Source organism: Schistosoma haematobium, chromosome 1 (assembly GCF_000699445.3).
Source record: "Schistosoma haematobium chromosome 1, whole genome shotgun sequence".
In the NCBI taxonomy this organism is placed as follows: Eukaryota; Metazoa; Platyhelminthes; class Trematoda; order Strigeidida; family Schistosomatidae; genus Schistosoma; species Schistosoma haematobium.
The window spans coordinates 5,209,648-5,340,011 of NC_067196.1; the positions used below are offsets into that span (position 1 = coordinate 5,209,648).

The following is a 130,364-nucleotide window of genomic DNA, read 5'->3' on the forward strand; positions in this document are numbered from 1 at the left end:
CAATACCAGTCGAACAAGAGCAGAGAAAGCCAAGGCACAAGCTGAATACATAGAAGTAAACAAGCAAGTGAAGAGGAGCATCAGAACTGACAAACGTAAATATGTGGAAAATTTAGCAACGACTGCGGAAAAGGCTGCAAGAGGAAGAAACATGAGAGAACTGTATGACACGACAAAGAGACTCTCTGGAAATCACCGTAAACCAGAACGACCAGTGAAAAGCGAGGAAGACGAGGTAATCACCAACATTGAAGAACAACGAAAGAGGTTGGCAGAGCATTTCGAAGAACTCTTGAATCGACCAGATATGAGAAGAATGAACATCGATTGGATAGAATTAGAAAGTAAGGGTCAGGACAGAATGGGCTGGAGAATGCTGGTCAGCGGTCTATACTCCATTAGGAGTAACAGGAGTATGTAAGTAGTCCAATCTCGTCGGGACAGTTAGACGAGAATATTTCGTATATTCTCAGTTCGGGTGCTCGAATTCAGACCTTATGGAGAGCTTCTCAAGTCACTAAATCTTTACCCCTAGGAGTATAGACGCTTCAGAGATGACCTTTTGATGCGTTTTAACATACTGAGCACCCTCTCAAATATTTTCTTCGGCTCAGTCTCGACATAGTGCCTGAAAGTTACAGTCACGAAAAAGCGAAAAAGGACTGTCGGCACACTTACCCTCTAAGGGTGGTAAAATCCTGGAATTCACTGTCGTTTAAAGCAGTCCAAGCAACTTCACAGGAGTCCTTTAAGAACAAGCTTTACATCTTCTTAATGTCAAATGAGGTTACACAATAGTCAAGGGGGAAGGAAGGAGTATAAGGATGAAAGTAAGAATTTACAGCTTAGGTAAATGATTTCGTCAGAAAGAAAGAAATCTTTACTGAATTCTATTTTTATTTAATGACAATGGGTCATTTTAATATTCTTAAATACCCAGTACAGTATCTCGGTGTGATTTACTAGTATTATTCAGTGAGATCTTCAGATATCGGACTGTCTAAAAGGTTACACGATTTCCTTCTCATTAAACAGACTGATTAAACCGGAACCGATAGCATGGAAAATAATGCTCTTGCGTCAGTAGATTGTTAGTCAATTAACCCGTTTACAATTCTCCACCAAAGGTAATTTACAAGAGAACGCCTTGGGGATCAATTCCTCTAGTCTCCATCCGTACTGTTTTCACAATTAAGAATTATGTTCACGCTGCATCAACGGCTAGCTGTGTGAGTTGTTTTAGTTAACATACCAGCACGACCCGCTTTTCAAATAATTGCCATTGTTTAACTGATATTGGTCTAATGGCTCTAGACTAGGTTGGATTTCATTTTGTCTATGAAAGACGGAATAAGTAACAGTAATTGGTGAGTAGAGAAGTAGTATGTTGCAATTGCGCTCCTATCTGTTTGACCTCACTACTCTTTAAACTAGTTTTGTACCTCTTACGTTGATGTTCCTGACCGATATTTTCTCCCTAAAACACCCAGTTTTCAATTAATTTGTGGAAATTATATAGTTAAGCTAAGACGAGGTGAAAGTGAGCTGATGGCAAGAAGGTTGCTTTGTTCCAGAAATTCGGAGTTTGCAGTAGAAACAGGAAATATCTTTTAGACGGTATATATAATGAAATTGTGTAAATACTTTTGCACTGAATAATATATGCCGCACACTGAGGACAGCTTGGCCCACGTTCAAGATTTTATCATGTTTCCATTTTTGTATTTTGTCAAAGTCATACAAGTGACACGATCAAGGCATCTCATATTTGCAGTGTCCTTTCCGTGATACGAAATAAACTCCTAACTTTGTTGGGTCAAGTTGGCGAACTGATTGTTCTCCTGAACCTCATTCCGACTTACAAGGGGCTCATATATAGATAGACGGTCACTCAAAACGTCCGTTTATCCTACATGTCCTGATTAGTGATATAAGTTTTATTACCGCATGTGTGTGTATTCCATTGTTTTTGAAGCACCGCTCACCTGTGGAGAAACCGCTAAATAATGCTCTAGTTAATGCTGTGTAATATAAAGTTGGTAAAGCTAAATGCTCATCGACATGTGGTTAGGATATATATATATATATATATATATATATATATATATATATATTCTAACCAGGATTTTACATCGGTTACTGAGTGATATAATTCTACAGATTGTTTAGACTTCGCTCATTGATATATACTTACTACTGAATTTGATGTGGCGTTTATTATCACTGTAGTCTGCAAATCTCTACTGGTTTGTGTACCTAGTCCTGATTTGTTTCTATTTTGCTTCAGTAAATAAGTATATCTTGTTACTTTCAAGATGGCTCTAATAAACGTTCTGTAGTCTCGTCTTCTCTGTGGGAGTAGACACAACAATTTAGTGGTCATTCACAATTGTTTTGTTTAGTAACCTAAATTCTAACTACTCTTTGTGGCCGGCACGAAAATTACACCAGATATTTATTTATTTATTTGTTTGAACACATTGTTACAAGGGGGAAGCAGATACGTATGCGCCACACAAATCTCATTTGCTTTGTGAGGGCTGTGATACTGCCCGGGTGCCCGAACTGAAGCAGGTGGTTTTATTAGGGGGCCAGACCCGGAGCCTTCGACCTGAATGTCTGATCCACAAGGTAGTGGAGCATCGTAAGGAGATGCAGTCCCATGGAGGCCGGTGACCGACAATTGGTTCATACGCCATTCGTTCCTTCAGGATAACGGAGCCCATGTGCACCATTGGTTTGGAATTGTGGTTTTCCAACTCCCCTAGGTAGACTCTCCATGTCCACCAACCCAGTCAAAGCGCCATACATTCGCTTTTCGTCTTCTCGGCGAGACTCTAATTTATGGACGACCTTTGAACGTGTCTTAAGTGATCTTGAGAAGTATTAGCCAATCAGAAAACAGTCAGTATAGAGTAAAAATATGTTATACAAAACCAAGGAGTCTGTACGCTCTTCAATCATCCGTATGTATATTGTAGTATCTGGCTGCAGACAGTGTTACTGGTGCTTTCATTATCCAGTTCGCAATAATTGTCGTAATTTGCCTTAGTTAGAAATTATATATGGGGTTTTCATCACGAACTGACATCAGCTATAATGCCAGAAATTTATGTAGCCAAATGGATGAAAGGCTTCACTCCAAAATCCTAGATCTGTTATCTTATACCTGATTGATTCGTCCACAAGTTATAGTCTCGCCGTTTTATTAGTTATATCCGCTCAATTATCACGTTTTGTACAAAATTCCCTGTCAACCGATCGTACGTTAGCACAAAGCATTAAAGTTTGCGCCGTAATTGGCTCGTCCATAAATTAGAGTCTCGCTGTCCTCTCAACTTCGTAAACAACACCCATACCACGAGAAGGCAGTGAGTAGGACTTCCCTGGCAGAGGCTATATACGCGTGGCCGTGTGGGAGCATTTCAAGAGGGAGAGCGAACTCTCCCCACTCTCGGCCGTACCAGGGTATTTGGGGGCACACCAGATGTTTGGTAGTTTTTTATAAGAGAAGTCCGACGTTTTGGGTTTTCGCATCTTACAAAGACGATCAGATTTAAATGTGATGGTGTCGCTCCAAGTTCCTACGCATCACATCACCAGTGAAAATGAACGGTATGATTCCTGATATATGAATAAAGATGAAGAATAGACTTGCGTTATCGTGTTAGGTTCTTAGTCATTCTATTCAAGTTCTTCAACCAACTATTCGGATAACCACCAACCCTAACCAAAATTTCGGACACGATAGCTAAGACTGTCGTACTTTTGGGTGCCACTAAATCAGAAACGAGAACTGAATGCCAGAAGAATTTGGGAAACAGTGATGTAGATTAAACACGGAGGAATTTCAAGTCATTCGTCAGGGGATGCTGTCTTCACGCTTTCACTCCGCATCTCTCAGGTTGTTTCATATCAATTCGAAATTTCTTTGTACACGCATTTGTCCTATCGTCACTTTTAAAGTCAGTAATTTTCATGAACAGTCCCTAATAAATCCTCTTATTGGAGCTCTACTATAGTTTATCAGCTTTATTCCATAGAGACAAGTTATCTTTAGATGCTACCCGCACCTCTCAGTGAGGTTCATCATATAAAAGCCACAAGTACTGAAACTGTTGTTTCGATGTTTGTACGTCATGTAGCGTTGTGTAGCTAACCAATTTACCTTAGTTGTTTTTACGGCGAGACTTCAATTTATGGACTGACCAATTACATGTAAGACAATAGATCATGTATTTTGTTGCGAAATTAATCCATCTGGCTAAATAGCGTTTTGGAATTTCAGCTGATGTCAGTTCGTTTTAAAAGTTCTAACTCCTAACCCTGTTCATCAACTGTAAATCATAATCTCAATTCCTCGCTCCAGTTTATAATCCTCACTTAGCCCTAGTGAGTCAGTGAGCGTCCTCAAGGTTGTATCGTAATACTGCGTTCACGAATTTACACGTCGTAAATGAGTCACATCAATTAATCTATCAATGTCTTTTGTCAGCACATTTTACTCATATTTTATCCCTCTTTTATTTGTTTTGTAGTCTCGTGATAACGCTTTCCGGGGCCCATGCACCCAACTAGTATGATGATTATATATATGCTGTAATTTTCCCGAGTCACATTAAAAGTCTGTGATATGTCTAGCCGATCGCGTCAAAGGCGCAAGCGTTTTATCAGTGGGAGCACTTTGGATGAGACCTCTTCTTGTCGTGCAAAGAAAATGCTTATAAGTACTGTACATCATTCCAAGTCACAATGTAATGAGCAGCATACTTCTTTACCATCTTCACCAAATTCTCCTTTTCTGGATTCCGCAAATATGCTATTCCACAATTCTGATATCGGCTTGGGCACTTATGTTAATCGAAAGGATATTCCTGGTGATCGTTCTGATCCGGTTGAAGATGAGAATTCATTTCCCTCAAGCATGTTTTCTGAAAAGCTTGTACAGCCCGGACTAAATCTGGTTCCTGAACCTTCATCAACAAACGAACATGATTCTGTAAGCCACAAAAATTCCTCTGTTCCTAATAAAAGTTTATTAAATTCCCGTCCGAGTACTATACTGGATGCTGAATCCGATATCAACCTAGATAGAATGTTGATTCAGAATGAAAGAATGGTTTTAACGCCAACTCCGGTGGCAACAGACGATCCTGGCAGTTCCGAGGGGGAGTATGAAAATGAAAGTCGAGAATCAACTTTGCATCAAACTAATCCTTCAGTTCTTCATACCGCCTCAAGGAATATGACCAGTCAGTCCGGTTTGGTTAGTGTTCCGTCTAACCGAACTTTGGAACTTGTTGAATCCGAGTCACAGGGAAGTATATATTCCGACTCAGTTAAGGTTTCCGTTTTCGATACAATATCTCAGTCTACAGAATGCAGTTCTGCTAGGTCTGGGAACTTGTCAGCACTGAACTCGACTTTAACCAAACCAAGTGGATTTGTGGAGTCATCAACGCCGAATTGTTTCGTTGCACTGGTGAATTGTAGTCCTCCACTTCAAATTCTCTCCAGTCAGAAAATGCATAAAACTGTTAGTTGTCATCGGACTACCACTTTTTCTGAATCTTCAGTTTTACCAAATATGGAGAATATTGAGTATCATGATTCTTCGGGTAGTAATGGGATGATTGTAACGTGTGGTTCTCATCGCTCTCACAGGAGCGCAAATGGAAGTCCCTATAAAAAAGAAGCTGAATCAATAAAACGAAATCCCTGTAGTTTCGAAAATCAACCTCATAACTTTCATCCAACAATAAACGTGAACGACTTTTCAAGAGAAGCTCAACATAAGGTTCTACTAAGGTCAGAGTCACTGTCATCTTCAGTTTCAATCAGTAATAACAATTTTCTCCCTGATAAATTTCAACTGACACAAAAGTCTGATGATATCTCTACATTTCCTTCTGGTAAGTTGGACGTCACCATTTTCATTTTAAATAATTGTAATTTAGAACACTTCAGGGCATCTAGTCATCAGTTTTAATTTTGCATGTTGTGAACCTATTCCTCTATTGCCTTGTCAAATTATATATATAATGCAACTAGTCTCCAAACGCCCTGGTACGACTGAGTGAGGGGAGTCCGCTCTTTTCGAAATGCTTTCATTGGGCCACGCGTATTTAACCATTACTAGGGAAGTCTTACCCACTGCCTTCTTGTGGCAGGTGTTTATGAAGTTAAGAGGACGAAAAGCGAATACCTAGTGCTTAAACCGGGTTGGTGACTATGGGGGATCCACCCTGCAAAGTTGAAAAACCTTGATTCCAAGCCGATGTGCACATGAGCTCTTAGATCCTGAGGAGACAAAGAAAGTATGAGCCTATTCTTGGTCAACGGCTATCATGGGACTGTATCTCTTAGCGTTGCTCCATTGCCTTGTGAATTAGATCTCTGTGTCAGAAGCTCTGGGATCGGCTTCCTTACAAAGCCACTTGCTTTATGCACCCGGGCAGTATCCTTGCCACTACACATATTCAGTGATTTGTGTGGCGCATATATAATTTGTTACCTCTCTGTACAAATGTTTGTGTCTGAATAAACAGGCTGGATTCATGTGCTTAGCTGTAGTTCACCTGCTTTGTGACCTGAAGTAACTTATCTAAGAGCTCAGAACATTGAGCACAAAAATTTGCGCTTGATGGATTCCTTTGTTTCCGGTTAGTCAAACAGTTGAAAAGCTATTTCCTTCTTTCAGAAGACAAATCATCTCCATGTTTGTGAATTAGTTTATAACTTTTGGTTCCACCTTAAAAGGATACTGTTTACTTGTCACATCAAACTTATAATTTCTCTTATTACGACCCGGCTATTCTTATTGCTTAGTAATCTCGGACACCAATTCACTCGACAAGTCCCCAAATGAGGGCACGGTTGAACAGGAAGGAATTTATATTCCAAATAACAAGGGTAGATTAAAGTAAGAAGCACAATAAGAAAAATGTTAGTATATTTATGGTTCTTGCATGAGTAGATTCTAGTCTTCTCCGAGTACCAACGAGCACTGACTGTATCAGAAATAGTCAATCAGAGTGCACCAACACAATCGTGCACGGAACGTGCTTTAATCTAATCTATTTCTCGCTAACAGACTTTACACATTAGCCAATAAATACATGCAACCTTTTCAGTACTGTAGACACTCGCTTATCATACCTACGCTAGTTTGTTGAAATATCCACTTGGATCAATTCGGGCAACGAAGTAGAATGTTTTTCCATTTTGATCTGTTCAGCATCCCTGTATAGGTGGCTAGCTACGTGCTATTTCTAAGTCATATCCATTCATGCATAGTGATTGTAGGTCATCATTTTATTCCGCTCAAAACCCTGTTTTGTATATCTAGCTGACTCATTTTTGTTATTTTATATAGTACCATCTGAAAAATCAATAATTCACTGAATTATGGCTTTATAATTTTTTTTTTCAGACCACATTTTCATCATAACTATTCCAAATTCTTCTGAGGTACCACCTACTTTTGTTAAGAAATGCAGAGATTCTGAAAGTGGTTTCTTCGATACTCCCACGTCTCATAATGCAAATAATATCCCAAGTCCAGAAGTCGGTCACAGCTATCCTCTCCGATCCCGCCTGCGACAGGCATCCTTGCGATTGCAGTGGCAAGCCATGCAAGTAGCTCCAAAGTCATTTGGGCAATTACCTACAGAAGTTGTGTTTCGCATTATCCAGTATTTGAGCGTACAAGATGTATTTCGCCTTCAGCGTGTTAACCACCGGTTGAAATCTATTATTGAGCAGTATCTTCTACTGGTTAAGCGCATTAATTTTAGTAATGGTCTCCCGTTCGCATTCTTACCAGATTCAATCACAGATATAGCTCTGAAACGCATGCTAAGCCGTACGCCAGAAGTCACACATATTCTTGGCTTTTATCCTCGTAAAATAGCAGAATCTTATCCATCCGACGGACAATACTCGAACATAAGTTCTGGTCATAATACATTAACCTACGGTGGGATCATCACAGCCTTTCGACTTTGTCCGAAACTCCGCTCAGTTGAACTGATGGATGTCGAGTTGATGAGTGAGTTGGTTCGACATCTCCCGCGCATCAAATTTCACGGCATGTTTCGAAACCGCCCAGATTCTTGGGATTGTGAATACGCAGTTCCTCTGCCACCCGAACCGAATGCTGAAACTATTTCAATGGATAGTGACCATGACTCTATGACAAGCCTCCCAAATTCACGTGACGAGTCCCATGTCGACTCAAAATCCAAGCCTCTTTTTGGCAGTTTTATTAGCACGTTATTTTGTTCCGCGACTGCTGCTTTAGCGCTGGGAAGTAGTCGTGGTAAGCGAAAAAATGTAAATCGTTTAAAATCTAAAAGCCAAACAGGATGTGGATGTTCCATCCAGTCATTCCAATCTCTAAATGCAGCATTTTCATTTCCATTATGGAAGAATGAAAACAGTCAATCACTTACACAGATGACCGCACAATCAGTCCATAAGGTTGCTTTGCGTCATGCGAATTTCGCAAATTGGTTTGAACCTATCGGTGAGTTGCCTCTTGGCCAAGGTTCACCTTCTACAGTGCCTCACTTCCTTCCATCTCGGCTGTTCACTGCATTTAATGGTGGTCCTAGTTTCCCTCCCGCGCACGAGAATATCCAAAATAATTCTGTCCCACCTATGGGGCAGGACTGTTACTCCAGTGCCGTGGAATCTTTACGCAATTTAGCCGTTTCACATTTTCTGCAACCTGGTTTGCCACCCATTGAAGCCGAGCTAATTGCTGTGGCTCCCTTTGGCTATTCTCGATGTTCTTTACATGGTGTAGGGTCTGGTCGGAACAGCATTCGTAATGCTCATGGTCCAGTCTTAGCATTTGCCTTCGGGGCTATATTCGTCCCTCCACAAGGAGTTTCGCCGTTCATTTTGCCATCCAATAACGCGTCAAACTGCCGCTTTATCGATGCAAGACAGTATAATGCCGTCCTATTGGGAGCTAACTTACTGCGCGGAGCACAAGGACCTCATCTTGCGTTTGAGCGTATATTCAACTTCCCGCAAAATGTTAATCAAAATAATGTTCCACGTCAAGTTCAGCTGCATGATCAAATAGGAGGGCGAAACCAACAAAGACAGCACCCTCAACGTTTTCGTCGACCACGTACAAGCATAACAAGCTTGAGTGCCTCCGGTCCATGGTTGGTCTCCCCATTTCCCAGTCAACTGCAGTGGATTATTTTACCTCATGCTATTACAAATCTAACCAAATTAGATCTAGTTTCTGTCGCAATTAGCTCTATTCCACGACTGGACAATATTAAATATCTACATCTTAAATGGGTAAGCACGAATTAGTTTTTTGGAAATATGTCGTTTTAAATGTAATAATTAGTCTAAAAATACTTTCTACAATTTACTTATCTCTGTCATTCGGGAAATTATGAAGATTACGATAATGTAACTACTGTTAGTTACATATCAGATGTCTTTCACTTTGCTAGAGTTCTCAACATTTTTTCTCAATATTTAAACCTCATGTTTTCGAACTCCTGGGCGCCACCTACACTGAAACTCAGAAACCATGTACACGTTCATGCGATTAGTATATTGAGTATAGTTTGAACCTTTAACCCATTGGTTAAAAATTAAATCCTTACATCGATAAACCCATAAATCCTATATGTTAGATTATGAGATAAATATATCAGGGAAACAGATTTACAAATTGGCTTAGTCTCAGATTTATTTAGTTTGAATAGTTCGACTGGAATTCCAGAGTATACAAAATCCACTTTCAAAAATTAAAAGAAATTATTACATGAGATCCAATGTGTTAATAGTTTTCAAGTAGTCTAATTATTTGAGTATGAAGTAATTCTAAAATTTATCATTTTATTATTTATTAAATCTAAACAGTTTAACATTCATTGGCTCTCAAACACTGATTATGGTTAACTATTAAGTTGTGTTGATTATTTTGATCTTTGTATCTAAAAGCCACATGTTATTATAACGCTTTTAGGCTGTGGAATTCAATTATATATATATATATATATATATATATATATATATATATATATATATATATATATTAAGAAGCGACTATTCGTTAATTTACAAATCTCAATAAATAACTCATTATCCAATGACGATCACAGGAAAATAATTTTGAATGTAACGTAATAATGTACAGATATTTATTACTAAAGTAATTTACTAAACACGAACCATTTCTCGCCTCACTGATTTTAAAGATTCTCTAGCTGATATACTTGATACCACCTGGATATTTTTGAATGTCACAGGCTTCTCTATTACTTGAATGGTTGGTTTTCTGACTTTAGTACTGAACTGTCTTCATTATGCGCGTTCATTTACTATTGATTGTAAAGGAACATTAATTACCTTAAGATGCTATCAATTTAAATTACTTCAATACATTGATTAGTAAATTATTCAAGACATTTGACGATAACTTTAGTCTGAATCTCTAAATAAATGTTCATTGACTAATGGTCGTTTAGATCACATAAACACTTAGCATAATTTGCTGACTTGTAGGTATGAATTAGGATAGCTAGCGCAAACAAATTTTTAAAGATATAACCATCTTTTTTTCTACAACGCATTTCAATTGACATTTCATTATGCAACAAATTGTTAAAGTAACTCAGTCTGCAAAATATTACACATTTCAAGTTGAAATTTTAAAATTCACTTCCTATTATTTTACTCATGTAAATTTCAATTTGGTGTGTAGTTAGATTTTAAAAATAATCCAGTTTCCTTATAACTAAAATACATCGATCAATTTCTAATATAGCGATTTCATGTGGTAGTATCTGCGAATTTGACGTAACATTCCTTACATTCCATTTAGGTTGTATTCGCTTCAGCTGATCCATTCTTCAGTTTTTTGGCACCGAAATTGCAATCATTTGTCATGAACAACTGTAGTACACCATCAAGAGTTGTTCGATTTGTTCGTATTTTCTCGGCTCTTTCACGGGCTCCTCAGCTTACACGGCTTGAGTTGGTTGGTACACGCTTCATTGGTATGTCGTCTGTATGTATATATTTTATTTTTTTGTTTACACTCTATTACCTAAGCTCAATTGTATTCCAGCCTACATACATTTGGTCTAAGTATTTTCCTCCTCATATATGAAATATTTTACCAATTGCTTCCTAACCTATGATTTCATTAAGTTAGTAAGTAATTTGCATGAATTTCATGAGCATAATACTCATTTTCAGGGGAATTTGTGCAAACTGTTGGTTAGATACTGATGTTTAACTGATAGATTACATCTATGTTCGTTAAAAGTTGTGATTAGTTGATTTGTAACATCATCTTTTATTAGACTAGCTTATGAGGTGTCGAATCAAGTTAACCATTGGTTTATTATTTACTAAATATATATCTATTGATAATTTTATCATAACCCCACTGCTTTCCTAGATGGTCTAATTGGACACATAATTGATGACAGTATGTCCCACGGGCGTGGATTTCGTAATCTTCAGCGTTTGGTGCTTTCTAGCAACAAAGATGCATCTGAAGTAGATATTGGATTGCTTCTGCTGGCTGGTCAACAGTCTTTGAATCAAGTGGCTCTCCAAATGCTTCATACACGAAATTCATTATTTGAAGGTCTTTATCATGCCGGTGCTGAATTTCCACGTCTTGAAAGTCTTACTCTTGGTAGGTTGATTATTATCATGCTTTCCCAGTATACATGCGTGTCTTGTAGAGACTCATTTGAGTTATGTGTTTCGAAATATTCTAATGAGTATATCATTATAAATTATTGTTAGACCATAGTGAGTTTTACTTACCAGATCCAGATTCCAGATCCTACTCTACTTTCCTCGATAGAATCAAGAACTATGAAAACGAATACTTCGTTACTGAGTTACATTAAAAAATATTCCCTGCCTTTGTAGGTTACTGACATTAGATCATGTGTCTTCAAAGCATCGCTCGCGTATTTTGGGACTACCGAATCGTCAATACCGATGTTTAGGTATAGTGTACTGGTTAAGAATGGTAAGTCGGTCAAGGTTGAGACATGTACTACATATGCCCAACGAACGCCTACCTTGATGCGCGATATTATCTGGTGTAGGAGTGAGTAGGTTGGAAGGAAGTTGGGAATAAGTGTTGCAAAACCAAAACGTGCATCGGTTCCTGAAGTCATTAGCAGTTAGACTGAGCTGTGTAGTTATACGCAGAATACACGTGGATGGGGACTTGAAATGATGTCTCAGAATTGTACGCAACAATGCAAATGAATTTAATTTTTGTCCTGAAACCTCCCAATGTCTTTTTTCCTCCTACTCCCAAATTTTACTTCTACCGAAACTGCTATTACTTTTATTGCTCTGGCATTTGTCATGATAATTTCATCTCCCTGTACTGTTTATCTAAATGATGTCTTATCCTGTTATATCAGTGGTGTAGGGACCTAAATTGATACACATGTACCAGGTTCTTCGTTGCATATGACTGACTGATTAATTGTTTATTTTATCTGAATTGGTGTGGTAAATGTAGTTTCCATCATCCTACGATATTTTCATTATTTAATATTATCTTTTTACTGTGTTTTGACATTATAAAGCAATCTTGATCAAATGTACTTTGTCTGTTATTCCTTAATACTTCACTAAATTGTATCTATTTTGTTTAGATTAAACTTTTTAACGTTTACCTTTCAAGGGATTCGGCATCTCCCACTTTCTAAAATGTATATGACGTTATAGTTATACCACCTTTTTAGCGTATGATTTTTTTGTATTTGCCTTACAACCTTCACAATTGACTGTTATAGTGTTTATTCCGTCAATAATAATGATATATGTTTCATGCATTTTATGTTTCACATAATTAACAATGTTACGAATCCTTAGTCAAAATAATTTGTGAATCATGTCTTTTTCCATATCCTATTTTTTGACATAACCTCTATAATCATTCGCATCATTGTAATAAAGATGATTTGTACGTTCAATCTGTTTTCAATTTCTAGGTTATTTAGATCCTTACCAGTCACGTTTAACAGTTTCTGAATTGATGAGTTTAGGTATTGGGGAATCATCTGATCATTTGTCACCTATTTGTATGGTAACCGATTGGGGTATAGCGCTTGCATTTTTCATCTGTCCTCGACTTGTAAATATTGTCATTCGAAATGCACCATATTTAAATGATATAACACGATGGTTTTCTGCTGGATTTTGCGATGAAGAATCACTACACATTCGACCGACAATTGTACCTTCATCAGCTAGCGAGGATTGTACTCAACCAGCTGCCGACTGTCAAGAAAATTCTACACAAACTTGTGTAACAGACAAACCTTCAAAAACCTATTTCTTACCTCTACGATCACTAACATTGGAAAACTGTCCTGGGATATCACTTGAAGTAAGTCTAGAACTCGATAATTACCACTGTGAATATGATGTTGACAGGCAAAAGGATTTTGTGAACATATTAATGCAGTTCACTATTCTGCATATAAATTTTGTCGAGGCTACATCCTCTAATTTCTCTCTGTCCCATTATTGAAAACTGAAAAGGAGTATCTAAAATTTAGGGCAAATAAAGAACTTCCAGTTGATAGGAGTGACAAAAACGTGACTTCCATGAAAACTGAAGAGCTTATGGAATAAGTCAAATGTATTGTTTTATTAATGTTGGTACAAAAGGACTCCAAACTTCGTGGGGGACATGGTACAATACCGAAAATTAGGCCTGACAACCAGGTCTTAATCGGAGAATCAGTGACCCACTAGCGGATTTCCTCCAATTACCTATTTCATTTTACTATGCTTATTTTTGGCTCATATTTTTTATAAAGACATGTTTTACTACATAAAAACCTATTCTTTTGGCGTGTTAATCTTGTCTTTGATTTCAAATCATTCGGTGGTTAAGTCAATTCAGTCTAGCCAATAGCTGTCACTCGGCCACATCATATCGTTGTGTTCACCTATCGATTAGCATTCTGTTCATTGATTTTAACAGTCGAAAATTTCGTCTCAATCAATATCTCCATATTGCAAATATGGGTCAGTTATCTCCCCTTTGTTAGCCTATTGAATATAAGTGCACACATTAATCCTTGAGACTTGATATTATACGTTGTCTTATTATTATTATTATTATTATTATTATTATTATTATTATTATTCTGACTTTTAACTTTATTTCTCCTACATACTGGGTGGTCGGAACTATTGGCAATATGCTGCATGCTCAAAACCCTTTCTACGTACTTCGAAATAGACTGCATGGTAATATCACCAACCTTCACACAAACAGTTTAAGTGAAGACTGGATGCATAAAGCTTGTAGTTAGAAAAGCATTTATGCAATTCTCATTTTATTAATTTCCTCTGTCACTGCCCTGATGTGATATGTGACAACTTCGATCAGTACATATTCCTGTCAGATTCTGCGTTTTCTATGACCGTCTGATTAATAGACTATATGTACTGACAAGTTGTACAGAAAAAATAGAGATTTGTATTGACTGCAAAAGTTCTCTTACGACAGACCAGTTTTTCTCTTCTATTGCCACCGTGCGTCAAGGATGGTTAAGCTGTTTCTTGTAATCGATAGTTTACGCCAGGCTTATATAATTCGCAATTCTTTGTCTGATCTTTGCATCATTTAGGTTAAAAATATTTGTTTCTCTCTAGGCTTGTTTGTGATCGATCTGAGTAAATTAATTTTGACATAACATCTACAGAGTCCTTTACTTTTTCCATTGTTTTGTTTAATTATGCTTAAATGAGTCATTAACTATATGAGTTTGGTCAACTTAAGTAGTATCATTTTATAAAATCCTACCAACGATTACTAAAACACAGTTGCATTTTTGTCAATTGTTACAGTTAGAAAAATCTCGTAAACATTCATTCATACATATATATTTTCTTTGATATTTGTATAGTATATTGAGATTTTTGTTGTTATCTGTGTATTGTTTTCAAATTTGATTTGTTAATGTTTACTTTTTCACACAATGATTCCCCTCATTATATTAAAATGTGGCTTATTTTTTTTGTAGAATCTTGAACGTGTTTTGATTAGCGGACATCCTTTCCCATGTTTAGAAACTGTCGTCTTAAGAAATATGTTTGCGCCTCAATATGGTGAGAGCAAAGGCTTCATGAATACACCGCATCTTTTTGTTGATCAACATGATCAATGTGTTACTGGACAATGTATAGATTGGCGTAAACTTGTTCACCTTTTATGCTTATCAGATTTATTAAGTACTCGTCGACTGGGCTATTCTCCTTTATCACCCGAAGACTGTATTGGCTTAGGTGCATCCGTTCGAGAAGTAATTCATATGAATCCACCACGTGGTTTTCTACCAGATTCTTTACGAACAAAACCACATGATTTGTTTGTAAGTGATAGTATAGCTTTGTTATATTTCATTGTATTCTATGTAAATGTTTTTAGACCATACATCTTTTATTCACATTGTTGTTTTTTGGTTGAACACTGCTATTTGAGAAAGTAAACAGATCGAATAACTAACTTTACATTTTACGTATAAAAATACATTGACTCCATTTATCTTTTCTGTTTAAATTAGCAGTTAAGAAGAGAAAATCAAAATACATATTAAGACTGATATTAAACTAATGATGTTAAGATATTCATTGTTGGAGATGCAAATCCCCAGAAGTCACTTCGTAAACGTCTTATTTTTTGTAATTTTATTTAGGAAATTTGAGTTTATCGTTTTCGCAGCGGAAGTGCCCATTTTACCTTCAGTTTGTATTTCCTACTTGGAAGGACCCTAAATGTCGTTGGTTCGTTGCGACGTTTCGCAAGGACTTTTTTATTCTGTATATATATATATATATATACATATATATATATATATACTTAAGTTGTGTACTTGGTTGTTCATGCTTCTGGCTGCCTGTGGAATTTATCTTTCCCTCATCTGAACCTGGTCTTCTCCCTCTAGTTAGCAGGGCTGGGACGCATCGGAATAGTTTAGCTTGTCTTGTCGTTATCTCGCCGATCTTTCGTTCCATTCGCCGATTTTGGACGATCTCAATCTCTCCAAACATATCATTCGTTTTTAAAAATGCTATTTTGATTGCATTTAAATCTTGAACTACTAATTTTCAACATATCGACGATTCCAACAAGGAATTAAACAGTACTCAATATTACTATTAAATCCCTTCATAGATTTGTGTTATATTCTCAAGACCTTTGTTAACCTGTTCCTATATCAGTCATAATTTCACATTTGATTAGGTTTATATTTTTTTGTCCTGTCCACTTTAATTAATTTACAGATTCATTCATTCTTATGTTATTCACTTCAGTGACTGACTGGTTAATTTTAATGAACTTGTTACTTCTGTGTATAATATCACTGTTTACTAGGTTTACATGTATTCCAACTTAGTTTTGGAATCTTTTTATAATCTGTTATCATGTTGTGTTTTATACTGAGAAGATATCACTAATAATGTAGTTGATCTAATATGATTAATGGCGATCATGCGACTAATATATAACAACACACAAGTGAAGATAGCAAGAATTAAACTTTGTAAAAGTTCTCATTTTTCAAGAATGACAAATGTAATGAGTAAACACCACTGTGCACAACTTTGAATAGACATAATTAAAAGAGACAAATACGAGCAACAAATAGTACAAATAATCTAACTACACATGATGTTTAGGATTAATGTCTCTGTGTTGATACACAAAAGTGTAAATTAAAAAGAATTATTTATATAAGTGTTTTTTATAGGGAAACTTCGACACAAAATTTTTATAGTTGAAAAATTGCATACTTAAGTGAAATATGGGGTGTTTTCTAGCTTTTTATTAATTTTAATTGTTTGTGTTAATTCAATTCGGTTATTTGTTTGCTTATTCTTTGAGGGAGGGCCTTACACTAACCAAGAAATTCAATTTTTAACTCATTGGAATATATATTACATATATCATTATTGCTACTATTTGCAATCTGCTCAATGTCCAACTTGCTTGAAATTATCAAGTTGAACCTTGCTAATAATGCTTCTCTATTCTAAGTCACATTAAAAAAATAAGTGATGTATTCATGTTGTCGTTGAGAGAATGGTCAATGCCAGTTTTAATATCTGTTATGTGTGATAAAGTTGATTCTGATTGAATATTCTACAGTTTTTTTCGTAGAAATCAGATTTTTTACCATAATATTTTTTTTAAAAAATCTATCACAGTGTTCACTTCGAGCTCACACCTACTTGAATAATCTGTTGGAATTAGACGGTTCCTGCGGTTGGTCAGTGTCAGCACCGACCAGAGTGATTAAAACGTTGTTTTCACACAACATACATATCCCAGTGTCAGATGTTCCCGAACGATATTCCAGTAAACCGGATGATGATAATGATTTTATGTCTCGTTCCACACAAACATGCATTTGCGGTGTATTAGAATGGGATGTTACTCTAAGAATGTCACAGTCACAATTGGCTACTGATCAAAAAATTGTGAGAAGTAAACTTGTTTCTCCTGACAACTCAAAAAACAATCAAAATTGCCTCAATGTACGTATTGACACCGAAACTAGTCGAAATACTGTTCCAAGTACCAGTTCACACTCTGGAAAGACATTACTGTTACGTTCAACAGTAAATCAAAATAACGCTTCTACTCCAACAGCATCTCAATTGCAACTTGGTGGTTCTTTAGCATTTCATCCTTTTCCTCCGTCGATTCAGCATAAAAATTTCTATAGGATGATTACTATGTCAGAATGGAATCAATTGATTGCCAAGATGTCCACACCATTTGGTCTTCCGTGTTGTCAGATTATTTACCCTGTGACTGGTTCAAACGAGTGCTCAGGGTGTGCTTCTGATCCACTGCTTTTTTCTCAGGGTATTTCAAACTATCAAGTAAGATTTGTAATGAAAACGATTCCTATGTTGTCTTTATTTTGTCACTTGCTAATGCTGTCCGCCAGAGAGAGTGTTTTTTACTCGTCTTCAATCAAAGGTGGATTGAATGATTTTCGAATCTACAATCTGTTGTTTGGAAGTCAAACGATATAATGACCACCACTGAGGCACCACCGTTTATACCTGTTTTGATTTCTGATTAAATTGTTTACTCGCCACTGTAATCGTTATTATAAGATAATACTTCCAAATCATTTAGCTCTATTGCGGGTGGTGTAGTAGTAGTAGTAGTCGTCAGTCAGTTACAGCGTGATGTGTTTTCGTATTGCTTTATTAAAGATTTGAGATTTCAAGAAAGAATTGGCTTCACAAACACAAGAGATAAAAGAATCAGTTATACAGTTAGAATTAAGCGTTTCATACAAATGTCGTAGTGACCACTCATTTACAAATATTTTGTCACTAATGTTTTACACAAAACACCAAGTAATATGTTTATTTAGTGTTGTTCGACAGAACAACATATATTGGTAAAGTTAGTTGCGTTTAGCTTATTGTTTATATTTTTTGCTAGCTACCCCGTGACCATCGACATGTGAAATAAATTACGTAAGAGCTATTCGAGCAGTGGGTTTGTTGTTCAGGCTATTGAATTCTGGCCACTAAGTTAAAGATTTGAACAACAGTCCATCTACTTCGGTTTAGACAGCCGATTAGTTTCACTAGCCCTCAAACTTAGGGTAAACCTGTGTCTGGTCAATAGGTTAATAATAAGACGACATCAAAGCTAGCACCTGTTCGCGGTCAAACACGAATTTCAGGGTGTGTAGTCATAATGACTGCATAGCTTGGAACGTTATCGGATATGTTCGTCAGAATAAAAGTCAGTGAGAATCCTGTTGTAGTTCTCCTTTCACATTCTTCATAAAAGTAAAATTCACCTTTCAAGTTGGTAAAATCTACCTCGTCCGTTTTCTTTAAATCAAACTGTCTTTTTAACGAGTACTATTCATCATTCATTCATTGTTTTATTCCATAACTAAGGAATAATAACTATATCTATTTACGGTTACCAAAGAATTATTTTATTCTCCAAACCTCAATTATTTGTTATTCTTTCTTTATATCTAGATATCTGCTCCTTGTAAATTAATCAAACAGTCTAGTCACACTGCTACAAAATGGTTAGCTCGTGATGCATGTATAGATACCAGTGAATTAAGATGTTTTACATTGCCAAAACCACAAATCCTTAATATTTTACAACCATTGAATGCTATTCATAGTTGTTTAACTTCATTACACTTTGAAAAAGTAAGTCAAATCATAATCAGTGTGTGTATGTATGGCATAAATTATGTTGTTTCAATTCATCAAATGTTGTTTTTATGAATGTTATTTTGTTACAAAAAATAAATATGATCAGAGAATAGAAAGTATGGAATGGTATTATGTTCAGTTAGTCATAGCTATCATCAATGTAGAACCTGGAATAATTGACCCGCCCAAGTTGCCATATCAAATCAACAAAACATTGAGATAAAATTGACTAGATTTGTATCGGGAAAAAAGTTGAAGTAATAGTAGTAGCTATGTTGGTGACAAAGACTAAACGATATATATATATATATATATATATATATATATATATATATATATATATATATATATATATATTAGTGAAATAACAAACATAGTAATGATGCTTTTAATCTCAAAGAAGAGAAAAACTGAATGTCTCTGTATCATTGTGACAAATTTTGAGCTATTTCATCCTATTAGGCCCAAAATCTCGATAAAAATTAAGAATATATACTGTCGATTTTAGACCCTTTCATCTATTATTTCCAACCATAGAGTTATGATGCAGTGGGTTATTGGTCATGAGCCATTTTACTTTCAGTCACTAAGTTACATAATCAAGTCCCTCTCCATCCATTTCGATTTGGGCATCCGTTTATTATCACCAAACCAAGTACACGACTATTAATGGAGTACGGTTATCTCATAAATTATAACAAGGTAATTTACACCTGGTTTGGTACATTTCAACGGTTAAAGACCTTGTAGGCTAACCTCATGTCTTGGTTTGACCACCTCCAGCCACTTTAAAATCCACTCATCTTTTAACTAACATTATGGATGTGGGCTATTTCTACCCATGACAAATGTGTAGTCGATTGGCTTGATCGACGCAAATTGTTTCGGAGTAACGATTGCATGGGAAATCGAACTGTTGGTTCCACCCCACGAACAAATTGGCTAGAAAATAAGATTGCTTTGGCTTAGACAAAAACATTAATGATCTGAAATCACTCATGTTATGTCCCGATAAGCATAATGAGTAATAACTTTTGTGATCCATTTATAGACCAATACTAAACGTATATTTTTATCGTATAATTGTTAAATAACTAAACTATTCATATTCCTCTTACTATAAACTGTTTTGACCTATGAACAATTATTATACGTTTTACCATTCTTGAATTATGCTCTGTCTATTAGTCACTGCCTCCCACATTCACAACCACATTTGCCCAAATCTTGTATAAATGTTGTTTTCTATTTTAAGGTACGATATGGTCTGTTTGATTGGTATATAAACTCAGTATGTTTGAAATATAATGATTCATATCGCAGAAGCTTGGATTGGTGTTCTGAACTGGCTGGGCTAGACAGGAAGCAGGACTAATAAGGACTCTAGACTGCTCATACGGGTTTACGCATCATTGATCCGATCGATAAGTCACTGCTATCTAATTGGCAATATCGTTACGTTATACATTAACATAGCACACAAGTATAACAACTCAATACATAATCGACTGTGGAATAACGGTTTTGTTGGTGACTCGCTAATAAAATTATTATATAACTACCATTTAGTTAGTTCTCGGGCATCAAACCACGTAATTAAACGTTTGCTCACCGCCTCATAGATTTCTCTATTCTTTGTATCGAAATTCATACAACTGACCTCAGGGTTATTCACTTGAACCATGCACAATTAACTTATTAAAGATGTTTGTGATCAAATATTAGTCACTTACATATGTCTTTTACTTTGATGGACCATGTTTCATAGCCATAAAGTAGTTCTAAGAGATTTTATACAGAATATTTGCTGTTTGACATATTTATAAACATCTCACACGTGCCATAGATAGGGAGAGTTGTCATAAGTCGGTTTGGGCACCCGGGCAGTATCTCAGCCCTCACACAAATCGAATGATTTGTGTGGCGCATATCTACTTGGTGCCTCCTTGTACTAATGTTTATATGTTTAAATAAATAAATAAACATAAGTCGAACAAAATCTGTCCGGAAATTGGGTCGACTACCGATTTACTCGGTACTTCAAGAGGAAAGAAATGGTCAACATGTTCAACAGCTTTACATATATGATAGTGTCCATTCGTTACACAAGTGTTAGTTGAATTGTTTGTAGAATACTTTAAACAAAATTTCTCTTCCTCGTGTTTTTATTGGTTCTCCCATTGTTTTTTTTTGAAAATATGCAATCTTCGTGTTCGTATCTAAATCTATTTTGCTTTAGGACCTAGTAACTAGACATAGACATATTGTGTATATATATGTGTGTAAATGATAAGGTTCATTTATTTATTTATTTCGTATTGTCACATGTCTAACACGAAATGACTCATCGTAGATACCTAAATCACTCACTATACTTTTCACACAGATACGGATGCAAGTATACCCGAGTTTTATTTACTATATCTGACAATTTGTGGAAGGATCTGTACGGTTTGAAGATGTTTTTTCCTCCATCACAAACTGTGACATCAGTTAAAGGATCATTTGAAAAAAATTCGACAAGCATAGATAATTATTTCGTACTAGTTTCAGACTGCATTCTTTGATGGCATTTGTCTTGTGAAATTCATCCAGACAGTCTGCATCTGTCTACATTATTTGAAAAAAATAGTCATTGCCTTCATAGACATACGTGTTAGCATATTTCTCAACCATATCATCCAATCAAGGTTCACAACCACTTTACACCACTATTGTTCACACTGTAATTTTTTTTATTTAAAAGTGATATTTCGAAGGAAATCATGCTTAAATATTTTTAACCTGCGTTTATTTTATAACAATTTAATGTTTAGTAACAATTTCTTAAGAAACCCTTGATATATATTGATGTTGCTCACATTACTCAACAGTAAAGCTTTCCTAACACAGTGCGGAAGATTCGAACTCGTACCACCTATTTTCTCAATCTGAGATGGGGGTACAACTAAGGTATTCGAATCGTGCACAATATTCTCACTTTATTCTTATCTTATTTTATTTATTTATTTATTTCAACACATAGATAATGGTACAAAGAGGCACCAAATACATATGCGCCACACAAATCTCATTCGATATATGTGAGGGCTGTGATACTGACCGGGTGCCCAAGCCGAACCAGGTGGTTTTCTTAGGGGGCCACACCCCGAGCCTTCGACTTGAAGGTCTGATCCACAAGGTAGTGGAGCATCGTAAGGAGATGCAGTCCCATGATAGCCGGTGACCAACAATTGGTTCATACGCCATTTGTTCCCTCAGGATACTGGAGCCCATGTGCACCATTGATTTGGTTTGGGATTCGGGTAAATCGCCGGACATTCGCTTTTCGTCCTCTCATTTTCGTAAACAACACCCCCGCCACGAGAAGGCAGTGAGTAGGACTTCGTATCTATCCTCTGCCATGTTTTGCCATATACGTTAATTTTATTTTTATTTTCGTTGTTTACAGGTTGGGATTTCTCATATAAATTTGTGTGAATCTCCACATTTGAAAAATATCACTTTAGAAAATTGCACTGAACTAAAAGCTATCTTATTTGACAATCATTCTTCAATAGTTGATTGTACTAATCATCAGAATAATGTCGACTGCAAAGCTGTCGATCGATTCCCAGCACTTCGACGTATTCGAATTATTAATTGTCCAAAGTTTGCAATCTATAATTTCCTATCCAGTGTTGGTAAACTTTACCCTACACACAATGAAAATATATCTATTACATACAGGTAAGTATTTTTCCCCATCAAATTATTCATAGTATACCATCTGAACATTTGCTTTATATAATAAAAATCATTGTTACATCAAAAATAGGCACTTCTAGGAGCGTTTTGCATTCTGGCTCATCAGTTTTAAATTTAGACGCTCTCCTTGTGGCCTGAACGTCCCGGGTCCCATGCCTGGAAAGATCTTAGATTTCCACTGCTGAGGAGTCTCACGCTAGGACGAAATGACTGTTTGGTACTTCTTGATTGTCAGTGGTTTCCTAAGACCAGTCTGTGACGTAAACTATAGAATTTCAATAATCTGCACAAACCTATTGTAATCTAAAAAATATTGATAAAGGCAGATAACAATAAAGGAGCAAATGTTAATAATGAAGGAAAGTGAAGGATTTAAGCTGAAGCTAATGTCGTGATAGCATTTTTACCAGCTTAAAATTTATGAATTCCTTGTCTTGTTCCCTCTGTTTTTAAAATGCTTAGCTGATTCCATTATTCTTACGTTCGGAATAACATTTATTATTATTAAGTGGTCTACTCACAAATATTCACCTGTACATTTTAATGAAATCAGTGTATTTGATAAATGTTTAGGTGATTATAATGTTCATTCATTCCACTATTGCTTTGTTGATGATTTCATCAATTTTTCAACAATGATTCGAATAAATCCCTCTTAAATCATATGCTCACTGCATATTGTACTTATTTGCCATCTTTTCCATAAAATCCATAAATAAACATCTATATTCCGTCCTCACACTTAACAGTGAGTATCTATATACTTGGGTTCTTTTTCCTTTCAATTTCATTACAGTCGTAGATTTTTCCACATAAGATGTTATCACTAGTTGTTTGGGTAAAATGTGTAAACCCGTATTAGTGATGGAATAAATTTTACTGTCCAAAACTTGTGTATACGTACAAGATCGAACTCCAGGGGCTTTCGATCTCACAGCGAACACGATACTAATTTTAATCCACTAAGTTTGGAATTCAATGATTCATATTTCCAAACTTATTGATCGTCGTTATAACTTTGCTCATTATTACAGATCTGATTACAGTAACAAATTCTCGCACCAATTATGCTGTCGACCATACTAACGTATATCTCATATGCATCTGTTCAAAAAATATAGACTAAAATGTATCACAATGGTGTTTATTTCCCATCACTGTTCAGCAATAATGGTTTTCGACAATTCCCACATCTCATATTGCGTCTGATGTGCGAGTTCCGAAACACTCTCATTTCTCTAGTGAAATAAACAGAGTGAAAATATGCCAACCGACTATGTCGCTTCCTCTTTTTTACTTTATGGTATTTGCATTCACAATAAGTTCTGGACCTCCTGGATTTCAACTTTACTGAAAACTTTTGAATATCTGGCAATAGTCGAGGTAGTCCGCGTGGGATGTACATGTACTAAAAAGTGATTGATCAATTGCGTTCCTTAGCATCAACGAAAAGATACCAAGCTTTGTCAAAATAAATCTAAAACCGGAGATTTCATTTCATCAAATGCATAATTCTAAAAATAGATGACTTAGTAGGTTTAGCACTCTAATGCTGGTAATATGATCGCAGCACTTTAATGTCAGTTGTTGTTTCCATTTGGTACCAATGTGGTATGACGAAATGTAGTTAGTATTTAATTCGTGTACATATTTTATAAACAAATCGTGTTGATACGAAATAGATCATAAAAGTCGAGTATGGATTGCATTTCGGATGCGTATATATCCCAGACTTGCTAATATTAGACGGCAGATAGACAACAATGGATGCAGCGAATATTCAGAACATTCAATTTCGGAGAGAAAACCTATTTGAAAGTGTAATAAGGTAGTGACCCAGTTTTTATAGATCATGTAAGGGAATCCAAATAGTCGCTGGACACATATGTATCGTTTATGCATATATTTGCATAAAAAATAGTCAAGGTTAAGGGTTAGTAATTGGTATAAAAGCAAAATAACTGTAATAGCGTTAAGGATAGTTTACCTGGCCGAAAGCTAGAATAAATCACTTAAACACGTTATAAACTAATACGGCTTTCTTATACTACTCCATCACCATTGGTCAACTTGTGATGTAAAATGGAACAGTAGCTACTGTCAACGTTTATAAACACCTTCAAATAGTCAACTTTTGTGTTAATCGGTTGTGTCTTGATAAAAAATCTTGTTTTATTTTGACCTTATTATTTTTTGGTTAAAAATTAACCTTTTTTATAGACCATTTGGACAATATAATACTCAGGTAGAACGAGCATTATGGGATTATTGTCAGCATGCGCACATACTTATTTCACATGACTACAAAGTTTGGGAAAGTGAACGTGCTATGGAAGACTTTCATTCTACGTTTGATCAGTTGTTCAGAGAAGTGATCAATTTCTCTGAGTAAGTTTATATTTGGCGTGTGTGCAATCTAGTGAAAATCTTTACTGAAATGATGATCTACTGTAGATGACTCTAACTGTTTAGAAAACATTTATCTTGAATCCTACTTTTTCATTTCAAAAATATATACCTGATAAGTTGGGATAGGAAGGCGAGTTGACGTTTTTTCATAACTCGGTGTCATATTTTATGAATAATTTAAGACTGGTAAATCTTATTGCAGTAGCCAATAGATCAAATGAAAGCTTATGTTAAAAGCTATATATATATATATATATATATATATATATATATATATAACAGTTCATAAATAGAACCTAACAGTTACCATTCATTTATTCTTCGTTCGGATATAACAGTATATCCTCGATCAGGACGGAAATCAACCCGTCCCCCGGAGGGCCAGCATTCCACGTGTTTTGAACATTCTGCAAAGTAATACGGATGCTAATAGTCCGGATGCAATTGGAGGTAGATTTGTCTCCCGATAATCCCACAGACGACCTAAACCCATTTTAAAGTTAGGGACGACTACAGTCTTATTGCAGGCTGTGTGGAACATTCTAACTGCCAAGCGTTTGCAAACAATTTAGTCAGTTCCATAAATATAAGGTCGCCACCATCTTTTTAAAAACATCCGGAGATAAGTCATCTGGCCCTCTTGGTATTTGTTGCTTTACAAGTTGCAATTCCTTTCGAACTTCCATCTCGTCAAGTGTGTCAGTCCGATACTGGTTATAGAGGACAAAATAGACAAATCTTCCTTATATGTGAACCTGTTTTAGGCGACGGACATCCTCTTTCCCCTCATTTTCGTTAACAACATCCTCTAGAAGCTCTAAGTTTATGACCGTTTGGAAACGTTTTGAGAGGATAAATTGACTCACTGTCCACTATATCAATGCATTCGAGGACCTTTCTTCGATTATTATTATTGTTATTATTATTATTATTTCTCATCTAACAGAAGAGAATAATATATGTAAATCTTAATCTGTCAATTCTTAAACCTTGGCGTCTGTTTGCGTGTTGTAACATTAAAGTTTAGTAAATAATACACCTTTTTATTTTACACTGTTATGTAGTATGGTTATTCGTCGGGACCTCCTTCCTGTGTATCCTCAGCCCATGGAATATACACAAGATTCATTTTATAAACGCTGTGAACTTGGTAAGCCAGTTTATTTCGTTGTTGTTGAATTGCTGTTTACTTTCACGTTGTCAATTTTTTTGGCCTTGATATCTAATCCTATTTATTTTATCACTTTTTTTTGAAGTGTAAAGTTAAGCCAAACATAAATACATACGTAGTTTGATGTATGTTCCATTGAATTCCGGTTCAACTATTTAAAGGGTAAGCTGTCGGTGCGAAACCTGAAGGTCCTTGGTTTGGTCCCTACTGAGGTCGTGTATGTACTCTGCTAGGGAGTCTCGTTCTGAAACAAAACAGCTGTTCGACCCTCCCTAGTTTTAGTGTTTGTTTAACTTGATTCAATATTCATGATCTCAATAATATACTCCTCTGTCGGTCCATCATTTTTCGAGTGTCCAAAGTCTCATAGACTATTTTCGATGTCTGATTGTTAAATTGAAATCGCGAAAAGTACCCATGATTGGGTGCATATAATGGGTCCGAAAACAGCTTTTAACAGTATTTCCAATGTTAAGAAATCTTCACTGATTCCTTATATTTTTCTGTTTATCATGCACAGAATCTCTAAAAAAATGTACTCACTAATATCCATGTGTAATTCTCTCGATGTGTTTTTCATCATCACCTAACTTATTTGGTTAAGAAAGACAACACTAACGCTCTACATTTTTCTCACATCAACAACTTATTCATCGAATCAGTAGCTAGGTGTAATTCCGTGCTTTTTGTTGAGGATAATAGCTATTCCTAGTCATCCAAACCCCGAAATAGGCTGAACGGAGTTTCGACCTGAAATACAGTTGTAAAATATTGTAGCTAATAAGCCGCTACACAATAGAGGGGTCTTATGTGTTTTTAGATTATTTCACTCCTATTCAATCGTGAAAGAACGTGTATGGATTATATAATCCTATACTTTATATTTGTAGAGAGGTAGGTGACTTGTTGGCTAAAACACTTGACATTCAATAAACAAGTCAAAGGTTCAGACCATGCTGCATCCATCCCGGTGTAAGCAACTGAACATTATCCCGGTAAGCCAGACAAATAAAATGTGGCTCAAAACACGAACATTTACTCCATCAATGAGATACATTCATTCATATTAACAAGTTACAGTTGTTCTTGTGGGAGGTGGTTGGAAGCAATCGGTACGATTTTCACTGACAAGATTTTGTGCTAATTAGCTATTCGACAACATGACACAGATGCGACAACCTAAAATCCCTGTGAGTTTCAAATCCACATCACTCAGTGTTACAACTAGTCACTATTTACCTCAATAATCTGTGACTTATCTAGAGGACTGGTTTTGCAATTGTCTTAATGCTTTTTGTGTATTGTTTACCCTTCATTTTGTTAAACTTTTTTTTACCTTTCCAGGTTGTGAGTGGGATTTTATTACAGATATACCATGGGTTCATGAAGTATGTTGTTCCCTTCTTAAAAATAATGAACTACATCGGTCTGATCAAGCTGATCAACTTTATGAATTACTGTCGGAATATCAAGCAGCTTCGGAAAATTTGAAAATTCAACGACACGGTGTACATTATCATGTGCAATTTCGAAATGTTCATTCACACATTGATATGTGTAATAATGATTCATCGAGTATGGTAGACAACGATAACTTAAATTATTTCTTACAGCGTAAACCTACTTCTTATATTAACTGGCCATATTCTGAAAATAATCTACTTTCTACCTATCCTTCTGATGATGTCAATACAATGAAGAATATCTTAAAAGAATGCCACCCATCGTCTGTTCAGAATATGTCTTCAGGCAATCGTTCACAAGCAACAATAATTAAACATGATAATAATATTGAATTTTTACCTTGGAAACGTTTATTACTATCACAAGAAGAAATATTTAATGCTGAATTTGTGAATCTTGACAAATCATCAATCTTATCATCATTCCCTAATAATATTAAACCTTTATCTAAACAAAATTCTTTATCCCATTTGTCAAATGTCATGAATAAATCATTTTCAACGTCTGATAATCGTTCAAAAAAATTTACTTCATCTTCCACTTCGAATTTTTCCTCCTCCTCCTCCACGTCCCGACAACAACAATCGTCATCCATATCTTCTTCAGTATCAACTACTACATGTGATCATTCTACTTTAATCTCTTCCTCTCGTAAACGTTCACTTCCTCCAACAAAATTATTTTCGAATTCTTGTAAAAAGTTTAAGTTAAAACAGTGATTATCTCATTTCATTTAATGGTTCGTATGTATGTATGTATGTATGTATGTTTGTTTGTTTGTATGTTTGTTTGTTTCTCTGTTTTTATGCTTGTGCGTAGACGCATGTATGAACTTACCTGTTTCTAACCCCTCATTTCCTTTCTGATTCACTCTCTCTTTATTTAATTAATTATTTGTCCTATTTCTTATTACACCTATATCTTGTAATCTTTTCTTATTAAAACTCTTTGTTATCAATTCTCTGCTCCTTAACAAACAAACACAAAATTGTATACAGTTTTTGAGTTCTCTTTCTTATCGTATATATATTACCTTTTGTCACACACACATTCATGCACATTCTCTTTTTATTTGATGACCGTCCCACTCCGCCTCTTGACATAATCATCACGTTTAAAATATGTTGTACATTGATGAATAATAGTAATATTGTTCTTATTATTACCGTTACTATTATTATTATTATTATTATTATTATTATTATTATTATTATTATTATTATTATTATTATTATTATTAATCTCAGCCACAATAATAAGCTACTTGTTTATCAATCCGATTTATATTGGACCAAATATATTTTCAAATCATTATACATATATATCGTCTTTTGTTTATTTAAAATAAGTTTTTGCGATGATCATGTTTATATTCTTGTGCGATGTATCGATTTTATAACTGGACTCTCTTAAACTGCTTATAATGTAGTTATGAATTGATTAAACGTGCTATGATCGTCACCGATATATTGATTGACAGAAACTAACAACAAAAATACCTGAACACGTTAACCATATACAAAATCCTGTTGGAAAAAATAGTCCTAGTGACGGTAATAAAAAGCGAAAAATGTACCCAAAACACATGTATGTATATATGTATGTGATTGATTAATTGAGTTATAGGACGTGTTCTGTTAATTGAAATAATTCATGAAAATTAATGATATTTATAAGAGAAGTATATAATTATTACTAGTGTAGTGAACAGAACACGGGTGGGGACAACCGAGTTGTATGTAGCGCAAAATTACAGAGTTACTTGGTAAACTAGAAAAACCATATAGTAAATCGTTAATTTACAAAATATCATTCTATCATATCAAACCGGACTGTTGCTGTTGCAATCATCAATGCATTGTCTCACATTTCATGGTTCATGCGTTTTCTTACAAATTGCATTGTGTTCCCGCTCTTCCTTTGTTGATCTTTCCCATCTTCTGCTGCCAGACATTACGTTCTTTAACTCGCGTCATATACTACTTATATCAATGTAAGTAGCACACACCACTAGTAATCTTAGTGATATAAAAATTAGTAAATGTAAACAAACAGACTTTCTTATCAATCCATCACAAAAATACAAAGATGACAATCGTATAACCAATATAAAATTTAATAATAGATAGAATTACGAGATATCTAGTTATGAAAATATACATTGACTACTTTGATATTTTATTAGTAAAAATTTGCGATACAGTCTCATTATATGATTATCTGTTGTATAGTTGTATCTAGACTGGACTGTTTTAATGATAACTTCAGTTATTTGGTAGCATTATTCTATGCTTTAATTGATTTTAGCACTAAATGGCTTTGATTATTGAAATTGTATCCGGATACATTTTAGGGTATAGATTGTTTTACTATGACAATGATAATCGATTTATAAATGGGGTACAAGAGCTGATTTCTAACAAACCATTAGGTAATAAGTTGAGTTAGCTTTAGAAATGTCTAAAATGATAATTTCAGTTAAACGTTATGTAACTGATTCGGTTCTTTCAAATTTCATTTCTAATTTTATTAAATCTCATTGAAAATATTTTATTCGATTTGTATTGTGGTTTTTGACACTGGTTGGATTTAAATCCCATAACAAGTTAAATGAGTTCAAAAGTAAGAAAATTATTAGCTTTTTCAGCTTCATTCTATCTGTTATGTCTTATGCATTACTATGACTTTCTGTACCCTTCAATAATATGAGCTTGTTAAGAGTGGGCAAAATAATTCGTATAAGTTCTATTAAGTGGTACCATTAGGTTATCATTAAATATTGAACGAGTGTCCTGTGAAGTGAGATGATAACTAAGGCCAAGTTGAGACATCTTCGATGATCATTTTGTAACATGGTCTGTATCGGGGGGTATCACCTATGGTTTGTGTTATCTGTTATTATCCTTCGTCTTGATATGTTGACCACTTAAATTACATCTTTTATGCAAGTGTTAATGTAAGCATTTACTGCTTTGACCTTCATGAATATGTCAATATGTTTTTGACGATGTAATGTTTTCCAACTGTTAATTGACAGAATAGTTGGTGATCGGTCAAATAGACTGCAAAATGATCGCTGACATAAAAATGCTTCTAAAAATCCCTGTTGATCGACAAAAGGACATATAATTACCAAATTCTTAATCAGATAGTTTATTAGCATACATTGAACAAGACCATAGTCCAATGTTTTAAGATATCTGAATTTAGTGAAAGTCGATTACTGTCACGCAATTGATTCAATGTAACAGGATAAAGGAGTTAACCACATATTGACTGAGATATAATTGACTTGTTCTAATCACTGTTGTAGACCGCTTATTAATTAAAATGTTCAGTTTTCAACCGATGAGTCACAAGCTCAAATCCCGCTTTACCTCTATTTTAATAAACAGGTAGTACCAAAAGTCCTCGTATAAATAACTTGGCTTAAAAGCCGAGCATATACTCTGTAAATAAGTTAAAATAATGAAGTACGCTGAACTAAATAAAGATTAAATCTTTTCAGTATGAGAATGCACTTTGGATTTTCTCTAAAACCAAAATATCTCAATTCAGTTCTATGATTAGATTGAACGTGGGTTCACGAAGCGGACAAATTGATTTGGGGTTTCACTAATGTAAAATATTCTGAATATGCTTTTTTTTTAAAATAAGTTGATGAATGATGGTGCTAATAACACAAATTATTCCCATTTTGAATGTGATTTCCTTATTCCGAACAACACTCCCTCAATCTTGATAAGTAACGAACTTGGAACCAATAGAATCCTTAAGGAATGGATTATATTTAGTCCATTGAGTAAGTATCCAACAGTTCATCCTTCAGTTATAGCCATGATCCTATGTTCTCAAAAGAAATCTATACAGCAACTCTCTCTAGCATCTTCATCGATATAAGGGTATGTTTTGACTGAACTCCATTCTTTCAAACAATTTTGTAATTTCTTTTGTATTTATAGTATCCGTTTCTTGATTCTTACACAGCGATTACGAAATTGACTTTATTAAAATTCCCTCATCAAATATGTAATCTAACAACTGTTTAATTACATGTTTTCAATTTTCGAAGATTATTATAATCTCCTCCTTTCAATTACTCAATAATCATTTTGAAATTATATAGTTATGATGGTAGATTACGATTAATAGTATTATTTTACTAATATATTATATATGTATATAAACAAATGTGTAGTTTTAATAAACAGCTAATTGCCCCCAAATGCCGTGGTACGGCCGAGAGTAGGGAGTGTCCGCTCTCCCTCTCCAAATGCTCTCACATGGTCACGCGTATATAGTCCTACTCACTGCCTTCTCACGAAAGGGGTGTTGTTTACGAAAATGAGAGGACGAAAAGCGAATGTCCAGCGCTTTACCGGATCCGAAACCAATGGTGCACATGGGCTCCAGTATCCTGAGGGAACAAATGGTGTATGAACCAATTGTTGGTCACCGGCTCCCATGGGACTGCATCTCCTCACCATGCTCCACTACCCTGTGGATCAGGTTTTCAGGTCGAAGACTCGGGGAGTGACCCCTAAGGAAACCACCTGGTTCGGTTTGGGCACCCGGTCAGTATCACAGCCCTCACATATATCGAATGAGATTTGTGTGGCGCATATGTATTTGGTGCCTCCTTCTACCAATATCTATGTGTTGAAATAAATAATTAATAAATAAAACGTCTAATTGAAATGAAATTTCTTCGATCTGTTTTTTTATTATCCATTGATATCCACGTTATCCGTTTTACATCTGACATAGTTGAGATCCGATGACTGTAGCTGCTTATTCAAACCTCGAGAAACTCTTAGAGTTAGTTACTAATACTTACATGATTTCTAATAGCATAAAAGGGTTGTGAAGCCCAACTGTGAAATGAAACATCTGGTCAGTGTTAGCTAAATTTTCCTTAATGCAAATTGTAGATGATAATTTTCACACAGAATATCAGTTTACAATAGATTTGCACACATATGCGTTCATAACATAACAAAGCTTGTCAGGAAAGCGAATAACAAAGAAAAATATTTTCAAAGCATCTAAATAACGTTTCAACTTATACTTTGAGTAAATAATCGATTAAATGTAATTGAGATCATGAATCTATCAATGTTAGACCACCACTGGAAACTTGAAAGCAGTGAACGGCCGTTTCGTCCCAGTGTGGGACTCAGCAGTAAGCATGCACGATTCCGCACGCGGGATTCGAATTCAGGGTCTTCCGTCTCGCGCGCGAATGCCTAACCTCTAGACCACTGAGGCATCACCCAACGGTGTTTTAATATCTAACCTCAACCAATCCACGATATCGAAACCATCTTCCATTGTCTTCAATGGGTAGCTGCCCCACACCCGATGTGATTGAACTCCACTGCTCATGGCTTCTCACTAGAACCCTGAAAGTTACCTCTCGAAGCTAGTCACTAATGAGCACATGAAACTGTTACGTCCTTGATCTGTCTACCACTTTTTGTGCAGAGTATAACTTGTCTAATCTAGATGAAGACCTTGGCGCGGTAGGCTGACTGGTTTAACCTTGAGGCTAGTATGCGTGAGATCAACTGCTTGGGGTAGAGAGACGTAAATTATTCTATCACTTGATTGGCTGACAAGCACGCGAGTGAGAGAAAACAAGTCAACTGGCACACTCCACGATTTATTCCCAATTCCGATCTGGTTCCCGATTTCAGATTAGTGTAAAAGATACATGAATAAATAAATGACTAACCAGACCACAACTCACAACAATTAGGAAAATACAATTATTAGCATAACTGGAGATGTGCGTAGAAAGTAGAGTACAAAATATTACGTTTAAATTACAATAGCTTTGGAACAAAAGGGGATATGGCGGTGAATCATATATCAAACGAAAGCTTATGATCTGTAGAATAGACTAGGGACAAAAATAAATGTTACTGTTTTACAAGCTCTGAATTAAATCAAATAACGTCCCTAGAAACAGCTTCCGTAGTTTTTTAAGGCTTCTTGTTTCTCTGTTCACATCAGAAACGAAATGGCCGTCCAATGATTCCAGGTTTTCAATGGTGGTCCAACATTGATCAGTTCATAATCTCAATTAAAACTCAAGAATCTTCGGAACCCTATACTGATAATCGAATAATTAATGAGTTAAATATTAATTATTTTCAAACACTTGAGTATAAACTGTAATCATGAGTAAGGTTTGATCGAATCCATTTAAATAGCCATATCATACACCAATAAAACGTACATATAAACTATAACTTGATGTTTTTAACATATTCGTATTGATTAATTTCGTCAAATAAAATGAAAATCAGCTTGCATTAGATGTAAATGCAAATGCCTATAAGTAGTATCAAAATTATTAGACCAATTATTTTTCACTATACAGAAATCAATCGCATTTTCCGACTCCATAGTCCTAATCGAATTGCTTCAACTTACCGTAATGCTTGGAATTATCTGTTACTATTACATATGATTACAGTAAAATTGTTCATTGTACTTATTTTATTGTATGTGCATTTTAAATGTACTATTCTTATAGTGTCATGCATGTATATGCATATAATTCTATTTGCTAAGCGGTATTTAAGCAGTTTTACTACATATCTTATATCACCACTTCAGCGTAAAAAAAACAATTATGACAAAAAGAAAATGTTAATGCATTTTAAGATTTCATTATGATCTAAAACCTATTGAACGACTGTTGATATTGATAAATTATTCAATTAAAACAGAGTACCACAAAATGAAGATGTTATCAGAGATTGAAATTACGATCATTGAGACTGTATCTAACGGTGTTTTAATATTTAACCTTAACCAATCCACGATATTACAAACATCTTCCATTGTCTTCAGTGGTTAGCTGTGTGGTGCGTGCTACTTATATTGATATAAGTAGTATATTACGCGAGTCAGGAATGTAATGTCCGGCAGCAGAAGATGAGGGAAGATCAAGAAAGCAAGAGCGGGAATAGGATGCAATTTGTATGAAAAGGCAAGGACAATAAAGTCAGGCATTTTGGAACAGTTGGTGGACATTTTGCAAATTAACGATTTGATATATGGTTCTCAGATTCTATTGTGATGCTCTGTAATTTAACGTTATAGATATTAGATTGTCACTAGAACCCTTAGAGTATAGAAATATACTTCTGCTCACCTGTTGCAGTGTAATGCAGTAAGATTATACACTAATAACTTTGTTGTTATACTTTTAACACGAAAAAGTTGATAAATTATGAAGGGTATAAGTACATACAGTTATCAATGACCAGTAAGTTAGATCGATCAAATAAATCATGAACTTTGATTTTCAAATTCATTAACATGAATTCAGTGTTCGTTATTTGAGATTCGTTAAAATGGAGAGAGTGCTGTAATACTTGAAACTGGGAAACAGTGCTATTTCCATAACGCCAATAGAAATATGAAAACTAATGAAGATGAAGATTTATTTCGCCTTCCGAAATACGTTGACATTAACCAAAACTATGCTCATTTATAGATTGATCTGTATACACAATTGATGATTAATTAATAGGTATCACATAAAGGGTAAATAAATAAAATTATTACAAAAACCTATGCTACATGTGATGCTAAACGCAGTTCATATATATTTATTTAAACACATAAACATTGGTACAAGGAGGTACCAAACAGATATGCGCCACATAAATCGAATGATTTATGTGAGGGCTGTGATAATGTCCGGGTGCCCAAATCGAAGCAGGTGGTTTTATTAATGGGCCACACCCCAAGCCTTTGACCTGAAGGTTTAATCCATAAGGCAATGGAGCAAATAAGATGCAGTCCCATGGCGGTCGGTAACCAACAGTAGGTACATACTCCATTTGTTTCCTTAGGATCACAAAATAAAGATAAATTAAAACGAATGTCATTACTGACAAAACAACACCCTGTAAATATTTCTGCTGAATGGTTATCATACTGAATTAAAAACTGAAGTAGTACTGGATTAAAATCACACTGAGTTAAAAAGGTGATCTTGTCATTTTATTTCATCCTAATATGATCATTAATAAAATAGTCGTGGAGTTGTTGATATATATCTATCTATCAGACAATTCTCTCTAGTAACGAAATCGTAGATATTACTTCTTTCGTAGCCTAGATTTGTCAGTTCAGTCAGTCAGTAACAACGTAGAACTTCGTACGTACGTACATCAGTTCGAGTTGCCATACCACATTAGCACAGAGATGCAGTTGTCGATTCAAATCCCGTAGTGGTAGACGCAGTAAGAGTATAAGCAATAATCTGAAAAATTAGGGTTTAAGATGTTATTCAAGGAGTATAATCCAGTGAAATAAATTTGGAAAGAGAAAAAAGAGACAAGGAGGAATAAGGAGATCAAAATTTGGGAGAACACAAAGAGTGGATGTACCTGCACAGTTGCAAACGATTTTGAGCCATGTCATTCAAGGTCTCTAACCATCAGTTGCTATCATCTCCCAGTCCTCAACCAGCTAATCTACACCTACCAACATGACTCAGTCCACTTGTCAGTGACTTCATGGACTTGTGCCATGTTTTGGTCTGGCCACCCCTAACTTTCTTCCAACCTACTCCCATACCATCGCACGTCGAGGCAGTCGGTGGTTGAGCATACGTAACACGTGTCCCAGTCATCTCAACTGATGAAGTTTCACTACGTCATCAATTGATTTGCTATCCTTACCTAGTACCCGTTTCCTAACAACTGCATTACTTACTCGATGGTCCCAGTATATACGAGTAATGTTTCGAAGACACCTATGATCAAATACTAGTAACCTACGAATATCTTCTACTCTTACCGGCCATGTTTCACTGCTATAAAGTAGGACAGAACGAACTGCTGAGCAGTAAACACTTTTTTTGGTTGGTAGATAGATATCTCGCCTACGCCATAAATGACGCAATTTGGCAGAAGCTAGTCGAGCCTTCTGTATTCGTGCTGAGATTTCTTCACACACCAGACCACAAGGGCTGATGAGACTTCCAAGATAAGTGAAGCGATTGACACGCTTAATTACTTCACTCCCTATCATTAGTTTGGGTGTCGATGCAACCCAATCCTGAAGCAACATTTTGCATTTCAAGGGGGAGAATCGCATCCCGAACATGCTTGCATAGTTGCTTAGAGTGGTCAGAAGACTCTGCATGTTGTCAGCGTCTTCGCCAAATAGAACTATGTCATCAGCATATTCTAAGTCAACAAGTGAACCTCCCGGTAGAAGTTCAACCCCTGGAAATCTAGACGAGGAAAATGTTACCTCTAAAAGTACGTCAATGACAAAGTTAAACAAGAATGGAGAGAGTGGACAGCTCTGATGAACACCACTTGAGGGAATCAATTCTGATGACAGTTCGCCATAAGCTCTCACTCTACCAGTTATATTCGACTAGAGAGCTTTTATAAGGTTAATGTACTTCTTTGGTACTCCTTTCACTGACAAACACTGCCATAGAACCTCACGATCAACAGAATCGGACGCTGCCTTAAGGTCGAGCAATACTACGATTGTGGGGCGTCTGAATGTATGTCTGTGTTCTAGGACCTGACGTAGTGTGAATATGTGGTCTATACAACCACGTCCAGGTCGAAGACCAGCCTGATTTTCTCTAGTCTGTTCTTCACGAGCTTTGGTTAGGCGTCGAAGTATTATTGAGGCTAATATTTAAGACACTATATTAGTCAAACTGATTCCTCTGTGATTGTCACAAGAGGACTTTTGTTCTTTCTTATAGACTGGCACAATCAGTGATTGAGACCAGTCAGATGGGATTACGTCCAGTTGCCAAATCTTACCTAAGACCTCAGTTAATCTCACTGCTAATACTGAACCACCATCCTTAAAAATCTCAGGAGTAAACCTGTCAGGGCCTACTGCTCTCTCTCGCTTCAGATTTCCTATAGCTTTGTAGTTTTGTCAGTTCGCATGTAAACTTCTGATAAGTATAAGAAGTGGTCAAAAAAATACCCAAGCAGCATTCGTATTGTTGACCTAAGGTCACCTAATCTAATTTCACATCGTGTTATTTCTTAGCGGACGTTCGACTAATGAAAGAAATTACTTTACAAGACACATCTGTCATTAGTCTTTATATATCAAATATAAGCTTAATATTTAAGAATTGATATACAACTTAAACGTTATTGATGTTAAAACGTATTACTTGGAAAGTGTGAAGTTAGTTTTATGTAAACGATTTTTCCATAGTGAATTCAGTTTAACTGCAAAAGCGTTTTATATTTCATATAGAAAGTAGTTAGTTTATAATTCCAAGTGTGAACTGGTTGTAGACTTACATCCGTCACTTCCTACTGGTGCATGATTAAAAGGTTTTTTTTCTTCTTCAAATAAATTAAAGATTACCTACAAGATCAATAAAGTACATTACTCACTAGTAACCTGTATTATAATAGATTTCGTTAGATTCTACCTTATGTATGCTTGCAAATACAAGATGTTAAGAAACTTTAAACTATGTATAAACATACAATGAAGTTCATTTTGATTATCAGCGGTTCTCAAGAAAACATCGAGGAAGCTCTAAGAAGCTCAGAAAAAGTCGAAGATATTCCATCCAATCATCGTTTGGAAGAATATGCCAGAATCCTTACATGTGGCTTCCCTATTGGACAAATGCTAATAACCTCCTATATGCGGATTGGAGGACTATAATGATGATTTCGTTGTTACTAAAAACTATAAATATCTGACAGTTTTGTACCGTAGATGACACTTTGGAATAGCATTTTTTTCACCTGTGATCTGTTTTCTCATTTGCGACTTGGGAGGGTTCTAGCGTTCGAGTGCTCAAGTTATACGTGGTATATTAAGAAACTAAGCTCTAGATATAACAACTGCTGACGGGGTTAGTTTATCAAGATGTCATTTACCTTTGACCAATTTGAAGCCTTGTTGGAGAAACAAGAAAAACGTTGCGAACAGTTCCAGATTCGTATTCTAGAAGCTCTAACCCAGCAAATGAACGTAAATCAGAATGGGCTTACAGATGATCCTTCCAAATCTCATGTTGACCACATCATTAATTCTGTCCATGAATTTCATTTTGATGGTTTGACTGGTGTTACATTTGAATCGCAGTTCATCAAATACGAAGATGTATTCAAGGTCAACCTAGAAAAATTTGATGATGTCGCGAAGGTCGGAGTAATGTTACGCAAACTTGGCACAGGTGAACATGAACGCTACACCAACTTTATTCTTCCCAAGAACCCCAGATACCTTTCATTTGATGCAACGGTTGTAACGTTGTCGCAAATATTTGGTAAACAATCATCTTTGTTCAATATTCGTTACGAATATCTGAAGTTGGCTAAAGCTGGAATTGATGACTGGGTGCAACATGCTAGTGTAGTGAACAAAAACACTAGTGGGGACAATCGAATGTACTTAACACAAAATTACAGGATTTGTTAATAAAATCTAACAATCATAAAGTAAATGCTTAGTTTGCAAAACGTCCACCAATTGTCTGAAAAAGACTCAGACTTCATTGTTCTTGCATTTTCATAAAAATTACATTCTGTCTCCATTCTTTACTGTTCGTTCCTCTTGCCTCTCTGCTGCCGGACATTCTGTTCCTGACTAACTTCATATACTACTTATGTCAATATAAGTAGCACACCACACTAGCATAGTAAATCGGGAGTATGAGCGTTTCAAATTATGACAGAAGATCAGTTTAAGTGTCTTGTTTTTATATGCAGCTTGCAGTCGCCTGAAGATGCCGACATCGGAACCAGAATTCGCAGTAAAATTGAATAGTGTCCAAATATAACGTTACAAGAGGTGACGAGTGAATGTTAGAGGTTGGTAAACTTAAACAATGACAATTCTATGGTTGAAAACAATGGCCAATCACCATACGTATAGGTAAAAATTAGGCGGAAAGATTCTTTTGTAGGACAGTTCAAACAATCAGCTTACATCCTCGTGCTGGTTATGCGATGAGTGGCATTACGATAAATTTTGCCTATATAAAAGCTACACGTAGGGATTCTGGAATATTCTTCCAAAAGATGATTGGATGGAATATCTTCGGCTCTTTCTGAGATTCTTAAAGCTTCCTCGAGTTCATCCATGCACCGTTCTCATAAATTTATGATAAAACCGAGAATAACAAATTAAACAGAATAAGATGATTACATTTCCTCAGCTGTTTCTTACAATTCATAAGATTTCAAAATTAGATTCAAGATATTACAGACTGATTGCCACACCAACATTTTGTTCAGTCATTTGAAGTTTATTTAAACCTTCACTACAAAACATTAATACACACTTACATTAAACTCTAATTGACTTTATTCCAAACTGTAATTTTCTTATTTCGATCTCTTTTCTTCTTCTTCTTCTTCTTCTTCTTCTTCTTATTTTTTAATCTTCGCGCGCTTATACAATACGACAGCTTGGGACGACGCAAATTATCCATTCCAGGTTGCTCTATGATGTTTATGTTCAGATTTTCTCATTTTAATTTTAAAATATTCTAAATTGTAAGCAACAGCTGTGGAAAATCTGTCAATATGAAATAATTTCATACCATCTTGTTCAAACTGTTAGTCTCATACATTTCAATTTAGTAAATGGAACTATGTAAATTAAAAATAATATAATAAAGTGTGATCAGATCAGCAAACCAATCCAGATTGAAAATTCAAGATCACAGTAGATATTTCGAAAAGAATCCTCACTGTTTATTGTATCATGATTAGTAGTTATTATTTATTTCAACACATAGATATTGGTAGAAGGAGGCACCAAATACATATGCGCCACACAAATCTCATTCGATATGTGTGAGGGCTGTGATACTGACCGGGTGCCCAAACCGAACCAGGTGGTTTCCTTAGGGGGTCACTCCCCGAGTCTTCGACCTGAAAACCTGATCCACAGGGTAGTGGAGCATGGTGAGGAGATGCAGTCCCATGGGAGCCGGTGACCAACAATTGGTTCATACACCATTTGTTCCCTCAGGATACTGGAGCCCATGTGCACCATTGGTTTCGGATCCGGTTAAAACGCTGGACATTCGCTTTTCGTCCTCTCATTTTCGTAAACAACACCCCTTTCGTGAGAAGACAGTGAGTAGGACTTCCCTGGCAGAGACTATATACACGTGGCCATGTGAGAGCATTTGGAGAGGGCCTTGGGCTTCTGACAGTTTCTGAAATCATACTAAACATAATAGTATGATAATTAATTATTCAATCAGAAATTCGACACGTGAGTACTTTCTAGATGTTTTTGAGAATCTTTTATTCATCGTTTATTGGATAAAATGTTTCTCAACATTTTCAGGGCCCCTTTAGACTATTTCGAAGAATATTTCGGACCTCTCCAACATGTATAGTCTGTTTTCTGATTGATTAAAATGGTGAAAAACTCTAAATCAGTCAGCAACAATGTAGAACTTCGTACGTACGTACATCAGTTCGAGTTGCCATATCACATTAGCACAGAAATACAATTGTCGACTCAAATTCCATAATCATAGAAGTATTATAGAAAATAGTCAGAAAGATGAGGGTTTAAGATGTTATTCAAGGAGTATAATCCAGTGAAATAAACTTGGGAAGAGAAAAAAAGAAAGGGACATGAAGAATTCAGAAGATTAGAAATTGGGAGAACAAAAAGAGTTGATCACTTTAATATTTAGTGATTGAATTCGTGAGTCAATTGAAGCTAGACCACCATAAAAAAACCTGGCAGCATTGGACGGCTGTTTCGTCCTATTGTGAGACTCCTCAGAAGTGCGCACCCACGACCAAGCCTCGCGAGGATCGAACTCAGGACCTACCAGTCCTGCGCGCGAACGTATAACCTCTAGACCACTGAGCTGGTCGGCATCCAAAGGTGTTAATGTCTAACTTCAAGCAATTCATTATATTTTTCTATGTCGACGTCATAATCGAACTTGAAACTATATGTTTATCATACGTAAAAAGATAAGATAAATCAGTGAAATTAAATCAGGCATTTATATATATATATATGATTAGTGTTGGAAATGGTTGGAAGAAAGTCAGGGGCGGCCAAACCAAAACATGGCATCAGTGCTTGAAGTCACTAACTTCTGATCTGAGCCATGTTGGTGGATTCATAATACTCGGTTGGGGTCCGCGTGACTATCGCAATCAATGGTTGGAGACTCTGGGTGACATATTTCAGATTGTATCACAATGGCGTAGGTGTATACACTGTTTGCTTTCCATTAAAATGTGAGATTAAAACTATATCTTACTTTCTTCCTGTATTATATCCTTATGCACAATCTTTCTTTTATGTATTACTACCATTGAAGTAACTGCTTCTATGAATTCGGTATTCATCTTGTTGTGCTAATGAGGTGTGGCAAGTTGGATCGATGCATATATGTGCCTGGTCCTACGTGTAGCTGACTGACTGACCTCTCACATGGCCACATGTATACAGCCATTGCCAGAGAGGTACTACTCACTGCCTTCTCATGGCATTGCTGTTGTTGACCAAATTGAGCGGATGAAAAGCGAACGTTCGGCGCTTTAACCGAGTTGATAGACATCTGGAGGAGTTGGAAAACCCTAATCTCAAACCAATAGTACACATGGTCTCCAGTATCTTAAAAGTACAAATGGAGTATGAACCAATTGTTGATCACCGACCGCCATGAGACTGCATCTCCCAATGTTGCTGCAGTGTCTTGTAGATCAGACCTTTAAGTCAACGGCTTTGGGTGCAGCCCTCTAAGAACATCATCTGCTTCAGTTTGGCTGACCTAGCAGTATTACAACCTACACACAAATCAAATGAGTTGTAACTGCTAGGATCTATTTATGAATTATAGAGATTTAGTAGAAGTTGTCTCATGAACTGTAAAAGTACAATTTTTATTCATTATTATTATTATTTTCTCCATATGATTGACAAATCGTTTTTCATTAAGGTTAATAAGCAAATAAATAAATTTGTAATGATGTTTATAAAAAAATAATCTTTATCAACAGTGAATAAGTCAATATTATCATAGAAGAATGTCAAAGATTCAAGAAATCATCAAATAAAACTAGTTCTTCTCAATCATCTTTGATCAAATGTTATACAATAGAGTATTTAGCTCTGTTATTATCTTAATTCAATATTTAATACTTCAAATATGATCCCTTTTTTTGTTTCCTATTGAGTCAATCAAGTTCCATTTGTTTCAAATGAATGATGTGATTGGATAGAAACTCGTTTCTGTTTTGTTTTTGTTTTTAGAAAGTATACGGATACATTATAAAAATTCATTAGTAATAATGAGTTAGTTACGGAGATGAAGGAAAGAAGAGAGAGAGGGGGGAGAGAGAGAAAGAGATATTATTTTTATTAATAATGATAATAAACGCTGTAATTGTAAGATTTCGTAATTCAAACATTCAATAAAGTACAAATAATAAAGAAAAAAAACAGTATTTTGTTGATTACTGTCAGCTGTGAAATAGTGATTGATGATGTCATAAAAGGTTAAAAGAAAAGAAGTACTGATAAAATCAATAAAATCAATAGCATGTATAATATTATGTATATATATATATGTCTGTAAGTATATGTATCTTCCAGTAATATTTGTGCATCATTCCACATTACTTTGATAACCATTCGTTCCTGGACAACCTTGTACTCCTCCTACCTTGGTAGTTGATAACACATTTGATTGTCTTATTTCAGCTGGTGGAGTAGATAAAGGTCTTAATTCTCTGTAATAAATCTTAAGAGAATTTTAAAAAAATAAAGAGAATATTAATGATATACAGAAAATATTGTGATGTTTTTGTGTGCATTTAGTAAACATCATTAGAATCTACTTAAATAGATCTAAATATCTCCTCACTAGTGACTGACTTCAAGAGATACTTCTGGAGTTCTAGTGAGAAGCCGTTACCAGTGGAGTTCAACCAGGTCTGCTATGAGATATCAGCTCACTGAAGACAATGGTGTACGGTGGCGCAACTTCGTGGATTGGTTGAAGTTAGACATTAACACCGTTGGGTGCCGGCTCAGTGGTCTAATGGTTAGGTACTCGCGCGCGAAACCAGCAGGTCCTGGGTTCGAGTCCCGTGGGGGGTGTGGTCGTGGACGCGCACTGCTGAGGAGTCCCATACTAGAGCGGAACGGCCGTCCAGTGCTTCCAGGTTTTCCATGGTGGTCTAGCTTCAAATTGTCTCACGATTTCAATCTCTAAATATCTTTGGATTAATCAGTTCCGATGGTGTGGTTAGTGACCAGTTACCTTCATAAACTTTGTTATCTTTATATTTATTTTCAATAAACTGCTATGTTAAGTTGATCTCGGATTATGTAGCTCATTGACCACCTACCCCTCACTAATTGATGGATTGAATTTATGCTAATATGTCTATCCACTCAAAACTAGAAACCATGTAGCCATTCTAGAGATTTCTTAACCTACTTGCAATTTTCCTCACTCTGATATGTTGACATTATTTTACTCAAATTCATCTCTATAATTGTTCACATAAATTGATGTAACTAATACTATACTATTCCATTAAACCATATTATATTCGTAAATGTGTAGATAGAAAGGATGTTTAACAAATTGTTCATCACAGTAGATGAAACGTATATTGTAAATGATGATAGATTTGTCCTCTTTCATTATTGCAATTCTTGTTCTGATACAAAAGTGGATTTATTGTGTAAGCAAGATTAATTCAAAAAAAAAATTTAAAACTGCTAAGTCTTGGTGATTGGACGCTTTATTCGTTCTTAAGCTATTCTGATAACCCACACGCTAGAACTATACAGCGACCTGAACACCAGGGAGAAGACGCAAAGTATGAGAGAAATACTTTACTCCAAGGTTCGTTTTTGTACAGAAAACATGGGTATTTATAGACGTTAACGTTTGTTAAATCAACATCATATTTCGGCCAATTCGTTAACGACATATTATGCTACTGATCAATAGTAGCACGCTACGTTGGGATTCTATAATGCACCATCATGCTCTGATTGGCTAAGACCCTTCGGCTCCTTTTGGGCCGCTGGAGGCTCCGTTGAAGTTCTCCGAAAGCCGACTCAACAAAAACACTAATAGTAATTTCCGGTGTATTTTCATAAATGGTTAATTTTTTAAACATTTTGTTTTTGTGATGAAACTACCAAAAAAATCTTTTAATTTTGAAATAAACTTAGATGATTTTATATTAAAAGACACTGAAACTTGGAGAACTGAGAAAGCTATCATCCAGAAGATACAAGTGTTTATTAACAGTTGTCTACATAAAATACTTTAGATTTATTAGCCAGACACTATCAACAACAACCTACTGTGGGAGAGAACAAATCAGATTACAACAGAGAAAGAAATCAGGAAGAAGCAGTGGATGTGGATAGCACACAAATTAAGGAAAGCACCAAACTGAGTCACAACGCAAGCCCTCACTTAGAATTCTCAAAGCCAAAGGAGAAAAGGAAGAGCAAAGAAAACATTATGCCGAGAAATGGAGACAGACATGAAAAGAATGAACAACAATTGTTTAGAACTAGAAAAGAAGGGCCAGGACAGAGTGGGTTGGAGAATGTTGGTCGGCAGCCTATGCTCCATTGGGAGTAACAGGCGTAAGTAAGCAACATGATGCCATGCGCGTCAAGTCCTCACTTTTGTCTAAATAGATGATTTATAACGTTCAAATAAACGAGTTATTTCAACTTACTGTGTTAATACAAAAAACTTTCGAACGAAATAACTAATTGGTGGTTCACTAAATAATAATAGGGAATATAGTGAAGTAGGGATTCTAAAGTTGTTAACCACTCCTACATATAGATCTCGTCAATCGTTGTCTTAAAACTTCGTTTCACTATCTCTTACATGAGCTTGTCAATAGTGCTTTTGTAAACAGTGATAAATATTTCATAAGACCTAATGAACATGAGAATAATGCATACAAAAACTTTAGTGTGAATCTTTTATCAATCATGTAATAGTAGTTGTGTAATATGAATTAGACAATATTAAGACTGAAAATTGACAAATTGCCAGAATCATTGGAACATGTCAGATAAGCACTTTCCATACTCATAATATCCGAACACACTTGCTTAAACATTACTGTATGAACTTTACCTGACAAGTTTTGCTGAATAATTTCAAATCTAAACACCTTCAGTTCTATATTAACGATATTTGTCTACCTAAGAACGCTACTGTTGAGTCGGCTTTCGGAGAACTTCAACGGAGCCTCCAGCGGCCCAAAAGGAGCCGAAGGGTCTTAGCCAATCAGAGCATGATGGTGCATTATAGAATCCCAACGTAGCGTGCTACTATTGATCAGTAGCATAATATGTCGTTAACGAATTGGCCGAAATATGATGTTGATTTAACAAACGTTAACGTCTATAAATACCCATGTTTTCTGTACAAAAACGAACCTTGGAGTAAAGTATTTCTCTCATACTTTGCGTCTTCTCCCTGGTGTTCAGGTCGCTGTATAGTTCTAGCGTGCGGGTTTCCAGAATACATTAGGAAACGAACATAGCGTTCAATTCGCAAGATTTGTCAGCTACAAAAATATTTTAATATCCTAATTATAAATGAAAAAGTGTTATTGGGGAAACACTTTCTACATTTGTAGTAAAAAGTCAAATATCATTCTATTCAGAAATCAAAACATTTTGTGGTCAGACAGTAAAATATGAATTTTTAAGCGCCTAAACCTCTTAGTAATTTCAGCTAAATGACACATTAATTTACAAATATCAGTCAATCCATTGAATCAACACTCTGCCTGAAAAAAATGTTTTACACAATACAACATCACGTATCATCATGGGTATTTTTAAGAATGGAATCTGTTTGAACGTACCTTCTCCATTCTACTAGGGACTCTATTTAAAATACCCATAAATAATGTAGTAGACGGTCTTTGTCGATTGCGCATTCTACGTGTGAACTTTTTCAGAGCTGGATAAATGTGACAAAAACAGTTTTTTTTAAAGAAAATTAAAAAAAAAAACCGATAAAATGGACTATACACCTCATTATTTAAAAGGTATGCATGAAAATGTCGTGATTCACATGCAGGTGCTTTAATACAAGCTTTAATTTGGCATCAAATTGATGCATGGTAGGATATTAGGATCCACTGATCAAACTATGTCGCCAGAGAATTTGTATATTCTTGGTCAGATTGCAGGATTGATACACATGTAGGAGCTATATAATAAACTATATCTTATTACATTGATTCTCACCTATATGTGCATTACTCAGTGGTATCAAGTTAGATAAAGTGGATTATTCTTAAAAGATGTTCTCATTCTTATTACTTCAAATACTTATATCTATCATACGAAATCCGATTTATATCATGTCATTAAGGTGATAAACTTTTGAATGATTAAATACATATTGGTCATATCTAAGATTAAATTAACTGCATACTATAGACCATTTGTACGATAAATGGTAATATTTGGCGAGTAATTCAGTTATATTGGTTGATTATCACTTGGCCAAACTAGTTACATGAATTCAGACTACTGGTTGTGGTTAACAACGCATAAATATACAGTCCTCTTCCTTTTATAACAGATAAACAAACATTGCCTGAGAACTGTCATCCAGTTGTGAACAAATAGATTTATTTATGCCCATTAAGAATGGAGGGTATCCCTCGGTTACCAGTATCCGATCACAGGTGTATACGAAGCACTGCTCGTGTATTTTGGGACCAGTGAATAAGCAATGCCTAGGTTGGAAATAGGGTATTAGATGAGGATGTGTTGGGGATGTTATATCCCCAGATCTCACTTGGTAAATACCTTATTTTCGTGATTTTATTTTGAAAATTTGAATTTCTTTGTCATCGCGCCAAAATCGCTCTTTTCACAACGTCATATTTCCCACTTGGGAGAATACTAAACGCTATTGGTCCGTTGTTTCTTTTAGTACGCTATTTTGTAACTCTTCCCAAGGACAGTTTTATGCTGTATATATATATATATATATATATATATATATATATATATATATATATATATATATACGTTTGATTTGTGCCTGTTGTTATCGCTCGTGCTTCTGGCTGCTTGCGGAATATATTTGCCGTTCGAACTTGGACTTCTCTCTCTAGTTAGCGGGGCTGGGACGCATCAGAATAGCTAACTTATTGGTTTTTGGTCACAGAGTCGTTGTTCCGTTCGCAGACTAAGTGAACTCGTAATCGCTTCAAACATAGCAGAATGGAAAATCGATTCGTGAGGTAGTAAATCTTCATCAAATGAAATGGTTAGGACATGTATTACATATGTCCAAGCACCGCCTATCTCGACAGGTGCTGTCGTCTGTTGTAGGAGTAGGCTGGTAGAAAGCTAGGGATGGTCAAATCAGCGCATGACATCAATCCATTAATTCATTGACTGTTGAACTGAGCTGGGTAGGTGGACGCAAACTACCTAGTTGGAGTTCACGCGATTGTTATATCAAATGATTAGAGATTTTGTATAACATGGCTCAAAATCGTTTGCAATGGTGCAGGCGCATCCATTCTTTGTCTCTCTCAAATTCTAAGATCCTAAATTACTCATAATTTTTTTATTTCATCGGTTTATACTTTCTTCTCGAATGTATCCTCCATGTCCAATCTTTAAAATCACCATTCATACTATTGCTACCTCTACAATTCTAGTGTTTTTCCTGACAAATTCATCGCTCTGTGCTAATGAGGTGTGAAAACTTGAACCGAACTTGAAAGTACAAGGTTCTACATCGGGACTGACTATGTATTTGCCCAATCAATAATCCAAGACAGAGAAATGTCTATGGAACCTTAATTTACAAAACCGAATCCATAGATATATAAATCAGTGTTGCATACACATTTGTCCTTCCGACCCAGTCAAGAATATGAAGAATGATACCTTGGCTAGGAGCACAATTAAGATCCTTTGATACAATGCCTCTTTTATAATCTTTTTATTGCTACTTGATTTTAAGGTGTTGTTTGAATACAAAAACATGATCTCCTTAGAATCATTCAGCTAACCACTAAAACTATAAGATCTCACTGAATGCACTATCATTTAAGGTCATATAATTGCAATCAAACTTTAATCTGTCTGATCCATCATATCCAATATCACCTATGAATTATTGTCTTATTGCTGACTTGATAAATTCTACACTCCATAGATATATTTTTTTCACTGCATCATCTTTAAGAAACTCATCTTAAAGTTAATCAGTAATCACTTAACTTAATAGTAAAACGTGTTTCATGTTATTGTTGAACAAATTAACAAAATCTCACTTACTATATACAAAAATAATATATCGTAAAGGTATGAAATAGAGCATTATTGAAATCATTAAAATAGTCACCAAGAATAAACAACTCAAAGAAGGATATCTCCATCTGCATAAACTATAAAGGAAAATGAGAAAAAAAAGAAGGTTAATTGTGGTGTATGTTGAGAGCAATCAAATTGACAACAAATAATAAAATCCTGTCAGATCATTGAAAAAACGGTTCAACTAAACTTTGTAGAAGGAACAAATTGACAAAATCTTTATCGTTGAATTGAAATTTAATCTGAACTGATTGATGTTGTTTCTATAGGAACACAATGTCTTCAGTTTTATGCTCATCTAAGATAACTGTGTTCCTTACCAGAAAGCTTTAATGTGGTATGAAATAGAACAGATGGACTGTGAGTAGACTTGGAATCCAGGATAAATTCTCCTCCCTATCTGGAACTCGTCAGATGAATATATCTGCATGTCACTGTTGATGTTCACGTTGAAAATCAAACTCTAACAATAATAATAATAATAATAATAATAAAGTTGTTACATGGCTCCTCTACCAGCAAATAATCACGAAAAGTTATCCGTTAACCAATCACCTTTCCGCAAACAATAAAATCTGATTGATTGTTACCTATTAAATCATACCTAAACGAAAGGTTACAGCCATAAAGTGGCAATTCAAATTATTTGGTGCTCTAAATCAACTGGTCAGTATCAGAAATTGCCACGATCTCTTCAGGTCACACCTTCGTTAGGAATCCTTATTCATCCAAGAGGAGAATGTTAATAAACTGAAGAAGCTTACATCATTTAAATTGTATCTTATCATGAAGGTTAAATATCAACAATCAACGTAACATTCTTAGTAATAGATCATTTAGAGGTGACAATGCCTTATTATCTGGTACTAAATGCCAAGTGGATCCGATCGATTAAACTGCAATATGGCCTCTTGTCTAAATAAATCACCATCATCACGTTTTTTATTTGATATTAGAAGGTTAGACACAATAGACAGAAAGCTCAGAATTTAAGTTTTAGTTGGTTGTTTTTTGTTGGCAAGGGGTATCTGAAATGTTGATGGAACCAATGATTTTTGTAGGATCCCAATCCGACTATGATATTGAGTGATGGTTGTCAGTCAGATGGTAGATAGTTACTTGGCTCGCAGCCAAGAAACTTGACGATTAAATAATTACTGGACATTTCTTGAGTATATGGAAAACCTGTTGCTTTTAGTTATTATTTTTATGTTGAATAATCCTTTTTATTTAATAGTGTGAAGTGATGAATTTCTAATACACTTAACTTTTACCTATTGAATAGCATCTATTATCAAGTGAGATATATAATTTCAGTTATCAGGTTACCTAACCAATTATAATCACTTTGGGTTAAACGTAGAGTTTTTTTTCATGTCAGTAGACAAATATGATCTTGTACACTATTCCCAGTCTATTAGTGGGAATGTAAGAAACATAAGTAATTAAAGGGGTTGAAGTTCAAAAACGTTATTTTATGACTAGATAGTTAAGTAAATACATCTAGTGAGCTACAGTGAATCGATGGCTACGTATGGTGTTAACAATCAAATATTTGACTATATTAGGTTGACTCATTATCTCTAATATCCAACAATCTCCACGACCCCCTATGCTAATATTTAAGAACTATTGAAGCATTTTAATACTGCTAAGCCTCAATAAAGGACAATCGTTAGGGTAATGGCATTCAACGTTCATCATCCCGACAAGCTGAAATCATTTCTAACAATTTTAAGCTGAGCTATGTAATGTATGCTGATACAACCATTATAATCAGAGATGGATGGTGGCTATTAGAGGAATTCAGGACACACGTTTCGTCCTGTTTTTAACTTTTCAGCTGCACTGCCCCCAAATGCCTTGGTACGGCCAAGAGTAGCGAGAGTCCGCTCTCCCTCTTGAAATGCTCCCACACGGCCACGAGTATATAGCCTCTGCCAGGGAAGTCCTACTCACTGCCTTCTCGTGGTGGGGGTGTTGTTTACGAAATTGAGAGGACGAAAACCAAATGTATGGCGCTTTGACCGGGTTGGTGGACATGGAGAGTCCATATAGGGGAGTTGGAAAACCACAATTCCAAACCAATGGTGCACATGGGCTCCAGTATCCTGAAGGAACAAATGGCGTATGAACCAATTGTTGGTCACCGGCCTCCATGGGACTACATCTCCTTACGATGCTTCACTACCTTGTGAATCAGACCTTCAGGTCGGAGGCTCTGGGTGTGGCCTCCTAATAAAACCACCTACTTCGGTTAGGGCACCCGGGCAGTATCCTATCCTTCACACATATCAAAAGAGATTTGTGTGGCGCATATATATTTGGTGCGTCCTTGTACCAATATCTGTGTTAAAATGAATAAATAAATAAATGTCGGCTGGACTCAGTAGCTAAGTGTATCACACAATGACGTTTGAAGTGAATGATACTGGGTTCGAGTCTCGGTGTGATCATCAACTCTGGGATCCAAGTACATCCGGATGACTAGTCTAAAACAGAATGAAACGCGTTCTGGCTTCCAATGGTAGCCACTACCCATCTCTGCTTATAATGTTCCTGACTTAAGGCAATTTCGAGGCAGTCTTTAAAAGATGCACATACACCAAAAAATGATTGACTAATCATAGTCCTAAACGTCAATCGGAGGATTCAAACAACGAATACAAGATGAAGAACACTGACACAGTTTATTGACTTAGACATTTTAATATTAGGTTCATTGATGTTTTGTTAACCAATCCATGCCAACATTCCTGTTTATTGTGATACTACTAATTATAAAAGTGGAGATTAAAATACTATCAAATAAAACTAATTCAATAGTTCAACTTACTAATTCAATCGTTCGAAGAATGATGTTATCCATTCAGCAATATCTTGCAATGCTCCGAGTACAGAACGAATCTTATTTAACTTTGCTGCTAAACTGGTTTTTTTATCTTTCTAAAGTTATAAAAGAAAAAAAAAGAAAGATGGAAGACTTTGACAGAAGAAAAAAAGGAGTTTCATTCAAGTTTATCATGGATTTTATCAATTTTGATTGATTTTTATAATGATACTTTCAATCTATGACGGAATAAAAGCATTCAGCAGCGCTATTGCAAGACATCTCCTTGACACAAGACACGAAGTCGATATATTGAAGTCCTTCAAGGTGGACAACAAATAATCAAATTCAAACCTTTTGAAATTTGCCGAAGCGATAGCAATCAAACGTTTAAAACCAGATTTTTGTATACAAAAAGAAACAGTAATAAATCTTTCTTTGTCCTGGTAACATTACCCTCCCCCCTTTTATTTATTACGTCATTCCAACTCTTTCTGAATTTTATAATTACATCATTCATAACTGACCAATTTCAATTCATATCTCTCTTTATTATCATTAGTCTATTTTCAGTTACTTAATTACACAATCATCTAATGTTTGTTTACTCCTTGAGTTCTAATCAATATTTCGGTGTTCTGGAACCTTCCCTCCTGAACTCTATTTATTCGAAACAAAATTTTTATGACCTCATTAACTCGAACGAAATCTTTGCTACATCATGTTACATATATTCATCCATCATCACCATCTGATGTATAAGTATGCCAATATCTATAATAACTTTAAATTTCAAATATTTTAGGTTGTAAAGGGACTGATGAGAACCTAACGGAATAAAATGATTAACATATTATTCTCTACCAACCATTGTTCTTGTTCTCTTTAAAATAATAAAGGGAACTATGTGTATGAAATATACGTGTATTATAACAGATTACTTAGAATAAACAAATTATATAGAACAGAATGAGAAAAAGTTAAACTTTTCATTCATAAACCAATATGCAATAATGGACAACCGAGTATCCTTTGTGACTTTATATCTTTCAGTCATATGCTTTTGTGATATTAAGTCTATCAAGTTTATTAATTACTCATATTCATACTAATAAGTTATTGATTAATAACCGTTGTGAATAATTCAGTCCTACAAAATGTTATTTATGGTCCGACTAGCTCAGTGGTGATGTATCTGACTATAATACTGGGTCATGAGGTTTCTAATCTCACTGAAAGTAACAATTTTCTTTGAATTATAGATGCTCATTGCTCACGAATGACAACTATAGTATAAAAAATAGATCCAAAATATTCTGCTAACTGATTCCAGCTACCAAATTACATAGTGTTGGATAAAATAAAGAAGAATTCATAATGTAATGAGTTAGGGTTCATAATTCCAAAGTGTTTCGATCAAGACGATAATTAATAAAAAATAATCTAAAGAACAATTAATTTAATTTTTAAATATATTCATGAAAAATACCAGTCAACTATTTAGCCAGGAACAACAATGATCTTGGCAAAAGTTGTATCATTCTCAACTACTATATTTAACGTTTATTTATTTATTTAGTTATTTATTTATTTATTTCAACACATAGATATTGGTACAAAGAGGTACCAAATACATATGAGCCACAGAAATCTCTTTTGATATGTGTGAGAGCTGTGATAGTAACCAGGTGCCCAAGCCGAACCAGGTGGTTTTCTTAGGGGGCCACACCCCGAGCCTTCAACCTGAAGGTCTGATTCACAAGGCAATGGAGCTACGTAAGGAGATGCAGTCCCATGGTAGCCGTTGATCAACAATTGGTTTATACACCATTTGTTCCCTCAGGATACTGGAGCCCATGTGCACCATTGGTTTGGGATCCGGTTAAAGCGCCATACATTCGCTTTTCGTCCCCTCATTTTCGTAAACGACACCCCCACCACGAGAAGGCAGTGAGTAGGACTTCCCTGACAGAGGCTATATACGCGTGGCCGTGTGAGAGCATCAACCGAATAAAGTATTGAAAGAAGCACTGGATGAATGTTTTGACTAAGTTTCGAACTCTCCGTCCTGAGTAAACACAAAGCCTAAAATGGGTTCGAACACACGAGGTTTACATCTTATAGTAGGCATGAAATCAATTAGTTTTTGAGTAGTAAGTTAAGAATTATAATTTTCTTACTTCAGTTAATTAAGGATGATTTCGGTAGTTATCTAGTTCTATTGTGAGGATACATTAGCTAAATAAGTTAAAACTTTCAATTCAGTATTTGATACTAATTTACTTAAAATGGATAAAGAAATATTTTTCTGGAAGTAACCACACGATCTGTTGAATAATTAAAGATTGAAAATGATTGACACCTATTGATGGCTTATTTGCTGAAGATCCCTAAAACTGGCATAAAAACTATGAATGATGATTAATGCTTTGTTTTCAATATTTGTTGAAAAGTTATTAATTTATGATTAAGACCGTCTAAAACACATAAATCTATTACAAAACCTGTGCACTTCTTCATTCTTTTCTCTTAACATTCCCCTCTATTGATAAGGTATTTTCAAAACAACTTTCCCGATAACTTGTACTTTATAAAGTTTAACTGAATAATTAAAATGAATAAAGGGTTTTGTGGATATTATAGGGATTTTAATAGCTGAAATCATGAGTGAATTGAAGCTAGACCACCGTGGATAACCTGGAATCACTGGACGGCCGTTTCGTCACATTGTGAGGCTCCTCAGAAGTAGCATTCACGATCCCGCCTCGCGAGATTCGAACTCAGCACCTATCGGTCTTGCGCGCGAGCACTTAACCACCAGACCACTCAGACGGTGGGGATCCAACAATGTTAATCTCTAACTTCAACTAATCCACGAAATTGAGTGACACATCCACCATTGTCTTCAGTCAGTTACTATCTCACAACAGACCCAGTTGAAATCCACTGGTCACTGCTTCTCACTAGAACTCCAGGATATATCTCTTGAAGCCAGTCACTAGTGAGCATATGTTGATTAGTATCAGAAGGGGTTTTGCGGATAGTTGGATGCCAGCCAGTTCAGAGGTCTAGAACGTAAAGGTTTTCCATGTTGGTCTAGCTTTAATTAACTCATGATCTCAACTGTTTAAGTTATAACTTGTTGTGTTTCATAAGAGTTTTAATATGTTGTTGAGATGAGAAATCCACTACACTTTGTCAATGCATTGTCATGGAGGCTAAAAAGAGTGTATATTTTGAAACGTTTATTCTTGTGAATTAAGTATTAAAACCAAGGTCAAAAATAAGGTAATTACTTTTCTCTTTAAAATTGCTTCATCTTCATCATCCATATCAGAGTAGTCACCATAAATCTATAAATTGTGGTCAATATTTATTATCGCAAATTAAATTTGTTACCTCTGGATCAATGATATCTTCATCGTCTTCATTCTAAATAAGAGAAAATTTATTGGTTTCAGCTAGATTTAATTATAATAAACAGTTGAACCTACTTAAATATAAAGGTCAGGATGATTTGGAGTAAAGTGTTCAGTCACAACCGGTTAACAGCACCATTCTTTCTCACTTGGTAGATACTGAACATCATATCAAAATAGAGAAAGCTTTCTCTGTTTTATATCAAGTTCCAAAATATCTACCTCAAGGAGCTAGATTACGACTGCTTTACATAGCCGAAGCTATCTGGATCAACTCCAGAAGACCAAATTTATGTACCCGGAAAAAAATATATCCAGCCTATTTGCTTACCTTGGCCTACGACTGGATCACCGAATACTTAGACTGAATATTATAAACCTCTTGCCCCCTTCCTTCATTTTATTTATTTTCCTTACTATCATTATTTTTGATTATCTCTATCTTAATCTTCACATCCATCATTCCCAATTTGTTGACCGTAATTACCTTGATAACACCCTCCTTATTACATATTATATTCACACAACAATCTTATTATTATTATCATCTCAATTGACAAGATGAAATTCTCCTACGATGCCTTTTATTCACACAATTTTTTTGCATTTTCATTTTTGCTATAATACTATTATACTTATGGTGACTGAACACTTTACTCTAAATCATCCTGACCTTTATTGAATGACCTTTCTAATTTGTCAAATAATACAATTTTGAAGTACACACATATCGTAACAGATGCAAACGTGCACCATTTTTAACACATAACATTGTCAAATTCATTAATGCCATGCCTTATTTTTGCCCTTTGTAAAATACTATAATTATGGACTTATAACTGTAGAGCCTGATGATCGAGTTATTGAAGACAATTGTTCGCTCAAATATTCTTCAATTTTGAATATTCTATGGGGATTTTTAAACCTATTAAAATACTTTTCAAAAGTTTTACGGAAAGTTTAGGTTGATTTATAAATTTCACAGGTTGAAATCATGAGTCAATTGAAGCTAGACCACCATGGAAAACCTGGAAGCACTGGACGGCCGTTTCGTCCTAGTATGGGACTCCTCAGCAGTGTTCATCCACGATCCCGCACCCCGCCGTTGGATGCCGGCTCAGTGGTCTAGTGGTTAAGTTGCTGCGTGCGAAACCAGTAGGTCCTGGGTTCGAATCCCGCCGTCCAGTACTTCCAGGTTTTCCATGGTGGTATAGCTTCAGTTGACTCATGATTTCAACCTGTGAGATTTATAAATTGCTAAGTTTGTATTCTTAACTTCCAAGTCTCGGAATTTCATGTCATTTGTCCCATGTTTGATTTATTAAACATAATTTCTTTGAGAAAAACTTTTAGACAGTTGAGGCATACTGAGAATACTCATTTGATACTGTGATATCCCGATCAGAATAATGAATGGTAATTGTTGGAATCTATTTCTGGACTAATACCATACGCATATTTTTATTGTATAATTGTTAAATAGCTAAACTATTCATATTCGTGTTCCTCTTATCATAAGCTTTATTTTGACCTATGAACTATTATTATACGATTTACCATTGTTGAGTTATACGCAGTCTATTAATTACAATCTCCCACATTCACAGTCACATTTGGCCAAATCTCGTACAAATGTTATTTTCTATTTCGTGATGCGATGTAATCTGTTTGGTTTGCATGTAAACTCAGTATGTTTGAAATACGTGATTTATATCGCAGAGGCTGAGACTGGCGTTCTAAACTTAACCGGCAGGGCTAGACAGGAAGCAGGACCAATAAGGACTCTAGACTGCTTGCACAGGTTTACGTGTCATTGATCCGGTCGATAATTTACTGTTCTCTAATTGACGGTATCATTCGTTATACATTGATAAGAGCACAAGCATATTAGTTATAGCAGATACCTCTTGTTTCAAGCAGGAATCAGGTAGATAAATTTTACCAGTAAACAAATACACGACAGTTTCCTTAAAGGAAACCAGATATTGATACTTGGGTAAAACTCTGAGATTAGGACTGTGAGTGAAAACTATTTATAAGCATCAAATTAGGATAAAACAACTGTTCAGTGTTACCTGGTCCCTAAACATCGCATCAGCTTATATTAATCAATTATTTAGATCTATTTTTAAAATATACTAATCTATCACAACTCAATCAACGTAACAAGCCATTTTTCACTTTGTTCACTCACCTCCTCACTATCTGAATCTTTAGATCTAGAAAATCGAAGAAAATTTATTGATGTTGGAGATAATAATAATGATGAAGTGGAATATATCCTTGGGACAATCAACATGATGATCATAAATAAAGCTAAGAAGAAACCAATCATATATGGTTGAAAATATAAAACAGCCAATTCAAATGTTATCAAACTGATTAATGATACAAATGGTCTTTCCCATGAATAAAGTTTATGAAAAGCTTGTCCACTTTTTTTTATATAATCTATATACGGTGTAAGACGATCAATATTGCGTTGTAAGAGCTACAGAATTTTGTTTTAGAAAAAAAATCAATAAAAGGGAGACAATGAAAAAACCATAAAAATGAGAACTATCATAAATGAACTCAAATCATAACTGAAAGTTTATGAGTAGTCAAAATTAACTAGTCGTAATATTATACAAGAGGAAATACTTGAAAATGAGAATATTTGTTATACTAAACTTTTAGTTATTTAATATTACAGTCAGTCAGTAACAACGTAGAACTTCGTACGTACGTACATCAGTTCGAGTTGCCACACCACATTAGCACAGAGATGCAGTTGTCGATTCAAATCCCGTAGTGGTAGAGGCGGTAAGAGTATAAGCATTAATCGGGAAGATTAGCGTTTGGAGATGTTATTTAAAGAGTATAATCCAGTGAGATAAATTTGGAAAGAGAAAAAAGAGACAAAGAGGAATAAGGAGATCAAAATTTGGGAGAACACAAAGAGTGGATGTACCTGCACAGTTGCAAACGATTTTGAGCCATGTCGTTCAAGGTCTCCAACCATCAGTTGCTATCATCTCCCAGTCCTCAACCAGCTAATCTACACCTACCAACATGACTCAGTCCACTTGTCAGTGACTTCATGGACTTGTGCCATGTTTTGGTCTGGCCACCCCTACCTTTCTTCCAACCTACTCCCATACCATTGAACATCCCACATCGAGGCATTCGGTGGTTGGGCATACGTGACACGTGTCCCGGCCATCTCAACTGATGAAGTTTCACTACTTCATCAATTGATTTGATATCCTTACCTAGTACCCGTTTCCTAACAAATGCGTTACTTACTCGATGGTCCCATGATATACGAGTAATGTTTCGAAGACATCTATGATCGCATACTAGTAACCTACCAATATCCTCTACTCCTACCGGCCATGTTTCACTGCTATAAAGTAGGACGGAACGAACTGGTACGCAGTAAACACGTCCTCTGGTTGATAGATGGATATCTCGCCTACGCCATAAATGACGCAAGTTGGTAAAAGTTAATCGAGCCTTCTGTCTCCGTGCTGAGATTTCGTCACACACCAGACCACAGGGGCTGATGAGACTTCCAAGATAAGTGAAGCGGTCGACACGCTCAACCACTTCACTCCCTATCATTAATTCGTGTGTCGATTCAATCCAATCCTGAAGCAACATTTTACATTTCGAGGGGGAGAATCGGATCCCGAACAGGTAGTCAAGTTAAATATCTCATGATTCTTTCACTGAACGTGACAGGTTTGTTTAGAAAATATCTGATAACTTGTACAGATGTTTACAAGAAGTAGCTAAATTAAACATTAACATTTTAGCGTATCGGTCAATACGGTAGAATTTCATTATTCTTGACTCAAATTCGCACTGTTACGTGATCTGCATAAATCATTCAGTGTAAACAATTTAATCGTTTTTTGATTACAATATTAGGTTGAAAGTATTTGTAGAGTTGTACTTCTAATTCTAGTAGTTGAGATCATGAGTTAATTGGGGTTATACCACCGTAGAAAACCGGATGCACTGGACGGTCTTTTCGTCCTGTTGTGGGACTCTGCAGAAGTGCACATCCACGATCACGCCTTGCGAGATTCGAACCCAGGACCTATTGGTCTCGTGCGCGAACGCTTAACCTCTAGACCACTAAGCCGGCATCCAGTTGTAGTCCTGTTAAATTACAAATTTTTAAAGTCGAAAAGCTAGATAAATGTTTAGTGCTTCTGTGGCCTTGAAAAAAAGTTGTCTTCATAAATCTAAAAATATTTTCATTGTCCTGCAAACAGACTTGTTCATATTCTATGTGATAAGTTCTGTTATAACGCTCGGTTTTACTTCGTCTAATGTTATAATGGTTGGGTTTCCACGTTTGCACGCATGGGAAGTTAATTTACCTTAGACGAATATCTACAATAGATTCCCTTACACTGTCTATTCTAAAGGACGTCAACACAACTCAGATCAAGAACACGTGATTAGCCTGACCATAACGTAAATATATATCCACACCGAAAATCCGACACAATCCAACAACAATGAACAATCAATAATAATTGAGTCACGTCAATAATAAGGATAGTGGAATATATAACTCATCTGACACCTGTCAGACTATCTATATATCTGACTCAGCAGACAATCAATCATTATCATTCTCGCCCACACATCAAGTTCCATTCGAATATTTTAATAAAACATCCATTACCAGTTTCAATTGAGTAAGGTGACAATCTATATTGGAACGTAATATATCTTCCGACTGTACGCTTGAACTGATTTCCTAAACTCTTCAAATATCCCCAAGCTAACTCTACACGACAATTTGAACATGGGAGAAAAGACGCGTAATATGGAAAGTACGCCTTACTCCGAGGTTAGTTTATTTATTGAAAATTCAGGGTATTTATAGCATTTCAGACGGCCTTGAACTTCTGGGAAGTTCCAGAACCCTACGAAACATAGCAACAGGCTAGGTAACCATCCAATCAAAAATGTGACACGTGACTTTTCACTTTTCAGGTGTTTTTGAGAAATTTCTATTCAGCGCTTACTGAATAAAATGTTCTCCACAGTTTTCAGGGACCCTTTTGGCTTTCTTCGAGTTTTCCGGGTCTCCCCAACAGAATAAAACATGTTTTTAGAGGTAATTCGAAATGTTATACCATCCATCAACTAAAAAAACATGTTTCTCAAAGAACCACTCAGCTACAAAGTCCATATTAAGTCGATATCAGGATCACCTGAGCATGAGTAATGAATATAATACTAAAATTAATTTGGACTGATAATGACGTTAGGCTTTTCGCTGTGACACCATTCAACTGAATTGTATTTCTAGAATTAATACAGGACTGTAGATAATGAACTGGAGGCCATTAAACTACTACTAATTAAGGTTGGAAGCCATCAGTTCGTTTTACTTGAAGTCTAGAAAACACCGTAATCCATCTGGGACTACTACTACTTTTCCAACGTATAAGAGGTTAAGTTGGGTAAGAATTTCCAATGGAGCATCGGTTCTTTAAAGATTACAGAAACACTAGTGTAGTAAATGCTAACTAGTAAAAAGACCTAGATTTAAGAGTTAATTTCGAATGTTTCCAATCATCTAACTCTAAAGTAGATGAACTATAATTTTTAATCATTCAGAATAATAACTATGTCCTAAATTTGGTAATTAATTGATGCCAAATTATTTTCGGAATTTGAGAAAAACTCACAAGTAATATATATACTTATACACTGATTTTCCAATATAGGGTTGTGGAGAGTATTAAGTTTTTGATTGAGATCATGAGCCGGTTGATGTTAGACCACTGTTGATAAACTGGAAGCAATGGACGACCGTTTCGTCCTATTGTAGGACCCCTCAGCAGCGCTCATTCATGATCCCTCCGTGGCCAGTGGAGCTACTCCGTGCCGGGTAGAGACAGGTATCTACCTCAGCATAATGGAAGATGATCGCGCAATTTCGCGGATTGGCTGAGGTTAGACGTTAACACTGCTGGATCCCGGACAGCTCGGTGGTCTAGAGTTCAGACGTTCTCACGCGAGACTGATAGGTGCTGGGTTTGAATCCCGCGAGCGGGATCGTAGATGTGCACTGCTGAGGAGTCCCACAATAGGACGAAATGAACATTTAGTGCTTCCAGGTTTTCCATGGTGGTCTAACATTAATTGGTTCATTATCTCAATCAAAAACATTGATTTTTATTAGCGTTTTTAAAGATAACAATAATAACCATTAAAAATATGAAGTCATCAAGACTGACTTACAGGTAAATGCTTCTTTGTAAAATCCTATAAAATAAAGTAATTACACGAATCACTCTCAATTAATTGAATCTCAGAATTCAAATACATGAGCATTATGCTTTACAAATCGTATTTTAATTCCAGTAGATCAATAAAACTGTAACTAGTTCCATGCTTTATTGAACTTCTGCTGAACAAATAATTATCAGATAAAAGTAATCAACTGAAGAATTTATGAAGATTACATTGAATTATAGATAGAATCTCTCCCGAATTGGCTCGATTACTTGAGAGTATGCAATCGATTTTTGCCTAGTATAAGATTCCGAAATATTGAATGCTCATGGCCATACCAGAGACTAAATACAGTATCATCAATTTTTGAGGCTAATACCTTACTTTTTGGTTACACAGTTAGAGTTTAGTTCTCCCATTAATTTAGAAATACAGCACGACAATCATCCATCTAAATCAATTACTGATTTTTAATAGCTGAACACAACATTCCAAAGTTGTTTTTGATTTTACTACATATTTATTATCATTATTATTATTATTATTATTATTATTATTATTATTATTATCTACAATCACTAAACTAGACTTTATTTCACTTAGAGAGTGAACTTTTAGTCAGTTCATGCTGTTAAAATAAACAAAACCTTTTTATTAGATATAATATACCGATTAAACATGTTAACACATTTTGGTTAAATCAACACACAATATACCTAATCGATAGAATTCGGCTAATCCATAACATTACTTACTTACCCCTGTTACTCCTCGTGAAGGAGCATAGGCCGCTCACCAGCATTCGCCATCCAACCCTGTTCTGGGCAATTATTTCCAGCTCCTGACAGTTCCTATTCATCCTTTTCATATCTGCTTCTATTTCTCGGCGTAATGCGTTCTTTGGCCTTCCTCTTTTCCACTTCCCTTCAGGATTCCAAGTTACGGCTTGTCTCGTGATGCGGTTGGATGATTTGCCTAATGTATGTCCTATCTATTTCCATCGTCTTTTCCTAATTTTCTCTTCAGTTGAAAGCTGGTTTGTTCTCTCCCAGAGAAGGCTGATGCTGATGGTATCCGACCGATGGATGTTGAGTATCATGCATAGACAACCATTTATAAATACTTGTACATTCTTGATGGTGGTTGTTGTGCTTCTCCAATTTTCAGCTCCGTACAATATGGCTGTTTTGACGTTCGTATTGAAGACTCTGACTTTGATATTGATTGATAGACAGTTGTTTTGAGTTCCATATGTTCTTCAATTATAGGAATGCGGCCCTTGCTTTGCCAATACTCGCCTTTACGTCTGCATCTAAACCTCCTTGTTCGTCGATGATGCTTCCCAGGTATGTGTAGGGTTCTACATCTTCCAGAGTTTCTCCATCGAGAGTGACTGGATTGCTGTTCTCCGTGTTGTATTTGAGGATGTTTGTATTTCCGTTGTGTATGTTGAGGCCTACTGATGCAGAGACTGCTGCTACACTGGCTGTCTTTATCTGAATTCGTTTGTGTGTATTGGATGTTTATCTAATATACAGATTCCATTGAGTTATGTTAAACAAGATTAAAATTTTAAAAAAAGTTTTGACTGGAAAAAGCGATTTAAAAAATTTAGTTCAAACACTGAAACTGACTTACCCGTAGTTTAACTTTACTATCTTCAACAAATAGACGTTTTTCTTTAGGATATAATGCACGAATTGAAGCTTTAAGCTGGGAATTACAAAATGGAAATGGAAAATAGTTAATGACTATAGTCCTATGAAAGCTCATTTTCATTCATTCTGTTGATCTAGTGGTTAATATAAGAGGAATTTGTGGAGATTTTTAGAAATTTGTTGTGAGATATCAACTCACTGAAGACAATGGTGTACGATGGCGCAACTTCGTGGATTGGTTGAAGTTAGACACTAACACCGTTGGATCCCGGACAGCTCAGTAATCTAGAGGTTAAGCGTTCGCGCGCGAGATTGATAGGTGCTGGGTTGGAATCTCTCGAGACGTGATCATGAATGCGCGCTGCTGAGGAGTCCCACAATAGGACGAAATGACCGTCCAATGCTTCCAGGTTTTCCATGGTGATCCAGCTTCAAATGACTCATGATCTCAACTATTGAAATTACTACAATCTTCACAAAACCCCTTCTAAAATTAATTTACATTATTAACTTTCACTATTAGTCAGAATATGACTGTATTTTAGCAATCGATAAAGTGAATTTAACATCAGAACTCCTTCAAACCCCTTCAAACTGGGAATATCGACTGTTATTTACTGATTATAATACTTGAAAGTTATGTGTTTAATCATTGGAACAGTTGGGATGTTGAATATACCGTAATAATCAGATCCATATAAATGTGAATTAATATCATTACGGACCTCTTTGGATTTTAATTAAAATAATCCAAATGATGTTGACCAACTATAAAGTGGTAAACATGATTTCATTTAGATTAAAACTAACAATTGTCAGGATGTCGGCGTAGACCCACCGATTGAAGTCGGTATAAATAGTTAGGTGGGAATACCCAACCGTAGCCACTACCTTGACATGGTAGCCAAACTTGCCTATCGTGTTGAATTAAACCGAAAAATAATAACTGAAGTTACAATTTATATGAAAAACTATTGTGGATATAATTGCATAAGGTAAATCTGAATTCATAAAGCTTTTATCATGCCATGATATTTAGTAATAGTGAAACACTAAAAATCGTCGATATATCAATTTTCAACTTGCCGTTTGGGTATACATAAAAACCGTTATGTGGTTATACATGTAACTAGGTAGTAATGTATTGGATTATCTTTGAGATAACTCCTAAGGCTTCGTATATAAATCGACGTGATAGCAGTTATTAAATTAATCCCAACTATGTATGAATTTTAGAAGCCAAAAACGAAGCGCCAACTACAGTATTTTATTGAATAGTACAGATTACTAAGCTACAAACACACCAATCGAATTCATGAAGAAATTTGGTTAGTGTTATTATAATTTTTCATAAAGGACTTCCATGAACACTCAATGATCTTCCTTCATCCTTAGTAAGTTACCAACGTCCATATGGATGCAACGTTAAACAATGACGAGGAAGAAATTGTCTCGATTAACTCAGAGGAGTTCACTGGACGAGAGGACGACAATGACGAAAATGCGTATGACAGCAGACTTTGTGATATTTGATACGAGATACAATGTGCTCAAGAATAGATTATCGGTTTATGTGCCAACGTAGGGAACGACAGATTTTGCGCTTTACACGTTACTACCATCCATAATTGGAAGAAAATGTGCTATGTCGTCAAATACTGACGGTTTATACCAATTTTAAGAAATAAACGACCAATTATAACGAACTTGAAACTAGCTATTTGATTAGACGAAACAGAATGAAAATTATTGGGAGATGAGGATTTAAAAAAATTTCACTCGTAAATAAATGCAAAAATGACCGTGCAATTAATGTTAACCATCAGCTAAGGACATGAATTCAGCTGCGATGAAGTCAAATTAACGGAATTCTAACGTGCCATAGAATTTCTAGTATTTAGATCAGACTGCAATCAACAGATATAATGAGATAAACCTAATCAATCGACCTATACGAAAACGGTCAGTAAGTCATAATTTCAGAGGTCAGTCGTGTGATATGATCAACTTGAATATTAAAAGAACAGGTGAATATAACCAAAATCTATAAATGACGTTTTGTAGAACGACAATGAAATTCCACATAGACCAGAGAACATAACAACATCAATAAAATAACATTTTAATCATTGATAAGTTGCTTACAGGATTGAAAATAATAATAGTCTGTAGTAGAATAGAACCTTTAGCTAATGTAGTCAATGATTTGTCTTTTAATGCATACCATTTCTGTCTACGATTAACAAGCTGTAAAAATCAAAACAAAGAATATCAAAAAGCGGGATAAAATAAAATTTAAAATTTAAGATGACTTCAGATATGATGGTGTCCTGTAATTATATAAGGTTGAATTCATAATATTACTCCACAAACGTGCGCCTATTAAATCATGATAATTGTCTGTAGCTCCTCTAGAGTTACTTCCGGTCCCAAGCCCGGGTAGGGAAGGAGGGTCGGCAACCCTATCCCTTAGAATAAGACCTTGCTAAAAAATCGCTAACCAGAATAAACAAATTAGACCATTTAAACTCCGTCCTCTGAGTTGAAGGATCTTCGTTCAGAAGAATTATGATGCGTCATGATGAAAGCCGAGATTTTCCGGAAGTCACGAGGTCCATGCTCTTTCTAACAACCAGAGCAATAATTAATATAAGTACATAGAATGCTCGGACGATGTGGCAGACCAAGAGGATCAACCAAATAGATGCGGAAAGAAAAGGATACAACTTGGTGGTGCTCGGAATAAGTGAAACCCACTGGACACAAGCGGAACAACAAAGGATAGATTCGGGAGAGATACTGTTGTACTCGAGTCACGAAGAAGTAAAAGCTGCACACACTCACCGAGTTACTCTGTGATATGTGGGCGAGAATGATAATGATTGGTTGTCTGCTGAGTCAGACATGTAGATAGTTTGACAGGTGTCAGATGAGTTATATATTCCACTATCCTTATTATTGACGTGACTCAATTATTATTGATTGTTCATTGTTGTTGGATTGTGTCGGATTTTCGGTGTGGAAATATATTTACGTTATGGTCAGGCTAATCACGTGTTCTTGATCTGAGTTGTGTTGACGTCCTTTAGAATAGACAGTGTAAGGGAATCTATTGTAGATATTCGTCTAAGGTAAATTAACTTCCCATGCGTGCAAACGTGGAAACCCAACCATTATAACATTAGACGAAGTAAAACCGAGCGTTATAACACTCTGATGCTATCCGAAGAAGTAAGTTAGGCACTTGTAGGATGGGAATCTCATGAATCCAGGATCGTCAAAGAATCCTTCAAAACAAAAAATGAAGGAATCACAATGATTGTTATCCATTACTATGCACCCACCAATGATAGCAACGATGGCGATAAAGATCAATTCTAAGAGAGGCTCCAGTCGATGTTAGATAGGTGCTCAAGAAAGGACCTGACAATCCAGATGTGAGATGTAAACGCCAAAGTCGGAATGGACAACAACGGTTATGAAGATATCATCGAACGACATGAAGTAGGAGGAAGGAACGAAAGTGGTGAGAGATTTGCAAATCTATGTGAATTCAACAAATCGGTTATAGGTGGCACAGTATTCCTACACAAAGCTACATGGATCTCGCCGGACCACATCACGGAGAACCAGATCGATCATATTTGCATCGGTAAAAAATTCACAAGGTCAATGGGAAACGTGAAAACCACGAGCGGTGCTGACACAGCTCCAGACCACCACCTGGTGGTTGTCAAGGTGAGACTAAAGCTGAAGAAGCATTGGACAACTGGAGAAACAGCACTACAAATGCTCAATACAGCCTTCCTTCGAGATACTGACAGACTCAGCAAATTCAAGTTCGCTCTCAATAACAGGTTACAAGCCTTATAAGATCTATTCAAAGAAGGAACTACTATGGAGGACAACTGGAAAGGAATCAAAGTAGCACTAACTTCAACGTGTCAGGAGATTTGGTTCTGGGCCACAAGAAGCATCATCATAAGGAATGGATCTCTATAGAAACCCTAGACAAGATTCAAGAAAGGAAGAACAAGAAGACAGCAATTAACATCAGCCGAAAGAGAACAGAGAAAATCAGGATACAAGCTGAATACACAGAAGCAAACAAGTAAGTAAAGGGGAAGATTCGAGCCGACAAGCAGAAATACGTGGAAGATCTGGCAGAGATAGAGAAAGAAGCTGCAACAGAAGGAAACATGAAACAACTATATAACACAACGAAAAAGCTAGCATGGAAACACAGTAAGTAGGAGAGACTAGTCAGGGAAAAAGAAGAACAGCCAATCACTGAGATTAAAGAACAGTGGAACAGGTGGGTAGAACACTTTGAGGGACTCTTGAATAGACCATCACAGCTGAACTCACCGGATATTAAAGCATCTCATACAGACCCTTCTATAGATGTCACTCCACAGACGATCAAGATCAGGATGGCAATCAGACAGAGGAGGAGGGTTAGCAGCCTTATCTGACTCCGGTCCTCACAGGTGATGCGTTTGTCAGCTGTCCTTCATGCAAGAAACTTTGCAGTGTAGTCCGTCGTATGAATTCCGTATGATATTGACGATATTACCTGGTTCGCAAAACTAGTTTCTTTGATTCGTAGATATCTGATGATAAGCTTCCTCACTGAGCCACATCAGTATGCAGCTATAAGCTTACTTTGAGCATTTGGCCGTTATGCAATCTAACGTCATTCATATTGATGTTATTTTCAGGATTATTATTTTGTTTTTAGATACAGTTTGACTGAGAATATATAAACAACTAAAGACTAATTAATATTATCATCCAGGTTTCCAACGGTAGTCTAACATCAATTAATTCATGATCTCAACCAAAAACTTGACAATCTCCACAACCCCCATACTGATATCCATTATTGTTTAACACTTCGAATTGATTAATGTTTGGACTGTGCAGCAATAAATTCCGACTCACTTGTATGTATATGCCAAAAAACATCTAGTTAGTTTTATATCCAATTTGTAGGCTAACTAAATTAAATTCTTTTTAAAATTAACAAATTATGTACACAAATGAATCACTCTTTGAACAAACACAAACGACGATACTACTTCTAAGAAGGGGCTTTTTTGTAGATGTTAGAGGTTAGGCGTTCGTGCGCGAGATTGATATGTCCTGGGTTTGAGTCTCGCGAGACGGGATCGTGAATGCGCACTGCTGAAGAGCCCCAAAGTAGGAGAAAACGGCCGTCCAATGCTTCCAGGTTTCCCATGGTGGTCCAGCTTAAATTGACTCATGATCTCAACTACTGAAACTACTTTCTAATGTAATTGAACATTTTTAATGAATATATCATGTAAACGATGAAGAAGAGAAAACAACAACAACAATAGAATATGCTATGGAAAGCTCATTTAACTTACTTGTATGAGCGGAAATGAGATACATCCTGTTAATTCAGATGACTCTTTGCCTTCTTCATAGACATGTACTTCCAAAACAGAATACATATCTTCAATTGGACTTGAATAAATAAATAAACAGTAAAGACATGCAACTGAAGTTAAGAATAAATTCATTTGGTATTGTTTATTTTAATCTTCCAATTGATGTTTAGGACCACAATTGATCAGTCTCTTATTGGCATATTTGCATACTATGCGTATTGCCTCGATATTGCCTTTATTCATTGCCTTAATCCATTTTTGCTTATGAAGTTAAGAATAGTTTATTTTGTATCCATTTCATTTTAATCATAAAATTAGATAGAGCTTTTAAACTGATTTAGCGAACAAGGAATTCTGTAATTCTGTTTCTCAATATTACTTCCAGTTTTATTTCAATATGATAAGTGCTTATTTTATTTTAATGCAACAACTTTGTCAGCCCGTCAAATGCCCTGGTACGGCTGAGAGTGTGGAGAATCTGCTCTCCTTCTCGAAATGCTCTTACATGGCCACGTGCATACAACCACTACTAGGGGAGTCCTACTCACTGCCTTCTCGCGGAGGGGGTGTTGTCTACGAAATTAAAAGAACGAAAAGAGAATGTTCGTCGCTTCAACCGCGTTGGTGGTTTCACCTAGATGAGTTGGAAAACCACAATTCTAAACCAATGGTGCACGAGGTTTCCAGTATCCTGAGGGAAGAATAGCGTATGAACCAATTACTGGTCACCGACTACCGTGGGACTGCATCTCCTCATGTTGCATCGACCATTAGGTCGAAGGCTTCAGGTGTGACCCTCTATGAAAACCACCTGCCTCGGATTGAGCACCCGGGCAGTATCCAAGCCCTCACACAAATCGAACAATTTATGTGGCACATATCTATTTGGTGCCTTCTTGTACTTATGTTTATGCGTTTAAGTAATAATAATAATAATAAAATACAGCATGTTAGTAATTTATTTTCAGTCTGATACTTATTCAGTGTATTTTTTGCATTAAAGTAATATGAACTCTTTCTACCATGAAATGTAGCATTTATTCTTACAATATTTCTGTGCATTTTTCATACATCTGATACCTGTTGAATAATTACCAAATATGTGTACAAGTCAATGTATAAATGAATGTATTTCTGATTGAAGACGAGGTGTTTTAGAAGGGTCAATAAATCATCGTTTTCATCAGTCTTCTATGTTGTTACTTCTTAATCGGATAACCATTGAAAAGCAAGAAGCATCAAACAGCTATTTTGTCTTCCTGGCAGTAGATATTTATGACTTCATCACACAGGAATGAACCCAGGACCAAAATAATTTGTGTATGTGAAGGTTTGTATCACTGTAAAACTTTCAAAACCGATCAAAACCTTTAATTTTTCAATATCTACTTATTGCAGTGTATTCGATTCACTTCTAGCTTATACTATAACGTCATTTTGATGACCTGAAATGGACTGGTTACCCGACCGGCCATTCAAAGCACTGTCTACGCGCAAATAGACTTGTGATAGAATCTAGAATAATCAAGCCTGTCGATTCACATAGTATCATTAAAACACTGAGTTGTAATCCAAAGGTTTATACTTTGAATTTCGGTTAGTTGGTATTATAAATTATAGTTCCACTCACAATTTGATTTGTTTTACAGTTTGGAATTTACACTTCAAACCAATCTAGTATCTCGGACCTATTTTTGCACGTCTAAAGACTTAAATAATATCAGATGGTGGTTGGAGGTAGTCGACGGGAAACCCTGGACCCGGGTTTCGCGCTGCTTGCCACTTGCCAGCAAGGCGCACCTGTAATCTTGAGGGAACTGGTGCTCCCTGGCGGATCCGATCTCGTGTCACTCAGCTTCACAGTCAGAGACGTTACCACTGAGCTATCCTAGCCGCGACCGACCCCTGTAGGACTGAGATGTAATCACAATTGATTGATCACTGGGTGGTGATCACTGTCATGCGTGTCTAGTCCTTATTAGTGTAGATCGAATGCTATCGATCACGTTGCAATTTGGCCACCTCCAACCACCTTCTAATGTCAATATATAGTGCCCGCAGTGTCGAGTCACATAGACTGGCGGCCACATTGCAACATGATCGATAGCATTCGATCTGCACTAAAAAGGACTAGACACACATAACATTGATCACCACCCAGTGACCAATCAATTGTGACTTAAACAATATAGTTTCGATCTTCTATTTTTGGGTTTCTCAATCTACTAATGATTGAACAGTGAGCATTAGAAACATTATTTACTCTTCTTCTTATTAATAAAAAATGTATGAAATTTTATTTTAATTTATGACAATAATAATAATAATAATAATAATAATGATTGTAAGAATTAATATGAATAGTACAATGTGAACAGGTAGAAAGATGTAAATGCAAAGCAACTGAAGTAAGCTTACAATACAAATGCTTGATTCCATGCAGGATTAGCATTCTTTTGTGCTGTGAACGTTCGTACAACTCGATTGACAAGTCTTATTTCACAGAAAACATTAGATTTTCCACTTCGATCTTTTGCTGGCAAATTAGACGCTCGATTTACTGTACACAAAAAACAAAAAATAAATTTTAAATTATTTAATCGTAAATACTTGGATTAACGCCCTAGAATGTATAAGACAAGAACGTGGCATTGGTCCACAAAGTCATTGATAATTTGGCTGGGCCATATAGGTAGGTGCAAGCTCCCTAGTTAGGGTCTGCACGATATTATTAGTAACCAATATCTAAATACTGTGATCAGTATGGCTCAGAATTATCCTCATTGGTGTGGGTGTTTTCACGTTTTATAATCCCTCAGGATTTGAAATTTATATTATATTATAATGTTTTGATTCCAGGAATCTATATTTACTTAAAAAAGCATGCATTCTATGTCAAATCTTTATTATTATTATTGTTACTGGGACTTGTCTTGACAATTTGATCTCGCTATGTCAATGTAGTATGGCAACTTGAACCAATGCACATATGTGCTAGGTTCTACGTAACTGATTGTCTAACTGGTAATGTGATTGAATATGCAATTATAATTGTTATTTAGATATGCATAATTTAATAGCCTATTTAAATATTCCACTATCATAAAGATAATAGCCCCCAAATGCCCTGGTATGGCCGAGAGTGGGACGGGTTCGCCCTCCCTCTCGAAATGCTCTCACACGGCCACGCGTATACAGCCTCTGTCAGGGAAGTCCTACTCACTGCCTTCTCACGAAACGGGTGTTGTTTACGAAAATGAGAGGACGGAAAGCGAATGTCCGGCGATTTAACCGGATCTCAAACCATTGGTGCACATGGGCTCCAGTATCCCGCGGGAACAAATGGTGTATGAACCAGTCGTTGGTCACCGGCTACCATGGGACTGCATCTCCTCACGATGCTCCACTGCCTTGTAGATCAGACCTTTAGGTCAAATGCTCGGGGTGTGGCCCCCTAAGAAAATCACCTGCTTCGATCTGGGCACCTGGGCAATGTCACAGCCCACACACACACAAATATGGTGTGGCGCATATATATTTGGTGCCCTCTTGTAACAATATTTATGTGTTGAAATAAATAAATAATAAATAATAAAGATATTAAGTTTTTCTCTTTAAGTGAACTACTATTACTATTTCAGTAGAGTCGATAGAAATCGTTTGTCTTTGAGAAACGTAGTTACATCTTAAACAATTATTGCATAATTCACAATATATTAAAATTAATATTCATTTCCACTTTTAGTCATGATCTATCTTTTCTTAAAACATTTGAATCAACATTAAGAGATGAGAAGAATTGGACAGCTGTTTTTTCTAAGTTCTTCAAAGCCATAGTCTTCAATGGAATTAAATCTGTGAATTTCCTCTCTTTTCCAATGAATGTGTTATACGTGAGTTGGGCAGTGAGTATAAAACACCTTCTAGTTTCGATAATGTAATAAGAAGACGAAGATTATCAGAACTATGTTTAGTGACTTGATCTAACTAATTATATATTGTAAACATCCTTTCATATTAAAATTACATTGCTAAAATAATTGAACGCTTTAAGTTCAGCCTTAATAAATGGGTTTCAAACTAAACTAATTAGATGTTTAGTAATTTTATCAGTATCTAACAACGTAAATTCACGGAAATACTATTATTAGTATGGACATCATTGAATTTGGATGTCATGGATTCGAACCACAGTAGGGTCATAGATGATCACTACCGAGGAGTCCAATACAAAGTATAAACAGTCGTCCAGTGATTTCTGGTTTTCAATGGGTTTTTTTTCAATTAATATCAGCCTGTGATGTAAACTATAAAAGTATCATTGTTTTTAAAGGGTTTTCTGTACTCATGTATTCTGTTCACATGATTTCACTTTTAACTTTGTAACAAGCAATCTAAATCATTGTATAATTGTATGTTCAAAATGTCAATCTTTAATAAGTATAACGTCAACACAGTTATAGTGACTCAAAGTCTTGATACTGAAAATTCAATCCTGTTGTACTATTACGGCTGTTATATTATAACAAAAAGTATTGTAGAAAATTATGTTACTGTATCATGGTTACAATTATTATTATAATACCATTTTTTTAAAAGTATCTGATTCATTCTGTTCTAACAAAAAAACTAATCAGCCTAATAATTGTAACTTAAAGTCAACACATTCTTTATTGTACATTGAATCAAAAGGTTACTACTGACCCTGTTAGAATTCACTAGAAGTGAGCATTTAAACTTTATGAGATTGATTTTATAGCCTACTTCCAAACGCCTGCAAGTTAATTCACCTTGAACCTCGAACAGATAAAATAATGATTCAATAATCAACTAGTAATAATAATTAATAGTTGAATTTATGAGTCAGTTTAAGCTGGACCACCATGGAAAACCTGGAATCACTGGACGGTCGTTTCGTCTTATTGTGGGACTCCTAGGCAGTGCTCATTCACGATCTTGTCTCACGAGATTCCAACCTAGGACATATCAGGACATATAGGCCGCCGACCAACATTCTCAAACCCACTCTGTCCTAGGCCTTCTTTTCTAATCCCATCCAATTCTTGTTCATTTTTCTCATGTCTATCTCCATTTCCCGGCGTCATGTATTCTTTGGTCTTCCTCTCCTCCTCCAACTTTGGCCTTGAGGATTCCATATGAGGGCTTGTCTTGTGACGCAGTTGGGTGTTTTCCTCAATGTGTGTCCTATCCACTTCCAGCAATTCTTCCTGATTTCTTCCTCCGCTGGGATCTGGTTTGTTCGTTCCCACAGTTGGTTGTTGCCAATTGTGTCCAGCCAACGGATCCGAAGTATTTTGTGTAGACAACTGTTAATAAACACTTGTATCTTCTGGATGATGACTTTCGTAGTTCTCCAGGTTTCTGCCCCATACAGTAGAACTGTCTTGACATTTGTATTGAAAATCTTGACCTTGGTGTTGGTTGACAGTTGTTTTGAGTTCCAGATGTTCTTCAGTTGTAAATATTCTGCTCTTGCTTTACCGATCCGCGCTTTCACATCTGCATCAGATCCACCATGTTCATCAATGATGCTGCCCAAATATGTAAAGGTTTTTACATCCTGAATAACCGTTATAAAAAGTATTTACTTATTGTCCAAATATCTGTATGATAGGACTTGTTTAAACTCGGTTAAACGTCAATTTAAGTTTAGAATGTAATAAACTGTAAATAACTTTACTGATGTTTGGCTCATAGAGGTTTCATTCTTTTTTCTTTCTTCTAGATTCATCTTTTACTAAAAGATCATCATGTACTTCATTCAATGATGATAGGATACCTATCAATTACATTGAACTTAACATCTTACAACTTTATCTCAATACCATTATTTGATAACATTGATAAAATTTAGAAAATTAAATTACATTATTGAAAATGTTACCATGAGTACCATTTGTACTTTTATGTATGTTAACTTTTAAGAAATTCAAATGACCACTTACCAACAATATGTAACCAGCCAACATCTGACCATTTTCGAAGTGTATTTCTAATTTTCTATAATGATCATTATGATATAATTTGAAGAATAAGAATAATGGTTATAAGTTATGAAATATATATGACTAGATATATAACTTTGGTAACAAGCAAACAGCATAATAATAATAATAATTCATCATATTTGATGTTACTTATAACTTTCTTCTTATTAAAGTTAAAATGTGACCGGATAGAAAGAGATGATAGACATACCCCATATGTGTCATACATATAATTAACTTAATTCATTCTGTTCAAGATTATTCAATTACATATTTTTATTAATATACTATTAGTTATCGATATCTGTTTCGTACAATTGTAAAACTATTTATGGTTTAAATGATTTGGTTGTAAAGTAAGATATAACAATGACATTAGTATAATATAGTTAAACAGAATGTCAGTCAGTCAGTCAGTCAGCTACAAACGTAGGACTAGGCACATATATGCATCAGTCCAAGTTGCCATACCTCAATAACACAACAAGATGGACACCGGATTCATAAAAGTAGTTAATTCAGAGGTGGTAATATATAAAAGAAAGATTCCAATAAGGATATAGTACAGGAAGAAAGAATTAGTTCGTAGAAAGAAAGAAAGATAGGAAGCGATTTTAATCTCTTAGTTTAAGGGAAGACAGAGAGTGTATACACCGACGCCATTATGATCGATTCTGAGCCATGTCACCAAGAGTCTCCAACCATTGGTTACGATAGTCACGCGGGCCCCAAACAAGTAGTCTGCATCTACCAACATGGCTCAGACTAGAAGTTAGTGAGTTCAAGCACTGATGCCACGTTTTGGTTTGGCCGCCCCTAAGTGAATGATGAATTCAATTTCTGTAATGTTTCCGTTACTTTTTTCATTATGAAATAATCTCTAATTATACTGTTTTGTTTTTTAATGTTTTCTTAATAGAGAATATGAATTTTTATCAAAATTAGAAAATGATTTCAATAAAAGTATGAATTCAGGTGAAATTAAATTCTATGTAACATTAAGTGAAATTAGTGAAACTTTTATTGATAATTCAGAGTGTAAAAAATTGAAAAAGAAAATGAAAGAAGAAAAATCTCGTGTATTTGCTACGGAATTCTCATCACAAATTCCTGGTACAACCACATCAACGGTAGATATTGTTTAAGTATTTTAATATACATCTCATTGTGTTTTAATAAACTACTAATATTGTTACTCCATATTGTTATAATTTGTCGTTTGAATGCTTATTGTGATTACATGGTGGTTGGAGGTAGTGCTATTTAGCACTCGTCAGCATGGTGTATCTGTAATCTTGAGGGAACTGGTGCTCCCTGGCGGATTCGATCAACCAATTGTGATTACATCTCAGTCCTACAAGATGTCAGTCGCCGCCCGGATAGCTCAGTGGTAACGTCTCTGGCTGTGAAGCTGTCTATATTAATATCAATCATGTGCTCATAGGTGACTAACTTTCAAAAAAAATTTCTAAAGTTCTTGCGAAAAATCATAACTAGAGGAGTTCAACTATTATAAACGTAAAACGGTTATCATAAATGGCAATTGATGGTGTTTGTGAATTTTTCTCGTATTCATTAAAGTTGGAAATTTGAAAAAGCGCATGTCATGTCATGATACGTTTGTCACAAAACATGAATGTGCTAAGTTCAATTATTGTTGGGGCACGTATTGGGACTAGTGATGTAAACCATATTAAGACAAAATAACTGTCTAGTGCTCTCTGATTTCCAACAGTTGTTTAGCCCAATTAAGTTTATGATAGAAACTTAAAGATATATTATCCGCTAATTAATATGTAATTCCAAGATGTCAACTATTTAAGATAGCTAAGTAGTGTCTTGAAGCCTCTAGGTTATCCAAATATATGTGTAATCGAGCTAAGGCGAGTACGTGACTTGTTGACCTACTCAAAGCCAATCCTCATATATCTCTGTCTATGTTATTTGTAGATCTGTTATATACATATTAGTACTTTGATCTAGATTTTGCTAATACGATTTCTTATGTTACCATTATATTCCCTCAGCTTGGTCTGCTTCAACTGGTCAATAGTTAGGAGTGCTTACGGTAACTGAAATGGACTCCAAATCACAACATAAACAGGCAATAATTAACATTATATTCACATTATTTAAACTGTTGTATACGAGTAACTTGCATAATGTTCAGCTATTTGATCTAATGTGCTTTTCGAAATTGATTCTTTAGACAAATCACCATAAAATGAATCAGTTTCTAATTTTAACTGATCTGATGAAAATGTTCTAGGAATAGTGGCATTGGAAATTGGAAATAATCCGGTCATTGTAGCTAAAATATGTAATTCACCATGACCTCGACCATCTTGATTATTCAGTGTGAAACATGTTGTCCAGTCAAGGACAATTTTCGAAAAATCTAAATAAAATCTGAATTCACATTAATAAAAAGTGGGATGACATTAGTTGAAGAAAAATAAAATGTTCGACGTAGTTAAATAGATAAACTCGATTAATTTTAAGTACGAAATGGAGAAGATAACGCGATGGCGTTTGAAGCGAAGGGTAGTGGGTTCGAGTCTCAGAGTAAACATCAACAAGTCCGAGATGCAGGTATATCCACCTGACGAGTCCCAAATAGGACGAAACGCGCATCCTGAATTCTACTGCTAGCCACTATCCATGGTGATCTAGCTAAAATTGATTCATGATCTCAACTACTGAAATCAATATAACATCCACAAAACCCCTTCTGATACAAATTTGTCTAATTGAAAAACATCTTTCATCATGGATTGACATGAGCTGTTCTTAATCTTTTAACAGATCTCTAGTGATGAAAAGTACCTTCATAATTAGATTTCAGTTCAACAAACATTGTGTTCCAGTGGTGGATTTATAAAGCTTTTCTCTAGCTTCCATGATTGATCCTCGTAATCGTCCTAACTACCATATCAGATCATTTGAACAGATTGTTAGTCTTACTGTGCATATCTTATCTAGTGACTGGGCTTTTTGACAAAAAGCTGACGTTGTTTATGATGTCTAGTGTAATATTTCATTTCGTAATAATGAATCACTTATTTCAGAAAATATAACAGTAACACAAATCATTTGTGTGATCCACGATCGTCATCATCTGAGCATCATACTGAACTACAAAAGTTTTCTAAAGTATATGAATATTGATAGATGTAGCCACACTAAACATTGTATGTATTTATCTAATTAAACAAGGCAAATAACTTCAGTCAAAGCTTTTTAGTATAACTTACCGACCGAGCAGATTGGTATTTTGATGTGAGTCATCAAATACTTCACACTGAAGTACTGTTCTCATTCCAGGACGAACACGAAATTCAAATCGTTCATTCCATAATGGATTTTTTGTATGCATTACAACCTTGCCGGTATAAATAAGACGCATGCAAAGTATACAACTGATACAGATATACAATTCGGTACATTTTTGTGTTAAAAAGTTAGAGACCATTAAAAAAAATGCAACAGTTCAAGTATTATGGACACATTGTGACTTTTGGTTACATCGACTGGTGGTTATTCCACAACTTTATCAGTAGTATTTGATTAGCATTAAGATCTGGTTAATACGAAATTAATTACTACTAGTATGTGATCAATGGGTGCAAATATATCACATATATTGGAGGTCATTAATGATCCTAACAAGTGAGTGATCACATTTCTGAACGTAACATTCATTGATATGGATTCAAATCCAACACCATTTAAAATATCAGAAACATCAGGTTTATCGGTAGTAACAACAATAAATCACAAGTCCATAATATGTCCTTAAACCAGCAGACACTTAAAAAAAAGACTAATGTAATAAAACAGTTAAAGAAATAATCTGAAGAGTGCTGGTGGGCGGCCTTTGCTCCTTCACGAGGGGTAACAGCCGTAATGAAGTAAGTAAGTGGATCACTCAATACACCTGAACGATTAAATAATGTTATCTAAAGTATTATTAAAAAAATGAAGTGAAAACTGAGGCTGAGAATGAATAACTGTATACTAATTAAATGCTCAAGACTAAAAACATATAGCATCAACTTGTTTACATATTACTTATCACGATGTATAAAGACAACTAAGAACCATTAGAATAATTAATTTCAATGTTCATATGTTTACTATCGTTTAAAATAGTTCAAATCGGTAGTTGATAATAACATGAAACATTTCTACATCTCCTCCTTGAAACCTAAACATTTCTTATCTTGTAAAATGTATTTTCATTATTTGATAGAAATGACTACAATTCACTCATTATGGAAGCCTAATGAGAATATAGAATATTCATTAGTTGTAAACAACAAAGAAACAGTATATTTTTGAGGTGTTTTGATTGGTTTAATTTACCATTTTAAATGATCTCAATCCTTTTTCTGACTGTAACTTCCTTCAAAGTATTCAGAAGTATGACCAGTATGTATCTCTAAATTCACTTGGTATTGTTTTACTTGTATCTTCCCATTGTTATTTAGGACTGTAATCGATCAGTCTCTTGTTGGCATATGTGCATCCTGTGCGGATTGTCTCGATATAATCTTAAGTCACAAGCAGGTACATCCAGCTGACGAGTCTCAAACAGGACGAAACCCGCATCCTGGATTCCACTGCTAGCCACTATGCAACTTTGCTTAAAAAGCTTGTAAATTTAAACTTCACTGCATTGCAAAAACACGTGGCTATCAGGACTCAGTAGCTAAGTGAATAACGTGATAGTGTTTGAAGCAAATGGTACTGGATTCGAGTCCCGGGGTAAACATCAACAAGTCCGAGATGCAGGTACATCCAGTTGACAAGTCCCAAATAGGATGAAGCGCGCATCCTGGATTCTACTGCTAGCTACTATCCATCTTTGCTTGAAAAGTATGTATCTTTGCTCAAAATAGCTCATATTACTGTTTTTCACCACATTTAAAAAGGTATTGCACAAGTAACAACATTCCTTCCCTAAAACTAATAGGTTATCTAAAATGAAACACTAAAATTCCCTAAAATTATATATATATATATATATATGACTATTCTTCCAGAAGTGAAGTGAAGACATCAAAACTCAAAAGCCTTTATGTCATACTTTGAAGAACTGTTCTCACTTATACTGTATTTGTATTTATTTTCCGTTGTATTGCACTTTAGTGATTTATTGCCTTGCAAATTACAGTGATGTTTTCTTTAAATACGGAAAATCATCAATTTATCTCAATGGTTGAGATCATGAGTCAAATGAAGCTAGACTACCATGGAAAGCCTGGAAGCACTGGACGGCCGTTTCGTTCTATCTTGAGACTCCGTGGATGAACACTGCTGAGGAGTCCAACAAGAGGACGAAATGGTCGTCCAGTGCTTCCAGGTTTTCCATAGTAGTCTAGCTTCAATTGATTGATGAGCTCAACTAATGACGTTACTGCATTATCCACAAAAACCCCTTCCGATATCAATTTATCTGTTACGTAATCAAACATATGATAAAAACTATTTTCCTTTATATTACTAAGACAAGATATATCGATACAGTCCAACATATTGTTTTGAGAAATGATTCGGTTAAATGTTATATTTTATTGATGATAATCAGTTCTAAGAATATTTAAATCGCTAATGTATGATTTATTCAACCTACTTTACTTTGATGTGTTTTGGTTCCAACAGTTAAAAACACTGTTGGACAAGGTAAATTGTTTTTTTCTTCATCCAAACCATTTAGTGTATGATCTGGATGGCTTCTTGTTGATCGACCACGTGGTGCTTTACAAGTATCGGTCTCACTGACAGGAACAACATTCTTTAGTTTAGTTCGTACTTTTAAATTTTTTGCACCGACCAACGTAACTATTAAACGGGATTGTTGAAACAAACTCTCCATTTGTATTTCATTATTCAATGTATATAGTTTATCAATACTTTCATTCGTATCACCTTGACATTTGCTAGTGTACAACTCTAGGCTAGTACCTTCATAAAAATTATACGGCCATTTAGGTTGAGGTAGTAAAGATTGATTTCGTTCCGTCCAGTTGTCTTCAACACGATTTTGTAAAGATTTGTCTCCTTGTTTTGATAAATTTGGTTGCCCATCATCGTTTTGTAAGTCTTCTATGAAATCCACGATTTCTGTTGAATCATGGTTTGATTGATTAGATTGTGGATTATATTGCTGAGAACGTGTCTGTAAGTGTAAATCGGAACCTAATATATGTACAAAGCTCTTTGGAAGTGGTAATAAAAATCATGAAACTAACCATAAGAAATCAGAATAGCAGTATCGGTTTTTTTTTGGCATACTTTGTAGTTGACAACCTTTAATTAGTTGAAGGATGAAATGAGTACTAATCATGATCATTTCTCTACAAAACTTGTCATCATAATTTTATTTTGTTTGAACTACTTACTAGTAACCAAGTGGTTTGAAGCCGATTGACAAAACACTGAGATATATGATTAACTGAAATTTATAATTATTGATTATTTTGTTGTTAAGTGATTAGAGGAGATCTATTAACAGTCTACATTTATCTAGGTTTCACTTATGTGTGTTTACTTTGTTGAACATTATGGATAAACATGGTCTACATATAGCCAAAACTACAATCAATATGAGAGTATGAAGTATGACCAATAGTCTAAATGAGTTAAATTTAATCTAATCCAGTGTAACATAAATACAGTAACAACATTATAGAAAAACAAACAACTCAAAATACCAACTACTACATTGTATATTCAAAATATGGGTAAATACTGAATATGAATACTAGAGACCATAGAATTGTAGTAAAACTTAAATATAGTCGCGTATAGATTGATTACTATTAAGTTTAATTTTTTTTCTCGAGGGTTGATGGAAATGAATGAACTATTTTCTGAATCGAAAGAAAGGATAATATCATGGATGCGCACTGCTGAGGAGTCCCACAATAGGACGAAACGGCCGTTCAGTGCTTCCAGGTTTTCAATGATGGTCTAACATCAATCAGTTCATTATCTCAATCAAAAAAGATAATAATTTATAAAAGTATTATCACTTACGGAAAGCACTTGACGTAATTGTTCTTCTATTTTCCAACCCCATTGGTTTATCTTATACTGTAAATTGATATTTTTGTTTTTAAAATTAATTTTTCTATTTTGTGTAAAAAGTACTTGAAGAGTCAATAATTTTGAAATCTCCCTATTCTTTTTATAATTTCTATTCGATAATTTTTGTATATCTTAAAGTAAAGATAAATTTCAGAAGGGGTTTTATGGATATTATAGTAACTTTTAGTAGTTAAGATTATGAGTTCATTGAAGCTAGGTCACTATGGAAAATCCGGGAGCACTGACGGCTGTTCCGTCCTATTGTGGGACTCTTCAGCAGTGCTCATTCACGATCCCGCCTAGCGAGACTCTAACCCAGAACCTGTTGGTCTTGCGTGAGCGCCTAACCTCTAGACCAGTAAGCTGGCCGGCATCCAACGGTGTTAATGTACTTAACTTTTCCACATCTTTTTAATTTGAAATGTGACGTGTGGGCGAGAATGATAAGGATCAGTTTAGGGGTTGTGCAGATTGTTAAGTTTTTGGTTAAGATCATGAACCGATTGGTGTTAGACCACTGCTGAGGAGTCCCACAATAAGACAAAACGGCCGTCCAGTGCTTCCAGGTTTTCAATGGTGGTCTAACATCAATCGGTTCATGATCTCAATAGAGAATGATAATGATTGGTTTATTTGTTTAGTCAGACTTGTAGATAATCTGACAGACGTTAGAAGAGTTATATATAGTCCTGTCCTTATTATTATTGACTGATTATCGATTGCTGTTGGATTGTGTCGGATTGTTGTCACCTTTTCGATGTGGAAATATATTTACGTTGTGGTCATGCTAATCATGTGTTCTTGGTCTGAGTTGTGTTGACATCCTGTAGAATAGACAGTGGGAGGGAATCTAGTGTAAATATTCGTCTAAGGTAAATTAACCATTAGTGTTTTCAATATTTTGTTGATATTAAGATGAAAAAGTGTGTAAATGTTGAATCCGTTTCAAGAGGTGGTAACAAATGCTGTTATTACAAATAATTTAATTGACAAAAACGGGTACAGTTTAAATCAACCTTTTAGGTCAATTGTTCAACTAAGTAGGAAAATTTTTTTCACTGTAGATATTAATTCATTCAGATACTAGAGTTTATTAACAGTTGTCTACGCAAAATACTTCACATCTGTTAGCCAGACACTATCAACAACAATCTACTGTGGGAGAGAACAAACCAGATTCCAGCAGAGAAAGAAATCAAGAAGAAGCAATGGATGTGGATCGGACACAAATTAAGGAAAGCACCAAACTGAGTCACAACGCAACCCCTCACTTGGAATACTCAAGGTCAAATGGAAAGAGTAAGACCAAATAACACATTACTCCGAGAAATGGAAACAGACATGAGAAAAATGATCGATAATTGTATAGAACTAGAAATGAAGGGTTAGGACAGAGTGTGTTAGAGAATGCTGGTCGTCGACCTATGCTCCATTGGGAGTAACAGGCGTAAGTAAGTAATTAAGATACTGATTCATACTAGTTTGTGATAAAAATAACAAGTTTTTTCCTATATGTTTATCGAAATAATAGATTAGACTTTATATTCTAATATTCTTTGGTTCAGTGAAATATTGTACCCAGGAGAGGGTAACAGTCATTATTTGTCATCATTTCATTATAAAATCGTATTAGTGATAAAATTCAAAACTTTCTCGAAAAACAAAAACAACGACACCAACCCCAATATCCTGAGCATTGGTAATACATATTGGATTTATCTAAAATATTCGTAACTCCACCTGCAGTCCCTCCGGGGGATACTGCCGGTCCCAAGCCCGCATAAAGGAGGAGGGTTAGGCATGGGGTTAGCGACCCCATCCCGTAGAAAACTAACTCGCTAAAAATCTCTAAACAGAAAAATTATTCAGAAATATTCGTAATGATATTAAACTTACAACTGAATTATTAATAATTCCTGAACGTAAAGTTGGTACATCGATATTTTCTGCTACAGAATAATTATCAGATTGAGTGAGCTATAAGAATCAAACAAACAGATATTCCATAATAAAACAATTCAGATATTGGAATCTAATAAAATATGGATGAATTCATATATAATATTGATTTGTTTTGTCGATTGAACGCTACTTGTTATGTTTGGTTGTCGCTGATTGTTATTGTCGGTAACTCCTAGGCAGTGCGCATCCACGATCTCGCCCCCTGCGAGATTCGAATCCAGGACCTACTGGTGGACCACTGAGCCGGCATCCAACGGTATTAATCTCTAACTTCAACTAATCCACGAAATTGAGTGACACATCCACCATTGTCTTCAGTCAGTTACTATCTCACAACAGACCTGGTTGAACCCCACTGGTCACTACTTCTCACTAGAACTCCAGGATATACCTCTTGAAGCCACTAACTTGTGAGCATATCAGATGGGTTTTATGGATATTATATCATTTGTAAGTGAAACGAAGGACCTCGACAATTCCCACAACTCAAAAGTATGCACATAAAGACTGGTATAAGTGATGGTTTTTTAACCCCCAAAACACGATGACTCTAGTCGAGAATACAATCATTTATATATTGATATATACACCCATATTTGATTAATAATTAGGATGAGATGACAGATATAACAAATCCTATGCTGAGTTTAGTTTATGTTAACTTAATACAAGAATATCGTATGTTATACACAATATGCAGAATACCATAAAGGAAAACAAAACCGAATCCTACATCACATTGAATTAAAACGGAATTAATGTTGTACAAAAATCTTCCCATCATATCAACTATACTTTTGAAGAGATTATTACGAGTTCAGAGTTTAGATCGTTTTTCTTTTAATGATGATCAATATTCTTCAAGAAAGGAGTATTTTTTTAATCTTGAAAGAATTGTTTTATCAAATATTCAAAGTCATATCATCCATTGAGTTGGTTATAGACGTTATAACTAAGCCTAATGACTTGTAATAGTTTCATTGTCATATTAAAACATAATCGATTTATTTCGATAAACACCAGTAAGATATATATGGCATAACATTTATTACTATCCAGTAACCAAAGGATTGGTACGAATATATCACAGCTGATGCAACATTATATATAATATAATCAAAGAGAAAATACTTTATTTAACATCGTTTCATAGTGCTAACAAAACTAAGTGTTTGGAATGGATGAGTCCGAAGAAAGTAAACTGTGACGGGTCAACGACGGAACATAAACTCATTCGAATACAACAAACACAAAAGAGACTATTTATCATGTATAAATTCATTCCACTTTGATTTCGATTATTCATTGCTTTGTATTTGTGTCGTAATTAATTCTCAATCTGTTCTAACGTGGTGTTTGAACATTGATCGAATTACCGAGTCGATTGTGTCACATGATCAATGGTTGTGATGTTTAGATATAGCGATCAGTATAGAATCGTGAATAATTAAATCTATTTCCCATTATATAACACATGTGTATTTTCCCTAAGTAAACCATTAACATCTATGCGATAAAAACAATAGAACACAAGAACAGGGTATACATTTCATTCATTTCATTTGATAGGTGAGTGTTGTTTTCCCTGCTGTTTTCAATATCAATATCTACGTGTTAGTAACGATATAAACTAATTTTTTACGTTTTCAAAGTAATCAATCAGAAGATTTTAGACTTTCACAGAGGTTTGCAGTTCCTTCTTGATGATAGAAACATCTATATGTAATTAGTGTTTATTGAATAACTGTTACTGTCTTACAAAACTAAAGGTATATATTCAACTAATTAAAACAAAACCCAATGTGTCATCAAATAAAAATAATTAGAATTCACTGAAGAAATTTTCCTTTACAATGAAATCATTTACTTAAGCTGTACATTCGTATTTGTAGTTGTTTGGTAAATATATGCTCATAGAAAAGTAGAAAAGATCGCATGACAAAGGGATTCGAGACTCGAAATATCAAAGGAGGTTGAGTTATAATCAGAACGTGAGAGTAGTGTAGGAGGATGAAAATAATTTACGGTTGAGAATTATAAAAGATAATTGTCCACTGAACAGATATGAAGAAAACTGAGTAGAATTAAGGTCGTAATGATAAGTGAATAATAACCATGAAGGACTTTTGAAGGATAGTAATAACTGATTATGGTTTAGAATTACAGAACAGTAAGCTAGAAAGGAAAACAAGAGCAAAACATAGTGGAGAAGGGAATGAGGGCTAAGGAACAATGACAGGTTGGATGTGTCGTTTGTGCACAGTGAATTTGTGCTTGAATTGGTGAATCGCTAATGCCTCAACAGTGCGTAAGTTTTTGATTCGGTCTCCCTTCGATGTAGTTTCTTTAATTGTGTAGATTATTTTGAAGGAAGATTCATTTGGAGCGACGTGTTCAGAGATTATTAGATGTATGTGTATTGAACTGGTGACTGTTTTTCATTCTTCTTTCAAAATGAACGTCGACTTGTATATTTGTATACGAAAACATTTGTCAAAAGGAGCTACTTTTACGACGTACTCAATGTACAGTTCAAATTTAATAATGATTCCTACAGACAAACTGATAGAAATGCATTGGGTTCACCACCACGCTCCCTCTTGAGTAACTGCTTCATTACCAACCTGAAAAATGCGGCCAATAATCGAGAAAACTCATTTATATATGAGAGTTATGTAGATGGCATTTTTCGTTATGTGGCAATGAAGTTAAAATATGATCGGTCGCTGAACGTGAACGAACAGCAATAAGGTGAATTATCAAGTGATGAGTGATTTAAAACACGGGTGAAGTAATAAGCAAGAGTATATTAATTGAATGATCCAGAATATACTTAATTCAATGACCGATTGGCAAAGAAGATAAAAGAAAAAGATCGAAGTACAATACTATAAACGTGTTCCGGTCGACTGATAGATTACATGACAATGGGTCGACAATAAAAACTAACTTCTCGCCAGCCAATCACAATTTAGTTGGTATGAGTATATCACAGAGGTGGTAACTGAAAATTTAAAAACGTAATGTAGACTATATTAGGTAGAACAATGTGATTTTGTATCCATTTGAGTTTGTTTCTGATATGATGGAAAGAATAGTCAATTTTCGATTGATTTACTCATTATGAGTTTTGCTCAAAATTACTTCCGTTTTGATTCAATGTAATGATTACTCAATGTAGTATTTGTTTTCTTTACTCGTATAACATTTTATTCTGTATAATATGCGATATTCTTGTATCCGATTGCCATGAACTATGCTCAGTCTGTGATTTGTTATAACTCTGAGTATGTTTCATATATGTGATTTCAGCCTAATTATTAATCAAAACGGGTGTACAATCAATTTATAAATGAGTGTATTTTCTACTAGGGTTGTTGTCGTCGTCATAGTGTTTTGGGGGTTAATAAATCATCACTTATACCAGTCTTTGTGTTCTTACTTTCGCATCGTACGAATTGCAGAGGTCTCTCGTTCCGAGTATATGTGATAAGCGTTTCCGACATAACATTCAGAGACGACCAGATACAAATGTAGCATTAAAAGAGCCAAGACAACAAGCATTCGATTGATCACTGGGTGGCGATCAATGTCATGCGTGTCTAGTCCTTATTAGTACAGATCGAATGCTATCGACCATGTTGCAATGTGGCCACCAGTCTAGGTGACTCGACACAGCGGGCATTATATATTGAGATTAGATGGTGGTTGGATGCATTCTACAGGAAACCCTGGACACGGGTTTCGTGCTACTTGACAGTCGTCAGCAATGTGCACCTGTAATTTTGAAGGAACTGGTGATCCCTGGCGGATTCGTTCTCGTGTCACCCAGCTTCACAGCCAGAGACGTTACCACTGAGCTATCCGGGCGGCGACTGACATCTTGTAGGACTGAGATGTAATCACAATTGGTTGATCGAATCCGCCAGGGAGCACCAGTTCCCTCAAGATTACAGATACACCATGATGACGAGTGCTAAATAGCACTACCTCCAACCACCATGTAATCACAATAAGCATTCAAACGACAAATTATAACAATATGGAGTAACAATATTAGTAGTTTATTAAAACACAATGAGATGTATATTAAAATACTTAAACAATATCTACCGTTGATGTGGTTGTACCAGGAATTTGTGATGAGAATTCCGTAGCAAATACACGAGATTTTTCTTCTTTCATTTTCTTTTTCAATTTTTTACACTCTGAATTATCAATAAAAGTTTCACTAATTTCACTTAATGTTACATAGAATTTAATTTCACCTGAATTCATACTTTTATTGAAATCATTTTCTAATTTTGATAAAAATTCATATTCTCTATTAAGAAAACATTAAAAAACAAAACAGTATAATTAGAGATTATTTCATAATGAAAAAAGTAACGGAAACATTACAGAAATTGAATTCATCATTCACTTAGGGGCGGCCAAACCAAAACGTGGCATCAGTGCTTGAACTCACTAACTTCTAGTCTGAGCCATGTTGGTAGATGCAGACTACTTGTTTGGGGCCCGCGTGACTATCGTAACCAATGGTTGGAGACTCTTGGTGACATGGCTCAGAATCGATCATAATGGCGTCGGTGTATACACTCTCTGTCTTCCCTTAAACTAAGAGATTAAAATCGCTTCCTATCTTTCTTTCTTTCTACGAACTAATTCTTTCTTCCTGTACTATATCCTTATTGGAATCTTTCTTTTATATATTACCACCTCTGAATTAACTACTTTTATGAATCCGGTGTCCATCTTGTTGTGTTATTGAGGTATGGCAACTTGGACTGATGCATATATGTGCCTAGTCCTACGTTTGTAGCTGACTGACTGACTGACTGTAATATACATTAAATATACTATTATTACCTGCTTCAGTTTGGGTACCGGAGCAGTATCCCAAGTAATCACACAAATCGAATGATTTATATGATGTATATCTATTATTTAGTGCCTCCTTGTACCAATGTTTATGTGTTTGAATAAATAAATAGATAATTTTTAACAGTTGAGAGCATGAGTCGGTTGAAGCTAGACCATCATGGAAAACCTGGAGGCACTAGACGGTGGCTTCCTCCTATTATGAGACTCCTCAGCAGCACACATCCACGATCCGGCTTCGCGAGATTTCAACCTAGGACCTATCAGTCTCACACGCGAACGCCTAACTTTCAGGCGAGTCAGCTGGCCCGTATCCAACGATGTTAGTGTCTAACTTCAACTAATAAATAAATAAATAAATAATCAGAAAAGACTTATAAAATGACTCAGTAACTTAGTTGCATTTGTTGATTACGTAATTTTTATTGTATATCCTATTCAAACATTAAGTTATTGATTAATTAATGTCTAGTGCCACTCAAATCAATTTATTTAAACCTAACCATTGATCAACATAAATGAAACATGTAAAACATTAAGTGTTCAGGTATCTTTCAATGGTTCAGATCATGAGTCAGTTGAAGCTAGACCACCATGGAAAACCTGGTATCATTGAACGGCCTTCTCGCCCTATTGTGGGACTCCTCGGCAGTGCACATCCACGACCTCGCCCTCTGAGAGATTTGAACCAAGGACCTACTGGTTTCGCGCGCGAGTACTACAATCTCCACATAACACCCATCTGATATTAATCAACATATGCTCACTAGTGACTGGCTTCACGAGGTACATCCTGGAGTTCTAGTGAGAATTAGTGACCACTGGAGTTCAACCAGGTCTGTTGTGAGATAGTAACTGACTGAAGACAATGGTGAATGTGTCACTCAATTTCGTAGATTAGTTGAAGTTAGACAGTAACACCGTTGGATGCCGGCTCAGAGGTATAGTTGGTTAAGCACCAGGCGCGAGACTGATAGGTCGTGGGTTCGCATTTCGCAGGGGGCGAGATCGTGGATGCGCACTGCTGAGGAGTTCCACAATAGGACAAAACGGCCGTTCAGTGATTCCAGATTATCCATGGTGGTCTAGCTTCAACTGACTCATGATCTTAACCATTGATATTACTACAATCTCCCCAAGAAACCCATATGATATTATTCAGGTATCGTTTCGTATTTACTGTTAATGATTAGTCATATCGTCTCGGCCTTCTTTCTTTATATAATACCAGTTATGAATAGTTGTTGAGTATTAACAAGTAAGTGAAGGTCATTTCAATTATGAGGTGATGTCCGATGAAAAACTATTAAAAACAATTGCTAACCGAAATAGATTTTTTCTTTATAACACATGAATTCTTAGTAGCATGCAACTTCAACTAGTAATGCGAAATCAAATATAGAATTTTTAAATCTTTTGAGATACAATATTTACCGGTTTGGTTGGATGCTGAGTTTCTTCAGTTGTTGAATCTTCTAGACTAGAGTAATAAAACCCTTTTCAGTTCTAAAATATTAATTTTATCCGTATAAATAGGTCGCCTCACTTACAATATCGCAACTATGTACCGCCAACACTTACTTCTAACAATTTATTATAGAAATCATGCAGAAGATGAACTTGTTGGGACTAATACACTACAAACATGGTGGCGATTACAATACTTCCATGCCAAACTATTATTTCCATTTGTAACTGTCTTTCTTTTCACTGACTATTCCTATATGTGTTAAGCTACTTAATAAAAATCAGTAGTTTGAATAATTTCAGCTAATTTGACGGTGTATTTCAAATTGTAACGGGTAAACCTATTTGGAATCATGAACCGGTCTGAGCTAAACCACCAATCAAAACTTAGAAGTAATCGGCGGCTATTTCGTCCTAGTGAGGCTTTTTTAGGCAGTGACCATCTACGATCCTACAAGCAGGGGTCGAACACAGGACTTCTGATTTCACGCGCAAACAATTAACCCCTAGATCACCGAGCCGGCATTCGACGGTATTTTAACATCTAATTTCAATCAGTGTATGAGTAACTGCCTCACAGAAGACATGTATCAGATCTGCTGACCGTGGATTTTCACCGGAATTCTGGAAATTTCCACTCGAAGCTAGTCACTGGTGACTAAATGATAACTACCCCACATACGAGGTCGTGGATGTACACTGCTCAGAAGTCCCATAATAATACGAAACGACCGTCCAGTACTTTCGAATTTTCACTGATGGTTTGACTTAAATAGACTCATGATTTCAGTGAAATTCAACAGTCTTCTCAACCCCTAACTGACAATAAACCTCTTATTCTATCCGATTATATTCATACTCCGATGTTCTGATTCCTTTTATACTTTCTTTTACTAATCCAGTAGTTTTACCGTGTGTGCTCTCTGGAACGTTTGGTTATTTTTGACATATTACACTTAATCTATTTTTCATTGATTGTTATTTCCTGTTTGCACAACTGTGTTTATGGTGTGTCTATGGTACATGTTAAAAAGTTTTTTTTTAAACATATCAATATATACCTACTTGTCTAAATCTAAATCCACTAGCCCGAATTGCGTCCGACCAATGTAAGAATCCTTTTTAAATGGATCACGATGATAGACCTTCAACTACAAAAGTAAAATAACACAGAAAGTCGTTTTCATTAAGAAATCCCTAGAGAAGAATTATCGGTTTGTTTTAAAGAGAGCAGCTGTGACCAATGGAATTCAATCATAATTAAACATTGCATTGCTGGATAATGATGATGAAGCAATATTACGAATTAAATAAAGTGGGAAATACCGGTCATTACATATCAACTGAGTAGTCTAAAGGTAATGTGCTTATCGTAATGTATGAGAATCCTTGGTCCTGTCTCTGTTAGTGTGGTGATTACGAGCTGGTGGAGAGTTTTAAACTGTACAAAACAGCCGTCCAGTGGTTCATAGTTTTCAATCGTGATACAACTAAAACCAGCTCATCTTGTCAATTGGTTTTCTTAAAAAAGCACCTGATATTATATAAGATGCTTTGTATCTTAAACAAGGTAAACACATTAACTTCATGATAACTTATTGTTTAAATAAACAATTTTGTATTTTAGGATGCATGCTCAGTCCATGTTTCAATAAAGAAATGGATCTCCTACTTCGAATCAAACAGTTGAACGCCTAAACAGAACAAAATTTATTGAATACATTTTCTAATCAACTATTATTAATAGTCATTACAAGAAACTTGACAAACTAACTAGACTGAGAAAGATTGCAGTCAACTTTCTTCAGAATGTTTTGCACAGAATAAATGAGAGAAGACTTATAAAATAAACTCGAGATAAGTAATTTTCCTCGTTTATATACATTTTAATAGTTGAATAACATGATTAGTCACTTCATCTGGAGCCCTTCTGAAATTACTGCCATTTCCGAGTTCAGATAAACAAAAGAGGATTGGGAGTCTAGGTGTGTTGACCAAATACATCTCTTCACATATTAAGTCCTGGTATCTCTTTTTACTTCTAATTCTTAAATTTTTTTTCATTCTTCCTTTTTAAATCATATTCTTTATGCTTAGTTTTCTATTATCATTTATATAGCTTGTATTCAGACAATTTACTCTTTGTGCGCTAACACAAACCGTAAAAAATGGAAATGATGAATAATTGATCCAAGATCTATGTTGTTCACAATTGACTGATTGAATAACACTTAAGTAATTAGTTTAAACAGCTATGCAATCAGAATACTAAAATACAATGGATAAATAATTCTCATAAATAAGCATTTAATACCTAAAATTTGCAAATACGACTAATGTAAGCTATGATGGATGGTGACTAGCAGTGTAGTCCAGCAGGCGCGTTTCGTCAGCTAGATGTGCCTGTATGCCAGAGTTGATGTTCACCGCATTACACGAGCAGGTGGCTATCAGGACTCAGTAGTTAAGTGAATAACGGGAAAGTGTTTGAAACGAAGGTACTGAGTTCGAGTCTCAGGGTAAACATCAACAAGTCCGAGATGCAGGTACATCCAGCTAATGAGTCCCAAATAGGACGAAACGCGCGTCAAACTATATTCCACTGTCAATCACTATCAGTCTTTGCTCATAATGCTTGCGACTTAAGGCAATATTGAGGAAGTCCTCACAGCATGCACATAACCCAACAAGAGACTGATCAATTGCAGTCCTTAACAGCAATGAAAAAATACAAGCAAATAATACCGAGTGAATTTAGGACTAATGTAAGTTTTCGTTTACTTAGAAACCATTTATTTTCATAGATCTACACTTCATTATGACATAATTAAACAAACGTTTCCCGTTTACAATATCATTAAAACAGTCAGAAGATACATTCTATTATGGTTATTATATTTCATGAAGAAATATTATCAATTATACATGAGGGTGTTTTAGACTAATGCTTGTAATGTAGACGATAATTGAAAAACAAATATACATCCATGGTAGTCAGTTTTTCTTAAGTCGACCATTTATTCTAAGCAAATTATAAGTGTAACTCCATCTGGATGGAGTCCTTCTACAGTTACTGCTAATCCCAAGTCCGGGTAAATAAGGACGGTTTGGCATTGAATTAATAAACTAAATCTGTGAGAGAGAACCTTGTTAGAAACACTAACCAGGAATAAACATTTAAACCATTTAAACTCTTTCCTGGGATTTGAAGGGTTTTCGTACACAAGAGTTCTGACACTATGTGATGAAAGCCGAGTTTCTTAGTGCATATCAGGTCAATCTTACTTCTGACAGCCAGAACAGCAACTTATATGGGTGCTTGGAATTCCTTCACAATATGGGAGGCAGAATGTCCTTTCAGATAATGACGGAAATGAGGTGTACAACCTGTCTCTGTTTGAAATAGTTGAATCCCATTAGACAAAAATTGGACAGAAAAGACTAATTTTAAAAGAGGTGTTGTTGTATCCTGGTCGTGAATAAGAAAATACTTTGCACATATAAGAAGATACCTGAGGCTCTACAAAGAATTTCATCAAACTTTAGGTTTGTTTCAAACACTTACTGCTGATTGTCTTGAAAATAGCTACATCATATTTAGATGAAATGAGACGCACAATGTAAAGAGTCAGCGATGGTTTTCTGTAAAAATTATCCAAAGACTAAACATATATTGACAAATCAGCATTCTTTGGAAACTCTCAAGAAAAATAGCACGCTGATTGTACAATTATCAAATGTACTACCAATTTTAGCTTCTAGAGTCTTCAATTGACCTATAATCTCGTAAATACCCTTGTCCTTTTGTTTAATCTAAACTTTGAAGTATATGTTGTTTTATGTTTCCTTACTTCTTTTCTCCCTTCAGTCTAAAAATCGAAAATATCTGCAGACTTGTTAGAATCTAAGATGCCAATGTTTAAAGGGCTTACTGTACAGAGTGTACCATACAATAGTTAGTAATTTGCATTTTTAAGGAAGATGATACGTTCTCTACTCGGTTACGGTAGATTATGACATACAACTAACGGCCCTCTAACATACGGAACCCAACAGTCGCTAATGAAAAGACAGAAGAAGAAGAAGAACGGATTACTGGGAATTATCGAAAATGTTCAGGAAAACTTGGGTATTTTTAGTTATTATTACTGGTTATAACATCATGTTAATTCAGCTAATCCGCAGGGAGGCAAATTATGCTATTGTATAACTGTTGCATGCCACGTTGATATTCTAGAAGGCTCTGTTAGGCTGATTATGTGGGATCTCTTCAGGTTCTTTAGAGCTTCTGGGGGCTTCATCGTACTTTTCGAAGCCGTCAGATCAGTAGACAGGTTAATTTATTTCACTTGTGAAATTATACTTAAAATACCAATGGTTTTGATTCATAATGAAGCATTGTTTTAATAAAACGTTAAAAATCTCTGAAAATGAACAGTACAACAGTAAAGTGATATCATCTTTGAATCCTTTGACTAAAAATTAAGAGAGAAAAAAAATACTTCTTTGTTCTGTGTTTATAAAATTAACTTTAATAATTACTAAACAGAAATAAAGAAAATCTGGGTGATCTAACAATGACTTACCTCTATTGGCGTATCTAAGCTCCATAAACGAAACCAAAATTTTTCATCCCATATAGGATTACAACTATTTGGAATCATTCGACTTCTAGCTAAAACACTTCCATTGTGCTTGATTTTTACATATGGATTAGTTTTACCTGAGAAAATTAATGTACAGGATAGTATGCAGTTGACTTATTTTAGAACATAATGGTTGTCTATACAAGAGATATTGCATAGTTTACTTTCGATCACTTTGTCGTATGATCTATATTGACTAGTAATTGCGTTCTAAAGAATTAAATAAATGATTTGTCGATACTAAATGTACAAAACAATGACTTAAAAGATAATCGACTGGACACACTAGATCACGATACTTGACCAACTGGTACGAGCCGCTTAATTTCGACATATGATTAAGAACCAGGTAGTCGGAACTAAATAACGATTTACCGCCACAGTGTGAAATCCAGAGTTCAGTACTATGAAATTAATAGTGGGAAGGAGTCTATAATACTAGGCAGGGCCTCATACATGTAACAAAGTACGATATCTATCTATGCTTACAAACCAATCAAGACTATCACTGATACATCAAGCTTTAAAAGTAGTACATCAAACAAACATATTTATTTTATTTTATTTCAACAACCGAATATTTTCCATGTTTGAATTTCGTCTACTTAAAAAACTGATCAAGCTGAACAATAAGTGGGCTTGTAGAACATTTTAAATGAGGTTGACGAATTCCTGACCAATTCAGTCAATCAGAAGACAAAATTATGAATAAACGAATTAAGGTAAATCATCTTGGATTTTGCAGGAATAGCAATCATCGATATGATCACAAGCATTAGCTTATTATAGCTGATGTAATTTCATGATCAAAAATCTAACCTTAATTCCATTCTTTATTTCATCATCGGTAGACGATATGTTGTTTGGTATAGGCTTTGTGATCTTAAAGCTACTTGCATGTTCGTCATTTACTCGCCCCTATAGTTCAACTTTACCAATAAATCTTTGCTTATCAAAACTTGAGTTTTTCACTTAGTACAAATTTGCATAATTCTGGCATTCTTATTTTATATCAGTATACAAAATGGCAAAGTATTTGTTATATCCGAGTGAAGATTAAGTTACAGGTAACTTCTGAGGACTATTAATGGACTAATATTCTATAAATATTCTCATTGTATAATTATTCAATAATTACATTATATGTATCTATATTCCTCTTATTATAAGCTTTATTTTGATCTATAATTTATTATTGTGCGATTTACGGTTCTTAATCTATGTTCAGTCTATTAATTACTATCTCCCGCGTTCATAGCCACTTTTTCGCTCATTTGTGTACACATGTTATTTTCTATCTTATGGTATGTTGTGGTCTGTCTGATTGATATATAAACCGAGTATGTCTAAAATAAACGATTCGATTGGATTCGGTCCAATTCACATTGCAGAAACTGGTGTTGTTTTCTGGACTCTAGTGGACGAGCTAGGAGGACATAGGACCAATAAGGACGCTAGACTGCTCATACCGCTTGAATGTCATTGGTTGGCAAAGAGTGAAGATTTGTATAAGTCGAATTCGGATTGGTGGATAAGTCGCGTGATAGAAAAGCCAGACGTTAAGGTCATAACTATTGCTAAAATTCAATATTACTGAGATGAGAAAAATGAGTTTATTTGTGTTACGACAAGCGATTTTGAGTTTTGTCATCAAACATCTTAAAACCGTTTATTCCAACTGTTTTTTTCTATGCCCGACCTAGAAGCCTACATGTCGACATACAGTAGAGACTGACGATAGATAATTTGACGAATTGATACCATTTTTTCTTCTTTTGATTGTTCCGAGTTCATTTCTTCAGTGAGCCAGACACTTGAAGTGATAACTTTGAAGCACTTCAGTTTTAATGATTAGAAATGATTAACACCTTTTGATTTTTATGGGAATAAATCTTATTTTGTTGACTACTTTCCCCCGTTTTATGTTTACTATTTTAATCGCCTTTAATGGTACTATCTTAATATCGAACTGTTTATACTACTATTTCTAAGGTGATTGTAAAGATCACAATTGATTGATCACTGGGTGGCGATCAATGTCATGCGTGTTTAGTCCTTATTAATGCAGATCGCCACCCAGTGCTCAATCAGTTGTGATTACATCTCAGTCCTACAGGAGGTCAGTCGTGATGACGTCTTTGACTGTGAATCTGGGTGACACGAGATCGAGTCCGCTAGGGAGCACCAGTTTCCTCAAGATTACAGGTACACCTTGCTGACGAGTGCCAAGTAGCACGAAACCCGGGTCCAGAGTTTCCTATCGACTACCTCCAACCACCATCTGATTGTAAATATATTTACATTCAATAGAAGTAATTCTGTGTCGTTTTCTTTTTGCTGTTTTAAAAATAGACGGAATATACTGATTGAGAAAAGAGTAATCTCTTAAGGAATTAATCTTTCTTATTTTAACGATATTGACGATTAATTACCACAATTTGTCGGTGTGAAAACATCCATTTAATTAGACATTATTCAAGATACATTTAGATACTGAACATCGGAAGCTAATCAATGTGATGAAATCTAGCCTCCTGAATCGCGACCAATAACTCCAATGAATTGTTTGTTGGTCTAATTAACGTACCAATATGGTGCACTATATTGTATTTTAATTAGCCTGAAATAGTTAACTAAAGTACTTAGATTATATAAGTTTTGTATTTGTTTAAATTCATCAGTAGGATTTAAGTTGAACACATTTTCTATACTGAGTTGTATTTGAATAGTTTAAATGAAAAAAAATTGTTGTATTCTGATCATCTTTGGTGATTAAACTTCCTATTCTAAACGATGCTGTGATCAGACATCTTTGTTTTGATCGATTATCTTCATTTGATTTTTGGAAATAGTAGTGAAATGATTAATTTCTATTAAGTCATTGTAGAAGATGTTTTTCACGAGTTAGTCAATGTTCTTGAGTTCACGAGTTCTCTCGTCTAGATGATAATCTCATCTCAACATAATTGGTTGATTTACAGTACCTTTCATAGATTGACTACGGTTACTAAATATACATCTACTGTGGCCATTATGACCTATAATTTTCTCTATTACATACAGTTTCACAGAAATATAATAATATAATTTACGTGAATTTAGGGTAACATATAATCAAGTAAAATATTTGTGAAACTGTTAAAAATGTGATATCTCATTGGAACAGAAATCATTCATGTCAAAAGTCGACTATTGTAATTCAGTGAGATATAGTGATAAAAAGAGATGATCAGATAATGATTTTGTCCTAGTATATGATTGTTTATTTAATCTGGTTGGCGTTTTTTTAGTAAGATTTTTTCTACGGGATGAGGTTGCCGACCTCGTTTACCCTAGCTTGGGACCGGAATTATCTCTAGAAAATCTACAGGCGGAGCTGAAACGTGAAGAACTACTACAATCATCATCAAGAAGGTAAAAGTATTCATAAACTGTTGTCTACGTTAAATACTCAATATCAGCATCAGCAACAAGCTAGCTTCCAGCTGAAGAGGAAATTAGGAAAAGACGATGGAAAATGCTAGGACATACATTACGGAAATCACCAAAGTGCACCACGAGACAAGCCATAACTTGGAATATTGAATGGAAAAAGAGAAGAGGAAGGCCAAAGAACACACTATATCGTGAAATAGAAGCAGATATGAAAAGGATGAATAGGAACTGGAAGGAGCTGCAAAATATTGCCCAGGACAGTGTTGGATAGCGAGTGCTGGTGGGTGGCATATGCTTTTCCACGAGGAGTAACAGGAGTAAGTAAGTATATAATTGTTTACTACCTTCGAATGATCTACTGATTGTTTAGTAAGTTTTCAGCAATTCAATAACAATATTATGGTGAATAACTAGTACGACTATTGTAAAATTAAATTCTTTACGCCATGTTCTAATCAGTTATGATGGTAGAAATCCATTCCGGTTGTTTGAAATTCCATATCTTAATTACATCTAATTGAAGTCTTAGCTCAGTCAGACTGATAGTAGTTCGTAATAATTAAAACAAAACCCAATGTGTCATCAAATAAAAATAATTAGAATTCACTGAAGAAATTTTCCTTTACAATGAAATCATTTACTTAAGCTGTACATTCGTATTTGTAGTTGTTTGGTAAATATATGCTCATAGAAAAGTAGAAAAGATCGCATGACAAAGGGATTCGAGACTCGAAATATCAAAGGAGGTTGAGTTATAATCAGAACGTGAGAGTAGTGTAGGAGGATGAAAATAATTTACGGTTGAGAATTATAAAAGATAATTGTCCACTGAACAGATATGAAGAAAACTGAGTAGAATTAAGGTCGTAATGATAAGTGAATAATAACCATGAAGGACTTTTGAAGGATAGTAATAACTGATTATGGTTTAGAATTACAGAACAGTAAGCTAGAAAGGAAAACAAGAGCAAAACATAGTGGAGAAGGGAATGAGGGCTAAGGAACAATGACAGGTTGGATGTGTCGTTTGTGCACAGTGAATTTGTGCTTGAATTGGTGAATCGCTAATGCCTCAACAGTGCGTAAGTTTTTGATTCGGTCTCCCTTCGATGTAGTTTCTTTAATTGTGTAGATTATTTTGAAGGAAGATTCATTTGGAGCGACGTGTTCAGAGATTTTTAGATGTATGTGTATTGAACTGCTGACTTTTTTTCCTTCTCCTTTAATAGTTAGCGTCAAGTGGTTTTGTGCGGCCACTGTGACCTGCCCCGCAGGAGCAAGTAAATGTATTGACACATCCGTGAATGGTAGGCCAAGAGTTCGGCATCTATGTCTCCTTTAAATTCCATATTCGTAACAGGTTTTCCTTTAAACTGTGAGTGCTTTTTAAAGATGTTGTCATTGTGTTAAATTTCTATCGTAGAACCTTACTGGACAACCATTTCTGATGCTTCTCTGTTGAATATGAATTAGTTCATCACCTATTGTGTCACTATATCATATTCGCCTATTCCTTAAGAACAGTTGACTAGTCAATATGTAAGATGGATCCTTACAGAGATCTATACATAAAAACGTCGACCTGGAATGGTCAGTTTACGAATTTCCATACCTGGGTCCATTCGAGTTTAAAGCGAAACTTAATTCACTCCCTATCCTCTAGGATCATTTAGTCCAAGTTTTTTAAGTGGCTGTTTCACCATACGGCAGCAAATTCGTCTTGTGCAATTTCAGAACCGCACAATACCAAATCATTTTAAACTAAGTTAGCATAGTAAATTATAACGAATAAATAAATGAGGGGTTAGTCTCATGCCCAGGTGCTTTTCCACAATTCATTAGTTAAGTTACATTACTTAGACCTTAGTAAGTAGTAATGCTATTAAATAACATACATTTATTCAAGCAACATGAATTCTAAGATTAAATGTCAAGTTGGAACAAACAAAGAGAACTGTTCATAATATGAATTTTGCTCTTCCCAAGAGTGAAACGGTTTTTATCTTCCCAACTACGATTTTGGGTTCTGACCAGAATGAAATTTTGAAATATAAGAGTACTTTACAAGTAAATGATCCAGTTAGTTAACTGACGAACTCTGCTGTTTAATGGTGTGCAGACTAAGTTATCAGCTGGAAAAGTGGAATGTTCCATCATTCAACGGGAAAAGATCTAGATGCCGTAAGATGGTATTATTAATTCAATGATAATTTATTCAGTGATATAAAGTAATTTGAGTACAACCAGTGTCATGAGTGGATGTTAGTTGTGCTTACTTTATAATGAGAAGGGGAAGTGATCTATAACGCCTAAACATATGGATCTATATTATTTATGTACCATTCAGATGTATCTAGACATGGGTAGTTGTTGGTATTCACGATGATTGCGTACAAAAAACACATGCTACCAACGAATCTGAAATTCTCAATCCCAATTTGAATAAAGCTATTATGAGGCTGATGTTTTTAGATCATGTACGTTCTTTAATCAATATTATATATATATAATTCAACTAGAGTTTACCTTTTGGGCTAGTGGGGACTAATTTCGTACCAAGTTTGATAAATAATGCGACTGACCAGAAATAACCATCTCTTGGAAAATGCTGCTGAAAACAATGGAATGTGATAAACGAAATCACAATAAGAATAGCCTGAAAAATTTAAATAAATGGCCAGTGTGATACTGTAGTTATCTACGTCTAATCAAAATTTACTGATGTAACAGCAGTTTTAATTTTCAAAACCACCATGACGAACGTTCATGTGACAATTTGAGGATTCAAACACGATGCTTTCTAGCCAGCTTACTAGTATAGATTCATGCAAGTTAAATTTATGATCTTGTAGCTAAATGGAATCAACAACAAATAGCTCGTACAGCGGACTGTAATGTAAACTCGTTTAATCCTGTTATTCTGAAACGACGATGAACATTTGCAACTCCGGTGGATGGTTCTTGTTTGTTCGCATTCTTTAAGCCAGGTGATTTCATTGAGCTTTCTTTGTGGTTCTGGATTAAGCTGTCAGAACTTACGTTTTGTAGAAGAAGGGAGGACCTATATGATGTTGTCCAGAACGACAGTTTCTCAAATAAACCACATATCTCGACGAACACAATAACACTAATATTTAATTATTCATCTTGGCATAAATGAATGTACTGCAATAACATTTGAGGGCAAACAAAATCACTTTGATTATTAATCTATAGTGAATTCATATAGATTTGAACTCAGTCTCTCCAATGAAAAGCCTTGACTATGAATTAATTTCACAAATTAAAAGGAGAGAAAGTTCCCTTGTTTTAACTTAATATCTCAAACAGAAATTCGTTATGAGAATAGGTATATTTTCAGAATGGGTTTTGTGGAGATTTTTAGAAATTTCACTGGTTGAAATCCTGAGTCAATTGAAGCTAGACCACCATGGAAAACCTGGAAGCACTGGATGGTCGTTTCGTCCTGGTATGGGACTCCCCAGTAATGCGCATTCACGATCCCGCACCTCGCGAGATTCGAACCCAGGACCTACTGTTTTAATTATTACTACAAAGGATTGATGGGAATGAATGCTTACTATTGAGAAGTTCCGTACTGACATAAAACATTTGCTTATTGCTTTCAGGTTCTTAAAGGTCGTTGAACTTAATTCATTTCATAATGTGATCTGTTTTAACTAGTCAATATTAAATAAACTTACTTTTACTCTTGTATTGCACCTCAGTAATTCAGATTGCGATAACCATCTTTCCAAACTTGAATTATTTGTTCTATCAATGGAATACTGATTTTGTGATGAAAAGTCCTTCAACATACTGTCATCTTGATCATATTGATCTAAACTAAGTAAATCATCTATTGAACTGGTTACAGGAATGGAATTCATTTCATCACCATATGACATTGGAGATGATGTATTCAAATGAGAAAAACTACTGGATTGACCTGTGAGACTACTCGGTGAAACTGGAATTTCCTCATTTGTTGCATTAATTTCATTTTTATGGTGATTATTTTGATGTTGGTGTTGGCAATGATTACTTGTTGCTTCATTCTTGATCGGATTGTGTAACGCATTATCATTATCACCATAACTTTTAATTTCAGTACAACTATCAATACTACTAATATTACTGTTAGTAGTAACAGCACCAATACTAAATTTAGTCGTGATAGTTTCATTATCAAGTTGCCTTTCAGTGTTTTGACACTCAGTTCTTTCTTCATTCTGTGATACATTTATTTCATCAGACTTTTTCCTAATATCAGCTATAAAAGTTTTGAGAGAAAAGAAAACCAGTCAACAAGGTAATTTGTTAGCTAATCTATGGATTAAATTTTCTATGTTTAAAAATTAGTAAACCACTGTCTGAAGTAGCTTGTTTGATACGCCCATTTTGTGATCAATTCTGTTAGCGATCATTCTCTTCCAGATACTTTTTCAGAGGTCTAAAGAAAGGTTCATGAGATTGAGTTGGTATAAATGTCACATTCAGCAAACGTTGTATTGAAATATTGTTCATTTTAATGATACACTAATACTTTCGTCTCACTGGACTAGATACTTGAAGGTATCAGAAAGAGAATGATCTCTTTAGATCGTTTGTTTCATTTTCAATGTGCTATTTGATTCAGTATAACACTGATTTACTTCATTTAGATATTTATCCAAGATATGATATTCTTGTATTAAATCAACATGAACTATGTTTAGCAATAACATGAAGCGTGCGATTTCTCTACAACTTCATAAAGATGTCGTATTACAGATTAATAATCAAATGTATGTGCAAATCAACAGATAAATGAGTGTATTTTTTCACTAGATTCGTCGTGTTTTTGATGTTCATAAGTCTTCACTTATGCCAGTCTTCCATGTTCTTCACTCACATCATGTCAATTGTAATGGCTTCTCGTTTCAAGTATAAGTGACGGGTATATAACATTAAGCAGCTCAAAATGATTCACAGAAAACCTTGATATTAAATTTGTGTCCAACTGATAACCATTACCGTAGTGTATCTTAAACCTATAAGAAACAAATGCTGGATACGAGATTAAAATCACAATAAGTTAAGGCAACAATCAGAAATATTACCATCGAGGAATCCTAACAGCTAGTGATCCTTTCGATCACTTGCATCATTCATTGGTCCAAAAGGTTAAATATTTCTGGATATAAACTGAATTTTACAATGTAGTAAGATTCGCATCTTTAAGTATAATTTTTTGCATAAAAATTAATCTAGTCACTAATGCTTTTGTCAATGGATGAAAATAACCAGAATCTTAGAATACATTAGTTTCCGTAGTTTCATTTACAGGAAAATAAACAAAATCCATCTCTAAAACATTTCTCTCTACTGCTTACTGCTGACCAGAACGCTGAATTACTTTAGGTTAGAGGTTACATAATCGAAAAGATCGATAGAATTCGGTCAAACCTAAGAACTAGACCATGTTAATTTAACTCGATGCCAAATACAGATATTAATCTCTCAATATTTTGCTAGCGATTATTTTAGATCCTTGTGTACAATATTAATAATTGATTAGTCAATAAAAAATTAATGTGGGATATAATAAGAAAAACCAAATAAAATGGACAAGACCATTGTATAAGAGAGTTACGGTAAGTTAATTATTCAACTAACCCTCGTTACGTTTTATATACCTCTGTTAGGGGAAATCTGACGACTTACGAAATCCGTACGAGTTTCTAGTACTTTTTTCACTCTCCATAGACACAACTCATTACTCAGTCTTATATTCTCAATCTATTTAGGTTGTGTTATGAGATAGTTATAAAAAATTTCAAATTTTTTTTAGAAACCCCAAGATTTTGAAGATCGCTTTTTTAGCTGAAACTCCTTATTTCATTCAGAGTTCAATTGTTGAAGATTATGAAAGTCTAGAAACCTACTTAGAATTTAACACCTTCCAAAAAACTGTTTATGGCAAATATATCATATGAGTTAAACGTTTGAAGTTTCTATAGTAGTTGAACCATAAAGATGATTTATTTTAACCAACTTATTATCATAAATTAAAAGAAAATTGAGACGGCTTTTTTGACGATTGTAGTAATTTAATAATTGAATTCATGAGTCGATTGAAGTTAGACCACCATGAAAAACCTACAAGCACTGGACGGCCGTTTCATCCCAGTATGGAACTCCTCAGCACTGGGCATCCACGATTCCACCCCGCAAGATCCGAACTCAGGACCTATTAGTCTCGCGGGGCGGGATCGTGGTTGCTCACTATTGAGAAGTCCCATATAACGGCGTCCAGTGTTTCCAGGTTTTCCATTATGGCGCCTAACTTTAATTGACTCATGAATTCAATTATTAAGGAAATTCTATTTTATTAATAGATAACATAAATATATCAATATAATTTTACTAGATGTAAAGAGATTCACATATATATGGAGGCAGGAATTGATATTCCATTAACTTACATATATTACTTAATGTCCCGACCACTTTATCGAAATACATTGTCAATTTTTTATTGGTAACATTAATTTTTTTTGATTTTGATATCTAATAGAAAAATGTACAAATAGAAAAAAGAAAGAAAAATAACAATCGTGAAATGACAATGAATGTTGATAGATGCACACTACTTGTTTGGGGTCCACGTGACGATCCTAATATCAATGGTTGGAGACTCTGAGTGACATGGCTTAAAATAAATCACAATGGCGTAGGTGTATACGCTCTCTGTCTTCTCTTAAACTATGAGATTAAAATCGCTTTATATCTTTCTGCACTATCTCCTTATATGCAATCTTTCTTTTATATATATTACTACCATTGAATGAACTATTTCTATCAATTCGGTGTTCATCTTGTTGTGCTAATGATGTCTGGCAACTTGGACCGATGCATATATGTGCCTGGTCCTACGTTGTAGCTGACTGACTGAACGCAAAGTAATGAATCAGGAAAAGACAAAAATTTATAACACACTCAATCATGAATATTGTAAAATACTGGTTTAATACAAAATATAACTAGAGCTTGGGACAAATATATACCAATTGAAGATGTAATGACTCCTATTTATACTATGAGTGGAAAAAATGAACAAAACAGAAAGTAATAAATAAGTATACTATACCAAGATTGGGATTGATAGTTTCAAAACATTAGATAAAGACTTAATAATAAATATGTTCTTTGTTATATCCCAATAAGTAGAAAAATTGTATTTCTAACGATGTTTCGTAACTTTATGTAAGCCACTTCTTCAGAGTAAATAAACAACCAAACTTTAAATTAATACAAGTTTAAATAGTACAGAGGAAATAATGCAAAATATTTTTTTAATACAATCAAAGCCACAATAGGTCTGAATATTGTCAATGTCAAATAATATTTGGTCAAGATGAATTTGCATGATAGGCTAAAACTGGCTTATCTAGATCACGAATCACCATACGTGTTGTTAGACTGTTTACCTAATAAAATAATCACAGAATCGACAAGTAACAACGAGGATTCTGAGCAAGTGACTAAAAATGGTTAAATGGAGCACCATCAGTTACTCTATTTGGGATATTAACAGTTACTAAAATAGTAGTAATAGTCTTAAGTAATATGCTATCCTTCCTTGTCTAGATCTTTTGCTTCTAATGTATGAGCATTATATTCATTTTTTATGCTGAGTATATAAACTATTTATTCCTAAACAACCCGCCGAGTAATATAAATCGAAAACATATCAGCAAAGGTAAATCATAAAGGAACGATGAATCTTCGACTGAGGTGAGTGGTTTTAGTAGGCTTCGCCTGTGGAATTATTCGTTTTTATAGATTTTTGAGCTAATAGGAGAAGACAATGAGAAAATTGGATAGAAGTATAGAACAGAATCTCTTTGAACACATACTAGAAACCCAAACAATGAACTTTCGCAATAGCGATGGTTTCCGAAAACAGTCCAGGCGAGTTTCACTAGTTTACTAAATCATCTATTATGGTTATAGTACTTTATAACATGCGGCATCTTATTCTCATCTAGACTAGTCATATATATTTATTTTATCACTAGAACCACACACAAACTCATTTTTGGTATAAGATACATTTAATAGTTTGATCTATCAATAGAACAAGGGAACCTACTCACACGAAATTTGTCTAAACAATAACATTATTCCTAAATCTCTGATTATTAAACCACTAGAACGTTCATGACGATCTATTCATATTGCTCAATGTGCATCATGAGTCTTTTTGCAAGAACGTATTCACAAATGTACTTTCACATCAGAAAAATACCGGGAATGCATTAAAAATTTAAATGAGCTGATCGAAGTTTTAATTCCCATTCAATTATATACTTCCGTTTTCGCCGTATTCAACAAAAGACAGACTCATTATCTAAATGCATCAAAATTCAGGCAAATCAAGAAATTTGAAAGGATTAAAAAAATTACAAGAAAAGAAAAGATCACTCACAAAAACTACTTTTAATGATTTACAGGTAGTTCATAATCTCTCAGAGAGAACTCTTAGTATCCATAAAATCACTCTACTAGAAACAGCACTTAAATTTACATAGAAAACCTCTCAGTACTCTAGAAATCGTCACAATTCTAGAAGTCGTACTCGAAAGCTTCCGGACAAGCAATTGCATATCTTACATCAAAAAACTTCTGATATATTGACCAAACAAATATTCCTTCCACCTTATGTTTCCAAAGAAGAATGGAAAACTCTGCTTTCACTGCAGAATGATTGAACGATTTTCATTACCAAGGCTGACAAAGGCAATACAATAGGGGTCATGAACAAAAGCGACTACGAAAAAAAAACTCATAACTATCTATCGACAGGACTATAGTTAAAGACAGACTCAAAAAATGTTCAAATGACTAAAAATAAAGTCAAATCAGAGACAAGTGAACTTCTGAAAGAACTAAAGCCATTTATTGGCGTTTCCCTATGGTTTACTTTATACCCTAAATCTAACACCATATCGCGCTTCTATGGGCTACCAAAAATTCACAAGCCTTATGTCCCTTTAAGATCCATAGTGGACTTCACAAATACTCATACATATGCTTTATTTAAATATCTAGACAGCATTCAGAAGCCACTTCAATACAAACTAGTCAATGTTGTGAAGGATTCATACGAATTGAAATCAAGGATCTTGGAATTATCCATCAACAAATACGAAACAATGGTAAGCTTTGATATGGCATCTTTCGACACTGGTATTCGAATCGGTAGATGTTTAGACTTCGTCAGTGGTTTACTACAGAACGATCATATTCTGTCTAACAGATGCATATTAAACATTAGTTTTATCACGAAATCCCTCAAATTGTGCTTAAATTCAACACTTTTCACATTCAAGGGGACTTTATATAAGCAAACGAATGAAGTAGCCATGGAATCACCAGTATCTCCGATTGTTGTAAATTTATTTATATTTCACATTGATTCGTTTATTTTTCCCATCACCATCAAACTACGCATCTGGCTCAGATGTATAGATGATACATTTCTCATTATTTAAAAAGACTTCTTAGAAATTTCTCCAAACACATAAACACTCTCTCAGAACACGTTAAATTCGCTTTCGAAAAGGAAGATGAACATAATGAACTAACATCCTTAGTATGTTTAGTTAAAAGGAATTTCAATGAAAGTTTAGATCTAGTCATATACCAAAAAACCAACACATTCAAATCGACATACTGATTTTAACTCTGTACGTCCTTTTAGTGAAGAACTTTTTCTTACTTACATACTTACGCCTGTTACTCCTAATGGAGTATAGGCCGCCGACCAACATTCTCAAACCCACTCTGTCCTGGGCCTTCTTTTCTAATTCCATTCAATTCTTGTTCATTTTTCTCATGTCTATCTCCATTTCTTGGCGTAATGTGTTCTTTGGTATTCCTTTGTCCTTGAGGATTCTATGTGAGGGCTTGCCTTGTGACGCAGTTGGATGTTTTCCTCAATGTGTGTCCTATCCACTTCCAGCAATTCTTCCTGATTTCTTCCTCCGCTGGGATCTGGTTTGTTCGTTCCCACAGTTGGTTGTTGCCAATTGTGTCCAGCCAACGGATCCGAAGTATTTTGTGTAGCAGCTATTAATAAACACTTGTATCTTCTGGATGATGGATTTCGTAGTTCTCCAGGTTTCTGCCCCATACAGTAGAACTGTCTTGACATTTGTATTGAAAATCCTGACCTTGGTGTTGGTTGACAGTTGTTTTGAGTTCCAGATGTTGTTCAATTGTAGATATGCTGCTCTTGTTTTGCCGATCCGCGCCTTCACATCTGCATCAGACCCACCCTGTTCATCAAAGATGCTGCCCAAATATGTAAAGGTTTTAACATCTTCCAAATCTTCTCCGTCAACTGTGACTGGATTGTTGCATGCTGTGTTGTATCGGAGAATCTTGCTTTTCCCTTTGTGTATGTTGAGACCTACTGCTGCTGAGGCTGCTGCTACACTGGTCGTCTTCTCCTGCATTTATTATCGCGTTTGGGATAGAAGGGCCAGATCATCTACGAAGTCAAGATCGTCTAACTGCATCCTAGATGTCCACTGTATCCCGTGATTCCCTTTAGATGTTGATGTCTTTATGATCCAGTCGATCACCAGGAGAAAGACAAAGGGTGAGAGTAAGCAACCTGAAAAACTTTTTCTAGCCCTAAATTTTTTTTGTTTGAGAAGAGCAACCAAAATCACTACCTCAGAAAAAGAGAATATAGTAAACATTCTACGTTTAAATAAATTTTCTAAAAATATAATTTAAAACATATTAAAACAAAACTATCCGTCTGTAAATAACAATCCTTATGGAATTCCATGCGTTGATACCGCAGTTTTACCTTACCGCCAAGGTAGGACAGAAGAATTACAACGGATATTGCAAACTTATAAAATTAAAGACAATTAACACTCTAACAAACGCTTTAGAATTAAAGATAAAATTCTCTTCACTTCTACTTAAAATTGTGTCTATAGATTAGGTTGTGTCAACTGCGATGAGTTCTGTATTGGAGAGTCTTCCTGATAGATCTTAACTAGTGCCAAGGAACACTTAAGTTACAAAAAAACCTAACAGTCATGTAGAATTGGCAGTACATGCTAATTTCAAGAATCACCAAATTGATGTTATATATATATATAATTCAGAAAGGCTTTTCCAACTATAAAGACAGGCGAGCGGCCGAAGCGTTTCACATAATGCTAAATCCTTTTGCTCTCAATAGGAAAGAAGGTTTGAATATTCATCTAACCTGGACTGCTTATCCCAACAACAACATTTCACCTAGCTTATTCTATTCAATACACACCAACAAATGCAAGTCAAGAAAAACAGTGTGGTATCAACCTCTGCATCAGTAAGCCTCAACATACACAACGGAAATACAAACATCCTCAAATACAACACGGAGAATACCAACACAATCATACTTGATGGAGAAACTTTGGAACAGGTGTGAAGTTACACGTACCTGGCTCATCAGCATCACCGATGAACGTGGAGGATCTGATGCAGACGTGGAGGTAAGGATTGGCAAATCAAGAACAACATTACTACAGTTGACGAACATACGGAACTCAAAATACCTGTCAACCAAAATCAAAGTCAGAATCTTCAAAACAAACGTCAAGACAGTTCTGTTGTACAGAGTTGAAACATCGACAACTACTACAACCATCATCAGAATAATGCAGGTATTCATAAACAATTATCTACATGAGATACTGAACGTCAGTTAGCTGGATACCATCAGCAACAACCTACTGTGGGAGGGAACAAACCTATTTCTAGGTGAAGAGGAAATCGGAAAAATTCACTGGATGTGGAGAGGGCACACTTTGAGGAAATTATCAGACTGCATCACGAGGCAAGCGGTAACTTGAAATCTTGAGGGCAGACGGAAGAGAGAAATATCAAGGAACACACTGCATCTGGAATCGGAAGCAGACATGAAAACGTTGAATAGCAACTAGAAACAATTGGAAAGGTGACCCCAGTAAAAAGTTGATTGAAGAATCCTAATCGGCAGCCTATGCTTCTCTATGTGGGGTAACAGGAGTAAGTAAGCAATTAAGTAGTAGTTGTTTTAATATTAGTGGTCATTGTGGTAACTAACATTTTTATTTCAACACTGATTACTATCGCTCATAATCCTAGTTATATTATTAGTTATCACGAGTACTATACATATAAAATATGGAATATATGCATACCGCCGAATTGATTTTAGCTTTAATCAATCGATCCGAAGAAGTTGAATTATTACAGTCAATATCATCAGTATTCCGATCTTGACTTTGTTCTTTGAACATGTTTCTAAAATTAAACGATAATAAGCCATGTTTAGCGTGTAATACTGATGATCATCGAGTAAATGAGTCGGTGACAGTTTCTGTAATAAAGGGAAATTAATTGATTGGTAATTAAAAACCAGATGTCTCATTATGGCAATTCTCAGCTATTCACATTCTTAGCCTCCCATAAACTAATTTATATCCCACAGTTAATATGCAACTTAAACACCAGTAAATTAGAAATGTAACGTGTTCATTTTGAAGCCTAATGATTCTAGGTTCTTTTGCCAGGTAGGACATTAGTGCTCATTTCCAGAGTCCTCAGCTGAAACGTAAGTCTATTTTGATGATCTTTATAATTTAGCGGCTCCTCAACTGATGTCAATCTGTTTGGGCATAATTAAATGAAAGCATAACCTACTGTGGTGTGACGACGTGCTGATCTAAAGCTGTTGATATTATTTTGATACTCACTTCCACTTGAACTAGGCACTGATAATGTTCAGTGAATGATTAGCAATTACATTATCGGGTTTGGAGGGTATACTTGCAAATTACTATCAGTGACGATATTAACTTTGAACTTGTCAAATTTTGGTGCGATAAAAGGGATAAACAATTAAAAGTTGAGATTAATTGAAGGTCTGTTATTGTTGAACAAAATAATAATATCTGTAATATGTCAAATACAAATACTTTGCACCTAAAACAAAATTCCATGAACAAATCATACGCACAAGATGCACATATACCAACAAGAGACTGATCAATTGCAGTCCTAAATAACAGTTGGAAGATACAACACCAAGTGAATTTAAATTTCACCCCATTGCACAAACAGGTGGGTATCAGGACTCAGTAGCTGAGTGGATAACGCGATGGCGTTTGAAGTGAATGGTACTGGGCTCGAGTCCCAGAGTAAACCCCAACTCTGAGATACAGGTACGTCTAACTGAAGGGTCCCAAATAGGACGAAACGCGCGTCAAACTGGATTCCACTGCTAGCCACCATCCATCTTTGCTTATAATGCTTGTGAGTTGAAGCAATATCGAGGCACTCCTCACAGCATGCACATATACCAGCAAGAGACTGATCAACTGCAGCCCTAAGTAACAATGGGAATATACAAGTAAAAAACACCAAGTGAATAAAAAATAACATAAATATCAGGAGGCGGGTGGACAGTGGTGAAAATACAGGCCTTATAATCAGACTTTACACCTCCAAGTTATCATACATTAGAACTGTCTGAATAAAACTGAATGGATTTATGGTATTATAACCAGTCTTAGGCTAAGTCGCTCCTTTTATTTCTAATATCTAAATAAAGTACGGAACTCCCTAAACAGCTGAGTTTGTTAGCTAATCACCTTATGAAATTTTACGATGTCTTTGATCCATCTTGTGGTAAGCCTTTTACATAACATACTTCTACTGTATAATACAATACCCATCAGACTATATCAGGGATCAACATGAATACTAAATCACTTAATATTAATAACTAACTCAATTATCATTTGAGTTATTGAAACCGGCTTGATAAAATTAATTGTGGAATTTACACAACATTACAAGGAATTAACTTAGATAGTCTATTTGGCCAACATTGTCTAATCCATTTCCTTCAAGGTGATATCTATTAGTCATATGACACTTTACATCTATTAAAAAATTGAATGGTTACTTTGTCTTAATTATATTTCTATGCATGTGAGTGACTGAGTGTGTAAACCAAAGAGAGAGAGAGAGATGGTAATCATATGTAGGTAAACTACAATACAAAAGAAGAATCAATTAATTATGCAACGGTTATTAAGGCAACTATGAATGAATGTTTGAACAGGTTTTTTTGAAAAGTAAATATTCAATATTGATTAAAGTAATTTAAATACATATATATATTGATGGATATAACTTAGTAACTACAGTCAACGATTATAACAAAATAATCAATATCATATTTGAACATTAAAATGTTTTAGATTCAATTTTGTAAGCAATGATGGATAGTGGCTAGCAGTGGAATCCAGTTTGACGCGCGTTTCGTCCTATTTGGGACTCATCAGCTGGATGCCAATAACAGACTGATCAATTGCAGTCTTAAATCTCAATGGGAAGATACAAGCCAAACAATACCAAGTGAATTCAAATTCACCCCATTGCACAAGCAAGTGACTATCAGGACTCAGTAGCTGAGTGGATAACGCGATGGCGTTTGAAGTGAATGGTACTGGGCTCGAGTCCCAGAGTAAACCCCAACTCTGAGATACAGGTACGTCTAACTGAAGGGTCCCAAATAGGACGAAACGCGCGTCAAACTGGATTCCACTGCTAGCCACCATCCATCATTGCTTACAAATAGCTTGTGAATTGAGGTAATATCGAGGCATACGCACAGTATGCACATATGCCAATAAGAGACTAATCAATTGAAGTCTTAAACCTCAATGGGAAGATACAAGCCAAACATTACCAAGTGTTTTAGATTCAGTTTTGGAAAAAAAGGTTTTAAATGATAAAATTGAAGTTCCAGTGAAATATCCTATGACTAACAATAGTTTACCACAAAAAACATTTTTTTTCTTTTAAAATGATCACTGGGTAAATTTTGAAAATTATGCACAGAACATACTTTTATTGAACAGAAGTAAATATGTTAGTGAAGTTGTTTTGAAGTATTACAAACATTAAGGAGAAATTGTTTTTGTACATCATAGATCAGCTTCAATATGACAACGGCTATTAATCAAGTAATATTGGACAGTATTTCGTTTTAGTTTATGACTCCTTTGCATTAAGTAACCAAGATATCATCAGGGTTAAGTTCAAGACCATCAGGGTTAGCGGTAAGCTTGTAATCTAATGATTAAAACTTCTAACTGATCATATGTATTTTCATAGGTGATCGTCGCCTCTTTATGTTGAGCACTCATTGCTAAACCAGTAAGTTCTGATTCTGATAATTGATTATGTCTCGCGCCCCCACTGTTGAGAGGTTCCATATTGGGACGAAACAGATATCTAATGTTTCATATTTTCTGGTGATAGATTCAGTCAATAATATACATTAGTGTGACTCACATTATGAAATTTTACTCCCTAGAGTAAAGACATGACGTGATCTGTTGTTACACTTATGTATTTTTGCTGAATCCTCATTAAGATCAAGCAAAAACGAAGCACAAAATTATGTAGTACATCAGAGGAATAGAATACTAGTTTTTAGCTTCTGTTCCAGTAAAGTCTTCAAATTATATGGAACATGTGCAATATTTCAGTTGGTCGGTCAAATATATCGATGCAACTGAGTTTATTTTGATACATTACGTTATCATAGCTTCTAGCTGTGTATATATGTGAGCATGTTTTAAAAGTACCATGGTAGATGACAGCTATATCACCTGAGAATAATTTTTCTGTAAAGTCTCTCCAGTCATCACTTCGCTTCTTGAAACATAAACAGAAAAACTAGTCAGCTTCAGTGCAATGACGTAAGAAGTTATGATTACATTGCTGCTGAATGTATTTCTGTTCCAAAAATGTTTACATGTATTTACGTTTAAATGGATGAATTATTATTAATATTATTGATGGCTTTATTTGGTACAAAGTATTTTAACAAGTTTCCTTTTCTTATTGCTTGATCCATCCTGACAATAAGCATTGAAATCTTGTAGTGATATTAGTCAGTCGTCTTGTAAATCATTTTGACCAGGATTCTTGATTTGTGATTAAACCACAAATACGTTACATGTTTGGACTTAGTAAGAACTGAAAACGTTGCCCATTATTGATCAGCAGTTAGAGTTCAGTATTTCAAGAATCGACATCTAAATAATGTTCATTCTTTCCAATGCATATTGTCAGACACCATGATATGTCTGATTGTAATTTCTTGTGCCTTGTGAAGTGATAGGCTCAATGGGTTATGTGATTAATCGACATGTTAAAACAAACAAAAAGGGAGACTGGTTCAAATATCTAGATGGCAGAAACCGGTAGCCCAGATATTCAAGCAGGCCACGTACATGAATTTCCTCCGAGTTATTATTTGGATTGATTGGTGCACCTAACTAACATTCCATAGACGCTAGACATTATATATATATATATATATATATATATATATATATATATATATATATTCACAATATACGTTTTTATCTGTACAGATATGTAAATAGGTAGGAAGTTCATACATTACGAATGAAATGAGAGAGTATTAGACAGTTGTTTCTAATACTATCTGTTGTTTAGTGTACAACAAAACAATCTTTTATGAAATCCTATTTACTATAAAAACTATTACTTAATTCTGTGTAAACTAACTGCTTCATATAAGTTTATTATTATGCCTGGAAGATTTGAAAGTTCTCAATTGCGAGTCTTGTTTCTTGTTCCATGGTTTTTCACAAAATTATACTTTATCATCGTAGTAACTCTTATTTAAATTGTAGCATTTTCCAGAACAATGCAATGGATCAAACTATCATATATTCATATAAATCAATTAAAGGTAGTTGTAAAGGCAATTGTGAATTACATTTTTGATTACTTCCTCCAGATTCAGTTTCTTAGTAACTGTATGCAAAAAATTAAATCCATCAAGATAAGTTGTGGTGCTTGTATGAACTAATGATTCCTTTATACTTGATGTCTGTCTGATTTTGAATTCCAAATACAATACGTTTGTTCATGCTCACCAAGTTCTTCTCGGTTTAAATTGCGTTATTCCTGGGATTCCTAGTTTGTACAATAGTTCAAATACTTCTAATCATCACGTAATTATAGTTTAATTTCTTAATACATTGTTGTATCTATAAGAACTTTCTGATCAGAAAGTTGTTATTAACCTGCGAACCAGCTATAAATTATGCATTGTAACTATACCGTTTTTTAACAGCTGAATTGACGAGTCGATCTAAGCTAGATAACCATCAATAACTTGGAAGCACTGGACGGCCGTTTCATTCTAGTATGAGACTCATCAGCAGTGCGCACCTGCGACTTGCACCCAAGACCTTCGGTCTCGAGCGCGAACGATTAACAGCTAGATCACTGAGCTGGCATCTAACAGTGTTGACGTCTAACTTCAACTGACCCATGATATTGAGCAACCCTTCATCCAATATCTAAGGCGAATAACTGTCTCACACCCGACACGGACTGCACTCCACTGGTCACGGCTTCTCTTTCAAACTCCAGGAAGTTCATCTTAAAACTAGTCATTAGTGAGCACATGATTATAATCAGTATGACGATTCATGGAGATCGTAGAGTTTTCATAGTTGAATTCGCGAGTCGACCTGAGGTAAACCACTATTAAGAACACGGAAGCACTGTGCCGATTCTAATGTCTAATGTTGAACTGTAATATCTATGCCTATTTCAGACATGTTATGGATTGTTTCAGTTACTTGTCTAACTACAGTGATTAGTAAATTTTCTGATTGCAAATAAACTACCACTGCTGATGTTGGTCTCATCCCTTTTGTGCTAATGCATATATGATTACTAGTGAGAACCAAGTGCTAAATCTTTCTTTCAAAAAACATGAATAAACTTAAGTGAATATTACATTTGTTCAAAAATTCTTTAAGTTTATGACTTTGTACTCCCCTTTAATAATCAGTAAGTTCACTTTACAGAGTTTTCACCTAGTAATTTCACTTTGAGTATTTGTCAATTAAGATAATGAAGAAGATCTATGACTACAACAATACTTTGTCCATTGATTGGGATTTTAGAAACAGGAAGTTCTACAAATTCTAGTTTTACTAATATAAGTTAGAAACAAACCTCCTATCTTAAAATGTCTGTCGAAATTTGTGCAAATTTTTCACATTTTAGAGTTCAGTCCCCAAAACCTCGATTCATTCAGTATTATAAGTGTCTAGGAAAATATTTACTGATGGGGATTTTGTTAAGGTATTCAGTAATACTTGGATGTCAGTTATTGCTATCGGAGGTTAGGGACCTAGAAAAATTCAGGATAACTAGGAAAAAGTATGTGCACGAAAATTATTAGTCATTGTGTTTTAACAAAAGCCTATAGATTACAATTTGATGAAAATTGAAGTTCAAACATAAGCTGGTTTATCACCAACTAATTAGTCTAAGTCTGACTACATAGCTCTGTTCGTTAGTAAAATGCTTCATAGACTGATCATGAGTTTGGGTTTAGCCTACATTAGCTTTCTTTAAATTCGCTCCTGTACCAGCAAACAGGTAATAAGGCCCATTAAATATACAAAAATAACACACAATTACGGAATCCAATAACATAACCCACATGCAAATGATCGATTTAAAGGATTAAAAAAGAGAGAAAGAGAATAGAAAAAATGTAGATATTTAAGAATTGAACACAGATAAAGCCATTGTACCTATACTGAGAAAACTCTAGATAGAGTATAAAAAGCAAATTAATTTTTTTGACTTCAAGTGAAAAGATTGTGAATTCATTTGGTGTTGTTTACCTGTATCTTCCCATCAATCTCTTGTTGACATATGTGCATCCTCTGCGGACTGCCTCGATATTGTCTTAAGTCACAAGCTATATAAACAATCATGGATAGCAGTGAAATCCAGTTTGACGCACGTTTCGTCATATTTGGAACTCGTCAGTTAGATATACCTGCATTTCAGAGTTGACGTTCACATCTAGCCGACGAGTCGTATATAGGACGGAACGCGCCTCCTAAATTCCATTGCTAACTACTATCTATGGTTGCTTATAAATAGATTGTGGCCAACAGTTTGATCTAAGACATGAGTTTCGTTCTATTTACATACATAACTTGATCTGTAAGTTTTATCTATTCTTAGTAAGAGAAACAGGTTCGTAACATGGAATAATTTCAAAAAAATAGATTGAAAAAAAAACTGATTTCTGCTCCTTAACTTTTTATAATTTATTTCCAAAGTACTAGTAAATGAACATTGTTCTAGAGTTCCATACAAGGAAGAAACAGCCTTCCAGTGCTTTTAGATTTTCAATAATGATCTAATTCAGATCTCTCTATGATTTCAATGGAATTTATTAATATAATTTAACAGTTTAAACTGGATGTGTCACTCAATTTCGTGGATGACTTAAAGTTAAACATTAACACCATTGGATGACAGACGGTTTAGTGGTCAAGAGGTTAAGCGTTCGCATGCGAGACCGATAGGTGCTGGGTTCGAATCTCGTGAGGCAGGATCGTGGATGCGCCCTACTGAGGAGTCCCACAATAGGACAAAACGACCATCCAGTGCTTCCAGGTTTTCCATGGTTGTCCAGTTTCAATTCACTCATGATGTCAACCGTTAAAAGTTATTAACTAAGACATTTGTTAAGAAGTTGTTCTGTTACTTATTATCACAAAAAATGTATGTGAATACATTCAGTGTAAAGTAATTTACAATAAAGGATTTAGAATGGAAGACATGTATTTCGCAACTGTTGACGCACCCTACTATATTGCAAAAAAAGTTTATATTAGTTTCCTGTTGTTGTATTTACTATTCAACAGACTAAAGAAGATATGGGCATCATGTCGAAAAATGGACCAAGTAGGATGATTAGTAATATGGTTAGTAAATTTAAAATCTGTTTTCAATACGGATTGTCATCAACTAGATGGTTATTTAAAGCCATAGTAGATATAAGTGGATGTTTACACTTCATTTGAGCATTTTCAACTACTTGCACTTTCAACTTGATACGTAGATTTGTGAGTCAGGTGAGTAAATCTATACATTTCTCTCTGATTTACAGAAGTCAGTTAGCTAATGACGGCTCAGTGGTCTAGTGGTTAAGTGCTCGCGCGCGAAACCAGTGGGTCTTGGGTTCGAGTCTCGCAGGGGGCGAAGTCGTGGATGCGTACTGCTGAGGAGTCCTGCAATAGGACGAAACGGCCGTCCAGTGCTTCCAGGTTTTCCATGGTGGTCTAGCTTCAACTAACTCATGATCTCAACCATTGAAACTACTATAATCTCCACAAAACCCATCTGATATTAATGGCACTATAATTGAACGACTTATAAACATTTAAGGGTTTGATTTTAAGCTAAAATCAATGTACAAATGATTGGAAACTATGAATAGTTAGTGAATCAATATACTTTACTCTGTTTAATGAAAAATAGAAGTAGAGATAACGGGTTACTATACATCATCCATGCTTTAAACTTCAACTGTTCTCGTATATCGTCGTTCAATAATAACCTCTGTTTTTAAATGTTATTTTGCACCATTAGTTAATTTCAGAATGAATATATATTATGAATCATAAGTTATTGTTTATAAGTATCGATGCCATGGTTGGAATTGATAGTTTCAAAGCTTTGTTTTCCTATGAAACTTATAAGGATTGAACACCACCGACCCTACCGGAAATCTAATCCAGGTTCTCCAAACTCTGTGACCAGAGTTTAACTTATAGTCGACTGAACTGCCATTTTTCTTCTTATGTTTCTAATATGTACTTTAACAACAATATTTACTTTTCAAAATAAATCACTAAAACAATGCCGTAAATATTGATGTTATTGTGCACAGATAAATAACGTTTCATAATGAATGTGTACATGTACTGATTTGTATTAGGTCTAAAACAGGAAACGGTGATACATAAATATAAAAGTTAATGTTTACATATATAAATGAAGTAATGATTGAAAAACAATAACTGATTATTTAAAGTACTAGTATAATGATAAGTTTTGGATGTAATGTTTGCGTTGTCACACTGAAGTCTGGATAGTGTTCGGTTCTCCTGAAAACCAATGTAAAATTACCCTGACCCACAAGAGTATATTATATATGATTTGCAATATTCTGTTATATATATTCTCTGGATGAGAATAAGTAAAATGATATAGGAATCGAGTTTTATAAGTGTTTCAAATGCTAGAAAAATATACGATCTAAGTGGGTTGGAGAATACTGGTCGGAGGCCTATACTCCATTAAGAGTAACAGACGTAAGTCATCTTTGTAGACCAATGGTTACATTTTTTGACTATGATTCAATTATTTAAGATAGGTTTAATAAACACCTTATTATTATTAAATGACACCACTTTTATTAAGATATTAAGCTCAGTTAATTATAAATTACTTTGAAGCAAAAGACAATAACTATTGTTTACATAACATGATCATCATCTACTGTACAAAACAATTTAAATATTATTTTTATGTAGCATTTCAAAAGAATTCTAATTAACCATATTTAAACGGACACATTGAGTAATATCACAGTATCAGGATTTACCGCCTACATCAAAAACTATCTTCATGAAAATTTCATTTGATGTTGTTTTGCTGGTATCTTCCCATTGTTACTTAAGAGTGCAATTCATCAGTCTCATGTTGGCATATATACATCTTGTGCGGATCGACTCGATATGATCTTAACTCACAAGCTTTTTAAGCAGAGATGGATGATGGTTAGTAGTGGAATCCAGGATGCGCGTTTCATCCTATTTAGAACTCATCAGCTGGATGTACCTGAATCTCAGTGTTAATATCCACTCTGGGACTCGAAACCAATACCGTTTGTTTCAAACACCATCACATTATCCACTTAGCTATTAAGTGAATATCACCTTCTGGATGTAGGTATATCCGGCTGATGAGTCCCAAATAGGATAAAACTCTCATCAACATTGGGTTCCATTACTAACTAAAAGTAAGTTTATTACCTTATTACATTCATTTCAACTAAATCAAAATCGAAAATCATTATTCATACTCATTATAAGTTAATAAATAAGAGAAATTTAACTGTAAGGAAATTTACTAGATTCATATTATGGACACACAATATGATTAACTTACCAAAGTAAAAAGACGTTTTATTTTAATAATCAAGTTACATGAATAAAGGAGGATACTGGTTTCTTTTCTTTTCTTTTCTTCTTCTTCTTTAAAACTATTTATATGAGACAAATTGACAAACAGGCGTACATACTATAACATAACAACTACATAACAACACTCATTCATTCATTCATTCACAAGCATTAATTAAATAATTTATGAAGATAAACCAATTATATAGAAGAACTAATCGATCCATTCAGTAATCACTATACTTACATAATTGGATACTCATACTAATCACTATGTACTATTATATATATATATATTTTTTTTTGTTGATAAAACAATAATGGATAATGTAAAACCTTATTGTAATTTTGGTATTAGTGTTTTATATATCTGCATATTATTAATTGTAATTATGAAAGTATTCCATGATCATATGACTTCTAGTCAAGATAGCTGAGAACAAATCAATATGCTGAAGTAAAACAGACATATCATAAGTGATACACTTTATAGTAATGATATAAAAAGAAAGAAATAGATGGTTCTTGTTATATATTGACTTTTTTGAAAGGTAAATAATTCCCATAGATATTATTTTCAGAAGGGGTTTTGTGAAGATTTTAGAAATTTCACAGATTGAAATCATGAGTCAGTTGAAGCTAGACTACCATGAAAAACCTGGAAGCACTGGATGGCCGTTTTGTCCTACTATGGGACACTTCAACACTGTGTATCCACGATCCCGCATCCCACGGTTTATACATGTGTACATGTTTATATGATATGAATGATTATCTAGTATTCGAATTGGAAAAACTGATACAGTTCAAGATGACTTTTTGTTTGGAATCAAAAGAATAACAAATTTTTAATGAACAAGATATCTAACATATATATGGAAAATTGAAGAAGTTTTATGATTTAAAACTTGGAATGTTCGTATTCTCACAACTGAAAAAAACTAAGATATACAGCATTATTTTTATTCACTTTTCAAAGACTCATTCACATTGATATACCGATATAAGTTTATCAAAATATAATACAAGATATGCTCGTTTCTTTGATGTTCTGTTGACTCAGAGGTAGATATTTCGGAGACACAGACACGATGTAAGACAAATTAAAATGTCTTTAATAAAGATAATGGGATTCATCATTTATAAGTGACACTAATCAATGTTGACACAGTCATTAGCATGTCACTTTACTAAATCAAATGAGCGAGACCGTGATTTTATTTATACTACAGTGGGGTGTAATCACAATTGATTACTTTAGTTGTAATACATAATACTGATTCTAGACTTGTATTTATTAGTTCACATGAGAAATTCAAAAGAATGACGTTTATAAATAAAATTGCTGTTCACAAATCTGATTTGACTCAAAAATGAGGACATTATACGGATAAAATCTCCCAGGTTGGAAACTTATCCTTTACTAATGATAAATAGAAATCAGTTTTCCAATTCAATTCTATAGTGGTAAAATCCAATTAACTAAACTAAATGATATAGGTTAAATTGGGATTCCTTACTCTCGTCACTACATCACGAGATACGTTACGATAAAAGACAAATTTAATTCAAATCTATCTGTCAGTAACGTCACACCAACCTATCCAATTGTTACCTACTATCTTTGTTCTGTTCTCTTGACAGGATAAATATAACTTCACAGATCTTATAGAAAACAAACCATTCCAAATAAGTGTCGTTGATGAAGTAGATTTTGGCTAGCGGCTGAATTCAAGATATATGTCTCATTGTGTTTGGGAATCGTCAGGTGGATGTACTTTCATCTATTTGGTGATATTCAATATGAAATCCAAACGCACTAATAGTCACTTCAAATTCCAGAGTTTGAATTGTTTATTCAGGTTAGCGATTTCTTTGGCAAGGTTGTTTTTTACGGAATGGGGTTGCCGACCCCATGCCCAACCTTTCTACTTTACCCGGATTTGGAGCCGGCAGTAATTCTAGAAGAGCTACAAGCAGAGTTATTTGTCTTACTGGCCCAGACAATATGTTGGTCGAGACCTTGAGTAATAGCATAAACGATGTCCTCCAATTGCATGTCTCTCTTATAACATCACTTGCTGTTTGACGTTCATGTGGTAAGTAATTTGCAATTGCCCACCCTATCAACTCTTCAGTAAAATATATCCGTAAATTTATGGAAAATGGTCCTGTAGTGAACGAGAACACACAAGTGGGGACAACCAAATATATATGAGTACAGAATTACAAAATCTCTTAGTACAGTCTGAGAACCATACAGTAAATACTTTATTTGCAAAATATCAATCAGTTGTTTCAGACTTGATCGTTTCTTCACTTCCACACCAATCACTCTGTTCTCGTTCTCTTTTCTACAGCCAAACATTTCACTTTCAATTAATGATACATACTACTTATATCTGTTGACATCAGTAGCACACACCACAGTACTTTCCTAAACAGGAAATATCGGAACCATGTCACAGGGCTATTCATACCTGAATAGTTCAAGTAAAATGTAACTCTGTACCGAATTGCTTTGCCTAGTGACAACACTGATCAATAGAACTCAAGGATTAAAGAGCATAACATTGATTAATATTCAATGATGAGAGAGCATGAGTTAAAAGATTTTGTTTTTATTAAAACTAGTTGATTATTTCAACTATTATTATTAAGCAAACTTTTCAAGTAGAAAGACTGAAATTTTTCAACACAATGTAAAAACTTGGTTATACGGAATTTGAGTTGAAAACTAAATCTGATCAATTAATATCAATATGATTCGAGTTTTTTTTTAAATATTTATTTGTTATCACTAAGTAAATAAAGAGAACTTAGTGGAATAAATAAAGAGAACTCAAAAAGTTCTGGATGTTAGTTGCCACTCCGTGTAAGTATATCAGTCCTTCACAATTGACTGATCACTGGTTGGTGATCAATGTCATGTGTGTCAAGTCCTTATTAGTGCAGATCGAATGCTATCGATCATGTTGCAATGTGGCCCCCAATCTAAGTGACTCGACACTGCGTGCACTATGTTGAGATTAGATGGTGGTTGGAGGTAGTCGACATGAAACCCTGGACACGGGTTTCGTGCTACTTGGCACTCGTCAGCAAGGTGTACCTGTAATTTTGAGGGAACTGGTCCCAAATAGCACGAAACCCGGGTCCAGGGTTTCCTGTCGACTACCTCCAACCACCATCTAACATCAGTCCTTTCCTAACCAGATTAGTGAGAATATCCTTGAGTGTCATGCTTCTCTGAAAAACGGTTCAAGAAGCATCTCTCTAAAATAAACATCCAAGATTTATACATCACTATGAATGCAGTGAATAGTTATTGAATATTCACTTTTGAAAAGAGAAAATTCATTGGAATTTGCGAAAGATATTAAACTAGCTTCAGATTAACATAAGTTAACAAGATTTCACACAGCATGAAAGGAAGAAATATTAACAAAGATAAATTTTATCTTTGATAGACTATTATTACGAATAGACCATGTACACGCACCGATCAACTGGATAGTGGTACGATGTGGTCTGTTTGTATGATAAATAAACCCAGTATGTTTGAAAAAAGTGATTCGTATCTCAGAGTCTGTGATTGCTGTTCTGGACTTAACAGGCGAGGCTGGGAGGGAAGCAGGACCGATAAAGACTCTAGACTGCTCGTACGGGTTATATGCATCATTGATTCGGTTCTCAAATTGGCGGTACCATTACGGCATACATTGATAGAGGCACAAACCCACAAGTTATAACAACTTTATCACCAAACAAGTTCGAAATTTAGTTATTTATGACGCGTCATGATCATATATGTGCATAGTCACTAGAATTTTTACTTCCGGTTAATCAAGGATAATATAGAATACTTAACTATCCCATTGGTGTTTTGATTAGCAAATTAGGAATGGGAGAATTTTTTGTGAAAGATCGAGCATTAGTGTATACATTATCGTTATTGTTAGTGAATTTGAAATAGTATAACAAAAAAGTATTAATCCCAATAAGTCTAGAACTTCGACATGACACAAACAAGAACTGAAATTCGAAGTACGTAGTATGAAATTGTATTGTATTGTTATGACAGGTTTAAACACAATATGAAATATTTAAATGCGCAGTAAATGTACTGGTTATTCATCACATTGGTGTAAGTAAAATCATAATAAATTGTAATTAAATTTCACATATTCTCAGTAATGTCTCCAGACCTGCTTTATTTAAGGCTTAATTTGTTTTCAGAATACTGATTTGTTGTGGCTCGACGTTCTAATCGACAACGCGTAATACAGCCTCAGTAGGATCAGTGACCTATAATGGAGGACAACTGGAAAGAAATCAAAGAAGCACTAACTTCAACGTGTCATGAGGTTTGGTTCTGGGCCACATGAAGCATCATCATAAGGAATGGATCTCTATAGAAACCCTAGACAAAATTCAAGAAAGGAAGAACAAGAAAACAGCAATTAACATCAGCCGAGCAAGAACAGAGAAAATCAAGGCACAATCTGAATATACGGAAGCTGTAACATAAACAAACATGAACCAACTATATAACACAACGAAAAAGCTAGCATGGAAACACAGTAAGTAAGAGATACCAGTCAGGGAAAAAGAAGACCAGCCAATCACTGAGGTTCAAGAACAGTGGAACAGGTGGGTAGAAAACTTTGAGGGACACTGGAATGGACCAGCACAGCTGAAGTCACCGGACACCGAAGCATCTCACACAGACCATCCCCTAGATGTCACTCAACAAACGATCGAAATCAGGTTGGCCATCAGACAAAACAAGAGTAGGAAAGCAGCAAGACCTGAAAATATACCAGTCGTAGCACCAAAAGTCAGACATAGAAGTTATTGTAACGGGTGAGACTGCAGGTTTTTGATAAGCAGCTTATTTATACCGATCGATTACAGTGCACAGTGACACGTAAACACGTACGAACGACCTAGTGCCCTGATTGGTCCTGCTTCGCTGTCTGTCCTAGCCAGTTGAGTCAAGAACACAAGTCACAGCCTCTGAGTTATGAATCATTGTATTTCAGACATACTCTATTTATATACTAACCAAACAAACCACATCGTACCATAAAATAGAAAACAACATTTACACGATATTTAACAAGTGAAACAAACATCAACCAATAGGAAATGTACATTTAAGGTCCAAGGCCACCATAGACTTAACACGATAATTATTGGTATATTTTTCCTCAGCATCCATAACAGAAGTAATTCCAAACAAGATACACGTTCTATTCAGGAAGATTTGGAAGAAAGAACAAGTGACACTGACAAACTGAAAAGAGTAATACCTCATCAAGTGCAAAAACCAGAGGAGCATTACATTAATATGAGTGCGAGTGAATGCTTTCAACGGCGTGTTACTGAACCGGATGAATGATTTAGTAGACTCTCAGTTTCGAGATCAACAGGCTGGATTGCGTAAGGATCGGTCGTGCACAGACCGAATCGCGACTCTGGATAGCCGATGAATAATCGACTGAATGGATATCGTCACAATACGTCAACTTCTTTGATCACGAGAAAGCGTTTGCAATGTGGACAGGAGGACATTATGGAACCTTCTTCAACACTATGGAGTTCCTGAGAATATCGTCAACATCATCCAGAATTCATACTATGGTGTGTGCTACTTATATTGACATAAGTAGTATATGATGTTAGTCGTGAACTGAAGGTCTGGCAGCAGAGAGACAAGCGAATCGAACAGCAAAGAGTGGAAGCAGGATGTAATTTGTATGAGAATGCAAAAACAATGAAGTCTGAGTCTTTTTCAGACAATTAATGGATGTCTCGCAAATTAAGCATTTACTTTATGATTGTTAGATTTTATTAACAAGTCCTGTAATTTTGTGTTAAATACATTCGATTGTCCCCAGTGATGTTCTGTTCACTAGAATACGGTGCACCACACTGCAAGTGTTTGAATGGGGAACAGCTGACAGACGCATTCCGAGTGAGGAGCGATGTCAGACAAGGCTACCTACTCTGCCCCTTTCTCTTTCTTCTGATGGTTGAGTGTATTATGAAGACCTCGACATCGAAGGGAAGCACAGAATCCAGTGGACAGGTTGGATGGAACTAGACGATTCAGACTTCGCAGACGACCAAGCTCTTCTATTCCATACACGCCAACAAATGCAGGTCAAGAAAAACAGTGTGGCATCAACCTCTGCATCCGTAGGCCTCAACATACACAACGGAAATATAAACATCCTCAAATACAACACGGAGAATACCAACACAATCATACTTGATGGAGAAACTTTGGAACAGGTGTGAAGTTACACGTACCTGGCTCATCAGCATCACCGATGAACGTGGAGGATCTGATGCAGACGTGGAGGTAAGGATTGGCAAATCAAGAACAACATTACTACAGTTGACGAACATACGGAACTCAAAATACCTGTCAACCAAAATCAAAGTCAGAATCTTCAAAACAAACGTCAAGACAGTTCTGTTGTACAGAGCTGAAACATCGACAACTACTACAACCATCATCAGAATAATGCAGGTATTCATAAACAATTATCTACATGAGATACTGAACGTCAGTTAGCTGGATACCATCAGCAACAACCTACTGTGGGAGGGAACAAACCTATTTCTAGGTGAAGAGGAAATCGGAAAAATTCACTGGATGTGGAGAGGGCACACTTTGAGGAAATTATCAGACTGCATCACGAGGCAAGCGGTAACTTGAAATCTTGAGGGCAGACGGAAGAGAGAAATATCAGGGAACACACTGCGTCTGGAATCGGAAGCAGACATGAAAAGGATTGCCCAGAACAGAGTTAGACGGAGAATGCTGGTGAGCCGCCTACGCTCCTTTATGAGTGGTAACAAGCGTAAGTAAGTATGCGGTATGACAAATAAGTATATGTTGCTGATTCATTTACCTAATAATTTGATTTACCAATTACGATGTTTTAGTCCATTCTCTGAATTTTCAATCCTGTAGGTGATTAAACAAGGGCATGAGAAGCCGTTATGTTTGAATCGGACGTCGTGGAACCTAACTTGGTTGAAGACTATCAACAATTTATCAGCCAGTGTCTACCCGCTAATCATTTCCAATGATATTTCGTAACTCCTGGTTAGTGATATTAAGATGTGTCAAATTAGGAAGAATTCTCACAAAAATAAATTAACTTCGGGAGAATAAAGTCTTTCAACACTAAAACTAAATGTGCACACAGATTCACATAGGGAACACACTGTATTGAGAAATATAGGTAGGTAGACAAGTTGTCAATCGCATTCATTGGAATATATTTTTGCATAGGAAATCTGTACAAATATGAAAATACAATGGACACAATTATTAAGAAACAAACAATTGTGAAAATTATTCACTTTCAAAATGTAAACTGATGAATGGATTTCGATTGAATAAAAACCACACTGGTTAATGCTCGGTGATCAATCGGGATACATAACCAAGTCATAAAGGACCTAAGTTGTGATGCGGCTATCAGTGTGGCAACATCCTCAAGTTTTTCGCTTATGATGAATTTCACGGAAAACGTCAAGCCTCTGACAATCACAAATACATTTGGCTGCCATTAGTTCTAGTCGTTAAACTAGGTTGTTATTGATTTGAAATCAGTCGTCACTTCGTTTCTAGTTCCATAAAAACCAACGGAGTTCAGGTCACAAACTGTTAACGTTACACTTTTTGACTGAATACAAGATACTGAAAAAATTGTTCGGCTCATGTCTCTCGATATATAGGGTACACAGTAACCGTGATTCCTGTTTTCAGAATAAATAAAACTTACTTTGTTGATGACTTTCTTACCCCAGAAACGAAGAGTAGTCTTTCATAAACCATTTATTCAATCAGGAGGAATTGTTTGTTTGTTTTTTTCAACTAAAAATGTTATCTTCTCTCATAGTCACCTAGTGTTAAGTTTCATGTGACACGTATAAAAATGTACTGAATCATGATGCCATGGCTTAGATCATAATTTCTCCACCTCATAACGGTTTTTCATGATATTTCGATAACGTTTGCATTTAACTTTTATGCCCTATTTTGACAGTATATGCTTGCAACTTTGATATATTACACTATCGCTTTTGAAGAATCAGGCTAATATAATGAATGTTTGAGCTAACTCGGAAATAAAATAGTATGGGAAGGGGTTTTGTGGAGATTGTAGTAATTTCAACAGTTGAGACCATGAGTCAATTGAAGCTAGACCACCATGGAAAACCTGGATGCACACTGCTGAGGAGTCCCACAATAGGACGAAACGGCCGTCCAGTGCTTCCAGGTTTTCCATGGTGGTCTAGCTTCAATTGACTCATGATCTCAACTGTTGAAAATAGTATGGTTTGTTGGGAAGATGCATCTCGTCCACACAGTATACTAGATCACTGAGAAATATGCGTGATCAACTGTTCTCATTTCTTGTCGTATGGGACACACATGGTTTTGTAATATTCTCAGAATATATTAAGCGGTTCGAAAGCAGCTTTCCACGACATCTTAAAGATATGGAAGAGGCTGAACCAATAGTTTGATTTTCCACATGCTCAACTTTCTCTCGACACTTAAGCAAATACTGCTTATCCTCAGGAGAAAGCTGCACAACTGCAGGCTAACATCATCCTAAATTAATTTTTCAGGTATCTGATTCTGGCTAACTGATTCCTATTCATCATTAGTAAAGGATAAGTTTCCAACCTGGGAGATTTTATCCGTATAATGTCCTCATTTTTGAGTAAAATCAGATCTGTGAACAGTAATCTTATTTATAAGCGACGTTATTTTGGATGGCATTCAGACGTAAAGGCAAGGACTAGCAAAGCCAGGCACCGCATTCCTACAGTTAAAGAACATATAGAGGTCAGAACAACTTTCAACCAATATCAAAGTCAGAATCTTCAATACGAACGTCAAGTCAGTTCTACTGTACGGTGCTGAAACTTGGAGGACTACCACAACCATCATCAAGAAGGTATAAGTATTTATAAACAGTTGTCTGCTGAAGATACTCAATATCCGTTGACCGAATACCATCAGCAATAGCCTTCTATTGGAGAAAACAAAACAGCTTCCAAATGAAGAGAAAATTAGGAAAAGACGATGGAAATTGATAGGACATACGTCACAGAAATCACCAAACTACATCACGAGACAAGTGCTAACTTGGAATCCTGAAGGGAAGTGGAAAAGTGGAAGGCCAAAGAACACATTACATCGTGAAATATAAGCAGATATGAAAAGGGTGAAGAACAACTTGAAAGAGCTGGAAAGGATTGCCCAAGACAGGGTTGGATGGGGAATGCTGGTGAGAGGCCTATGCTCCTTTACGAGTAACAGGCATAATTAATGCAAGTAGTCTGACATATTCTGAAGATTTGCAACTAATATTACCTCATTCTATTTAAAATTCAGCCAGATATTCTTATTACACTTTGAAGTTAAGCGTAATTACCTGAGACAAGTTGACTTCTAGTGTTTAATTAAATTACACACTAAATAATCCTTTAGCAGCAACCTCTATCATTTTAACTAGCCCTTATGTGCTGTGCATAAAGTTGTAATGCAGTTCACTGTGACAGCTAATAGTGATATCACCTGACTTCCAATTAGTAGGGTAGAGGTTGAAATTTTGTTCCACATATATCGATTGGGGTAGCTAAGCAGTATATCATCAAGTCTTACATGAAGCGTGCCTG

At 35.2% G+C, this 130,364-nt stretch overlaps 3 protein-coding genes across 5 annotated transcripts; 2 read left to right on the plus strand and 1 right to left on the minus strand.

The window, feature by feature from the left end:
• Positions 1-1,254: 1,254 nt before the first annotated feature.
• On the plus strand, positions 1,255-29,366 carry FBXO38 (F-box only protein 38). Its single transcript, XM_051216423.1, has 13 exons — positions 1,255-1,367; positions 4,539-5,912; positions 7,433-9,321; positions 10,862-11,036; positions 11,444-11,686; positions 13,014-13,411; positions 15,063-15,410; positions 17,248-17,928; positions 19,063-19,245; positions 22,703-22,980; positions 25,219-25,386; positions 26,472-26,557; positions 27,923-29,366. Exons 2-13 carry the CDS (start codon positions 4,634-4,636, stop codon positions 28,759-28,761), a joined length of 6,567 nt encoding a protein of 2,188 aa, XP_051072977.1. The 5' UTR covers positions 1,255-1,367; positions 4,539-4,633; the 3' UTR covers positions 28,762-29,366.
• Positions 29,367-38,944: 9,578 nt separating this feature from the next.
• MS3_00008193 (uncharacterized protein) lies at positions 38,945-39,519 on the plus strand (the record flags this gene model as incomplete). The annotated part of the gene is made up of 1 exon (XM_012940481.3): positions 38,945-39,519. The coding sequence occupies one exon, from the start codon at positions 38,945-38,947 to the stop codon at positions 39,497-39,499; it is 555 nt and encodes a 184-aa protein (XP_012795935.2). The 3' UTR covers positions 39,500-39,519.
• A 3,429-nt stretch (positions 39,520-42,948) lies between these two features.
• Positions 42,949-120,708, minus strand: MS3_00010025 (uncharacterized protein). 3 transcript variants are annotated; one of them, XM_051218355.1, is made up of 25 exons: positions 120,637-120,708; positions 110,724-110,826; positions 104,952-105,036; positions 102,189-102,757; positions 101,011-101,095; positions 94,990-95,126; positions 91,469-91,554; positions 88,169-88,379; positions 83,990-84,070; positions 80,637-81,182; positions 78,256-78,383; positions 77,161-77,410; positions 74,960-75,014; positions 71,412-71,553; positions 68,970-69,069; positions 65,722-65,823; positions 63,557-63,631; positions 61,925-61,948; positions 57,864-58,160; positions 55,650-55,682; positions 55,547-55,603; positions 52,257-52,366; positions 49,385-49,494; positions 46,936-47,033; positions 42,949-43,811 (listed from the first exon to the last, which is right to left on the minus strand). In XM_051218355.1, exons 2-25 carry the CDS (start codon positions 110,820-110,822, stop codon positions 43,677-43,679), a joined length of 3,615 nt encoding a protein of 1,204 aa, XP_051072978.1. In that variant the 5' UTR covers positions 110,823-110,826; positions 120,637-120,708; the 3' UTR covers positions 42,949-43,676. The 3 variants fall into 3 exon arrangements, with proteins under 3 accessions (XP_051072978.1, XP_051072979.1, XP_051072980.1); XM_051218354.1 differs by lacking the exon at positions 110,724-110,826 and having other exon boundaries at positions 101,011-101,092; XM_051218356.1 differs by lacking the exon at positions 110,724-110,826.
• Between the last annotated feature and the right edge of the window lie 9,656 nt (positions 120,709-130,364).

Excerpts from the sequence above, each read along its gene's own strand:
- FBXO38 (XM_051216423.1), top strand. The coding sequence starts at position 4,634 with ATGTCTAGCCGATCGCGTCAAAGGCGCAAGCGTTTTATCAGTGGGAGC. Across the intron at positions 19,246-22,702 it reads CTTCATTACACTTTGAAAAA|GTTGGGATTTCTCATATAAA; the intron begins GTAAGTCAAATC and ends CGTTGTTTACAG. Across the intron at positions 26,558-27,922 it reads TTATAAACGCTGTGAACTTG|GTTGTGAGTGGGATTTTATT; the intron begins GTAAGCCAGTTT and ends TTACCTTTCCAG.
- MS3_00010025 (XM_051218355.1), bottom strand. The coding sequence starts at position 110,822 with ATGTTCAAAGAACAAAGTCAAGATCGGAATACTGATGATATTGACTGT. Across the intron at positions 102,758-104,951 it reads CGGGACATTAAGTAATATAT|CTGATATTAGGAAAAAGTCT; the intron begins GTAAGTTAATGG and ends AAACTTTTATAG. Across the intron at positions 52,367-55,546 it reads AAGCAATTTTAAAGAGAAAA|AAAGATAAAAAAACCAGTTT; the intron begins GTAATTACCTTA and ends TTATAACTTTAG.